Source organism: Drosophila persimilis, unplaced genomic scaffold (genome assembly GCF_003286085.1).
Source record: "Drosophila persimilis strain 14011-0111.01,24,50 unplaced genomic scaffold, DperRS2 tig00000732-arrow-arrow-pilon, whole genome shotgun sequence".
Taxonomy (NCBI): Eukaryota; Metazoa; Arthropoda; class Insecta; order Diptera; family Drosophilidae; genus Drosophila; species Drosophila persimilis.
In genome coordinates this window covers 24,516-153,274 of record NW_020825345.1, presented here as the reverse complement: position 1 = coordinate 153,274, position 128,759 = coordinate 24,516, and the positions used below count along the sequence as shown (strand labels likewise).

At 50.1% G+C, this 128,759-nt stretch overlaps 11 protein-coding genes and 1 long non-coding RNA gene across 12 annotated transcripts; 5 read left to right on the top strand and 7 right to left on the bottom strand.

Moving 5' to 3' along the window:
* Nucleotides 1–13,204: 13,204 nt before the first annotated feature.
* Nucleotides 13,205–13,587, top strand: LOC113566498. The gene is made up of 2 exons (XR_003409113.1): nucleotides 13,205–13,324; nucleotides 13,377–13,587. It is a non-coding gene; the product is annotated as an uncharacterized LOC113566498 (long non-coding RNA).
* Nucleotides 13,588–14,305: 718 nt separating this feature from the next.
* Nucleotides 14,306–14,956, top strand: LOC6603264. The gene is made up of 2 exons (XM_026992373.1): nucleotides 14,306–14,518; nucleotides 14,575–14,956. Exon 2 carries the CDS (start codon nucleotides 14,581–14,583, stop codon nucleotides 14,893–14,895), a length of 315 nt encoding a protein of 104 aa, XP_026848174.1. The 5' UTR covers nucleotides 14,306–14,518; nucleotides 14,575–14,580; the 3' UTR covers nucleotides 14,896–14,956.
* Nucleotides 14,957–15,049: 93 nt separating this feature from the next.
* Nucleotides 15,050–15,598, top strand: LOC6603265. The gene has a single exon (XM_002028203.2). The coding sequence runs from the start codon at nucleotides 15,050–15,052 to the stop codon at nucleotides 15,584–15,586; it is 537 nt and encodes a 178-aa protein (XP_002028239.1). The 3' UTR covers nucleotides 15,587–15,598.
* A 94-nt stretch (nucleotides 15,599–15,692) lies between these two features.
* Nucleotides 15,693–16,398, top strand: LOC6603266. The gene has a single exon (XM_002028204.2). It carries the CDS (start codon nucleotides 15,727–15,729, stop codon nucleotides 16,363–16,365), a length of 639 nt encoding a protein of 212 aa, XP_002028240.1. The 5' UTR covers nucleotides 15,693–15,726; the 3' UTR covers nucleotides 16,366–16,398.
* Nucleotides 16,399–17,363: 965 nt separating this feature from the next.
* Nucleotides 17,364–18,030, bottom strand: LOC6603254. Its single transcript, XM_026992389.1, has one exon. It carries the CDS (start codon nucleotides 18,028–18,030, stop codon nucleotides 17,428–17,430), a length of 603 nt encoding a protein of 200 aa, XP_026848190.1. The 3' UTR covers nucleotides 17,364–17,427.
* Nucleotides 18,031–38,461: 20,431 nt separating this feature from the next.
* Nucleotides 38,462–39,292, bottom strand: LOC6603255 (serine protease 1). Its single transcript, XM_002028206.1, has one exon. It carries the CDS (start codon nucleotides 39,290–39,292, stop codon nucleotides 38,462–38,464), a length of 831 nt encoding a protein of 276 aa, XP_002028242.1.
* An 11,992-nt stretch (nucleotides 39,293–51,284) lies between these two features.
* On the bottom strand, nucleotides 51,285–52,342 carry LOC6603256 (putative phosphatidate phosphatase). Its single transcript, XM_002028207.2, has one exon. It carries the CDS (start codon nucleotides 52,340–52,342, stop codon nucleotides 51,371–51,373), a length of 972 nt encoding a protein of 323 aa, XP_002028243.2. The 3' UTR covers nucleotides 51,285–51,370.
* A 1,372-nt stretch (nucleotides 52,343–53,714) lies between these two features.
* On the bottom strand, nucleotides 53,715–119,371 carry LOC6603268 (putative phosphatidate phosphatase). Its single transcript, XM_026992369.1, has 2 exons — nucleotides 119,286–119,371; nucleotides 53,715–55,388 (listed from the first exon to the last, which is right to left on the bottom strand). Exon 2 carries the CDS (start codon nucleotides 54,884–54,886, stop codon nucleotides 53,825–53,827), a length of 1,062 nt encoding a protein of 353 aa, XP_026848170.1. The 5' UTR covers nucleotides 54,887–55,388; nucleotides 119,286–119,371; the 3' UTR covers nucleotides 53,715–53,824.
* On the bottom strand, nucleotides 57,579–58,559 carry LOC6603258 (putative phosphatidate phosphatase). The gene has a single exon (XM_002028209.2). It carries the CDS (start codon nucleotides 58,557–58,559, stop codon nucleotides 57,636–57,638), a length of 924 nt encoding a protein of 307 aa, XP_002028245.1. The 3' UTR covers nucleotides 57,579–57,635.
* LOC6603259 (putative phosphatidate phosphatase) lies at nucleotides 59,353–60,739 on the bottom strand. Its single transcript, XM_026992371.1, has one exon. It carries the CDS (start codon nucleotides 60,575–60,577, stop codon nucleotides 59,546–59,548), a length of 1,032 nt encoding a protein of 343 aa, XP_026848172.1. The 5' UTR covers nucleotides 60,578–60,739; the 3' UTR covers nucleotides 59,353–59,545.
* On the top strand, nucleotides 65,122–67,517 carry LOC6603260 (putative phosphatidate phosphatase). Its single transcript, XM_002028211.2, has one exon. It carries the CDS (start codon nucleotides 65,743–65,745, stop codon nucleotides 66,799–66,801), a length of 1,059 nt encoding a protein of 352 aa, XP_002028247.2. The 5' UTR covers nucleotides 65,122–65,742; the 3' UTR covers nucleotides 66,802–67,517.
* On the bottom strand, nucleotides 71,289–72,952 carry LOC6603261 (cilia- and flagella-associated protein 45). The gene has a single exon (XM_026992368.1). The coding sequence runs from the start codon at nucleotides 72,909–72,911 to the stop codon at nucleotides 71,289–71,291; it is 1,623 nt and encodes a 540-aa protein (XP_026848169.1). The 5' UTR covers nucleotides 72,912–72,952.
* Nucleotides 119,372–128,759: the final 9,388 nt, after the last annotated feature.

Genomic DNA, 128,759 nt, shown 5'->3' with positions numbered 1-128,759 from the left:
TTTTTTATCCTTTCAATATTCTTTCCATTTTGGCATGCACAAAAACTATCCATAGTAATAATCATAATAATAGCTGCGATGATCGTTAAAAAGTGCATTCATCTGTAATTGCGTGGAAACACTCGTAATCGTAATCGTAATCGTACCCGTACCCGTAGAATTGTAAATTTACGATTTCTTTGCATAGTTTTTGCTGCCTTTTTCCCCACAAATGAGTCATGGCATTATTCTGCATTTGAATGAGATTTTAATAGAGAGTTATATCGGAAGGGGGCCTGTGGGGAGGCGACTGCAATCGATTCGAATCGGTCAGCTCCTTGTAATCCCGTAAACTGTGACCGCCAGCGCGCTGGCAGAAAAGAGTTTCAAATTATGGCACAAAGGAAAATGTAAATGCATTTTTCTTTGCCAAATTTATTGCCCAAATAAATTATCGTAATAATATCAAATAAAAATGGGAAAGGGGGGAGACCGAGAGCGAGAGTGAGAGAGAGAGCGGGATGGCACGCACAGGAGCCAAAGCTAACGGTTATTAACATATGCACGAGCCAAAAGACAGCCCCCAGAGAGCGGAGAGGGGGCGGATGAGCAAGTGAGGAATTTGCAGGCGGCTAAGTGGCACAGAAGGAGGTGGGGCAGGGATGAGAGGCGGAACTTGGGAGTTGCCGTTCTGGAACAAAAATCCTCTGCATGCACAATTTAAGCAGGATTTATGGCTGGCAATATTGCGAAAAGGAAGATTTTTCCCCAAGCGCTGCTCTCTCTCTTTCCCACTCCATGCCAGGGTGGGTGGGTGGCTGTGCGTGGTGCTGGTGCGGCGGGTGCGGTGGGTGGGTGTGGGAGCGAGCACTGGAGCGAGCCGCTCGTCGATTGTGCGTGCGAGAAATTAAATTGCCAAATGGCCATTACCTTGGCGCACAAGGGTTAAGGATGCTTTTGAGGTTATGAGAATGGCTAAATTATGTTAATCCCCCGGATCCTGCGTCCTTTATTTGTGGGTGTGAATATTGAAAAATTGTTTTGGCCCTTTCAATTCGGCAACTTTAATGCATATTTTACCACCACCTGACGCCACCCCTCTCAGTCTTGCCGCCACCCCCTCCCCCGCCGGCCATTATCATTATGTGTCGGTTGTCCTCAAAATTGATTGAAGAATTGCCAAACGGGTCAAAGTGTATGCCGTGTCGTGTGTGAGAGTGTCAGCGAGTGAGAGTGTCGCCTGCCCAAAAAGAAGGCAAGAAAGAAGAAGGCCCGAATTGTACTCTTGATATTCGTGGAGGCGAACCAACCTGTACCCCCCCAAGACCCCCGCCTGGCTCTTTGTTCGGTGACCCCTTTCTGTCGGGGCTCACAGAAAAGTTATTGCATTAGACACAACAATGGCAACCCTGGCAGACAGCGCCATCCATGTATGAGTTCTGCGAGTATTGTGTGTGCTGTGGGCTGTGCGCTGTGTGCTGTGTCTCTAAATATTTAATATATATCGTTGCCATTGGCACTTGCCCGGGTCTGAGTCCTGAGCTCACAGCTCAGAGCTCGGAGGCAGGGGACTCCGACTCCAGGTTGTGCCTGATTCAATTTTCTTTGCCCTGCTTTGGCATAGATTTATCGCTTATTAGAAGGCATACTCGTACACAGAGAGGCAGAGAAGCAGAGACAGAGAATGGAAAAGACCTGGGAATAAAGGATGCTGGATAGAGAAGCTTATGGGATAGAGCGAGAGATGATTAAGGATGGGCATTCTGTGCCTGATCCTGATCCTGATCCCCTGATGATATGCTAAATTAAACCTCTTTAACAATCAAAGCACAGGTCCGGCGCCAGCCCTCGCTGTCATTTCAAAGTCAAAGCCAAGAGCTCTATTAGTAATACAATCATAAACTTCTGCCGTCAGACAGGAGCAGCAACTTCCTCTTACAATATCCTTTGAGGACGGGCCATACAAATGAAAGGCAACTAACCTGACAGCAGTCCGTCCTCACCCTGGCCCTGCCTGGCTATTATTATCATAAACATAAAGGAGCCTCAACTTGCTCGGACCCAGCCCCAACCCCATCGCATCCTTTACTCCACTTTTACCATTTTCCATTTCCCAAGTTCTGTTCGCCGCCTGTCGTTTAGGCCATTGAAAAGTTAAGTCGCGTAATCGATTGATTTGCCTGGGCGGTGATTCCATTTTCCATTTTCAAGGTGCGTTCGAGGGCTATAAACTTTTTGCCCGTCTCTGCCCCTGCCCCTGCCCCTGCCCCTACCGCGTGCCCCGTGCCACCCCTTTTTGCCTTGTACCAGCCTTGTACCTCGCCCTGCTCCCGGCCTTTGTGTTTGAAATTGAGATTTATTGCAGAATTTGAATTATAATGCAATTTATAATATAAAATGGCAGCCGCCTCTGAGATATTGAGCATGATAATGATGATGAAGCTGTGCAAGAAGGGTTTCAACGGCTCGGATTCGAGGATTTGCCTCTGTTCTCTCTGCTCTATTCTCTGCTCAGTGGCGTTCTCTTTGGAACTCTTTGGACGAGTTGAGGTGGTCTTTTGTTGCTAATATTGTTGATTCAATTTGACTTTGGCTGCAAGGATGAATCTCCTTCTCGCTCTCGCTGCCTTTGCCGTCATCATCATCATCATCATCATCATTGCGTCCTGCACACAAAAGCCGTTGAAAAGCCGTTGACAAGCACTTGGAATTAATTTTGCATTGTCGTGCGTAGACGTAGGATCCCTCCGATTTTGACTTTGACTTTGATTCCGACTTATTTCTGAGGCTATTTGCATGATTATTTTCAGGAAGTAGGAGGCAGGCGGCAGGCGGCAGGCGGTGGAGCTTATGAATCAGCTTTTGGGGATAACACACAGCACTAAAAGTCTTAGGAGAGTCGCCTAAAGAGCCAATAACCTGAGCAGAGCAGCAAAACTTCGGGAATTCGAATAGTTTCCCTTCCGCTTTCCCTTTCCCACTGCATCGGGAACGACAAAAAACAGACCAAAATTTAACTGTAAACACTAATTTCCTGTAGTTAATTGCAAATATTCTAAACATTTTCCAACCCCCATCGAAGAGCGAAATTTTCCAAAACAGCAACAATAACAACAGTACGGGGAAGGGGTAACAGGGGAACGGGGAACAGGGAACAGGGGAACGGGTAGGCCAGCTTGAATATCCTATCTTTGAATACCCTCAAACATGTACATTAGTGCCTGCCTGATGCAAGCCGGAATACCCTCGGAAAAAGTGTAGAAACAACAGGAGTGCCTCTTGAGGCTGAAAGTTTGCTGTGTGTGCTCTCGTTTCGAGTTTTTCGGTTAGCTGCTGAGAATTCAATATGTAATTTTGATTGAAATATGCCTGTTTACGGAGCACACACTCAGGAAAACGAAAACACAAACAGGGGAGGGATGCCAGGGATCCAGGGATGCCAGGGAACCGGGGATGCCAGGGAGCCAGGGAGCCGGGGAGCCAGGGATGGGCTTCGAGCAAAAGACAAGTGCTTGTGTTTAGAGAATGAATAACTTTTTAGTTCCTCTCCTCTCCTTCCCCTCCCCCAGCCCCCGACTGCACTGAGAGAATGGTATGTGGAGGGGAGCCACATCTTGCACTCGCCGCACGGCATGCGTTTCTCTCAGTGCATGGCTGGTTGTGTAATGAAGTGTGTGCGTATGGCAGACAGGGTAGGCTCCCTCCAGCCAGTCAGCCAGCCAGCCTATGTTGCGTATTTGCCAAGTCCTGCTGCTCAGCCCTGCTCAGCCCTTCTTCTGCATCCTGGCCCTGTCCCTAGCGCTGGCTCTGGCTCTGGCTTTGAGCTGGTGTCTGTGTTGTAGTTGTAGTTGTAGCTGTATCTGTGTTTGTGTCTTTTTGCTTGTAAAGCAATATTTCAATCAAAACAAGAAATAAATTACAGGCTTCACTAGCAGAAGAGACAGAGACAGAGGGGGACAGAGACAGGAGTGTAGAAACTACCGTAAAGTAAAATCCGTAGAGACAGCCCACTGAGTGGGGCAAGGGCTGGGGCAAGGGCTGGGACTGGGAGTGGGGCCAGAAGAGTGGCAGGACATGGCAGCAGGCAAAGCGTTCGTTGCAGTCAAAAACAATGCAGGCAAAAAAGTTGCGGCAACATTTTTGTGCCCCTCTGGCTGCAACACGGAAAAAAAGGAAGAAGTTGGAGGAAAGGAAGAAGAAGAAGAAGAAAGCCAACTGAAAAGTTCAAGTAGAAGTAAGTACAAAACTATTTTGTAAGCACGCACACACACACACACAGACACACACGTGTAGGAGGGGTGCATGCAACACTCGAAAGTTGCAAAATGAAGTGCAGCATAGGTAAGGCACAGGGACGAGACGAACCCTTGAGCCTGCCTGACAGCAGGCGGCACTCGCAGGCAATTCAAAACGTCAGGCTGTCGGTTGGCCCAACAATTCCGAGGCGGAGTGAAGGGCACTACTTACACTTAAAAGCAGGGGGAATAGGATAAAAAGTTGTTGGTATAGCAGGCTGGCAGGCTGGCGGGCTGGCAGGGTTCCACGAATGCTAAATACTCTTTGGCCAGGCCTTGCCCGAGCTGAAACACAGATTAACCCTTCATTTGTCACGAATTTACCCGGAAATACTCTTCGAAATAGACTGCGAAACATACTCGTAATGACCACTCCCAGGAATCGAGGACAGCAGGGGGTGGGGGGGTCTGCTCCAAGCACGCACCGTAAGAAGAGCTCCCAGGACACTCACACACTGCGTGTGTCCCAGCCGCTTGCACGCACACCGAGGGCGGGGCCAGGGTTTGGTGCAACAAGGCAGCAAATAATCTAAATAAGCCAAGCAGCCCGCCTGCCCAGGAATGCTGCAAGTTGTGTGTGTCTGCCTCAAGGCGCTTTCTCTGTTAATGACTTGGAAGAACGGCCGCCAACCTGGGCAGATCTTCCACATCTGAATGGCAGTGGTACTCCCTGGCCCAGGGCTGGACTGCACCGCACCCCCTCGACGGGTGGCAATTTCTTAACAGCTTTAAAGCCGTTTGTGTGGCGCTCAGCTCTGAGCCTATTGGCGATGACTTTCGCCCGGTCCGCATCCGCATGCGGATCCCTCGAAATAAATATCAATTTGTACCTGCAGCCCCAAATCGAATAAAAGGAAAAGCACACACACACACACACACACACACACGCACGCGAGTTATGGTACATAAATATCTGCACTCGAGAGGGGGGGCGGGGCGGGGCGGAGAGTGGCAGAGGGCTTTTCCGAATGTCCTCGCTACAAAGGGCGCATAAAATGCCATAAATCGGTGAAAAAATCCATTTTAAATATTATTATGCGTTTCAGACAGACGATTCTTGTGTGTGTGTGTGTGTGTGTGTGTTTTTTTTTGGATATGCTTTCTACTCTATCGAAGGGTATTGTCAATACGGCCATCATCCCATCGGTTCCATCCGAAAGATACAATTTATGGAGATTCATCGGCCCCTGCGAGTGGGGCCCACATCTATGGCAATCCACTTGTAAGGGTATTACTGTACTTCGGCTGAAGGACGGTAGACAGCCGTTTCTTGTTTTACATTCAACTGAGATTTTCCTTTTATTCGCTTTTTGCGCTTTTCGGCTGTGGCTGGGGAAATGTAAATGGATCCGAGTAGTTAAGGCAGGGCCGGCCGGTAAGCACATCTGGATAATTTAATATTTGCGCAGGAGATACAGAGAAAGAGAGGGGGAGTGGGGGGGAGAGGGGGGCAGAGCACTAGCATGGCTTCGATATCCACTTTGAGTAGGCCTCTCCGGGATCGACTTCGGAGCCGAGTCGGGCAATTTTATTATAATTCATAAAGCGTGTAGATGAGACACAAAAGAGCGTCTGACAACTGACAGAGCCAAAGGATGCAAGCCCGGGCGGGCCCAGGGCCAGGACCAGGCGAAACCATGAAAGGGAAAAGAAATGGGGAGAAAATAGTAAACTTTTTATCAAGTCAATTTTCTACGTTGACTGGAAACCACAACGGCAAGATTTACAGACAGGCCAATGACATGGCTAAGGAAACTGCACGAAACTTTTGCTGCCATGTTTCCTTGTCCCTTGTCCCTTGTCCGTGTCCCTGTCCCTTGTCCCCTGTCCCCTGTCCCTTGTCCGTGCCATCCCGAGCAGACCAGACGGCGACTCTAACCTTTGCTGGCCATATTTTCGCTTCTTTGACTCGCCTCGACTTGCCTCTCGATTTTTATTCAATTTCTGCTGTCGCTCTACGATTGTGGCTCAATAAGCCGGAGTCAAGCCGAACGGATTAGTGCCCTGGGAGTAGGGGTCTCGGTCTGGGTCCGAGTCTGAGTCTGGGGCTGGAGCTGGGTCTGGGAATTGGGAATTGGGAAGCCCTTGCATCAAATTATTATTCATTGCAGTGAGAGTTTACATAAATTATGCATCATTCCTGGCACAATAGTGATTTCCCTTTAAACTATTTTGCCATAAACTCTGAAGCGACTCGAGCTGTGCTCCTGACATCTCAGTCAGCAGTTCTGCTCCATTGCCTGAATGCCTGTCAGTTATTCAGTTAGCAGGAAGCAGTTACCAGCTACCAGTAACCAGCTATGAAGCAGTCCACAGTCGGCATTTGGCTACAGCTCTCAGCAGGTGCAGAGGTGCTGTCAACTCCGGCCAACAGCTTCCTCCAGTTTCCCAGGGCAGCAAACGGAGACGGACACGGAGATGGAGACGGAGACGGAGACGGAGAGTGTTGTGTCTGACAATGGCCGGCAGGTGACTTTTTCACTTTTACCGAGAAGCTACGATTATTTCACAATTTGCTGGAATGCTAAAAGCGGTCAAGGAATCCACAATACAATATACAGATACACTGCCAGCTCCCCAACGATTTTGGATCCCCGCAGCATTAACTTGCAATACGACCGCTGGGTGCTGGGTCCTGGCTGCTGGCTGGGGAGTATGAAAAGTGGTTTAAATGAAATCCACAAAGTGTGTCAACGAGAGGGTATCTGTATCTGTATCTGTATCTGTGTCTCTGTCTCCGTCTGTAACTGTCCCCCCCACACCAGCCCACTCAACCCCATTCCACTCACTTTCTCTGCATCCGGTCGGGGGTCGCTCTGTGTCTCTTTGGGTCGCTTGACAACTTGTTTGACATAATTCAACACGCAGTTGGCGGTGCGGTGGCGGTGCGAACCTTTCTGACAGCAATTAAAAACGCATTTCAATCGCAATGCGATACCCGAGTCTGTTCTGCTGCGATACGATGCTCTGCTTCTGCTTCTGGCCTGCCTGGCTGTCTGTCTGGGCTGCTCATTTCAGCTGCTCAGCGCTCTCCCTAAAGGGCTTAAAGTATATAATTTACTCTGCCGAGGGGACAGGGACAGGGGCAGGGGCACTCGGGCTGGAACTGGAACTGGTACTGGTACTGGTACTGGTACTGGACTCCTTTTGTTAATGCTTAAAACAAATAATTGCAAATAAATGCTGTTCATTGGAGAGAACAATGAGATGTATTGACACTGGCGCGCCCTGTCAGAGCCATACATGTACATGTATGTACGTACCGTCGCATCATCGCATCATCGTTCTGGATCTGCTCTTAAATATGAAAATTAAAATTACAAAATGCACAAATTGCACCGAAGCGAAGGGAAACGAGACCAAGTGAAGTGCAGCGAAAATCATATTAATAAAAATAATGAGTTTGCTGTTTCCGCCGCTTCCTGGCTACTGGCTCGTGGCTCCTGCCGGGAAATGGGATGTGGAAAGGGAAAGCGGCTCGAAAAACCCGATTAAAAATTGAGCAGCGAGCAAGGATGTTAAGTAGAAATGTCAATATGACAGCTGACAGATGGAAGAGGGAGCAAACGAACTGTTGATGACTTCAACTCAATGTCAGCGATGCACATTCGACGATGATGACGATGATGACGATGATGCTGCTGCTGAACGGAACCCGTTTCCAATCGAGGACTTGAACCTTGTGTTTGCTAATGCTGCCATATCCCTGTGAGAAAGAAGGGTCCGCAATGGTAAAAGCGATTACCGAATAAATTATGAAGGTGATGGAAGGGGGGAGAGGGCATTAGCGAGTTTTCAATTTGGGATCAGCTCTGCTTAAGCCAGAGTCCCCCGGAACCCCAGCCGCCCTCCCCCTCGCTAGTTCCCTCAATTGCTTCCACTCATTAGTGGAGCTTTGCCATTGTCCAAGCTGATTGGCGTTTGATGGCTTTCCCAGCACCAGCACCAGCTCCAGCTCCTGCTGCTCATCCACATATGCTGTCTCTCTGTGTGATAGATGCGGATGTATTATTGTTGTGGGAATTATGAGCCACCAGCCAGCCAGGCAGCCAGCCAGCCATTGTTTAGATTCCCATTTCACTTTGACTTATTGAGCGGAAAATTTGCAATTACAACAGTTTTCCCCTTAATGGCCAATGGATTAGATGTTAAAATGGATTGGCAGCAGGAGCGGGGTTAATGGAAAGCTTTAATGGCTAGATAACTTGTGGAAATCGTAAAACTCTTAGCGTCTTAGCGTCTTAGCGTTTGTGTCTCCCCGCCGCGGACACTCCCCTCCTCGGGCACGCCCCGGGGCCAATTTATGGCAGCCAATAAATTACCAGCGACAAAAGCAAATTATTTTCTAATTTCTGCTTACCACGCGTTCGGTTCCCCGATGCGGGGGAGTCAGGGGCCAAGGCGTTGCTTTAAATCGCCTCCGTTCCAGTTTGGTCTTGGCGGCTCCTGGTCGGGCTCCTGGCGCCTGGTGCCTGGCTCCTGGCTCCTGGATCTTATCTATCCGTGCCGTCGACGTCGACGGAGCACAATCAAAGGACATTTGACATTGATTAGTTTTCGTGGAATTTTTAATACATATTTTTCTCGAGGTGGCAATCAGACGCCCTGCACGTCAGTCCATTAGACGGGCCTGGCCTTCTCCCCAGAGTTGCTGCCTGCCTCTTGCCTCTCGCCTCTCGCCTGTGCCACGCTTCATTTACTCATTTCGTGCAATTTCCCAATATCAATTTTCTTTTGATTTTCGGTCGCCGACTTGGCAGACACGCAATCCGCTGTCCTGCGGAATCTCTCACTCGCACACTCGCACACACACTCACACGCACACACGCTCACACGCACACACGACTCCGGCGAAGCGAGTGTCCTGACAGGGAATAATTTGCCGTCGTTTATATCGGTCCCCCACTTGGCCCGGCTAAAGGCTACCCGCTACCGACTACCGGCTTGGCTTTCCCTCCATTGTTGTGGCAGTGGCACGTGGAAGGCGGAAGGTGCGCCTGGCTTCGTGACGTCTCATTGGAAGGACAAACTAAATTATAAGCAGATTTCACGGTGAATGCAATATATCATTATGAGTCTGTCGGTGTCCCCTCGAGGAGTCTCCCCTCCATGTCATGTCCGACTCCGACTCCAGCGACCATTCTCTTCGTTCTTTACTAATTTCCACGTTGGAATATACAATCCGCGAAAGATCTCTGCCCAGCGCCACTCATTAGATATGAGTTTCTCTTTCTCCCCACAGCCCACATGTCCTTCGGGACTGTTTATTGGGGCAGCACTAGTATCCGGTTGTGTGGTCCAGAGTCTGCACTCTGTCCCAAGTCCTATGTTCGCTCTGGGTGCCCCAGACCTTAATTTCCATGTCTCCTTGGCTTCAGTTAGTTTCAATCGTCGGCTGGGCTCTCCATTCCTTGAGAAGTCGGAACAGCTCAAGCCAGAAGTTAATTGTAGACCCAACCGGAATCGAACTCTCCTGAGAGTCCATTTGTACCCATTATTGTATTATTTATGCGGAAAAGCCCTCATTCAGCAGAGCCTGAACTATTTGCATGCCGCCGAACCTTTAACAGCATCCGAAAGCGACGCGGCACTCAAACTGCGAGCAATATCAAATAAGGCAATATCAAATATTTGGAGGCCTCCGCATCCGCACGCACTTAAGTGCACACCGACACAGACGGCACAGACTACTGCCAGGCTCCACCAACAGGCCCAGCTCCAGTCTCAGGCCCAGCCACAGCCTCAGCGTCAGCCCATCGAGATGGCCCCGTCGTAGATGCTCGACTGAGGCATGCTAATACAATTAAAAATCCACCAATTTTCCCAAACTATAGTCCTGCTCGCCGTCCCCGTCCCCGTCCCCGTGCCAGGCCACGTCCTCGTTGACGTTGCTTGAGTGCTGCCTGAGGCTACAGGGGGGAGGGTGGAGGTGGAGGGGCAGGGGGTCCCGAGGCTCTTGTTGATGCTGCGGTTGTTGCTGGCAGGAGGCCAGAGGAGGAGTCCACGGCCACCACCTGATGCCCTGATGCCATTAGGCGTAAGTGGCATTTTCCTTTTGATTTTGGTGGCATTTGACTTTATTAACCGAAACTACTCTGATGCTGATGCTGATGCTGAATCTGAGGTCTAGTCTCCTCTGGACACCTGTCCTCCATCTCTATCTGTGCGGCGGCAGTGGGAGTGCGAGTGGGAGTGGGAGTGGCCGTGTGCGGTGGGGATTGTCTGTCTGCTGGCATCGAAATGGGTCAATATGTGTACGCGCTCGATGGCGGCGGGCGGGTGTGGGCTCATGTAATATGTATTCGGCCAGCCCGTGTGCCCGTACGCCCGTGGGCCCTTCAGCCGCTGTCGAGTGACATCTTCGGAGACCTCAGAGCTTGTGTATGTGTTTGCATTTGGTTTATGCACGCGACGCCTTCATCTGCCAGGAGCCCCGCTAACCTTTGTGCGAGCTCCACGGGCTCCAACGCTGGCCGTGACAGAGGACACGAGGCCGAAGGAGAACTGGAGAACGACTGAAGGACTTGAAGTCTCCATTTAATTCTCCCGGCACTGCTCAATCATTCATTTCGCCTTTGTTTATTTATTTTGCTAATGGAATTATTTCCTACAGCACTTGTCTTCCATCTTCGGTTCTTCGGGGCTTGGCTTTAGTTTGTCAGGAGTCCGGTGTTTCGAGTCCCGTGTCCGGAGTCCGGAGTCCTGATTCTGATTCGCTCCACTCCTCAGTCGCTCGTCATCTGCAGGTCTGGTTGGAGCTGGTTGTTTGTGTCATCTTTTCATATTTGTTCAACGTGTGCTCGCTCCCTGTTCCTCTTCCTCTTCCTGTCCCTGTCTCCGTCCGTGTCCGTGTCCGTGTCCCTGGACCCGTTTCTTTCGTTTATGGGACGTGTCCTTTGTTCGCCATAAGTTTTATTTGTCGATCTCCATCGCCATCGCCATCGCCATCCCCATCGCACGAGTACGTTCCAATTTGTTCCGTTCGTTGCTTTTTGTCTAATTGATTCTGCTAGTAATTGGCGTTTTTTGTCCCTGCTTGTATTTGCGCTTAACTTTGGCACACGTCTTGATTGGCTTGGTGGGGGGTTGGCGGGGAGAGGGAGCGTTGGGGAGCGTTGGGGAGCGGCAGCGGGAGACGCCTCTATGTGGTGCGCAGCTGGTGCTCTGCGGCTCTGACAATGCTCCGTCAGCGGGCACATCATTTGCAAGCTGCGTTTGTCGCCTTTTCAATGCATTGCCAATGTGTCAGGATCAGGCAGGCAGGCGGCATTCGGCAGGCAGTTGAAAGCCAAAGCCAAAGCCAAAGCCGTCACCACCTGCGGGAGAGGGGGAGAGTGACAGTGCCAGGGGCATCGTCAGCTGTAAATCATGTGACACATATTAAAATTACAATGAAAGGCCCCATCGATTGATAATGGTGTGTGTTTGTGTGTGTGTGTTTTGGGGGAGGGGCGTTGCCAGCGGCAAGTTTGAGCATTGCCAGCATTGAGCTATACACAGGAAAAGGGGAGACAGGACCTCCGAGATGGAATTGTAATTTTGGCTTTCAATGTGCGCCAGAAGGGGTTTCAATCACCGCCTGCTTTGGCATTCCGTCGACTTAATTCGGTTCCTTTCTTTTCTTTTCCCTGGCTTTCATACACGAGTATTCCAGTCAATACACCTGCGTCCTGCGTCCTGCTTGCTGCTTCCTGCTTCCTGCGTCCTGGATGCTGGATCCTGGCACTCCTCACGCCATGTACTGAATCTCGGACCGCTTCACTGCGCAAATACACTTAATACAATTTATTATTGTAACATAATAAAAGCACAGAAAGCAGAGAAAGCAGAAGGACCAAGGGCCATGGCCAGGGCCCCAGCATCGGCATCAGCATCAGCATCAGACCCGCAGCCAGAGGTCCTGGGCAAGAGGTCTGCCCGTGCCTTGGAAATCTCATAAAAAGGAGTTAAATCAGAGGAATTGTCATTGAAGCGAAATTGAAAGTAAATTCGTTCGCATACGTCCTTCATCTTTTATTTTATTTGTCCGCCTCCTTGTGCTTTATTGCTGCACTGCGATGTGCCTGGGCTTGGCTCTGGGTTCTGGTCTGCCGCCCCCCGCTCCCGCCCCCACTTCTGGCCCCGCTGCCGCCCCCCACCCCCCACCCGCTGCTCCTCCTCCGTCTGCAAGTATGTAAATCAATTTAACGTGGAATTTTCTTTTCAACTTTCGCCCGACTTCGTCCTCGATTGAGGCTCACTCGTGGCACGTACTTGCTGCAGTTGAGGCCTTTGCTGAGATGGACTTGAGATTGATTGAATCGGCAGAGAGTCCCCGTTTTGGGTGGGGAGGTGGGAAGCTTGGTGAGCTTGGTGAGCGTGGGGACTAGGATTAGGACCCCCATGACCGAACAGTCATTCAGATAAATTCATTGAAACTATCCAAAATTTTCAGATGCTTTTAAAAATACTGCTGCTGCTACTGCTCCTTGCAGGGGCATATAATGGGCTCCACGTCCCGAACTACAACGAGGGAGACTGCGATTTCATCTATAAAATCCGATTGATGCGCGTCTGCAAGTCGACTGTCTCGAAGAGGATTGCCGCGACGTATTCCGACGTAAGAGCTCCGTCGGGCACTCCATACAGCCTGTGGGTTGTGCCGAATGCCACGGACATGATCCTTGCCTCCTTCCACTCCTCGAAACTGTTGAACCGCAAGTACATGGAGATCATTAATTACAAAATCGATGAAAGCCTGAAGCACTCGGACCTGCACTGCATGAGCTCCCCGATGAAGTACGTTTCCCACCTAATGGCCCATTGCAAGAAAAGGAAGTTCGACGCGGAAGACACTTGCCCCAGGCCAGTCCTCCACTACACCATGGAGGGTCCGGAGCGGCAAGACTCAGATACTGCTTTCCGTGTCCTTGGCGACTGGCGCCTGCTCCTGCCAACGATCCTGCTCATCCGAGTGTGGTCCTTCATCGAATGGGACTGATGCGATAGACAAAAGCCTCCGCCATTACTGAGCAGTCTTTCGGTTGATCATAATTGATCATAATTACGCGGTATTTGTGCAAAATTCTCTGTTATCATTACTTCTTATCGAGGGATATCCAGGCCACCAGAACCCCACGGATCACACAACCAACTGGAGCCTCGGCGGGCTCTTCGCGCGGCAGCAGACGGAAGGACGGCAGCTGAAGGACCGCGGGGAAGCCACGTACTCACAGCAGATCATTCCCATTCCCCCGAGTGTGGCACATCTCCTCTAGCACTGCTGTAAAGGATTCAGATTGATTAAAAATTTCAAATTGATGGGTTAACGAAAGACACGGAAACTTTTCGAGTTATCAGTTTTATTCATTAGCCCGGCTTATTCCATTTGTCTTCGCACGTCCATTGGCACGTGAATGTAATCAAAGTCGAGGTCCAGCCGCCCCCTGGGGGCTGGCTCCCCTCTCTGGCGCCCTTCTCTGGCGCCCTTCTCTGGCGTATATGTTACATTGCATTTGAAAGAGATTAAATGCTTCAAATGCCCGCCCCCCTCTCCCCCTCTCTCTCTCAGCCACTGGTGGGGGGGGGAAGCTTTTCTTTGTGCGTATGTGCTCGGAAAATGAAATTCATTGGAAAACCTTGCAAGAATTTTTAATTACTTTGATTAATTTGAAACAAGTTTTCCGTCGTCGTCGTCGTCGTCGTCGTCTCTTCTCTGGCTAGCAAAAGTTTCTCCAAACTTGCTCCGAAAGTTCCCCCTGGCAGGTCCTGAATAACAGCAAGAGCAAGAGCAAGAGTACGAGTACGAGTACGGGTAAGAGTAAAGGAAAAACTCATTCACTCGTTTGGTTTATTTGTTGAATATTGATTTGCGCATTTGTATGAATGTTGATGAAAACGAAAACTTTGTCGAGGGCCCGCCCTGGGTCTCCCTGGCAGGACCTCACCTCACCCCACCCCACCCAATCTCTTGCTCTGCCGATCGATAGGGCAGCCCTTGAAGATACTGTCAGATAGAGTTGGCAGAACTTTAAACGTTTAAATTCAGTTTCCCTGGACGATGCTGCTCCAGTCGCTGATGCCCATTGGACTGCTATTTGCGGCGCTCAGCGTGTGTCCGGCGGCAAGGGCGGACAGTCCCGCCCACAACATACGCAACACTGGAAACTGCCAGTACGCATCCGCCAACCACTTGGAGCTCATTTGCACTGGCTATGTAGGATACGATACCTTTGTGCGCTGGCGGGACTTTCGAGCGCCCGAGGGTACGCCCTTTGGCATTTGGTCCGACGGTAAGGTTTTCATGGTGTCGTTCTACCAGTCGGACATGTTCCGCTATAGGCGCATCAAAATGTCGACTCTGGGCGTGTTTCTGGCGACGGACAAGAACCAGAAGACCGTAGCCCTGATCTTCCCCTACGGGACTGTGCACTGCTTCAAGTACGGACTCCGCTACCTCAGCGATCTGCAGAGCAGTTGCAAGGGAGGCAAGTACGATCCAAACGAGATTACAGCGCACCCGGTCCTACACTACGCCCATGACAGTTTCAAAAGGCAAGCTCTGCTGTCAAAAGGACGGGCCCGTCCCACGGGGCTGATGATCGTGCTATTGGTAATACTTCTGCTCTCGGATAACCTCTAAATTTGTTGGCTGGTGTATATGGTGCTATGATTAAAGCCATCTATCTGCTCCCGACGCGTGTGCAGCGATTTTTCAGTCAACTTGTTCGATTATTTTTGTATCCTTCGACCACATCCACATCCGTGCCAGCACGCCAGCACGGATGTCCACAGACATGTCATGGGACATCTTCTGCTGCATCTGCTCTTCGTGCTTCATTGCGTGCATTGTGCGGCAGTCGAACGCCGGCCAAGCCCAGTGCGAGTCCCTGCTCGAGTACGAGAACACACCCTTCCGGCTCTCCTGCGAGGCCAAGTACAGCAGGAGCCTGAAGCTGCACTATCGCGACAGGAGGATCCGCACCGACACGCCCTACCGCGTGTGGGTCCGGGGGGATCCGCGCAGACACATCGAGCTGCTGATCACTCTCCACAAGTCGCCTCTGTGGGACTGTGGCAGCGTGAGGTGCAGCGCCAACTGGCTGCACTGCCACTGCCAGCACTCGTACGGCATTGGCATTGCCATCAGGCCCGATAGCATCTTCTGCTACAATTTCAACTTCTCGTACGTGGGCGAACTGCAAAGCGAGTGTGGCATGAAGCCCCTCAGAGTCGACTTCGTGGCCATTCACTATGGTGTGTGGTATCGGGACGCTGGTCGGATCTCATCGTCGGGGGCTGGACGTCTCAAGTGGGCCTTGTGGAGTGCCTGAAGCCGGAGCTGTAGCCAGAGCTGGACCTGGAGCTGGAGCTGGAGCTGGGCATATTCGGAGTCACTTACTTTGCTTTTCGTGTTTCTAGTGTCAGAAAAAATTCTCAAAAAATGATCATCGCATCATTGTGCCAATAGGCAATGCCAGTGGGCTCACAATGCGCACAAAGATTGTATGTAAAGAGGATAGATTGCTCGCGGCTGCACCTTCTGCTGGTGCTGCAGCTGCTCCTGCTGCTCCTGCTGCTGCTGCTGCTCGGGAGGCCGATACCCGTCCAATCCGCCAACGACAACTGCACCTTCATCGACGGATACGTCCTGCAATACCTCTGCCAGGGCAGATTCGACAGACAAATGCGTCTGATGTACAAGGACCGCATCCCGTCCATGGACGCCCCCTACACCATCTGGCAGCGTTCGGACACCATTAGTCCCGTCTACTTGCTGGTCGCCTTCTACAACTCGCCCATATCCAGCTGCTTCACCCTCGTGATGGACGGCGGCAAGTTCTACTGTGACGGCCAGAACTACGTCATGAAACTGCATACGTCCGCGGAGGTGCACTGCCTCGCCTTCCCCTTCGACTACGCCGAAATGCTGTACGAGAGCTGCATGAAGGAAGAATACCCGTCGGACACGGAGCCCATTGCCGTTGCCATCATCTATATGAAGAACAACATTATCAAGATCATCGAATCGGGTCCAGATCTGAAGGCCTCTGCTGTCCTTGTGCTTTTTTCGGCGTTGGGTTGCTGGACCTCTCCATTTTGGTACTTTTAGACGAATTATTAAATCAAATCTACACGATCCAAATGATAGTCGCTTGTGTGTTTGTCCCCGTCCCCGTCCCCGTCCCCGTCCCCCTCTCTGCGGGCTCTCTGAACGCTCTGAAGGCTCTGAAGGCTCTGATTGCGGGCTCTGATTGCAGGCATTATCCTGACGCTGCTTATTATGTTTGGATAAACAAAATGTTGGCTCTCCCACTCCAACTAGCAGCTTGCCAGAGTTCATTGTAGTTTGGCCTGCAACTTTAGACATGCCAACAATGGCGGACAAATGCAGTTCTGGACAGCCACACACACACACACACACACACGGACAAGGACAAGCACACGTACACGGACAGGCACACGCACAAGCAAAAGCACATCTAAATCTACTGCCAGGCACATTCTGAGAATGGGCGGATGGGACGGGGGACGGTGGCCGGGGGACGGGGGACGGGGGATAGGGGAAGAATGGCGTAGCATTTCATTGTCATCATTGTCATTGGCGTTGGCGTAATTTATGTTCTCATATGGACTGCCCAGCCGCCATATTGGCCTGTGGTCATCCCACAACATTCAACGTCGAACATTGACTGCTGTCAAGTGCTGGCCAGAAACCCAAAATGACGGCAGCTCAGAGATAGAGACAGGGACGGAGACAGGGAAAGGCTTTAAATGGAAAATATTAAAGGGATTTCACAAATTATCTGCAGTTTTCCCCAACATGTATTCTTTAGATAAAGCTACGGATTTATATATACATATATATCGGTAGCAGATACACAAATGTATTGGCCTGAAATAGGTCAAGTCTTCACTTGGGCAACCGTCTGATGAGGTGGCGGCACAGCTCTTGGAAATTTCTCCCATTCGAGAGAGGCGGCAGGGAGCGTTGCCCCGAGCGGTCCATCGGCATGGGTCTGCCCGTGAGCAGGCCTTGGTGTCGTCCACCACCAGTCTTGTCCGGTTTCTTGGCCATATGAACAAGTAAGAACACGGAGCAAAAAGGCATTTTGAACCAACTTAAATTTCGAACTTTATGCGATTACGAGTGTGTGTGTGTCTGACAGGCAAATCAATTCGAGAGTGTGGCAAGTGTCGGCCAGAGCAGCAGAGGCGCAAGAAAGGTAAGGCCCCCCTGGCCCGAGGGCAGGTCCACTCCGTACTCGAGCTCGTCCCGCGACCCGCTCCAGCGGGATATCGCCGCGTAGTGCACCGCCGTGAAACCGTTCTCAAGGGGAAAGTTGCGGATTTTCGGGGTGGTGCACTCGTACATCAGATCGGCTATGTAGCTCATCTGGTATATGCGGCAGTAGATCATCGAGCCGGACAACGGGAGAGGGCTACGGCTGTCGCCGCAGAAGAAGTCCAGATCCGCGTCGATCGAAATCGAGCTGTTGCACCACTGCAGCGGGGAGTGGTTGAAGGTAACCAGCAGGAGCACGGCTCCTCCTTGCCTGTGGTAAAATATCTTGTATGGGCCATTTATGGCGGCCAGTCTGTCCTGGTACCTCAGGAAGATATCGTTGGTGTAGGTCCCCTTGCAGAGCAGCTTCAGGGGTCTGTCCTGAAACGGGCGGCAGCTCTTGTCGTGGGGAATGGCCTCAATGGCCACCGAAGCACGCCCGAACAGGGCCAGGATCGCCAGGAAGACGGCGAAAACACACGATTGCAGCATTCTGGGACCTCTAACTAAACTTATACTTTCACGCAAATTTTAAAATATTTACTAAGCATCTATTCCACGTTTGAGTGGCAGCTCAGATTGAATCCAATTGACAGCAAACTCTGAGTGCTTATCGAAACATTCACACTCAAATGCCGATGCACATTGTGTGCTCCTCGCAGCACTGGTGATGGTTATCGTTCTCTAAAGTATACGCTGGATATGGAGGATACCTGGCCAACAGCTCGAACAGGGCTCTGGATTGTCATCATTAGTTGGAGAAGGCTAAGCGCGAACAAAGACCCCCCCCTTCCCCTTCCCCTGCCCAACTGCCGCTCCTCTCACGCTCATGTCCTGATTTTCACGCATGGCTGATAATGCACACTACAGCTCGGGCGGGACCCAGAAAGGACACACACAAAGCAAAGTGCGCATTTGCGTGCGACTTTTTGTGGCATCGTGTTTTTATTTGGTTGAAGCAGCCTTTCACTTTTCAGAGCACACAAATGCGCTGCTGGAAATAAAATGTACTCGTGGAAACGGGCACAAGTGTGCGCTAAATGTGCCAGCAAGGACGCCCTGCTCTGTACGGGCCATAAAGGAGGCCAGCCCCAAAAGAGCCGCACTCGGGCATAGAAAGCAAACTAGGAAATGACTTTTAGGCAGCTTGAGAGGCCAAACAGTATCTGCGATATACGACCGACTCGAATGGAATGGATACATGGAATGCGGCCATATCTGGGAGTCAAATCTGCCAGCTCTCTTGCCTTTTACCGAGCACACTCGTACCCCCCGGACGCCATCCATCTTTGATGTTTAACTTGAAAACCAAATCTGTCAAAGCAAACAGATTTGATTCGTTTTAGCATCGAAATGAAAAACTGAATGAGGACTGAGTCTTTTTGCTTTAATTTGAGTAAACTTTGATTGAATTAAAATTCATAAAAGGGAACGCTCCCCATAACGGACGTAAATTAAGTTTGCCCTGCGCCACCCCCACAGCACCCCACCCCACCGCACCCCTCTCGTCGCTGTTGCTGTTGCTGTTGCTGTCGCTGTCGCGTGTCCCTTGTCGACGCTTTTTGAGCAATTAAAATTTCTCTGTGCTCTTCTGTGTGCCATTTTTGTTATTGCTGTGGCTCTGAATGCATTTTTCAGCACTGAATGTTTTTCTCTTTGCCCACCCTCTTCTCTCTCTCTCTCTCTCTCTCGCTCGCTCGCCGTTTCTTTCTCTTTCCGTTTTTTAGTTTTTGTTCGCTTTTGCTTGTAAAATAAAAATTACGTATACGCCAACAACTTCAAATGGCGCAACATGGCGTATGCGTGATGTCGTTTTTGCTGTTGCTGTTGCTGCCATATTTCGCTGCACACCGGCTGCCATTTCCGCACCAAACAAAAGCAAACAGACCGAATGGCAGATACAGCTACAGCAACTGCCCCTCCACCATCCCCCCGGCCCCAGCCCCAGCCCCAGCCCCAGCCCCACCCTCAACCCTTTGCCGCTTGCCGCTTGCCACTTGCCACTTGCCCCTCTCCCTGCCGTTGCTCCTGAAAGGGCCGCGCATACGAGTATCTATAAAATACGCAATTACAACATGTTGCCGCAGTCGCCGTTGCCGTTGCCGTTGCTGTTGCCGTTTCTGCTCTCGTTGCTGTGGCTCGCTTTATGAATTTATACATAACCCGCCGCAGCTGCAACCACCCGCACTCTCACCGTATTCCCCGTTGAGCGCACACGCTTTGTTGCATCCACTCAGCAGTTGCCATTAGCGGAATGGAGAGTGGTGCGACGGCGACGACGAACCAGAGTGTGGCTCTGCCACGGAAACAGATAACTTTGATATGGTAATGCCTAGATGCTCTAAAAATGTACTCCCTCACAAGCGGCCGATCAGCGATACATCCACTCCTCAATCGAAGTCAAATTCCACCCGAGATCTGCTCTCCGGAGATCTGGTCTCCTCTCTCGCCACTTGGATGCGATGCCGTTCCTCGCAAGAGAAAGAGTAGATGCCGTGGCACCTGGCCAGCACCTCCAGGGCTGCCAGCTCGTTAGGCATTGGTTTGTGCTGCCGTTGTGCTACTCTTGGCTCTTTTTATTGTCACTCGTTTTGTTTTTGTGCAGTCAGCCCCCACCCCGAATGGCAAGTGCCGCATGGGGCATAGTGGTGCACACCGGGGCACAGGGGGGCACACGGTGGGCACACCAAGGTACTCATGAGTTATGCCCGGCGATATGCGCGAACTAAGTTAGTTTTGTATATTTTATGTGCAGTTAAGCGTTTTGCATTCTGCATTCTGCATTCCGCATCCTGGAAACAGGTGTCGAGGGGGCTGTGCCGGGGCATGGGAAAAACTCTGCATAAAATATCTGTGCGTTGGGGGAAGGGCTTCTGCCTGGCAGCATGTGATTGTGAGTGCTTAATTGGTATCAAGTTGTTGGCCCAGGGGCCCTGGGAGCCGGAGCCGGAGCCGGAGCAGGAGCCGCCGTCAAGTGGTTGGCAATAGTTTCATGCACGGCAGGGCGCTCAAGTATTGCGGGCAGGATACACGAGGCGTGTGAATGGTTGGGGAGTGGGTAGTGGGTGGCGGGTGGCGGGTGGCGGGTTGGTTTATTGATCCTCAAATGAAAAAATTAAGCCTCCACCTCTTGATCAGCCAATATATCGAGGGGGAGAAATCAGCGAAAAGCCTGCGAACCGAATACGATAAATGAAAGCAGTCAAGAGACCGAGTGTGGGAAGCGGTAGGAGAAATATTAAATCTACTCGAGTGCCACATACTGTGGCAAATGGCAGATGGGGGGCGGGTTGGAGGGGGGAGCGGTCTGCTGTGCGGCAGAGTAGGTAGGCGAGTAGTACATGAAGTAATTGGAGCAATAAAACCAGAAAACCGTGTGAATAAAAATAAAGAAATGCTTCGACAACGCGGAGCATGGCTGATGGAGGATTCTGGGGCCAGGTCCTGCTGGATCCTGCTGGATCCTGCTGCATCCTGGCAGGTACTAAAGTAACAGGAATCAAAATAATAAATCAAAATTGTGTGTGTGTGCAACAGCACCCAACAGTTGGCAGGCAGCACCGACTTCCTCCTGCGCCAAGTCTTGCCACTACACGGAGCCGCACAGCGATGCGAGCGTGACTCACGGTGGCGCCACACAAGCTCTTGGCAGCGGGATCTCGTGACAGAATCCCTGCTCCGTGCGTCCATCTTCAGGATGTTCCTATGCCTCGCTGGCTGCCTGCCGCTTCCCCGCACCACTTTCAAGTTGTTAAAAATTGCAAATAAAATAAACGGGGATGGAGTAGGAGTGCACGACTGCCACTGCCGCTGCCACTACCACTGCCTCTGCCACTGCCACTGCCACTGCCACTGCCACTGCAGAATGTGGCATTTGATTTACGTTTGCAATTGCTCGAAGCTGTTAAATAGCGCAGCTCCTCCACTGGCATCCAGGCATCCCGGCATCCCGGTATCCCGGTATCCCGGCATCTCGGTAGGAGGATGCCTTGCTCCCACCGTGGCTGCTCGCGGTTCGCTCTGTTAATGATCAAGTGGCGTCCTGACTTGCTTGTGGCACGGTGTGGCAGGGGCGGCCACCGAGGCAGCTGCGGTGGCTGGCAGTTTAAAGTTGTCGGTTAGTTGCCTCAGATCTCGCCGAGGCGTCGCCGTTGCCGTTGCCGTTGCCATTGCCGTTGCCACCGCCACCGAAATGTACGAGCAGCTAATGGCGTGTGGAAATCAATGAGAGTCGAAGCGGAATTTTATAATTTATGGCGGCGCAAAATTATGGGGTATTTTCAATGGAAATTAAGGGATTTTCATGTACTGAAATTACACAAAAACAAAAAGGACCTTCTGATCCGCCGCGGCTTTGCACGTTTCACTTTCACTCTCTCTGCCTCTCTCTCTCTCTCTTCCTGTGGCGACACTTGAAATATTTTTTAATAATTCCACAGGCATATCATTTTGATTAACCATCCGGCGAGTGCATCGCAGCGGAGTCCCGGCGCCCCGGAGCATGGTTTCCCGTAGGGCCTAGGGGCTTGGGTTTCAATGGCAGTCCTCGACATTCCGGCGTGCATTCCCCCGGTGGAAATTAGCGTTTTTTCGCCGCTCTGCTCGGCTTACCGATGAGAGACCGTGTGATGCCTCTCATGTTGCACGTATGACAGGTTCGGCCTTTGGCTTGTTGGCGGTTGCATGTTTAATTACTCGCTCGCGCTCCGCTGGAAAAGTGGGTCAGGAGCAGGGTAGGAGCATGGTCTGTATGTGCTCGTAATGCGGCGTAGAGTGTTGCACAGTGGCATGGTGGCATGGTGGCGGTACGCCTGACAGGCCATAGCATTTGCAGCACTTAAAACGCCATAAAGTATGCAACAGAATGCTGACAAAGAGCGAACATCGCGAGTGTCGAGCATTTTTCCATAATAATTCAAATGAGATTTAAAGTCTTGCGCTGGCTCTGCCACACACTCGCATAGTGGCACTCACTCCCCCCTATGGACGGAGGGCACACGGTGGCGGCGCCGCAAAGTATGCAACGATTTATTTAAATAACATCCAACGTCTTCCTCCGCTCGCTGCTTGTTGGCGGTGGTGCCACAAATGTAAGCACTTCTCCGAGCACAGAGATAAGCCACACAATGCGCCATTTGGAGGATTTTCGCCAGGGACAGTACGCAGAGTACAAGCAGAGAGGGACCCCGAGTCGAGGGGCAGCCTTGCAGCACAGGCAAACAACAAAGACACGGCCCGATAGAGGAGCTCACACACATAGCCATGGGGGGGGAGGGGTGGGGGCGTAGTGCGGGGGTGTAGTTCCCCTAATGAGGTTGCCAAAACCCGCAGAGAAAAACACCAAAACGATCTTCCTCGAGGGCTGAAGGTGAAGTGTGCTTAAGCGGGATTATGAAATGGTAAATGATATGGGTGTACAGCGTACAGCGTACTGCGAACAGAATACCATGCGGATAAAGCGCACCTTTTTATTGGCATTCCCCAATCCTGAAACTATTAATATAAAATCCCCAACGAAATTGAAATCACATTCCCATTTCATGGCCTTCATTATCCATTGGACCGCACCCATAAAGGGGCGCGCAACAGCAACAGCGACAGCGACAGCAAACAGAGCAACCCATAAAACAACATTTCAAACTTAACTTAATTAACAATTTTTATAGCCAGCCAGCCAGCGAGCGAGCCAAATTTTTACAGCCGACAAAATCCAAAACACAGCAAAAAATGAAAACGAAACAGAAAGAGAACCAGCAAGAAAAAGGCAACCAATTTAAGCGGCTTACGGGCCCGACCCGGCCACTGCAGGGAGCGAGCCACCATCGCCATTCGACTCGATACCGAATCGGAGAGTCCAGCTCCAAGCTTGCCACGATTTGGGGCAGGGCAGGGCAGGGCCGGGCCGGGCCGGGCAGCAAGAAATGCAGGAATAAAAAGCCCGCGCCATCGGCGTATACCGCAATAAATACCGCACAATAAAAGGAAATCTATAAAAAAAAAAAGGTGACAGTGATAGGCCGCACAGCCAGAATACCCTGTATGTGGAATGGAATGGCTCTGCCATCAGTCACATTCTGGGGATCGAAACGAGCAAACTCCTCGGCGGGAAGGGTGATCAGAGGCCAGGAGTACAGCTCCCACGGATCCCGCACGCAAAGCAAAGCCTGATTTTTACCCAAAAGTTTTTCAATCGATTTTCGCTCCGCTTTTCCTTTTTTTTTCCTCCCTTTTTTGCATACTTCACACCATTGACGAGCCTGCGGGCTCTGCCAGGCCCAGCCAGGCCCTACCAGGCCTTGCCCTGCTCTGCCGCAGCCCTAGCCCCAACCCCTTGAGTTTTTCCCGCAATCAGAGGCAAACCAAATGGAAAGCGAGCGAAAATCCCCGACACTTTATTTTATTACATTTTAGTGGCGTGGAGCGGCCTGCCCCAAAATGCCATGACACGGCCATAAAGGGGCGCGACAGTGCCGAGATCCTCTTTGGCCAGAAATTGGGTATTCATTAGTTTGTTTGTTCGGCTTTCATTAGCTGGCGATGCTGGCGATGGAGCTGAGATCGGATCCACTAGACCGCCCCTCCATTGCTGTCCGTGTGCCTGGCCATGGCAGTGGCAGGGGCAGGGGGCAGTGGCAGGTCTGCACGTTGCTAGTCATCGATTTAAAACTAATTAGCAATAAGTTGCATTCTTATGGCCGAAAGGCAGACGCAGACGCAGAGGCAGAGGCAGAGGCAGACCCGGCCACAGGCACAGTGGTTCGGCTCGTGGAAGTTGGCGGAGCTTGAGAGCCCCCCGTTGCAACGTCTGGCACTCAATGGTCCCACTGTGGCACTCAACTAGTTTCCGTTATAATTGCAGCAGACACATAAATAGTAAACTGCAATAAAATGCGAGCGCGGGGCAGGCAGGGTCATAAAAAGCGCGAGGAGCGCATGGGGCACGGAGAGTGGTCCTTACAAAGGGTCAGAGGTCGGTCTGAGAGGTGGCTATCAAAAAAGTTGGTAGCAGCGCTTTTGGCATAAAATAAAAGCAAAATGTTGTAAAACGATTGCAAAGTGAGATTGGAAATTACCGACACATAAACACAGATACACACACACACACACATATACAGTGCCTCCTGCCAGGAGGTACACACACACACACACACACACACATACTCGTAGATGAACGTGCAAAAATTACATCAGCCTGACATGCAAACAACGTGGCAGGCAGAAGGGGACTTAGATGAGGCTGCTGGTGCTTCTGTTGCTGCTGCTGCTGCTTCTGTTGCTGCCTCTTTGGGTGGCAGACACTTTGCACATTACAATGCAATTATTTCGGGCTGCTTGAACTGGAAGCAACCACCAGTCCATGACGTGCACTGATTGCCAGAGCTGTGGAGTAGCAAACGTCCACCCCAAAGGCCCAGGCCAGACCCAGACCTAGAGCCAGACCCAGAACCGGAGCCAGAGTCAGAGTCAGAGTCAGAGACCCAGTCCTCGTCAAAGACACCCTCACACGAAGGGTTAACGATCGACGGGAAATTAAAGCGAAACTGAACGAAGCGAAATTGTAGTGGGGCGCCACCCCACCCTCAGCCACCCTCCACCCGCCATCCTGCGCTCCTGACGTTCGCTCGAAAACTAGCAACAGCCACTGTGCTGCACTTTGAACTTGACTGACGTGCTGAAGAGCGGCCCAGACTCGACTTGACTCGACGAGAAGAAGCGAGACGAGGCGGGACGAGACGAGGCGGGACGAGGCGGGACGCGAGTTGGCTGGCCGTATCGCGTGCTCGAAATAATTTTCGAAAAATGCCTCGTTAATGTTTCTATTAACGGATTAGAGAGCGCAGCGAACGTTGGCCACGTCAATCAGGCACGAGTAGCTGGGATCCAGGGGCACCCTAGTTGACTTGCCACGTACATACGTCAGTCAGTCAGTCAGTCAGTCAGTCAGTCATTCAGTCATTCAGTCAGTCAGTCAGTCCGTCAACGCGTGTTGGGGATTTTGATTATTTTGTGCCTGTTGTTTTTTTGTTTTTGTTTTTGTTTTAAGTTTTAGTTTTAGTCACACGTTAGTCCGTCGCTCGTTTGCTTTTGTTGTTAGCACATTGACACGTTTTGCATAAATTTGCATTCAAATATGTCATGCCGCATAAATTGTGGAATGAGGTTTCATTCTTCGTGTCTGATTGAAGGCCGTTCCGCAGCCTGAAAAGTGGAAAAGCTGAAATAATAATCATTTCCCAAGTCTTGGCATGTGTTGCATGTGGGGCATTAGTGGAAACTGCCGATAGGAAACCTGGGCTACCTGGGCTACCTGGGCTGCCTGGGCCGGATCTTATGCATGATGAGATCTCCGCTGTAATCCATTGCCATAATCTCGGGGGAAAAGTCAGGGAAACCTCGCTAATTAGCACAAAATACTTAAAACAGGCAACACACAAATGTAAAAGCATTAAAAAAGAACCCATTTAATGGCATTTTTACTGCATACCTTGGGGCTTTCGGGCCAGGTGGCGGTGGCTTCAACCTGGCTCCGGGCAAGGGTCAACTGCCAGGGGCAGGAGGGTTTTTTGGGGGCCAGAGAGCGAAACGAGAAAACATTTGCATACTTTTTGGCAGTTTTAAATTATTCAAAGAGTGCACACAAAAGCCGAGCGGAATGTGGGTGGCCAGGGGCGGGCAGGGATGCGGCATAGGCAGAGGCGGAGGCGCAGGCAGAAAGGCATCAAAAGCCGGCAGTGCCACGCCCACGCGGCCCGGAACCGTTGGCAGTGACAATTAAGCTGCACTCAAATTGCTTTTGGCCCCAGCTCTCTCCCTCTCCCCTTCCCCTGCCCACTATCACTGTCTCTCTTTCGCGCTCTTCCTGATGCCGCCTGTGCGCCCGTAAATATGCAACAAGATTTTTATTTAAATGCCACTCCATTTTTAAATCAAATCCCGACACCAGGCCGCGAGCCTTGCCGGCTCTCTCTCTCTCTCTCTTTTTCGCACTCGCTCTCGGGCCCAACCCCCCCCCTCCCCTCTATCACTCTCTCTATCATTCGTTGGCTTTTCTTTTGTTTTTTTTCTCTGCTTTTAATTTTCATCTTGTTTACTTTAACGTCATTTTCAACTCTTCGGTGTTTTCTTGAGCACTTTTCGCGCGTCCTTTGTCCCGGCACCACACTTGGAGCCCATTGTCCCATCCTGGTACTCGTACTCGTCATTGTCGCTCGCGTGTGTCGTCTCCTTCGTCGTCTCCTTCGTCGTCGTCCTCGTCGTCGTCGTTGTCCTCGTCGTCATCGTTTCCTTCGTCGTTTGCTCCTTGCGCTGCTCGTGAAGTGGCACTCATCCGCACTCTTAAGCCCTACTGAATTCCTTTTATCCCTAAAATAAATATCTTCATCCACAGCACGCTGCTCAGCCGCCGTGCATCTTTGTTGCTGCTCCTCCTGGGGGCTTTCCCCCAGCCAGCGGGGGACGCCGAAAGCTGCCATTGTCTGTCTTCTGTGTTCTGTCTTCTGTGTTCTGTGCTCTGCCTTCCAGTCTCCACTTCATCATCTGCTTTATACTTGAGCGCTCTAAAAGATTTTTAATAGAGTTCTAAGGCGACACTTTCGATTGTCTTTGTGCGCAGCTTGTGTGGAAATTAAGCCTGACGAGAGCTGACTTGAAGGCGAGCAGGAACTGATTTCCCTGGACCTGGACGTGGACCTGGACGTGGACTTGGACTTGGACCTGGACCCTGGGGGACACACACGTAATACGTAGACGAGTACTCGTATTAGCATCTTCTGTCAGTCAGTCAGTCAGTCTGCCTGTCCGTCCGTCCGTCCGTCTGTCCGTCTGTGGCGTTCCAACCGCTTCATTTGTGTTGGCCAGAGAAAGGATACTGCTGCTGCTACCCAATCCTCACCAATTGATGTAATGCTTAACCCCATTTCTCTTCCTCTGTTTCACATACCAATACCAATGACATTATAATGATGACAATTGGGGGCCAGGAAGGGTTCGGACCTGAGGGTGGGACCTAAAGGGATTCGATTCTGTCTGTTTGGGAAATCAGAAAAGCACAAAATGCCAATGAAGAGACAAAGCGAGTGGGAAGCAAATCAAATGTACCGCAAAACTGAATGGAGTCAACAGAGGATGCCAATGCCAATGCCAATGCCAATGCCAGTGCCAATGCCAGTGCCATTGCCAGTGCCGATGCCGATGCTGGCTCTGGACTAATGGACTGAGAGGCAGATGATGATGCGAGGAGCAAGAAGCGAGGCACACACAGGACATGAGACAGGCGGTATACCCAGAGTCTGCCCCGAGGGTCGAGTGAGAGTGACAAATAAATTGGCGATTCCCATGGGTACAGCGCTACCGGGTCGGGGACTGGAGTTCGTTTTGTGATTGGGATTGCAGCACTTTTCATTGTTCTTGTATTTGGGTGTTTCTGGGTGTTTTTGGGTGCTTTGGGTGTTGCCTGGTACGAGCGATTGTTAAGCACATAAGTTGAAATATTCCAATTGAGTAACTTTCATTATTGCAACAACAACGACAACAGCAACGACAACAGCAACGACATCAGCAACGACAACAACAACGACAACAAAGTGCACATTTTGTATAAATAAAACAATGACAACGATTTCAACTCATTTAAATTCTGTGCTGTAATAAATTTGCCTGCATAATTTCTATAGATACGAAAAGTTCCACTCTCCCTCTCTCTCCTCGCCCCTCGTTCTGTCGGCCAGGACATTGTTTAGTTTGTTTAGATGTAGACTCGGAAAGTGCCGGACTGAATTTTCAATATATTTTCTGCATTTTAAATGATTTTCATGTCACAAATTTCAAATTCATTCGCACTCGCACTCGTCCCGGAGAAGCAAGTGCCGGGGAAAGGTAAAACACAAGTTAAATTACAGAGAGATTCTGGGTTGAACTCTTTAAGTGCCCAGACCAGGGACCCGGGACACAGGACACGGGAGGAGGCGGCAGGAGGCGGCAGGAGGCAGGCTCTTCCTGGACCATAAGTCAACGATTACAAATTACTAGCTGCCCGCTTGGGCTACTCCGTTTTCCATTTTCCATTTTCCATCGTGGAGTCGGACTCAGACTCGGAAGCGGCATCGGCATCGGTATCGGTCTGGGTGCCAACTAATTAAAAGGCTGCAAACGCGCGCTGGTATTGGGCACAGGGCGAGACGGAAGACAAGGACAACTAAACAGGGAGGAGCACCCTGGAGCACCAGGCTGTGATTTAATTAATTTCAATGCATAACGTCAACTGTGAAACCGGAACCCAAACTCAGCACAGAACCCAAAACCCGTAGAGCCCCAATCCCGAACCAGACCCATCGCAGGAGCCGCAGCCAGAGCCACAGCCAGAGCCGGAGCCAGTCAAACTTGACACCAAAAACCAGACCCGAGCAAGAGATAGAAGAGCCGGAACAGCAGAACAGCAGAACAGCACAACAGCCCCAATTGGACGGACGGAGGAAGGACGATTCCAGAGCCAGCGACCAGACAACAACTGAACTGGAAAATTAAATCGAGTATAATTTTTTTCTGGTGACATTCTGCTTTAAATTTTGATGCCATTAACAACAAAAACAACGCACTAGCTCTTATGGGGAAACGGCAATACAATCCTTAAAGTTTTGCCTGTTCCTCCGTGACCCTAACCCTGCCACTGCCACTGCCCCTGCCCCTGCCCCTGTCCATGGCTTCTCCCCAGGGCTGTAAACATTTTTCCGCAACATTGCGTTCTGACTTTAATTAGCATTTTTGCATGACCAGAAACAGGGGAAGGGAAGGGCTGCTGCTGCTGCTGCTGCTGCTTGTTCCTGACTACTGAGCAGGACTCTGGTCTTCAAGTTTCCCTTCTAGTGAGATATCGTGCCGAGGAGAAATTTACATTTTCCATTATGCCCGAACTTGTGTTGGTCTTTATTTAAAGGCAAACGCTGTACTAGGCTCCAGGGCCTAGCACAACGAATTCCAGAGTGACAAACGAAATATAAATGGGCAGTGGAATTAGCTGGGACCACGTGTGCACGCCCGGAGGAAACGTGGGGGAAGTGCCCGAGAAAAAGGGCCCAGCATGAATCCACAGTATTCAGTACTCAAGCATTTTCAATGCCTTCGATCATCACAGATCAGATTCGGAGCACTGCACTCTTTCGAAATCTCTGAAATGACTCAAAACATAATAGTACGGACTTCGTATGCCTTCGGCTGAGCACTGTAAGCAATTCTAAAACATAATACATGCTCTCTTATTTGGAGCAAAATTAATTGTGTTCAGTCTAAAGCAGAAAGCATTTACAGACATTGCTCGTTCTCACTAGGGAGTGAGCGCGAAAAAAAACCGAAATTTACGGATCTGAAACGGTAAAAACTACGATACGTTTATCGATTATTTGGGCGGGCGATTCGATGTAATGAGAAAGCTGAGACACCGATCCTAAAAGTGCGAATGAATCGAATGCCGAATATACTCGTACTACACAGCAAGAAATCCATGTATACCTTTACTACTTAGAGCACAAATACTTCGTATATAGGAATATGTATAGTATATGGATCTGGAAGATAAACCGAACCAATCTACCCATTCCCCGTCCGTTTCTTCTTCATTTAAATAGCCATACTCTATAACAAATAGCTGTGTATTTTAACTGTTTAACTCCAAACTAAAATTGATGATATTTTTCATGTACTTTCAGGTAAGTGACGATCTTCATTCGAAACTGTTTCCGCAGTAAGTGATTAATTCAATTAAATATTATAAATATCAGACAGGGGGGACAATGCCATGTTTTTTCCACTGGCTGGCTGCAAATTTGTCATTTAAAATTATAGGAAAAATTATAGCATACCCGAAATCTGGCCCGAAATTTTCGGCCAAGTCAGCGTAACTAAATGCCTCAAGTGGGCGGTTGATTTCTGAGCGGGGGCGTGTCCCCTGACTGGTGTTGACACCAACTGCGTAGAGAGGAAATCCAACACTAATAACGCCTAATGGGACTTCCCCCAGCCCCTCCCCCTGCTCATCCCACCACTTGCCATGTCATTTATTTTAAGCAAAGCTAAAAAAAAAACAGAACAGAACAGAACAAAAATGAAAAGCAAAAGCGAATTTCATGTAAATTAATTTTTTCTCGTCTTTTCCTCTTAGTGTAATTTTTGTTTTTTATTATCTTAGCGGCGAATTTGAGCTGCGGTCTTGGTTTTATGGGCCTCCATCCAGAGCCCGGATCCAATCTTTGTCCTCCACTCTCCCTCTCCCTCTCCCTCTCCCTCTCCCTCTCTCTCTCTCTCTCGCTCTCTTTTTTGAGCATATTAAAGTATATTTTGTTGAGGATTTTTGACTTTCGTGTCATTTATGCGCGAAATTTATCACCTAAGTATTTCTTTTATCATCGCTGGATGTCGGCCCTGTTCAAGGGCGTTGATATCATTACTGCTTACTGGAGGATGGAGGATGGAAGATGGTGGAGAGACAGGGGCCTTGGTGGGTCTAGGGCCTAAACGATTAAAGGAAAATTGCTGGACTTTCGGGTCATTAGCAGAGGCTCTCGTTTTCCTCGTTGCCGCTTTGCCTCTCTTCAATTTGCTTTGAGGGCAGGGGGAAAGCGAGTGAAAGTGTTTTCGACGCCTCGAGGCCATTCTGGCACTTGAAAGTGTGAAAACACACAAAGAAAAAACAAAAAAAAAAACGAGAGCGGCAAGGATAATCCCTGCTAACAAGCCGCCAAACTCCTTTGGCCTCGCTCTATCCCCGTTTCCAATTAAAAACTACAGAGCACACACACACACACACACACACACATCCATAAGATACAAATTAAGAAAACCTGTCGCAATAATTCTCTCCGCGAGCAAGCGAGTATCAGGATCTGCAACCCTCCACACCCCCGGCCCCCGGCAGGACACGCGACTCTCGGGATGTCTTTCGAAATTCGACAAAAGCCAAAACCGTAACAAATCGCATTTAAATTTACCTGCCAGGGGGGGGCTACTGCCGACACAGCAATAGAAGTGGAAACAGGACCAGAACGGGGACGGGCAAGGGGATCAACCACCAAAAAGGATGCGATAATTTATAGCGTTTCATTTGGTTGTTCGCTCGCTCCCCGACTCCCGATTTTGCTGTAAATTCTAATTTAAATTTCCCAGCAACAGAACGGGATCCGAGAACGAGAACGAGAACGAGAATCGCTGCGACAGCCTGCAAAACAATAAAAAATATATTTTTATTTATGTGGCTTAATTTGTAGAGCGTGCAGAACAGCAACAACAGCAGCAGCAACGTCTATAGCCGTGCTATGGCGCTGCTCATTTCAGATTCATTTCCATATCCTTGCACTCCTGGCCGAAGGCGAGAACAACCGAGAGCGCCATACGGCAGGAGATTCGGACTATGGGATACCCGCTAGCAGGGCCTGGGGTCCTTCTCCACCTCTGCCTGGGAGGGCCTGAGCATACCCTCTGTTCGTTGCGTGTACAGGGTATTGGCAGCACCAAGGTGCAATTGCCAGTGCCCCTTGCAAGGATTCTCAAATGTTTTACACACAAAAATGTTTATTCCCTGCTCTTTGTTGCGTACAATTAGTTTGACAACAACAGCAATAGGGATCGTGGTGGGTAGGGACGGGTAGGAGAAGGGCGGGGGAAGGGCTCTGGGATTCCCCACTGCAGTCGCATAAAACAAAAGCGAATGACAATTTGAAAAAGGACAACGGAAGGGAAGAAAAGGGACGCAAAACGAGAAAAGTCCCTCCACCAAAGGTGACTTTTAATGCCTTTTGTGTGGCTGTTGTTGCTGTCGTCGTTGCTGTTGTGATTGCTGCTGGTTTGTCGCACACACACACAACAAACACGTGTAAGGGTTAAGGGGGTGACAAATTGAAGCACCCAACCACCCAACCACCCAGCCACCCAACCCCATCCACCCCTAGCTGTAGTGGCAGTGCTTTGTCATGGCCTCGATTCCGTTTTTGTTTTCGTTTTCCATTTTAATTGTTAAAATTATTGCATGCAACAAGGCAGAAGAGTGGAAAACTGTAACAAGCTTGCTAGATTGCACATCAAGTGCCCCTTCAGGTGGCATGCGGCATGCGGCATGTGACTGTAATAAAAGTTTTTCCCACAGCCCTGCCACAGCCGATCTGCAAAAAGGGGCTTCCATGTTGCAAAATGCGCAAAGATGACCGAATTTCGAAGTATTGCACATCAGGATATTCTACGATTAATTCACTTAACTTCAGCAATGATTTGGTGACCCCGAAAGCGGATTTGCCCCCAAACCGTCTCCTCCCCTGGACAGTCCTCGTGACATGCTGCAACAATAGAAAAACTGTTGTAATAACAGAACTTTTCTAATCAACCTGCCGGACTCTGGCCCTGCTGCTCCTCCCTTGCCAACCGGCTGATGCCATGTAAGTTTATTAAAATGATGTCCTGCAGATATATGCAGACACTCGTCGGGAGACAGAAGGACCCGAATGGATTGGCTGTGATGGGATGCCATGGGATAGGAATCAAATGAATCGAACGTTGTGTCGACTAATGTCCGAGAGCTGACAATCGAAGCGGAGAGCATTAAAAGACTAAGCCGTGCCCAAGGAAAACTGTCAAGGCAAACAAAATGGAAATTTGAATGGGAATAGCAAGAAGTTTGGGGTTATGTGAAGGTTCGATTCGATTCGTTTCGATTGGAGCTGAGTGGAGACCAGAGACCAGAGACCAGAGACCAGAGACGAGGGCGTCAAGCTGACAAATCAAGCAAAGTGAAGAGCCAGTGTTCGCTCCCCTTGTAGCTCTCTGTTTTTCCACTTTCCCACTCAAATGAAAATGCATTTATTTATAAAGCAAACGACAAAAGTCCCAAGTGCCAGGGACAGGGCGAGAGACAGGGACAGGGCCAGAGACAGGGACAGGGACAGGGACAGGGCTGGAGCAACAGGATATATGTACGAGTGTACGCGTGTACGAGTATCTGTATCTGTAAATGTATCTCTGTCTCGTATCCGTATCTCGTACATGGCACAAATGCAAAACTGCATTTGCTGGTTACCTATTGACAGGACACACCCATCGAGTGCCTTCCCCCTGCGGTGCCCCTCCGGTTGTGGGGCCTGTTGCCAATTTTATTGACAACCCTACAATCGTGGGTGGTGCTGGTAACCCTTTTTCCACTGCCCGCCTGCCCGCCCGTCCTTCCTCCTCGACCGCCTCTTTCGCCCGATGTGGATCCGGATGGGGTTGGGTTGCATTTTGTGACAATGTTTATTTAGATTTTGCTGCTGCCAATTGCTGACATTGCAATTTCTATTCCACACACACACACACACACACACACACACACACAGACGGCACACAGATACGATGTGCTGCGTGTGCAGTGTGCAGCGTTGCATTTCATTATACACTGGCAGAAAACATTGAGAGACATGATTAGCGATGGAGAAATATTCCCTTCTGCCTTCTTCCTTGGAGTTTCTCATCCGACTCGCAAGGAGTCTCATTTTATGCGAGTTTATGCAAGTATCTTTGCATCTGCAAGTGCATCTGCATCTGTACTTGATGTCCTTCAGCTCGTTTCGCTTCTGCGGTCTTCTGTGTGTGTGTGTGCTGTACTTTTTGGCATTTTAATTTCAAATTGTCAATTGGATTTAAGTACACTCGACAGCAACAACACCAGCAGCAGCAGCAGCAGCAGCATTGGTTGTGGCAGTGGCATCAGGGGGCAGGGCTACATGTAGTACACACAAATACATATGTGGGCTCTGATTGTCTTCATCGCTCCCTCAACGCAAATTTGGGGAAATTGTTTGCCTATTATCAGAGACCAAAGAAACCAAAGTCAGCCTTGGTCTCAGCCGCAGCCCCGAGGAGGAGGAGGAGGAGGAGAAGGCGGAGAAGGAGGAGTTGGCCATAAAATTTGATTTTAAGATGTGTCAAAAGTGCTTTAAATGTGACAAAATTTGATTATGGCCTTTGTTGTTTTGCGTCCTGGCATCTGGCATGCGAGTATATGGCATTTTGATTGCTGGGCGCCACTGAGACTCCTCTGAATGGGAATTACTTGGGCATTAAGAGCATCTGATCCGCCCACAGAGGCAGATTCAGGGGCAGAGGCAGATTCAGAGGCATACTCGAATGCACAAACGCAGCTCCAATTAAGTTAATATTATTTTCCCTGTTGATGGCCTGCCATCGAATTTCAAATCAACGAATTCCAGAAATGGAATGGAATCATAATCTAAACAAAGCTTTGCTGCCAGACCCAAATGCAATTGATCGAACATTCAGCGCTCTGAATGGCTATGGGGGGGGGCCCTGCCACAGCTGGAGCTGCATTGGCATCTGGAAACTGGCGTTGATGTTGCCACTGACGATTTTGTTGCAATTACTCGCACCCAATGTTTTTGCAGCTCTTCGCTGGTGGTGTCCATTCATGTGTTGTTTGCGCCGCCACCCGATGATAATCAGGCAGCCGACAGCCGACAGCCCACAGTCCACAGCCCACAGCCCACAGCCAGGAGCTCCTCTCTCGGTGGGAGAGAGTTGCCGGGGAAGTATTTGCAATTAGTGTCAATTAGCCGGGGGTTTTTAGTTATGGCCCAGAATGTTTATGCAGTTCGTAAATACACAATGGACGGATGAGTGAACGAATGAATGAATGCATTCTCTGGGCTGATTGTGGAGTCCCGTAGGCCTGGAGGCTTGGAGGCTTGGAGGCCCGGAGACCGGAGACCTGCTTTATATTCCCATCACAACCGAGTGGTGTACCCATGTGTGGGCTTTCAGAGTTATTTGTGCCGTTTTATGATCTATTCGCCAAAAAATTAATATACCAACTCTCCCCAGACAAGAGGGATTTGCGTGTCCGCATCCGTAATCCAGGCCCCACCCCCAAGTGCACTCATTATATATGCCAGGAGCAAGCTGAACAGCTGACGCATTGCTGCCGGGAGAAGTACCCGGACCCGAACCCGAACCCGGTCCCGGTCCAGGACCGAAAATCGCATTATAAAGGTCTCCTTCTAGCGTTCGCCGCACCGAACCCTTCGGAACAGAGCTGTGCAAAATATGCGCTCCAGGACGAGCCCTAGCCGGCGCCCTACCCCTTGCCGCATTTGCCACGCAATTTGAAAACTTGCCAAAAGACAGACGAGGAATAGAACGGAGACGGGGGACCGGGGACGGGGGGACCAGGCCAAGGATGAGGACAACAGCGAAGAATATTTTGCAAACAAATAATAAAAATCCAATTTTACATTTAATCACGCGCTCAGTCAAACAAAAAAAGGGAACTGAAAAGGGCAGAAATAAACTTTCGACAACGGCTGCCGTGTTGTCGCCCAAAGGACATGCTGCTCTCAGGCATCAACCCCCAGCCCCTGTCCCTGTCCCTGCCCCAGCCTCCTACTCGCAGCATCGCAGCCCCCTCCAACCATTTATTCATTCATTCATGCAGCCCCTTGCTCGAGGGCTCAAGGATCAGGGCTCAAGACTCCAGGCTCAAGGTGACTCAAGTATTTTGCTTAATTTATTGCATTTTCTACGCTAAAATGCGCAAAAACTTTTACCCGAGCCCCTGAAAATTAGGCTGCTCAACGGATCCGAAATGCCCCCGACTCCTGGTGCTTCCTGTGTGCCTCCTCCCGAGGCCTCCGCCTGTGCATCCTGTGCGTCATTATAAATTTAAAAAGCGTGTTAAAAGGGGTGCAAATGCCAGCCTCCTGCCCAACCTGGACTCGGCTCGACCCCAGCCACACCCCGGCCCCGACACACAATAAATTTCATTTTTCATCATTGCAATTTCTGCGCGTAATTTTTCGTACATGTCGCACATAATTCATTCCCCAGGCAGCGTGCTACAGTGCGGCGTGCTACAGTGCGGTGCGGTGCGGTGTGGTACGGTGCGGTGTCGCCTGCGACATATGGATTAAGTGCCGTGAAACGGTCTCCTTTTATCCCAATCTCCGTTGAAAAATTAACACTCGCTCGTGGAGTGCTTCCAGGATTCATCTCCGTTTCAATGGGAACGTGGCACTTGTTTTGCATTAGCTGCAGATCCGATTGGGGGAAGGGGATTTCGATTTCCCCTTCCGGGTATCAGTATCATTGCAGCGGCTTAGCCTTCAGCTCGGTGTAACTTTCCGTGGAGCAACTTCCCGTGGAAAATCTATTTGAATTCAGATGGGTTTGCCCATCCGCACAGAGAATCCGATTCCTCCGATGGCCATGATGCAAATGTCATCACAGTCTGTTGAGTGAATGAGGGACTGAATGGATGACAGACTGCTTTGTCTGACGTCACCGAACGAAATCATGACGCATATGATAATGACAATGATTGCACTCTCCCAATCCCCCCTCCCCAGCACCACTTTCCCATATGGCTACCAGCTTTGGTGGGGCAGTCAGGCGAGAGTACGAGAAGGGGGCGTCATGTGTGATGACTATGAATGGAGATGGACAGACTGAGCAGAGAACTATACGAGGGCGGAGGTGGAGGTGGAGTCGGTGGGGTGGGGTGGGCAAGCCAAAGCCAAACGAGACATGGATGTTACTTTTTACTGTCAGCCCCATCAGCAGCAGCAGCAGCAGCGGCAGCAGCGGCAGCAGCAGTCGCAGTGGATCCCAGGGAAGGACTTCCCTGTGACAGTCGTACAAGAAATACAAATTTGCAAAATAAGCAAGGACCAGGGCCCAGACCATTGTGAGATAAATGACGACATGCTAAGGGAAGTGTCAACTGATTGCGCTGAGCTAGGCAGGCGTAAAAAACACGACTGCGACTGCGACTGCGACTGCGGAGGGGAGGTGGTGGGGAGGCGAGGATGAGGATGAGGACGACGACTCCTGCACGTGACGTATACGCCTCGTTGTGCGTGTGATGAACGCACAGATCCCGCTGAAAAGGAGCCGGGAAGCAGGGAAGCAGGGAAGCAGGGAAGCAGGGCAGCAGGAAAACAGGGCAGCAGGGAGCAGCACTCCGACAATAAAACACAATAAAAAGAAATTATGAATAAATAATACGCAAAGTAGCAATAGCTACAACACCGGAAAAAAAAGGAACGAACGCGTCGGGAATTCAATGCAAAGCGGCGTCATCTGTTTATGATTTATATATTTTTTAATATTTGACTGAGCGACAGGCAGACAGACGGCAGGACGAACGGATAGACAGCCTGGCGACGCCGTCTTTTTTTCTATTTTTTTTGGTTTTTTTTTGGTTGCTTCAAAGGGAAGCCCCCGACATTTGTTATTCATGGGACGAAAATCAACGCCAAACAAAATCAGCCACCATTAGACAAGCATTTGTTCGGCAATTCCAGATTTAGCTCATTTCATTCTCATCTCCTTCCTGTTTCTGCTGCTGCTCCCGCTGCTCCTGCTGCTGCTGCTCTTGTTCCTGGTCTGCTCCATTCACCTTCTCGACTTCCTTTCTATTTCGAGTTTCTTTTGCTAAATTTAATTAATTTTCACGCCATTTCCGCAGTGTCTGCGGAGCTGGGACTGGGACTGCGACTGGGACTGGGCACTGCCTTGAAAGGATTCTCGCGCAAGGCCAGAAATTTCTCATTAGCAGCTGCTCGACCCAGAGAAAAAGCGCACAAAATGTTCTCTAATGAAATGTTTGCTCGCCACTCGTGTCACTCGCGCATCCGTTTTGGCCCAAGCGGCTGCTGCTGCTGCTGCTGGGGGGAGGGGGTGGGCGTTGGGGAGTCCCGCCGGAAGTGGCGCTGAATGGAACGCATTGCCAGCCGAGCTGCTCCACTTCCGGCCAAACTCTGCGCCTTGATTAGTCTTAATTAGATTTCACCTGGACGGCGCCAAGCAAAAGAGTTGTGTGCCTCCCCCCCCCTCCCCCAAAGACCCACCAAAAGAAAAGTTAGAGGTCTCATCGAATGATCCTTTAATGCAAGACCTGTCACACATCGTCAATAATGAGGGATCGTATCCACTGCGTGTATTCTGTGAGTCGGGTGTAGACCAGCAGCCGGTTCTGACGGCAGTCGAGCTGGCTGGCAAAGGAGGCCACGCCGACGATCACTCGGAGGTCGCGCAGGACCAGGGGACTCCCCGAGTCGAGGAGACAGCTGTTGTCCCCTTCAGCCAGGGCGGTGCACATCATCGAGTCCTGAATGATCTGGCCGAAGCCACTCTTGCGGCAGAAGTGGTTGGACTTCGCCTCCACCTGAATGAGCCGCAGCTGGTTCGTGCTCATCTGGGCGACGTGGTGGCGCCCCCAGCCCGCCGAGTATGTCCACTCGTCGATGTAGGGCAGGCGGATCTTCTGGCTGGGCAGGGACACGGCTCTCACCCTGTCGGAGAACCTCACATAGCCCGTTCGGATGAGGGCCAGGTCGTGCTTGAAGTCCTTGTTCTTGGGACTGGTGTGGACGGCCTTGCTGGTGACGTGCTGCGTGAAGAGAGACTTGTCGCGCTGGTAGGCGCCGTAGTTGACGGCGATGTGGGACGCGTGCTTGGTGCACGAGGCCACCGTGACGACCCAGCAGTGGGCCAGAATGGCCCCCGCGCAAAACCAGCTGCCCTTCCTTCCCCTGAAGTCGATGGCCACCACGAAGGGCAAATCGGTCTCCATTACCTCGAAGCCCGCCTCGAACACCTTCTGCTTAATGTCGAGCAGCGGTACAAACCGTATTGGCACGGGCTTCAGAACCTGGTCCACTAACCCATCGCCCGTCGCAAGGAGCCAGAGGCCCACCACACCGAAGAGCAGCAGTGTTGTCTTGTCCATGATTGATCAACGACTTGGGCCACCCAAAGACCTCCACTTGGCTTTTATAGCCCCTCGGATCGGACTCCGGACTCCCACTCCACAACTGGCCGACCAGCTGCTGACAGTCGGTTTCCAGAACTCGTCCGGAAACTCGATGCCACCAATTCCCCTTTTGTTTACTTCTGCAGACTGCAGGCTATTGATTTGCACTTGAGGTTTCTGGGAACTGCATATTTGCTGACATCAACAGCCGCGGAAACCGAACACAGCGATTCCAGGCTCGGGATCGGCTCACATGCCTTTTCCCAGAACTTAAGCCATCACCTCCGCACCACATGCTTTGGCATGGCAGATGATTGGCGTCCCACGTCCCACATTAATCTAGCGGGGAAGGGTTTGTCTCGCCTCACCCGAGAGTCACATTGGGAGCCCGATGGAGAGATGGAAATTCCTCCCACCGCCCAAGATTCAGCCATCCTTGTCTTTGTCTTGGCACAAAGTGCAATAAACAGGTCCTTTTGAATCTCCTGCAGCTGTTCCTCGCCGAAGGAAGCCCGCGTTAACCCAAAAATTATGGGCTTCAAATTAAATTTTCCGACTCCCATTGGCTGCCTGCCTGGTGTGTGGTGGTTGGCGCTGCTTCTGGTCTCGTGTTGTTTTTATGGTTTATGAAGTGTTGCGAAAGTATCTACAGATATAACTGAAATAAAACGGAGTCAAGATACACACACATACAGAGAGAGGGTACATCGCACATCGCACTCGCTGCATCAGCAGAATGGACGGAACACTCGTACGGATTGGGGCTGAATGGAAATCAGGGTGTGGCGTGGGGACGGAGACGGGGATGGTTGGCCACTTGTGAAACAACATGCAAAAGGATTTTCGTCGATTTTCGAGTGCTGTACTCTCGTATCTGTGCTCTTGCCACATGTGCTACGCGAACTGTTTCAGCCACCGTGCAACCCCTCACCCCCCCCGCACCCACCCACCTCCTGGATAAACATTGGTGCCTCTTTCTCTTGCTCTCGTTCTCGTTCTCGTTCTCTGTTGTTTTTCCATGGCTACTTGCGACTTTTTCCGCATTTTCCTTTCTCTGCGCCGCTGGCTGGCTGCTGGCTGGCTGGCTGGCTGGCCATTTGGCACTTCTGTTATTTTGTATTTTCCTTAGCACATTTCCCTGCCTGCAATCCCTCCGCCATCCTTCGCTGTGTTCTGTTGTAGTGCTCAGCGGCATTTATTGTTTCTGGCGTCAGTTGTTGCACTTTTTTCCACTGGCAGCGGCAGCGGCAGCGGCACCGGCACTGGCACTTCCACTGGCACTTCCACTTCCTTTTCCTCTTTGGGGCTTGGACACATCGCGCTTTCTCAGCATTTTTAACAGTTTATTTGGCCACGGCATGAAACTAACCAGCAGGCACTAGTCCTCCTCGTCCGAGTCCGAGTCCGAGTCCCACTCCTGGGGCGGAAGGACAGCTCCTGAAGCCCTGACAGAGGGAGTGTGAGAGAGTTCTCAAAACTGTTTCGCAACTCTTTCGACGCAGTCATAAATTAAACAACTGACAAATCAAACTCCCATCAAATGGTCCGTGTACACAGTGTTTCAAGGGCTAAAACAACACAGCCAGGCAGCCAGGCAGCCAGCCAGCCACACAGCCGGAGAGCCACAATAAATCTGTATGGAATCCTCAAACAATTACATGGCCGCGACAGGGAATATGTGTGTGGGAAGGGAAGGACGAGCCATAAAAAGACAAACTGCAAGCGCAGCAATGCCAACAGCAAACAGCAAACAGCAAGGAATCGCATAGCGCCGGAATCGTTGCACAATTAACAAAATAAAAGGCGGGGGCAACGGGGCAACGGGGCAACGGGGCTGGGGGCACATTTTATGAGATTCTGATATGCCGCTTAGCCGGGGAGAAAGGACAAAACCACAGGCAGGCCAAAGGTATGCTCACATGCTGGGGGGAACGGGCCGAATTGCGGGCCGAAACCGCTTAAAGTATGCAACAATAATTTGCGGCTCTCACGCGCCTTGTATCTGCGTCCCAGCAGGCACCTGACCAGCAGCCACTCCTCTCCTCATGGGCCAGGGGGTGGCCACTTTGCACTCCTTCTCTCTCACTCGCTGGGCATCATTTTCGGCCCTTTTGGCATCTATCTCTGACCGGTCCTCAGGCTTTCAGCCTTTTCGCCCTTTCCCAGTGTTCTTTCCCTTTTTCTTTCCCTTTTTCCCATTTTTCCACTTTTTTTTTTCTTTTTTTTTGGCTGCTGCGGCAAATATTTTATATGCGTTGCATTGCTCAGTGAATCCTTGGGCTGCCTTTTGGCCAGTTTTATTGCCATTGCAGATGATGGACATTTGGCGTTGGCGATTGGGTGCTCCCCTTCACGGACCCCGCTTCGCTCCCTCAAATCCTTGTGCTCTCTGGGCCCGTTTTATGTGCTGCCTGACGAACTTGATTGGAAGTCAGCGAATTTCTCTCTGTTCCGATCCCTTTGCCTTTCACCCGGCGTTTTTTTTGCCGTGTCCAGTCACTGGGCACTTCACTAACAGCTTTGAGTGTCCACGCAAGCCCCACACAGAGGAGTGCTCTGCAGAGGATGAGATGGGGATTGCTGTGCAGGAAGAGCGTGTTTGGCATCTTCAACTGAATGTTGCCACTGCTGATGTTTCTTGCTGTCGCTGCCGCTGCCGCTGCCGTTGCTGCTGATGCAGCACTTGGCGGAAGAAGAGGCAAAACACTGCAAACTCCTTCCCGAGGTCCGAGTTCATGTTTCGGCCGGGGATAGTCGTATCTTTGGTGCCGCAATAAAACAATTTGACCGAATTATTTAGCGGAGGAAAACCCTGCAAAAGTCGAACATAAATTTTTTAAATATGTCCTTTATCTGCCTCCATTTCGGCAACACATTGATACGCGATAAGCTTGCAGCCTGCGGCAACCGAAAATGACATTTCAAAGCCAAACCGAAAACATATTTCGCCTACAACATTTTCGCGTATTTTCATGAGCACTTTCGTGGCCGCCAACGCTGGCGGGGATCTGGGCTGGGAACAGGCCTGCCTGGTGGCTGGTGGCTGGTGGCTGGGGGATGGCACGCCCCCATGGGGGGAGATGGAGGTGATGCAAATTATGCATGCGGCCAGGACGACACACGGGTCGTATGTGTGATAAAAACCCCCAGAGCATTTCGAGTGCGGTTAGGCCGGCAACCTACTGCCTCCCTCGCAGGGTGGCTGCAGGAGTCCGACCCGAGCTCCGGGGTCTCTGTGCCACAACATCATCTCATTAACAATCAGGCCAAGCGAGAGGAGAGCGAGAAGGGGTCCGGGAACGAGAACGAGAACGAGGAGCAGATGAATTGGGGACAGGACATTACGTTCGACGTACGTACGTGTCGGGGCTCAAATTTCAAATCAGTTTTCCGTGCTTCGCTTGCCCCTCGTTTTTGGGGGGGGGGGGGGCACGCCCGTTCCACTGCCAAGCGACCATTATTTAAATTCAAAAAAGCGATAACGACCGGGTAATGATGAAGTGCAGCAACAGCAGCATCCGCCGCCAGAATGGCCGCTGGACACTGCAGCAGCCAACAATCGACTGCAACACAGGACACAGAATACAGAACACCGAGCACCGAACACCGCACTGAACGTTGCAGGCGTTGGCCAAAATTGGTTGCGCGTTTGGGTCAACAGATGCCAAAGTCCTGGGGCCCATAAAGAGTGCGGAGGCGTCGTTGGTTCGGTTTTGTGACAGGGTCAACATATTGGCAGTAGTCCATGATGAACGAGGGGCCGCGTTTCCGTGCGTTTGCCCGGACAGGAGCCGGAGCGTGCGAAAATGAGTGACAAAGTGGTCGCGGCAAGGGTTTTCCTACGGCTCCCCCAGATCATTCCGCAACACTCTTTAATATTTCTTAGCCGGCCCCACACTCAGCCACCCATCTGCTGCTGTAAATCCGCCTTGTCTGGCGGTCGCATAAAAATATCTAAAATATGCTCGACAAACGCATCGTTTTTACCCCCCCCCCCCCCCCCCCCCCCCCCCAGCACCACCCAATGGCCCGCTGATGCCATATAAATAACAGATTTAGTGGCCTCAGCCCTCGGTCTCGGGCGTATTTTGTTTGTTTTTAGCCCTGAGCCTTTCGACCAACAGCCAGCAGCCAGCATCCAGCATCCAAGAGCCAGACAGCTGATAACGGAGTCGGCGTTGTTGTCGTTGTCCCAGACTAGGCGCAGTCATGGTCCTGGTACTGGACTGGTCCTAGTCCTGGGCCTGAACCAGTTGCTTTTTATGTGTCATAACACTGGCGACCATGGACGTGAATGCGAGCCTAGACACAGACACAGACACAGACACAGACACAGACGTGGATGTGGACGTGGACGTGGCTAAGGACGTGGCTGTGGACTGTGGACAGTGGACTGTGGACTGTCGACAACGTTGGCGGCTTTTAATGGCTGGCCAAACTGGCGCAAAAAGCAAACAGGAGCTCGCAGGACGAGAAACAGGGCAAACAATGGCCGCGCCATCATTGACTGCGTTAATTGCTGTCATTCATTTGAAAAGTCATAAGCGCGATTTTTGGACCTACCCGGCACCACCTACCGCCGCGACCCAACCCCCGGCCCTCCGACCTTCCGTTCGTCCTTCCTGCCGTTAAAAGTGATGATTATGCGTTCACTCTTTCGCTTTCGCTGCGGCGATTGGGGGCTTTGGGCCCGTCTCTTGGCTTCCATAACATTTAACGGGGGTTCGCTTTGGTTCGCTTTGGTTCGGTTTTATGCTCTCTCTGGGCACCCTTTCACCCCCTCCATCATTGCTGTCATCATCGATGGTCGGTTTGGCTCGCTGCAGATCTTAATCCCCCACTGGGGACGGGGCCAAAAACAATCTGCGCTTTACTCTTACTTTTATGAAAGCCCCAAACCCAAACCCACAGCCAAACACACACCCAAACCCAATGGCAATGCCAATCCCAGCCCCCATTGACATTCCCTTTCAGCCATGGTCATATTATCTGCTTACTTAGACTCGAACCCCGAACCCCGAACCCCGAGCCCCAAACAAGAACCCATTGGTACTCCTTTTTCCCATTGCAATTCCTATTCCTAAAACCCCGATCCGATCCGATCCCTTGGCAAATCCAATTTGGCTTCTAAGCCCCCGACATTTTTGTTCTCGTTTATTGATTCTGGCCCTCCCGAATGGGCAAACAGATGAAAGGGTTACAGGAACAGGAAGTACCACGTACTGTGTGGTTGTCATTATCCAGGAGGACCTGTCTGGGGTGGGGCTGGGGGGGTCTGGGTCTGGGTCTGGGGGCGTGGCGTTATGGCAGTTTAATAAGCATTTTAAAAACGGTTTCATTTTTTGAGGGCTTTTAGATTTGCAGATAAGAGTGTACCCCGCCCCTGCCACTGGGTGCATCATTGACGTGTGCCTCCTCCTGGAGCGGAGTGGAGTGGCGTAGCGTGGCGTGGCGTGGCATGGAGTGATGTTGCACTTGGCTTTAACAAGGGTACGCATATTGAAATTTTAATGCAACCTCCTTCTCGGCCAGAACAGAACGGATGCTCGGATATGTATACTCGTACATAAATTCCGCTCGTGTGGTTCCCAAAATGCATTACGGCCAACAGCTTCCTCCTGCTCTTTGGCCCCGGCTAAGCTAATCAAGGGCTGAGCCAACAATTTACTTAGCCCGGCACTCACGACCCCCAACCGCCCTTCTCCGCAACCCACACCCCGACTCCCAAATCAGGGGGAGGGCGGTGGTCTGTGGCCATTTCCCGCCGGTGCTTCCATCATATCAGCCTCGGTCTCGCTGGTGAGAGTGGGGCTGTAGCTGGGACTGGGGCTGTAGCTGGGACTGGGGCTCCGTTTTAGTGTGAAGCGCCTTACATCCTTTCGTTTCGTTTCGTTTGGTTTGGTTTGGTTTGGCTGCGTCTGTCCGACGCCTCATGCATAAACCAATTTGCTTTGCATAAGCCCGGAGGGAGAGGTGCACCCCAAGTGAGACCTCTCCTGCAATTGCTGCAATTTTCCGACTTCACTTTATGCATTTATGCGCCTTTGTCTGCGGCCTCGGCTTCGGCTTCACCTCTCTTTTTATGTGCGAGTATGTTGGGTTTTTGTTTGTGCTGCTCATCGTCTGCGGCGCTGGGTCATTAATTTGGAAGCGAACACCTCTTGAACCAGCCCGTGAACCCCCCGTGAACCCTCAGCCCTGGCCAATCAGTCGGACTGCAGGGCCTGGGCCTGGGCCTGGGCCTGGGCCTGGCCGGTCGAGTGGTCAGCCCTAACCCCCCGTCTAGGTTCTTAACGGCATTTCCCCAGTGAGAAATTAGGAAATTGCATTTTCTGGCAAAGCGAACGGACAGCAACGTCGTAACGGAATTTACGCGATGCACTCGCACGGACAGAGGCACGGACACGGACACGGATACGTACTCGGAATCGGAGTCGGAGTCGGAGTCCGTTGAAGATTTGCTATCGGCCACTGCAGCCAGAACTAATGGGGGAGGCCGGCAGCGCCGGCGGCAGCGGCGCGCAGCTTCGACAGCTGGAAATTGCCAAAATGTAAATTTTCATATGCCCAAAAGCAGCCGGAATGGGGCCAAGGGGGGAAGGGGTGGGGGGTGTGGAGGTGGTTTCTACGAGGCATATAAATTTATTGCCCGCGTACGCGAGACCCAATCCCGTATCCACACCATCATCATAATGATGAGGATGATGATCATTGCTGTGGCAGTGGCTGCTCCTAAAATATTCATAATCAACGCGGCATTAGCAATGGGTCTGCGTTTTCATTTCGTTTTTCGTCCCTGCCACACACACACACACACACACACACACACAGACACAGACACAGAGAGGGGGCTCATCAATGAATCAGCATCGGAGCTTGCGGCATAATTGGGGCTATGTTTTAGTTATGATCTGTGCCTCCTTCGTGGGTGGAATGGGGGATGATTGAAATAGTTGCTAATTTATGGCGTTGCAAAGGAAGCAACGCCGCATGCCACATGATTCCATAAAGTTCTGCCTGCCCCGTGCACTGTATGATTTTAAATCAATACAAATCGAGTGCCGCATCCCGGACCTATACAATACGTACTGTCTTGTCTCCGCTGCTCGTCCCTTGTTTTGTCTGGCGCTGTCTTGTCTTGTCTTGTCTTGTCTGGTGTCCCCTCCCCTCCGCTCTGTGAGGAGCCGACGCGTCGGTCGGGGACGACAATAACAGCCATTAAGTGTGGCCAACACGTAACCGGGCAATAAACAAGCGTGACAAATGATGCTGCTAAATGAAAGTTGATTGCCAGTTGACGGCCACACCTGTTTCGACTGCTGTCCTGGGTCCCGGCAGGAGGAGCCGCATCGCACCAGGAGCAGGACATCCTCCATTCAGCCGGGCCAACAATCAAAATTGTCAGAGCCATCGAAAAAGAAAGCCGGGAATGGAAGAGCCGCGAAAAAATCACAGCACGAATGCCACGCAACGCAACGGAAGTTAGCATCGCATCGTCCTGGTCGTGGTCCTGGTTCTGTCCCTCGTTCTGGCACTGGCACTGGCACTGGCTCTGGCTGTGGCTCTCGTCCTGGCTCTCGTCCTGTGCCAGCAATATTAATAATGATGGCGGCGACAAAACGCAAAATGGCCGCCGCACAGTCGTCCCCGTGCCCGTGCCCGTGCCTGTGCCCCTGGCTCTGTCCTCCATCCCTTAGCTGTCACGTGTCAAGGCTGCGTGTGATTTCTACGACAGGACATCGAAAACGGAAGCGAATTCCATTCCATTCCATTCCGCGCCAAAGGCGAACGCTGAAGGTGACAAGGAAGGAGGAGGAAAATGGGTTGTTTTCCACGATTGTTGCTGCAAGATCTCTTGTCTGCTGTCCTGCTGCTTTTCATTCAAATTGCATCGTTGCAGGCGCCCTTTTTGGGAGCCCCATCTGTCACATTGTCACTTGGACCTCGCCTGTCTTCCCTGTCGAAGGATCTGCCTGGCCTGTCGATGAACGGGTGCCCGTAGCACGTTGCACGTTGCATGCTGCATGCCGCATGCTGCCCGCTGCCCGCTGCACGATGAAATAAATAAGTTCACAGCAGGCGGAATGGAAATGGAAAACATTAACGATGCATTGTAAAGTGTCACATTAATTTAAACAAATTGAAAAAGAATGCCTGAATGCCTGAATGCGAAACACGGCACGGGTGGGGACGGGACGGGACGGGACGGCACGGCGCACAACTTTTCCGACGACGGAGAGCTCTGATTCCGCACCGTAATCTGCCACAACTTTTAGATTAAAGCAATGCCAATTGGACAGCCATTAAACGAACTTGAGCCAGTCCTGGCCCGGGCTGCGGTGGCACTGGCTCCTCTGACTATGGCTATGGCTATGGCTCCACCTTGGACAATTTAAAACTCCCTCAGGTTGTCAGGGACTGGTGCGGTCTGGTGTGGTCTGGTCTGGACTGGTAAACCATTCCCCAGCCATCGCCATCGCCATCGCCATCGCCATGGCCATGGCCATGGCCAGGCAACAGCACTAGCAAGCAAATTACTAATTGGCAAGCAAAACGCTCTGCTTGTTGCCCAACAAACAACGACAACGGAAAGGCAACGGCAACGGCAACAGGAACGGGAACGAGGAAGAGTCTCTGGAGTGCTGGCTGGGACTGGGAATGCGGCTGCGACTGCTCCACCACGATGAGCAGCAGAGCAGCAAAGCACCAAGGCAGCAAGGCAGCAAAAGGGTGGCAGCTCTACGAAGGTGGCACACATGGCACACAAGCTTCATTAACTCAAACTATGCTGCATTTTGCGATTATCAAATTGTCTTTACACACATGAAGCCAACGATTGGAGCAGTGCGGACCCAGGCGAGGCCGTGGCAGGGCAGGGCGGGGCGGGGCGGGGCAGGGCAGGAGTTAAGAGGGAGGTGGAAGCAGAGACACTGATGACTGCTGATGGCAAATAGCAAGTGGAAAAGCTGGCCAGGAGTGCAAGGAGGACAGCAACCGCAAAAATATGAAGCGCATGTTGCAACAACGCCAACAGCAGCAGCAGCGGCAGCAGAAAGAGGAGAAGGAGCATCAACAGGAGGAGTACGAGGAACAAGAGGAGTGGAAAATCCCCGAAATGCTTTGGGATATTTTGTTGAGCAAACAACCATGCAAAAATGCAGCAGACGATGCGAGAGCGATGTAGTCTGCACTCCTGTACGATGGATGCCTGATGGCTGATGGCTGATGGGAGTTGGATGAGTCGGTGCTTCGCTTTGAATGAAGGGTGATATAATGTGGAGTGACAAACTGCCCGGACTGGACCCCGGCACCAACACCAACACCGCCACCGCCACCGACACCGACACCGACGGGCCGCATTATCACACCTGACGGTGATTAGAGAGATACACGGATGCTCTGTTGGTCTGTTGGTCTGTTGGTCTGCGGTGGCCTCTCTTAAATTTGCTCAAGAGTTACGTTGAAAGCAATTGATTGAAAGTGCTTGTTAAACGGGTGCCCTGATTGATGGCCGCAGAGGCAGAGGCAGACCCAGACCCAGACCCACCCCCTGATTGCCACTTCCTGACTCTACATAATTCCTGTCGCGTTACGTGGCCAAGTCTCAGTGTAAGTCTTCGTCTCTGGCTTAATGAACTCCGCCCAGGCCGCAAATAACTCCGATTGCCCGCATCTGGCCTTCCCGGGCAAAGCAGAGCGAAACAAAAGTTTCGCTAATGCCGGATTTGGGTCACTGTGTTGGATTGCAGCTAAAACTTTCCGAACCCTATCCCTGGCCCCATTCGGGGGCTGCGATGCAAATATTTTCCCATTTAATTAACGCACGAAAGCAGCGAGGAAGGAGAGGAAGGAGAGGGAGAGAGACAGAGAGAGGGGGGAACGGAACCCAGGCTAGTGTGGCAGGGACTGTCGCAGCAGATTAAAATAAATTGCATAGAAATTTATCATTCGAATCTCCCAGCCAGACAACAACAACAACAACAACTTGACACAGTTGCAAAAGTTGGCAAGAAAGTGGAGCTTTGGGTCAGTTTCCCTCTGTGCCTGTGTGTGTGCCTGTGTGTGTGTGTGTGTGTTAGCCACAATTAATCATAATAAAACCAGGGAGAATCTGGGATAAGGAGAGGGAATTAGGCGGAGAAGGAGCGAAGCGATGCAAACAAAAAAAGAACCACAATTTTCTAGCATTTTCTTTGCCATCAAAATAAATGAGCCAATTAAGCGGCGGCCGATGCTACTCGTACCTCTGCCTACCTTCTTCCTATCCAACCACTATCCATCCTCACCTGATGAGGGTGCCAAGTACCGCAGAAATCCCCAGGCCAGGCCAGGCCAGGCCCAGACCCGGCCCAGGACCGGGTCCAGGTGTTGCGCATCATCATCAGCCAGAGAGTCGGAGATGGCTTGGTCCTTTTCGCCAATTTATGCCAAGGCTGTGGAAATTTATTTATATCTCTTTTTTCTCCTGGGGGCCGGGGCCGAGAGGTGGGTGGTGGGTGAGGGAGCATTCAGAGTCTGCGGCCGCCTTGTTGACTGAGGTTAAGTCGTTTGAAAATTTGCTGCTAATGAAACTAAAAGAGCCGCTAATTGTTGGCCCGTTGTCAACGACGACGACCGCGCTCTCTCTCTCTCTCTCTCTCTCTCTCTCTTTCTGTTTCGGGGGTCTTGGGGTTCGTTTCGCGAAATTAGCTGCGGCTGCCAATAGAAATCAATGCGGGGGCCCTTACAATCCGGGCGCGAGTGAAACTATTGAAATATATTTGTAAGCGACAAGAGCGACAAGGGTCAGGAGGAGGGACCCTTAGTGGAGGGAGACTAGTGCCCCACACTCAGAGAAAACTGGCACAGTAAGAAGAAATACATTTTCCAAGAATAGAACAATAATTTACTTTAATTTAAATATAAATAAATATAAATTTAATTTTAAAAATAAAACACCTTATAATACAAATAAAATATGGAATTTGTAGCTTAATATGTTTCATATTTATATTAAATATTATCAAGACTCCATTTGAAAATATTTATTTTGATATCAAAGTGAAAGACTATTTATATTGAATAAAAAATTAAATGAGATGCTTTTTGCATTTCGCTTAAATAATTGTATATTAATTCCCAACTGGTTTTAGCTGCTAACGCCTTGAATACGAAAACATTACCATATATTTTTGATATGAACAATGTTCAATTCAAGTAAAAAAAGTATTAAATTTTATTATTAAAATTTATAGAATTTAAATAGGACAAATTTTCAACTTAAAAATGAGAACAATTTGAGTTTAAATGGAGAATATACATATTTAATCTGAATATGAAAATATTTGATTTTAGTAAAATATATATTTCTTTCAATTGAAATTTCAGACCAAGTCCATTTGTATCAATTCGTAAATCGAAGTGTAAATATTAATATTTCGGGGGGTTTATTCGCTGGGCTGGGGTGCGCTCGCCGGTTTCGTTGGAAATCTATTTCTGTTCTGATACCCAAGGCAAACAGATCGAAAAATTCCCCCGACAAAAGACGAAAACAGCTTTATAGTAGACGCTAATTACCAGATTTGTCTTTATTGCGTTACGGGCAAGTGTTTTGGCAAGTGCGTTGACAAACGCCACTCATTCTACTCAAATATTTGCACAGTATTTGGCGTTTTATGAGCAGCCGTGAGGGGAGCGCGGGCCTGAAGTCCGGGGAGAGCGGTGGAGCGGTAGAGGGAAATTGGTAGCCTGATATTTTAGCTGGGAAACAGAGACAGAGACAACCGCAAGTGCCAGGGGAAAAACTATGATTGTTGTGCAACGTTGAACCTCATTCGATTGGAAGGCTGTCCGCTAATCGTCAGTTTTCCACTCGATCGAGCGTTTGATCGATCTTGATGTTTCCAGTTTCCACCGACTTTTCGCACAGATCTGAGGAGGTGCAGATGCATTGAGCGGTTCATAATGATCTGCCCACAAACAAGCCTTGTTCGCTTAAATAACTTTTAATTTTACTGCCAACTGTGTCGCTTTAACTTAACAACTAGAAATCGCATAGCTTAAACCGAGCCTCAACTAATTAGAGCCCTGACACGTAACCTGGCACAAATCATGCGCCAGCTGGTGGCCCTTCCCTGCCACAGCTCCAACTGCGAGTGCATCTGCCTCTGCCTGGCCCTCCTTCTTCTTCTCCTTCTCCTTCTCATTTGCATTCGCATTCGCATTTGTTGGCGCCGCCGCTTTGGTGGTCCTGTGTCCCTCCTCGAGCCTGGCCGCCTGGACGACCACAAAAGCAGTGCCGGCCCCCAGCAGCGAACCGGCCACAACATCCGACCAATGGTGCTTGTAGTCCATGACACGGCTAATGGCCACGAACCAGGCCACACAGAGGCATCCCAGCTGGAGGACGGGCCCCAGAAGACTGCCCCTCAAGGGCCAGCGGCGGTGACGCAAGTGAAGGGCCAGGAACACCAGGCCGTAGAAGGCCATGGACGAGTGACCGCTGGGGAAGGACACGTGTAGGCTCGTCAGCATCTCCTGGGTGGCCCCCGAGAGCTCGGGCCGGCAGCTGTAGGCCTCATGGTAGACCAGGCCACCACGGTGCGCCTCATCCGAGCAGTTGCCTCCATCCGGAAACTGGGGCTGGCACACGGCGAAGAAATGCGGCCTCAGTCTGCCGATGGTCTCCTTTCCGATGCTCTTGAGGAGATTGTTGAATACGTGGCCGTAGAGGAACCAGCGGATGGTGTTCCACAGCGGCCAGAGGTGCCGCCAGCTGGTCACTTCGCCCCGGCGCCAGGTCAGGAAGCTCTCGAGCAGGCCCAGGAACAGCAGGGGCAAGTGCACTCCCAGCCAGTGCAGCAGCGTGGGGCTCACGGTGCTCTCGCGGTAGGGATACATCAGGGTCTCGTCGTTGCAGAAGAAGCCGCGCTGGGTGGTGGGCCACCAGATGCGCTTGAAGTACGCCGAAAGGATCAGGAGCAGGGCCAGAAGGCCCAGGTCCACCAGCAGGCGGACCGGAGGCCGAAGTCGCAAACTGAAGCTCATGGCGTCCGGACTGTTCGAAGTTCTACGCTCCACTGAGCTACGGTTTGGTTGGGATCACAGTATTTGAGTAATGTAAGCCCACAGGCCCCCATCCCCAGCCCCCAGCCCCCAGCAATCAGAACTGGGTCTGATTTGGACGCGCTTGATTCGTATTATTAATAAACAATTCGCATTGTTATTGCCGCCGTTGCTGTATTTATAGACTCCCCAAAGCCAGAGCCAGAGCCACAGCCAAAGCTGGCTTCGTTCCGTCCGCCGAGCGGAAAACCCCGCACCAGTCCCGTCCGCATCAGAGTAAACGCAGTGATCTGAACTCTCCGGGGCGCCGCTGCTGCTGCTGCTGACGCTGCAGATAAGCATACTGTTGCCTGTGGACGGTTGCCTGTTGCCAAGGCACGTGCTGGCGCACCGTCTGGCCCTGGAATGGTCATCAAAATAACACGCGAGTTACTGCGGACTGTCCGCTGACGTATGTCCGCCGGACCGATCGCGTAGCTTAGCTCTGCCCCCATCTATCGAAAAGCCCCCCCGAAAAGCTCCCAGAAAGCTCTCTTTGCGATCCGCATCATTCTCTTAGACTCTCTTTGAAAATTATTAATTGATGGGTCAGAGGGCCATCCAAATCAGATTAGCATCGTCTGATTCACAGACGCGCTTGGGTACATTGTAGCGCCTGGGTAGGGGGTACCGGGAAATACAGAGTCGAGTGTGTACATAGCTATACGGCTTTCTCGCGATCATCCGAAAAGAGGTTCGGAGCCACTGGCTAATGCTGCGTGCCTCTGACGCAGCAGAAACCCTTGCTTGCCCCTTGCCCCAACCCTTGCCTCAGTCACCCATTCGAATCGCATTGTTGATGCGTCATGCGGCCAACACACATTCCTACCACTGTTGGCAGAGCCAGTCAGCCAGTCAGCCAAGTATGACCCCAAAAAAACACTGTGCGAAAAATTGTGTCAATCGAACACCTTCGATATATGGCATTAAATGGAATGTGGGGTGGCTGAAGCGGGCGCAGTCATTGAAATGTGAAATTTCATGTAGAACAAAGCTGGAACACATTCATAAATGCAGATAAGCGCCCAATCGAAAACAATGGAGCAGCGACTGGGTGGGGGCACAGGGGAACAGGGGAACAGGTGAATACAATACAACGACAATGAAAACATGTCGCGAAATTCTTTGGAGTACTTATTTATTTATCCAATTAATACACAAATAATACGAGAACTTAGACAGTATGATGGTTTTGACTGGACAATCGTACAGATTCGTATTCATGGGAACTATACAGATGCTGGGTGAAGATCTAACAATATGATTCTATGATGAAGGTGTAGATACTACAGGTTCAACTCGCGCTGTTCTCATCTCATCTCATTTTATCGCATCGCATCGCATCTCATCGATACTTTATTTTATTCAGGCCTAGGCCCGTTCGGGGCTTTGGAATGTTCTATAGTACATGGTGATCGTCTCCGATCAGACCTTCGAGCAGTACTGATCCTCGTTGTAGCTGTTGTTCGCCGAGTAGGGTGGTGGGGTGGTGGGACACACCTCCTCCTGGAGCGTGGCCGAGGTGTTCTGCCTGCGCAGGCCACCGCTGAGGATGCCCGGGACGGACTCGTAGGGCGAGTCGAAGAACCTCGCTATGTAGCGGGCCGTGATGAGGGCCCCGGCCACGCCGATCAGGGAGCCGGAGAGGACGTCGGACCAGTGGTGCCAGTAGTCCATGACGCGACTGAGGGCCGTGTACCAGGCCAGCATTATGACCACGAACTGGAGGAAGTGGCGGCTCAGCTTGGAGCTGCGCCAGGTGAGCTTCCGCTGCAGGTAGAGCGCCACGTAGACCATGGAGTAGAAGACAATGCTGGAGTGGCCGCTGGGGAAGCTGAGGCGCGACTGGCGCACATCCGCGACGGTGTAGCCCTCGGCGGCGCACTCGTAGTTCTCCACGTAGCGGTGCAGGTTGGCCGGATCCGAGCAGAGGGTCCTGTCCGTCAGTTGGGGCTGGCAGACGGCCAGAAAGTGCGGCCGCAGGCGGCCGATGGTGTACTTCCCCACCTCGGTGGCGTCGAAGGTGAGCAGCAGGCCGAAGGTGAAGTAGGTGGTCTGCCGGAACAGCTCCACGTACCAGGCGGACATCCGCCAGCCCAGCAGGTGGACGGTGGTGGCCAGCTCGCCGGCGCGCATGTGCCGCACGTACTCCACGAGCAGCAGGACTACGAGCGGCAGCAGGCCGCTGATCAGGCCCAGCATCACCGGCGTGATCGTGTTGTCCTTGAAGGGGTAGCTGATGCTCTCGTCGTCGCAGAAGAAGCCGCGCCGCACCGGATCCACCGCGAACTCATAGATGCAGATGGGTACGACGAGCACCACCATCACCAGCAGCTCCATGAGGAGTCGCCGGGTCAGTTGTCGGTCCTCCGCCTGCCTCTGGCTCTGGCATCCCTCGGGCACTGGGGAGGCAGACGCAGACGCGGATGCAGATACAGACGCAGACACAGAGACGGATACGGATTGATCTTCATTCGCGTTGCGCATTTTGTGGATGGATCGCTGACTCTGCCTCTGGCTCTGGCTTTGGCTTTAATTAGTTAATATTCCAAATTGTTTTTTGTGTGTGTTTTTTTGTCTGTTTATGTTGGTTTGTAATTATCTTTTTGGATCGGATCGTTTCTGTTTTGTTTTTTCTGTGTCTACCCGTCGCGGATGTCTCGGTTGGTTCGTTCGTTTCGGGTTCGTTGTCAGTGGCTGACTGATCCGGCGTCGTTTGGGTAACGTTCTTTTAATTTAACGCTCATTTGATGTGGGGGGGCCTCTGTGTCTCTCCCTCTCCCTCTCCCTTGCTCTCTCTCTCTCTCTCTTGGTCTCTTGGTCTCTGACGATATTGTTTTAGCTTTTTTTGCTCTCTGTCTCTCTATCTTTTGCGCCAAAGCAATATGTTTACTGCCTATTTTATTGTTATTAGCCCGCTCCGAAGCTCCGTGCTGTTGCGGTTCTCCAGATTAGACAAGAGTCCGTATACCTCGTGTTGCACTGGGCACTGCAACAAAAAGCAGAGTAGAAACGGTTAACAGATTCTCTAGATACGGCTTAGTCATAACTTATCATTAACAAAAGGGCCCAGCAAGAAGAACCAGATCCCGATATGATCTCTGAACCCCTCTACCAGGAAACCCTCCCACCCTTTCGCTCAGTGTAGCGTGTCTCACTTGCTCAAACAAGCTCAAGATCACTTTGATAAGATAAATTGAAGTGTTCTAGATAGCCGCAATAGCAAAAGCAAAAGCTTTGCCGGGCCAAATTACTGATTACTGCCAAATCACTGTAATTCAGCGTTTTCGGTTGTTATGATGTTCCACAGATCTGCAGGGAACCCTAAACCACGGTAAGCCCGAACCAATAAAGCTCTCACGATAAGGAAGCGGCAGCAGCAGCGGCAGCAGCAGCGGCGGATCGCTCCCTGGGTCAGCAAGCCGGGCAGTGACTCACGCGGCTACTCGCAGAGTGGCTACCTATTGTTCTACGGCAATGATGCATCAAATAGGAGCGTCAATGCACGCACTATGCACTCCCTCTCGCTCGGAAGAGATTCGCACTATCGGAGACGGAACAGAGCCAGCCGACTGCAGCGCCACTAATCTCCCGCCCAAGAATGGCCTCCATTGTGCGTACTCGCCCTCTCCCATCTCCATCTGTGGCCGCTTTGCTCCCCGTCTGATCTGTGTGACACTAGCCGGCGTGGAGCGGCGCGGCGCGGAGCGGAGTGGAGTGGGAGTTTCGCTTCTGCTGAACATGTGCACAAAGTTTAACTGTCAATTATATTAAAAAATGGAAAACATTCAAAGCGGGCTGCTGCCTCCACGCCGCTCCACTCCACTCGTACTGCTCGTATTCCGTATTCGTATTCACAGACGCATTCATAGTGGGACGTCAAATGGCGCGACCTTTAATTGGATGAATAAGCGACATTTGATTGAATTAAGGCGGCCCTGCCCCTGCCCCTGTCCCGTCCCGGCCCCAACCCGACTCTTCGAGTGTTTCGCTCAGTGGCTGTGAACTTTATGCTGGAAAATGTGGCATACGAGTTATGGAAAAGACTCCCTGGCGCTTACTGTAAGCGGTGCCCCTGTTTATTTTAGCACTTGTCTGCTGGCATTACCAACTGCACTTTGAACCCAGCAGCAAATCGAGTTTAAATGCAAATTATTAGGGCCCATCAATCCGTCTATCCAGTGGGTTAGCCCAATTAACAGCGCGCCCCCACTCACTTTTTTATTGAACCTTCATGATCGCATTATGGGTTGATGTTTTCACGTTTATGCATTCCATTCCGTATGGCTGTCACGTAAACAAAATTCGTGTAACTATACGATCGTTTATGAACTTAACGACTGCCGTTCCGGAATCCGATCTGTAAACTTTTAAGCGCCGCTTCCCGATCGCGACTGAGCGGCACGAAAAAAAAATCCCCCGTTCGGTGTCATCGGTGTTGGCTTGTAAACAAATCCATGGAGATTTCTTGTACTGCTGCCGATCATTAACGAACGAAAGAGATGAATGGGTAGTGAGAGGGAGATACATAGAGTGAGAGAGAGAATGAGAGAGGGGGTGATGGTAGTAACCAGTCGAAACGTTCGAGTTGAGGCAGCACGGGACTCGACACTCGGATACCCGGTACTCATATCTATATCTATCTATCTAATGATCTGATCGCTACACTTTTCTGAAATCTGGTAGATAGGATTGTTGCTTATGATTCTACGTATTCGGTTTTCTTGTAGTTGTAGTTTTTTATGCCATTTGAAGAGTGGAAAGTGGGCTACAGACTACTACAACTATCTCTAGTCTACTAATCACCTACTAGTCTACTTGCACTAGTCTAGTCTTTAAGAATTGGACGACACATAAGACGGACAGACGGATATGGCTGGCTATATCGTTTCGGCCTTGGATGCCGGATCAGTAATTTATATACCTTATGGGTTCCTTTCCTTCTGGCTCTTGCATACCCCGACACGAGTCCAGCATGCCCCTGCACTGCCGGAGTACCGTGTATCAAAAGAGACAGAAGAGCTCACGAATGAGAGGGAGATGGAGCGATCGTGTTTTGACTGTGGTCAGCGCGCGCTTATCAGTGGAAGGCGATCGCCACCACTTGTTGTGTGGATCGAAAGCTGTGGTTCGGATCTCGACTAAGGAAGCAACCTCTTCGAAAAGCTTTCCCCTTGGCAGCAGTTAAAAAACCCAAATCAAAATTATCGTTTTATTCCCGATCGATGTATCAATATCAATATCCATAAGTAGCCCGATTGTAGTAGCCCGCATAGCCGTAGATCTGCTCGTTCCGGGGCCACTGGCGCCGCTTCACGCGCACCTCCTCGAACAGATGGGCCACAAAGACAGTCACAAAGAAGGCCAGCAGAGCGCCGAAGGCGGCACCGGCCGCCACATCCGACAGATGGTTCTGATAGGTGGAGATGCGCTCCCAACAGACGACGAGGGCCGCCGACCCACAGGCCAGCTGCAGAGTAGAGCGCAGGAGTCTCAGCCAGGGAGCGAAGAGCCTGGCCTGGGCATAGAAGACCAGGAATGCCATGGCATACCAGGTGGAGGTCACGAACCCGCTCGGAAAGGAGTGGCGCACCAGGCCGAGCAGGTCCTGCGAGGCGGCGAACTCCGTGCAGCTGAAGTCCTCGATGTAGTGGGACGTGCGGTTCCCGGGCAGAGACGGATCGGCGCAGTTCTCAGCGCCCTCCTCGCCCCAGGTGGGCTGGCACACGTCGAAGAAGTACGGACGGAGGCGTCCGGTCGAGTACTTGGTCAGCCGGATGACCAGCAGGGACAGCCCCAGGCCGAACAGATACACGCCGATGATCTTGTAGCACTCGCTGATGAAGCTCGGTATCCGGGCGCCCACGAACACGAACCGCTGCTTCAGCTCCGCCCCACTGGGCACGAAGGCGGCCCGCAGCATCTCCACGACGAGCACGAAGGCGGCGGGCAGGGCGACGACGGCGATCGTGAGGTGGACTTTGGTCAGCCAGGGCTGGCGGTAGGGGTAGCGGAGGCTGGGGTCGCTGCAGTGAAAGCCCCGCTGGACGGTGGCCAGCTGCTGGGGCAGGACCACCAGGGCCGCGCCATAGACCCCCAGCAGGATGAGGAAGTCGATGATGAGCCGCGAGAGCAGACGCGTGTTCGGATTGCCGCACATTTTCACACTGGAGATCGGGTGAATGGGTGGATGGATGGATGGGCCGTGCTGGATGGGTCCAAGCAGACAGTTCTTTCAGCTCGGCCCACGGCTCATTTGCATTTCGATCGCTGCGATCGGTCCGACGATGTTGGAGGTTAGTGGCTACCAAACAAAAACTTGTTTCAAAAACCTTTGTTTGGCTCCAAGTCTCTGCTTTTCTGCTTTTCTGCTTTTCCCACTGATCTAGCTCTGGCTCTGGCTTGGCTCTGGGTCTGGCTCTGGCTCTGGCCTGGGCTGCTGTTTATCGATTGCTCAAATATGCTAAGGTCTCAATAATTTATTCCTAATTTCTAAAGTCGCCGCAGCTGGAACCCATTTGCTTGGCTGGTTGGATGCGGGGCGGTGGGTCTTGGCCTAGTCTCTGGTAGGTGTTGAAGCCGTTTCTCTTGTTGTTTTTTTGCGTGCTCTTGGCTCGTTCTCTCGGCCTGGACAAAAGCAAAAGTAACTGTAAATGTTTGCAACCTATTTTATCGATCGAGGCTGCGATTGATTCTCCCTGTAAGAATATCTCTGTTGTAACACCTCTGGAATGTGCTATTATCATAATCCCCAGCCACGAAATGCCTCCTAACCAAAGTCTTTCTGTTTTCTCTCTTTGCAGGTAAGCCAGTTCTATACCCAAGATCTCCGCTGGAAGTTGAAGGTTTGAGCTGAGATGCGACAACTTTCAAATGTTGCCAAATACCCGATCAATGGATTAAACACTTTCTACTTTTCTGCCCTCTGGGAAAAAACAAACTCCGAAACCATCTTCGTGATACGATACTTTTGAATAGATTTTATATTTCGCTAGAATACAGACAACAAACAAAAAAAAACAGGAATATCGTGCAAGTCTTTGTGTGACTGTGTGTGTGTGTGTGGGGGGGCTGTGTGTGTGTGTAAGTGTGAGGTTTTCCAAGTTGAGGCAAGCACCCATCTGCCTACCGGCCCTGTCCCTTTGCTCAGGGAACGTATCCGTAGTTGTGATAGGTTTGGGCGTACTGCGCCTGGGCCGGATGTGCCGCCAGGTAGGGCAGCGTCCCGAAGGTGTAGGCCGGCAGGGCGGGCGGCTGGGCCCCATTGGAGGCGGCCGTGGCCGGAGCAGCGCCGGCCTGGGACTTGGTGGAGCTCTTGGGCGAGACCTGCGGCTTGCGCAGCGTGTTGGCCGAGTAGCCGGTCTTGGGCCAGCGCTTGAAGGCGAACAGGTCGGCCACGTAGGCGCCCGTGAGGCAGGCGATCAGGACGCCCATGACGGCCCCGGCCAGGACGTCGCTCCAGTGGTGGTGGTAGTCGGTGATGCGGGTGAGCGAGACGTACCAGCCGAACATGACGAACAGGAACTGGAGCAGGTGCTTCAGCAGCTTGGAGACGCGCGTGCTCAGAGCCGCCTGCAGGTAGATGGCCAGGTAGAGCATCGCGTACAGGGTGATGCTGGCGTGGCCGCTGGGGAAGGACTGGTTCAGCTGCCGGAAGTTGAAGTCCGTCATGTTGGCGTTGCTGCAGGTGTAGCTGTCGATGTAGCGGCCCTGGTTCTGGGCGTCCTGGCAGGTGCTGCCGTCCGGCAGCATGGGCTGGCACACGGCGAAGAAGTGCGGACGCAGGCGCCCGATGCACACCTTCGAGAGCATCGTGGTGAACGCCACCATGGCCAGTCCGAAGAGGTAGAAGATGGCCTGCTTGTAGAGCTGGCCCAGGCGGTGCCCCAGGCGGCAGCCGTCCCGCTTTCCGGTCGTCTCGCGCAGGGCGCCACCCGGAAGCTGCTTGAACAGCTCCACCACCACGATCACCGAGGTGGGCACGCCGAAGGCGATGGCCAGCACCAGCTCGTGCTCGAAGCTGCTCTCGCGGTAGGGATACGCCAGTGACTCATCCCCGCAGAAGAAGCCGCGCTTGAAGGGCTTCCCCCACTTGTGCAGCAGCAGGCTGCCCACACTGAGCGCGGCCCAGATCAGCAGATCGCAGATCCCGCGTGCCAATTTCGTGTACTTGGACATGGCTGTGGAACAGTCGAGTGTTTCTCCAAAAAAAAAACAAAACTACCGACGACAGCAGCAGGAGCAGCAGCAACAATAACTATGACGATGACGATGACGGTGACGGTATCGACTCCACTGACTGACAAACCGCGCTTAACTAACCGAGCGACGAGGCATGAATATCTTGCCTGCCTCTGAGCTGCGAGCTGCGAGCCGCGAGCCGCGAGTCGAGTTCTCCAACTTGGCCGTGATTTCGGTGGCTCTCACTCACGGTTTCTCCCAGTATGCACACACACACACACACACACGGACAGCTCTCAGCAGCTGTTCTCGTCTGGCGGTGGTTCTCTGCGGTCCGTCAGTCACAAGTGGGTGCGTGCCACCGCCGACCGGATCCCCAATCCCCAATCCCCAATCCTCAATCGCCCATCGGGCGTTGGTATTGTTTTGTTGGTTGCTTTGGCAACGCCGAAGCTTCCCATCCATCCACCGACATGCCATAAACATTTGTTGTTTATTTGCTTTTTTCATTAATTACAAACGATTTTTGTGTGCCACAGCAGAGCCATTTTTCGTTTACAGTCGAGAAAAACATTCGGCCATTTCGCAGGTAATTGAAAGACGAGACCAGACCCATTCAAGCTGGGAGCTACTTGGGTTCTGGCGATGTTTCTCTCAGTGGAACGAGAGCTCATGTTTCGCCTATTATCTTCGCATTCCCGAAAACTATCAAAATAAGCACCTCATGCTCCATCCCCATCCCCATAATCGACTCTTCCTCAATGAAGAGCGGACCCCATTGTACTTTCATGAGAAACAGGTTTCACTTATTGCTCATAAACCAAGAGAAAATATTTAGCAAAAGATAAGCCCCCATTTAGAGAGCGAGAGAGAGGAGTTGGAAACTGGTTTCCCTCCAAGAGGTGGAGGGGAAGAGAGAGAGAGAGAGGTTCTCGCCTTTCGCTGCGCATCTTGTGCAGTTTTTGGGATGCGTGTGCATAATTTCCTAGTGGGCATCCAGTGGAACCGAGCCAAGAAACCCGAACACCAGCCCCACACCAAACTGGACCCAGCGTAGGTGATTACTCAAGTGTGTTAATTCGGTTTACCGCTGGCTAATTGTGGCCGCTGATACATCGTGCATCGATACCAAAGCGCCTGGGGTTTTCTCTTTTTCTTTGCCTCTTCGCCTCTTCGCCTCTTTGCTGGGACTGGGACTGGGACTTTTCGGCGGTGTCTCGATGATTCACGCCAGGCTTTCGATTGAACCGATCAGATCGGATTGCAGGTGATTCCGCCCCACCTGTTGCGCACACAGCTCTGTGACGTCGCCCGTCAGATGTGCATTCTTCGGTCTCCAAGTGTTTGACGACTTGGCGAGCTTTAAGCTCGTGATCGTTGGGGGCCGCTGCCGCTCCCTCTCCCGCAGCCTCCCGCCGAAGAAACTGGTTTGCCTGCACATTCTTTCCGCTGTTTATTTTGATGGCTCTGCTAATTGAAACGGCCAACAGGGAGGGCCGGCAGGCGTCGGAACTTGGATAATTGGCTTTTAAAATTAACGTCCCATTTTGGCAATAATTATGTGTTTATTTCCACGATTCATTTTTTGGTACCTATTATTTACTTGGTAATTTAGTCATTATGCTAATTCAGTGGTGGTTAATCATAGGACAGATTTGCCCTTATCATAGCTCTATAAATATGAAGCGGAACACAGTCAGACTGTTACGTCACTGCCACTGCAACTGCAACCGAATGGCCCTAATAGGAGCCCTGATTAAATGACTAATTGCTGGACGTTTTTGAGGCACATTCTTAATTCCAGAGGAGCATTTAATCAACGGCGTTTCTGGGCTTCCCGCACTTCGGGTGCATTGCACGTGCAAGGAATTAAAATCAATTCAGATCGATCTGCGCTCAATTTCCCGATCCGCAGTGCACTCACAGATTGGGATAGGTTCGCAGACCTTGACGACGTATTCCCCAAATCATTGCTACCTCATTTGCTTCGGTCCATAGCTGTCAGCTGTCGGTGGGAGTCCATACTTCCTGTCCACACACCTGGGCACACCTGGGCACTGGGACCACCGGCCCGCCCACTCAAGGCTCAAGGCGAGAAATTGCAATTGCCGCAGTACGAGTCAACAGATTTCCCCTCGGATGGTAATCGCGGAATGGTGGAATGCCAATGCCAAGTGCCACCACGGTGAGCGGCACGACACTTGCGCAAAACGCTGGGATCGTTATCAGTAGTTCCTCATTTGCATGGGACGGCGGGCCGGTGGGACGGCGGGGATCTCGCTGACACCTCAGCCACCACCTAATAATTTCTTACACCTTCCGCTTATCAGTCGGCGACAGTAGCCGTACCTCGAAAGGGAAACGTGCCAAGAACAAGCAAACAACAGTTTCTGCATCATTTATGTCCAGCGCGCGGCGGCTTCATTTCACTTTTCGACTCCACAGGAAGTTCTCCTCGGGTTCGCGCAACCTGCACTATGCACATATGTATGTAATACGTTGAAAACTGCTGACTCAGATCTGGTTGTTTACGGGGAAACAGACAGGGAGGGGCCGCAAACAGGGACCGACTGGAAGACTGGAAGACCGGGCGACTGGGAGAGTATTTATATAGTGGGCTTGTGCAACACGTGAGTGATGTGCACTGCATCTGCGTATTTAACAAATTATGTCAATAATAAATTTTGATTTAATGTCTGCTCAGTCGAAGGTGTCACTAATGAAGATCCCACTGCCATATAAAACCAGAAACCTCTCGATCTCTCGAGGCCCGAGGCTCCACGCTCGACGGCTTCTTCTCGTTGTGGTTTTTGTTGTTCGCTCGCGATGATCATGAATACTCGTTTTTTTGGCGCGTGCTGCGGTTGTTCATTGATACGGCTACGGCGTAGATACAGATACTCGTACGTACAGATACCTACGCACAGCGTAGATCGCGCCAGGGGGGGCGTTTTTCGCAGTGCCGTTGCTGTGCGCGGGTCGGCTTACAGTGTTACTGGGTTAGCGGTTTTCTATCTGAACTAGTTCGCAATATTTCACAATTGGGCCAAGGCGATGTACTCGCCGCTCTATGCTTTCGGAGTAAGTTCTGTGCAGTTTCGGAGGAATTTTAAGCACAAATGAATTACACAGTCTGGACTAATTTTTGGCATTTTACAATTTTCGCAATAATTTGTATTCCGAAGGGTGCAGCTTCCACAAATGGAATTAAATACACTTTCGGAATAAAATTCGGAGTAACTTCAAAAATCTCATGGATCACGAACAATCCACAAATGATTTAAATGCAAATTCGTAGAAATTTCGGAGTAACTCCGAAAATCAAAAAAAAAAATTAAAAATGGAGCTTATTGCGCCTCTGTAGACATTTCGGAGGAACTCCGAAAGCGTTATAGAACTCCAATAAATCCAAAAATGCAACTAAATACAATTTCGGAGTAACTCCGAAAATCCCATTTAACATCCAAAACACGACGCCCCTGTGCTCGCTTGTTCCGCTTGCAAATTTGTCAGTATGACCGCGGGGCACCATTGTCCCTCCGATTTCGAGTAATTTCCTTTCATGGCGACTCCGAAACTAGCATAAATTAACAGAAAATAGTCGCAAGCAATGCAATTCCCCTGTAAATTGAGCAGTTGAAATTCGCCATAAAGAAGCTCGATTCGTAGTGTAAATACAAAGTGGCCATAAACTGGCTACAGTTTATGCACTCCACCATTCGGGCCTGTGTTTGCCGTCGTCTCCATTACCGCACAGCCTCCGAGTCCGAGTCCAAGTCGGAGTCGGAGTCGGACTCCGACGCGGAGTCAGAGTGGGAGCCGAGCCTGAGACCCGCTTACTCATTGGGGGCCCGAGCAACGACCTACATCAACAAATGCCACAAAGGCACGCAGCGGACCGAACGCGAACGGAGCGCAGGGCCCAGCAAGTGGCAACCGACTTAAGTCACGTTGCAAGTTGACCCACTCGAATGGTCGAAGGAGACGGACCAGGCAGAGGCACAGGCACTCCTCCACTCCGCCACTCCGCCACCACTCCCATGTGCATCCGCACTTCGAGCGAATGCAACTCTTTCATTATGCGCAAATGCCAAGTCCCAGACAAACAAACCTAAACAAACTGAGCAGAGTAAACCTTGAAACAATTCAATAGTTTCCTCATTAGCAACATTCGTGCCTCGCCAGCAGTGGCAGCAGTGGCAGCAGTGGCAGCAGCATCAGCCGCAGCACCACCACCAACAGAAGGAGGCCGGAGGGGTGTCGCAGCGAGTGCGGCTGGAGCAAAGTGAAGCGAAGAAATACGAGAGCACTCACTAGCAAGAGAGCCTCCGACTTTGCTGAATTGATAAGGAATACAAGTCCCATTGAAATTCAATATCAATGCGAAATGTACACAGCCAGAGCACTGGGAACCTTCGGCGACGCGGTGGGTTCTGTTCTTCAGCTCGAAGACCGTATACCAGTGACCGTAGACCGTAGACTGTGTACCGTGACAGAGACAAGAGTTTGCTCAAAAAATCGACGCTACGACAGTCGGTACCGGCAGCTCGGCGGCAGCGCAGCGCAGCGGCCACAGCGAGTCACATTCGTCGCCGATCTGACGATCCAAACAAAACGCCAGCGTCGCTCCAGAGCGCTTCATAGACATCGAGCAGCGTGCGGACAGAGCGGTTCGTTGGTTGGATCGCTGCCTGGTTCATGGGTTGCGAGGCTAGGCGGCTAGGAGAGCGACGACTACGACTTCCCACCGCGAGTGACTGACAGCCAAACGCTCGTGTCTAAACTGACGGACAGCTGGTCTGGGCCATAACGTTAATTTATTTAATTCCGCTACTCCGAAAATCTCGCGCGCGAAATCAGAAGAGCGAGGCTGCTGGCTGCCTGCTGCCACAAAGGAGAAGAAAATCGTCTATGAACTCGACTCTGGAAAATCGTGCGCAGGTTTTTCGAAAGCAACATTCGCCTTGATAAATGTTCGGAAATAAATAAATGCGCCATTTGTGAGAGAGCCGAAAATACACCAAAAGGGAATGAACGAGTGCAAAAATTTGATTAATCTATTCCGAAACAGAAACAAATTACCACCCAAAAAAAGAGATCAGCTTGAACCCGAGCCCAGGCGATAAGAACGCTTCTAATAAATAAAAAGCAACCAAAAATAAATGAATTCAAGTGAGGCAAAGATACTCCGAATCGACTCCGAAAGTGCACTATCCACCATGCGAACGTTTAAGCGAGGCTTCTTCTGCTCGGACCTGACCATCCGCTATCCCTACCACGAGTGCACCATCTCGGTGCTGATGCTGCTGGTGCTGCAGCTGCTCCTGCCGATGCTCCTCATCAGCGTGGTGGAGATCATGCGCATCTGCAAGCGCTTCCGCATGCGGCTCTACCTGCGCAACCTGTGGCGCTCCCAGGCCACGTTCAGCTTCGGCTTCATCGCCACCTTCCTCACCACGGAGCTGGCCAAGCATGTGGTGGGGCGGCTGCGGCCCCACTTCTACCAGGCCTGCCAGCCGCGCCTGAACGACGGCACCAGCTGCTCGGACCCCCAGAACGCCGACCTGTACGTGGAGCAGTTCTACTGCTCCAATCGCAACATCTCGGCCCGCCAAATCCGCGAGCTGCACGTGAGCTTCCCGAGCGCCCACAGCAGTCTCAGCTTCTACTCCATGTGCCTGCTGGCCTTCTACGTGCACAGTGTGTGGCAGGGACGGGGCAGCATTCGAGTGCTGCGACACATTCTCCAGTTCCTCCTACTAATGGCCGCCCTGTGTGTCTCGCTCAGCCGCGTGGCCGACTACTGGCACCACTGGTCCGACGTTCTGGCTGGCGCCGTCCTGGGCGTTGTCTATGCCGCGATCACCGCCATCTATGTGGGCGACATGCTGCGGCCCCAGCGGCCCCGCACTGGGGTGCCCTGCCCCACCGCCCTCGGGTACAGCAGCGGCTGCCACCACCATCACCTCCACCAGTTGATGGCCGAGAATAATAATTCAACCACATCCACCAAGGTGCACTTTCTGGCCGCGGCCCCCTCTGCCACGATGACAACCACCACGCCGCTAGACGACATCCACAATTCAAATTCGAATTCAAATTCCAATTCCAATTCCGATACCGATGACGATGAGGATGACGATGATGTCTATAAGCCGCCCACATCGCGGACATCGACAACGCCGTCACCTTCTGCACTCGACTTGCCAAATGTCGTCTAAGCCGACGGGCCGGCTGGAAATCCAGAAGGAGAGAGAGAGAGCTAGAGAGCTAGAGAGCTCTAGAGCTGGAAAGCTGGCTAGCCGATGTGATTAGGCTTATCGTCTCGCATTGGGCCTGCCGGCTGCTATTTCGACTATTTTTCCATTTAGAAATCGAAGTAAACAGAAATATGTGATAAGCGCGCGGCGCACTCTTTACCTGATATGGCACCTGCCCCGCACCCCGCACAACGCACAACGCACACCGCACCCCTCTGGGCGATTTACGAAATCCGAGGCGACAAATTGTGCAACGAGCAATGCATCAATTTGGTCCGGCAGCGGCCGCACAGTGGGACAAGCAAACATAGAACTACGACAGTGAAGCACTCGAACCGTGAGCCTTCAACATTGAACATTGAACATCTGTTATCCTATCCCTGCTTCCTGGCCCGAGAGCGGCCATAGATCGGCCGTTAGGAGCGGGTCCGGGCAGCCGAGCACCTGGGATATCGTTTGATTGATCGACTGTGTACCTGAACGCCAAGTGTCAAATCGCTTAAAAATATCTAAGCACCTGCGTTTATCTACTCTTCCATGGATAGGACTCGACAGCACTGTGGGGACAGCCCCACATCCATGGGGAACCAGCAAAGACCCGAATATCGAATCGCTTTTTAAGATATCTGAGCATTTCGGAAGCACTTTCGTTTATCTACTGTCTGTCCCATGGTCGCCGGCTGATACCACTCGGCCGTTAAGAGTAAGATCAAGCCGCTTTATATCTTGGCGGTGGCTACTGGAACTCCGACACCACCACCACTACCACCACCACCACCCGCTCCCGTACCCCTTCTTCAACTTGTTTTTTTTTCCTTTTTTTTTTTGTAAACAATGCCGCAGTCACGTCGCGGTTGCAGTCGCTGCCGCTGCTTCAGCTACCGCAATTTCTGCTGCTGCTGCTGTTGTTGCCGCTTTTGAAGTGGGCAGACCGCCAACGTGGAGCTTGCCCCAATCAGCTGCGACAATCTCTTGGCAGCGACGTCGACCGCACTGCCAGCGGTGGCTGGCCGCTCTGGCAGCTCTTGCAGCTCTGGCCTGCTCGGCTGCATAGTTTCCAGTCCGATAATGCATTATAAATAATGTTTAAAAAGAAATCACCACAAAAATAAATAAAAGTATCGGATGAATGCGTGGCGCAAGATTTATGAGCAAATCAATTTAATCAAGTTTATTTAATATTATTATTTGTTTTATGTTAATTATGGCTAGCCCTTGACAGATTTTGTTTAATCTAAGTGTTTGTCCTCGAAGCTGAATAAATATTTATTGCTAAAATGATTTACGAATGGTTTCTGGTGGCCCGTGCCCCGTGGCCCGCGGCCCCTGGCTGGAGTGGAATATTTTCATCTTTCCTCTTGACCAACACATTCCGCCATCGATTGAATTTCTACAATTATTGCCCCCGCCCGAACATGTCCAGGAAGCCGCCTTATCGAAGCACCGTCTTGTGGCACCTTCTGCCGTAGGTTGTCCATAAACAAAGGCCACAGATAAGGCCAGAGACCACCGCAACCCCCTTCCGATGCAAACGGATAGATAGCGAGATAGACAGATAAATAAATGTGTAATTGTGGTCATAATGCCCCCTGTCTACATTCCAGTCGAAGGAGAAAACAAATACAGTCTTGCGGCCCCACTAATTGTATATGTCTGAAGTGTGTCCCATATCTAATCGATGCTATGTATTTCATAATCGCAAAGGCACCCCACCCCACCCACCACCCACCGCCCCCACACATATCACAGAAAATAATAGCACCGATGTGGGTTCTTAGTACGAACTAACTGAAGATCTCTGGCGCCTGGAAATCAGGCGTTTATCGGAGGGATCACTGAACAGGTATTCCCCCAGATGGTGGCGATACCCCATCTATGTACAATCAGCAGCCAATCAATCATGATACGCTCTAGGCAATTGCCGGGAATTTTCTATATCAGACCTTATTGATTTGCCTTTTTCAATTAAACCGAATTTTGTCTATTTATAATTCGCTATTTTCGCCCCCCGTCAATCTGTCGCTCAATGCACGGCTTCCTGCCGGTGACCTCCGCTGGATGCCGTTTCGCGGAGACACCTCTCCACACGGCAGCCAGTCGCGGGTCCAATCAAGCAGCTTCCTCGTTTATATTGATTTTCCCCGCCATGGAGCCATATCCATATCCGAGCATATTGATATGCAAATGGGGGCCCGATTGATGTCTTAAATTTGGGGCGCAATTGAGACCCATTACACAGTCACCTAGATATGGGAATGGGAATGGGATTGGGATTGGGATGGGGATTGGGATACTTAGCTGCAGATAGTCGTGCCTGTAGTCGTACAGAAACCACTCAGCTATCTGTCTTGGGCCGCTTTGAACTACCTACAACAAAGGAGAGGCGGAAAATGCTTCTCTGCGGCTGGGGCAGATACCACTCGTGCGAGTGCCAGCCCCACCGCAACTACAACAAAAGGAAATAAAAAGCCATAGAAATAAAACGCAAAACTAAAGCCGAGCAATTTATTTTTAAGCACACATATCGAAGGTATGTACAACCGAAACAGAAACCGAAACCGAAACGCGGTGCTGAACTGAACTGAATAAAATCGAAGGAAACCAAGCCCTGCCGAGGCGGATCCAAATCACTTTGCTAATACAAAACAATTGTGTGCAATCTTGCAAATACATTTCGGTGGAAGATGGAGATGAAGATGGGAATGGGAATTGGAATGGGAATGGGTAAGAATGCAGGGCACTGCAGCAGCTGCTTCTTATGTATATGTTTTCAATTACAATATCGATATTTTTTGGCTTTTTACCTTTTCCTTTGAAGCATACTCGTACTCTCGCACGATATATTTATAAATGCCAAAGATACCACGCCGTGGTACAGTGGGACTCGGAAGGGAATGCATGGCATGGCGTGGCACTTTCGATTGCCCAAATAAAGATTACGCTTGCCCCACTGTCCATGCAGACTCTTTTCCAACCTCTCAAGACATTCGGTCTCTTTTCGGTCTCTTCTGAGAGTTGTTGGGAGCCATGGGCCAACCCTTAAACATCGCTTTCGTCCCACTGTGCAGACTCCCTCGCACATCGGAGCATAGTTTGTCTCCGCTTTTCTATTGACATTTCCTCAAAAACTTTTCTCATCAATTCATGTCAGTGTGTGCCGTAAGTGTGAGCGAGCGTGAGGGTGCCTTTGTGTCTGTGCGTGTGTGTGTGTGTGTGTGTGTGTGTGCGGGTACTTGTAAATACGACAACGTTTATTGTCATTGGAATTATTACTGCCATATGCGAGTGGCAGGCAATCCCCAAGCCCAAGCCCCGGCCCAAGACTCAGACCCGAAGGCAGTCTCCCTCCAGGCAGGCCTCCCAATCTCCGAATCTCCTCCTCGAGTTGGGGTCTGTCTTCATTGTAGTTGTAGGTAGACATCACAATGGTTGCCAGGGGAAAACCTGTTCCTCGGTATGGCTTTTCTTTGCGCTCCCCTGCCCCTGGCGGGTGGGTGGATGGTGCGGGAGGAGCGGGCCAAGCCTTGCGTATTTGTGTTTTTTTTTTGTTTTTTTTTTTTTTTTTGCTTTTTTGGCGTATGCGAAAATTTAACGAATCATGAAATACGATAATTGAACCATGCACAAGAGTTCGTCGTTGCCGTTGTCGTTGTCGGTGGCATCTTCAGCGGCAGCTCCATCTTCGTCTGCCCCATTGTTTGCACGTGTGTGTGTGCGTATCTGCCTCTGGCCCCACTGTTGGTTCGCTGCGTATGTGTGTGGCATAATAAAATTTTATTGTAGCCAAAAGTTGGCTACCACTTTTTCCATGGCACTGAGGCCGTAGTTTTTCGTCTCGTGTAATTGTTTGTGGTGTGCGTTGCTAGTCCCCCGAGTGGCAGCGATGTCGACGGGGGACGGTGGCGGGGAAGGAGAGAAAACTGGGGCAAGAAAGAGGCTAAACGCCCACATAGTTAGAAATTAGCGTGCTGTGGGTGGCAGAGAGACAGAGAGAGAGAGAGAGAGCGACTCAAGCGGAGGTGGATGCTGCCACACGCGCAACAATGTCGCATCATCATCATCGTCAGCGTCATGATGGCGGTCTTTGATTTCGGTTCGGCAGTTACTTTTGTGGCGTTTGCAGTTTTATGGCATACTTTCGGGCTGTGCTGTGGGTTACATTTTATGGAACCTTTTGGGCACCGAGCAGATATCTCGCGCTAAGACTCCCAGCCCCTCCCCTACGAAAATCAGAAATAATAGATTTCGGCTTAAGGTTTGCCCCATTCATTTATTCGCTGTGAATTTCCCCTCCCGCCAGGTGCTTGGTGGTATTGGTAGTGGGACCAGCTTGACCTACGTTCCTGCATACTCTCGGGCAGCGGGCTGGAAGCCCACTACTGCTCCCAGCTGGCGCCCGAAGCTATGCAAGCTCTTGGCCCTGCCTTCGGACCGGGGTCCGGACCCCCTCAGCGTATCCGATTGCGCGAGCCCTGGATGTTCTTCAGCTGCTTCTCCACCTCCTTCAAGTACTTCTCGGGCAGGCAGTTCTCCCGCATGGCCGCGATCTTGGAGCTGATCACCTGCTTGATGTTGGTGTCGCGCTGTTGCTCCTGGTCGAGCCACTTCTGGACGCGAGCGGCCTCGATTTTGGCCAGGCGACGGCGCTCCTCCGCCTTGTCGGTCATCTGCTGCTTGAGGTCCTTGCGATAGACCTGGCGCTGGGAGTCGCGCTGGCGGTCGAGCGCCTTCTGCTTGTCCTCCTCCTCGCGCATGCGGTCCATCACCTTGTTGAACTCCTCCTCGGCGTGGGCGATCTCCAGGGCCAGGCGGTGCTTCATCTCCTGGGCCTGCTGGGCGCGCGACTCGAGCAGGTCCCGCTCCGTCTCCCGCTTGGCCATGGCCGCGTCCTTCTCCCGCTGCCGGTACTCGCGCTCCACACGGTCGCGCTCCTTCAAGTACTTGAGCTCCTCGTTGGTGTGGCGCGTCTCCATGGCCTCGGCGGCCACCGTGAAGATGCGCTGCTGTCGGCGCTCGAACTCCTTCTTGGCCAGCCGCTTCAGCTCCTTCAGCTGGCGCTCCTTCTCCTGCTTCTCGCGCATGTAGGCCATAACCCGGAGGTCGGCCAGCCGCTCCTGCTCCGTCAGCATGGTCTTGAACACATTGGACATGTCGCGGATTCGCTGCAGCTCCTCGCGGAAGCGCTGCTTGCGCATGTGGACAAAGTTGCGCTGGCGCTCCTCCTCCTCGCGCACAAGCTCGGTGGCCTTGCGGATGTCCTTGGCCTCCTCGGCCACCCGCTTGGCCTCCAGGTAGCGAAGGTTCTCGCGCTCGGTCAGCTGCTGCCGGATCTCCTGGGCGTACTTGGCCCGCTTCTCGATCTCCAGCCGCTCCCGCTCATCCTCGGCGCTCAGGGCCTTGCGCGCCTGCTCGTTGACCATCCGGGCCAGGCGCTCGTCGTCCTCCCGCAGGGCCTTGGCCAGCAGATGCTTCTCCTGGATCTGGGCCTCCCTCACCGCCTTGCACTTGGCATCGAGAATCATGCGATTGATTTGCTTCACCTCCTCCTCCTGCTCCTGCTTGGCCAGGAAGGCGCGACTCAGCACCGAGCCCTTCTCCTCCAGAATCTCGGTGTCCACGCTGCTGATCTTGTCCTCCCCGGCCACTGCCTGTCGCGCCTTATCGATGGCCTTGTAGCGCCTCCTGGTCTCCTCCACCAGCTGGAGCTGCTGGCGGTGGTCCTCCTCCTTCTGATCGATCTCCTGCAGCTTCTCCGGCACGGTCACCACCCTGCCCTGGTCCTTCAGTCGCCGCAGATCGTTGGGTCGCAGTACGATGTGCTTCGACCCCTGGTTGCGCTTCCTCTCGCGCTCGTTCTGCTTCAGCTGCTTCTGGTCGTAGGCCGCCGACTGGTCGAAGGGCCTCCGGAAGGAGACACAGGCATGGCTGGAGGTGGAGGGTCGAAACCCCCCCGGCGGCGGACGGTACGCGGCCGTCTGCGCCCTGGCTCGCGACCGCAGCTCCTGGCACTTCTCCTTCAGCTGCGACTCGGCGCTGACGAACCGCACATTGGAGGCGGAGAAGCACGGCATCCTCGGCCCAATCGGTGGTCAATGATTAGGCAAAACAAAAAAAGGATAAGAAACTCTATAAAATGGTAAGCAACGAGCACAGAGAACTGGGTGTACAAGAATGAGTCTTGGCGCTGCGGGACACTTGGCCCCCAAAGCGGAGCCCGTGTGCGCCGGTTGTTGTGGCAACTCTCTTTGGGGCAGGCCCCGAATTTGTTTGCGTAACAAGCGAGGGTCACCCTGGCAGCGCATCGCGCGTAGCGATGGCAACTCTGGAAGGTGCGAAACTGTTTTGGAAACACCTTACGTAACTGTAGAATGGAAAGGCGGTTAAAACTTGGCATTGGGCTGGGGTTTGGGTCGGGGACTGGGGCTAGTGGGAGGACTGGAGAGGCAGATAAACATATCCGACATCTTTGAATTGAAATACGATTTCCGTCCAGTTGTTACTCTTAATTTGCTTCCCACCGAGAAAGGGGCCCTTCCTCTCTCCCCCTCTCTGTCTCTCTCTCGCTGTTATCTCTCCTGCCCACTGGTCGGCGTCCTTCGTGGGTGGAGCATCAAAAATGCAACCAAGCATAAATTTCGGGGCTCTGCAGCAGCTCTATGATTTATGCGTCCTGCTCAAGGACAAAACGTCGCCAGCACATCCTTATACATGTGGGCCTCAGAGCCCAGAGCCCAGACACCAGACCCCAGACCCTAGACCCTAGACCCCACGGACCCAATCCTCTGACCAGTCCAATGATGTGTGTGAATGTGTGAAAGAAGTCAGCAATTATGCGGCATAGAAAAGCAATAAGCCAACAAAATTCACACATTGTGGACGGAACCCAGAACTGGACATTTGAGATATCAAGAGGGGACGGCTCCCGTTGCTGCCCAACCATTCATTCAGCCATCCATTCAGGCCATCCATCTGTCCATCTGTCCATCTGCCCATCTGTCCATCGCTCCACTCCTGCCCACTGGCCAATGGGGCGTGTTGGAAAGTCTAAGCTGGCAAAAGTTTACGGCCACACATACAAATTAACTTGACCAGAGCAACAGACGAGAGAGTTCAGTGCCACGCCCACATTGTCAAACACACACACACGCTCGCACAGAGAGAGAGAGAGAGAAAGGGAATCAGAGCAGAGCGCAGGGATCAGGGCTAGTGTGTGGGAGAATGGAAATCCAAAACCAAAACGAGTTCCAACCATTTTTGCTGACTTTAATAAAAAGTTTTTCTTTTTTTCCTGATGCTGGCCAAAAAAAAAAAAAAAAAAAAAAAACTTTCTCCTGCTCATCCATCGGACGCTTCTAGTTGGATGCATTGAGGCGTTAAAGTCAACTTAAGCTGAAGCTGGGACCTGGCCTGGGACTAAGGATGAGGCAGGGACTGGGACTGAGACTGGGACTGGGACTGCGTATGGTCCGGGCTCAATTTCCCCATTTGGCGGCGCCACACCAGGGGAAAATGCGTTGGCTGCCAGTCCGCAAATGTAAATTGACATTTTCGAGTGCACGATTGAGCAAATGAACGCTTTTTTCCTCCTCCTTCTCCCTACATATCTCTGTGGATCTATGTCTCTGCCTTCTCCGATTCCGATTCCGATTCCAGGGGTAATGGCAGTCAAGTTGTTGGATTAGCACTGCGAGCAGCCTCCCAAGGAGATGAAGCCGGAGATGGAGACGGAGACGGAGACGGAGTAAGGTCATGCATGGGCTGCTTGATTATATGCAAAGCATTATTAGCCAGGCGCTGAAAGCTAGCAGGAGGGAGAGGACAGAAGGCAGCAGGCAGCAGGCAGATGGGAAACAGGAGAAAGGAGCTTTCTCGAGGGCTCGAGGACATCATTAGCATTCTTAAGTCCGAGCTCAGGCCTTAATTTATGCGCTCAAGTTGTGTTCCGGCCAAGTTTAGTCCCGCCTCCGCCTCCATCGTTAATTAAACCCGACATAAGTCCGCCTGTGGTCAGGGATTAGTCGGGACTGGGGGGGGGGGGGCTAGATTAAGTTATCGCATGTGTGGGCCACGACGATTCTAACATCTTTTTATCTATCTCCTTGCAGGTGAGTGTCCATATCGGGTGTGTCCACCAAGTTGTATCTTATTTGCGATACGGGTAAAGTAGGGCTAAGATTCGCCCCAACTGCAGGCAAGACAAATGTTTTTACTTGGGAAAAATCTAGGAAAAATCATCTGCCAAGTCACAGAGATCCAAGTCCGGACGGAGACGGAAGCGGAGACGGAGACGGAGGCGGAGGCGGAGACGGAGACGGCAACTGAAATTGACAGCCCTCAGACTCGAGCAGAAAACTTTATCCTCAGCCATAGCCATGCATTTTCGAGTGTCTAACGCTGTGTTACGCATACGCCATGTTGCCATGTTGCCATTTTGCCATTTTGAGGCAGACAAAACCAGGAGTGAAATGAAGGAGTTGGACCCAAAGGGCCCATTACAAAAGCTTGAGGCCTTCAAATGCCTTTTGGCATATGATTCATTTGGGGTCCACTAGGAGGAGTCTCCCAGTGCCAGACATACACCGACATTCTTCTGTGTACGTGTGTGTGTGCTGGCTGACTTATTTGCATAATTTACAGGGGAATGAGAAAGCCACTAACCATCGCTATTTCTATCCTACACTCTCCCGATTTCCCAGTGAAGAGTTTATAGAAATGTTGGGCCCTGACAGACATTCGATTTCCGGTTGCATTTTCATAAACATGCTCTGGAGAGAGATTTTTTTTGAAAAACTTTGCATGAAATATTGATCGGATGGCAGGCAGCTCTCAAGTTCAACACCGACCCACTCCCCTCCGCCCCCGACCCGCCCAGAAGCAATTTCATACAGTTTCCTGTCATCGTCTGAGGCATGGCCCAGGACAAACAACATCACATTTATATCACATGGAGGAGGACTCCCGGACTCCCGGAATCCCGGACTCCCGGCCTCACATGCACACATGTTTCATTCCCTTGTTGTTCTTGTTCTTGTTCTTGTTATGGTTCTCGTTCTCGTTCTCGTTGTCGTTTTTACTTTTGTGAGTTTATTTATTTGCCCACATATTTCGTAGTCGCACCGTTAAACTTATGCTTTGGTCAATTTTTTATTGTAAATCCCAGCACTTTGCATCTTTTCGCACATTCGCATTTTCATTGCGAATTAATTCTGCTTTTTCCTATATTTTATGTGCAACCTTTTTGCACGGGAAGCCCGGCCCGGCCCGCCCGTCTCTTGATTTATCTGCGGCATATTTCTGGGCCAGAACTCATGCTAACCCAAATCCCTTGATTGATTGAACCAAATGACACACAGAACTCTCGGATAGGCAGCCCTGCTCTGCTCTGCTCTGCTCGACTGCTGGTTTATTTACTTGAGTATTTGGCTCACAATCAAATCCAATCCAATCCAAACCAATCCAGAGTCTCCGGTCTCCGGGCTCCGAATGGAGGCAATTATTTTGCCCTTTTGTGTCAATGGAGTCGGGGAGGGGGGGCAGAAAGTAGGAGGGGACTAATTAAAATACTCAAGTACCGTGCCTCTGACAGTCGCCGGCAAAGAAGTCATACATTTGACTTGATTCCATATACTGGTATACGTACTCGTATTTATTATCAATCAAGCGCTCTCTGACCCAGATACCCATGGAAATCTATCGGGACGGGGGGGGGGGCCGTGTGTGGGTGGGAGGCTGTATTGAGCAAATGCAAATAGCTTCCATTTCCCATGATGGATGGAGTCTTAAATCTTCCACTCTTTCGCCATAACTCACCAGAGAGTTCCCATCGGCAATTGCAGCGACAAACAAAATTTCTTCGGAATAAAATTTTAATCATTCCGCAGACCAAACGGGTTCCGCTCCCCCTCTCCTCTCACCACCCTCCTCTCTCCAGGGACGGTTCACTCCTCGCATGGACAGCGATGGCAAAAATATAATTTATATTTAATCCAGCACACAAACAAGTCATTAAGCATATTTGGCCAGACCGGAGGAACTGGTGCTGGGTACTGGCCTGGCCCGGCCCGGCCCGGCCCGGCCCAAAACCAAGGGCACTGACATGGGGCCGCCGCATGTAAAAATGAAATTTATGAAGACTGCAACAAAGAATTACGGTGTCCCTGTCTGCAGGGTCCGATCAGGTTGCGACAGTGGCAGGGACAGGGACAGGGACAGGGACTGGGCCGTGGCCGTTGCACGGAATGGAATGGAACCACGGAATTGCCAGATTGGGGACTGCTGTAGATGTCCCGTTTCGTTTCGTTCCGTTCCGTCCTGTCCCTTTCCCTTATTTATGGGCATGTTGATAAGATGTCAGGTTCTCTGGTTTGTGAGTCACTTGGTCCACATCCACAGCCACATCCACAATCCACATCATCGATGCGCAATTTGTCATTAATGTTTGCGATTCTTAATAGACTCGATTCCCATATATGGGCTGGACGTACATACTCGCATGTCTGTAAGTATAAGCCAATAATTGGCTCGATTTGAATTCACTGTAGTGGCCGCCGCTCGCTGAATCAACTACGAATTCGCAGAAATTCAATTGAAATGATTTGAATTCATATTCATAAGGCATAGGCCGCCAGAGAGAGACACATAGCCAGAGATAGAGAGAGAGAGAGAGAGAGTGTGCCTGTCCGGGAAACCACATGCGTACGTGTGCACTGTTCCATGGAGAGATCTGCCGTCATGTCCATGCCATGTCAGGGCTGGCGCCGCCCGAACCTCGAGCTGTGGGCCAGTGCCTCAGAGAGCCACAGACCGATGACGACGGCGACGGCGACGGCGACGACTGCGATTGCGATTACGTGATGTTTTAATCAATTTTTGTTTGCCGCATTTGCAAATTGGCTGCAGGAAGGCAGCAATACGAGGATGAGAAGCAGAGGTTCGAGGAACCGGGGGGTCGAGGGACGTCAGAATGTTCCATGTAAACAAAGTGAAGCTGCCAAGTGCAAAAATTATGGCAGAAGCGACGACGAAAATGTTTATGCAAATTTGCAAATGTTTTAATTGATTAACGACCAGCGAAGTGTGCCGGTTCAACATCTCCCTTTCTCTGTCTCTGTCTCCCTCTCACTCTCTCTTTCTCTCTCTGTGTCTCTGTCTCTCTGCATTTTTTGCGGTTGTCATTGCATATTCAACGGAAATATTAAAAATTCTTCGGCTGTAAATTTGCTTGAAGAAATATTAATTGATTGTCGAGCAGACAGCAGCGCTGCGATTATTGAATTTTAAGTTTTACTCTCTTCAATTTACTCTGCAACTGATTGGGTTTAATTAAAGTCAGATGAAACCCCGAAAAGATATATATTTTTAAAGCAGATTTGCCCAAAATCTGAGAATATTCAGTCAATGGTTGGCCCTCGGCAGCCCATCGTTTTCAGGAAGATCTATTAAGAATCATTTTTGACTAGTTGGGGATATGTTATAGCCAAGACAAGAGCTATCTTGAACATTAGAAGATAAGAAACTATGAAAGGGAAGAGTTTGGGGCTTCCCAAGCTCGAATCATGTATAGTACATATTATAGGGGGCAAAAAGTCCACCAAAAACCGATTATTTGTACCTATTTTATATTATAAATTTATTGAAACTGAACTAATTTAATAAATTAAAACACAATTAGATCAACTTTGATGGGAAAACCCAAATTAACAAGGAATTGTTTGGTATTTTTATACTCATGTCTTGCCTTACTTTTATCTCCTGTATGAAAGATAATTCTTAATAAAAGATATTCCTCAAAGTCTGTCTAAGATATTGAACTATTTAAAAAAGAAACCCAACAAATAGGCTGACGCTATATTTTGTAGATTTTATTACCTCGGAATTGGGCAACGTAATGTAACAGATGCCTCCGAGGATTTTTAACATAAAGAAATGGGTTGTATATTAAATAATTTGGAAAATTAACACTTTTAACCCCAAGGTATACTTTTAAAACCGTACGTTAAAATTTTTAAAAATTATTTTTATTCACCTTTTTTGTTTTCATTATTTTTTGTTTAGCATTTAACTTAGCGCCAGAATGGATCTTTAAATCTTTGAGCTAGATATTTTTGGAGTGAAATAAGATAATTAATAATTAGAAATTCAGGACTTACTTCCCTAAAAAGGAATAGTTGAGGCGTTCAGTGGAAAGAAGAGGAACATTCTCTAGCCTCCGAAATGTAGAGTTTGACTCGCTTTGGCTTTGGATAGCATTTCGTAAAGGGGAAATTGGGCTAAATGGAAATCGGGGAAGCTGTTTTCATCTTCTTTGGGTAACCTCATTGCCTATGGAGTCCGGCCGTAATCCCTCTTTGCCACAGCTGACGCCCTTCTGACGCACGGCTGTGGTCACTTCACTTCGCTTCACTCCACTCCACTGCACTTCACTGTCCAGGACCGTGGCTGGGGACGGGGCCGGGGCCCGACGTCTCTCTGGCCATTAAAACCAAAACTCAAACTTGACCGCCAGAGCCAGCCACGTCAAGCGCTTTGCAGACACACAGGAGGGACTGTACTGGAGAACGGAGAGTGGAGAATGTTGATTGGGGAGTGGGGAGAGGGGGGAGGGACATGGGAGGCCAGGGCAGGACAGGACAGGACAGGACTCAAACGACGGAGCATAAAGCCCCCAAGTTGAAAAACCAATAAACAAAAACCGAAACCTGCGGGGAGGAGAGGTCAGGAAACGCACTCTGAGGACTTGGCCGGGTCCGCTGAGAAATAAATTACATACAAAATAACTGCAATACATGTAAATAAAAGTGGGCAGCCTCCACCGCCCACCTCAGTGGCTGGCACTGCCATACTGCCACACTGCCACCCTGCCACACGGTGGAGCCTTGGGTGCTCTGATGCTCTGATGCTCTGGCGCTCTGGCGCTCTGCTCGGGTCTGCTCTCCTGGCCGTGTCTGGTCGACGTCAGCGTCTCATCAACTGGCAGCCGAGTAAAAAGTCAGCTCAGGGAGCAGTCAGCAGCTAGCAGCGAGCAGCCAGAAGGCGGAAGGCGGCAGGCGGTATTCAGCCATTGTCCTGGGCATCCTGTGTGCGTATGTGTGTGTGTGTGTGTGTGTGTGTGTGTGTGGAGTGTATGTGTGGTGGGACCAAAGGACTTTCAAGCTTGCCACATGGCTGCTGTCCGGGGTAGCGACATTTTGACGGCCCCCAACCATGGGGCGAGGCCTGGGGCCCGAGGCCAGAAGTATCACTTGTCAGATTAATTTACGTGTTTGTCCTGCCGCCACAGCGGAAGGAGCCACCCAGGACTACAGCTCTGTCGCACGCTCTTCCTCTTCCCCTCTCTCCATCCCTTTGGTGTGTCCTGACAAAGAAATCAGCTGCTGCCCCCCCCCCTCCGCTCCTGCTGCCACTGCCACTGCCACTGCCACTGCTTCTGTGGTGTTGCACTTGCAAAAAACCGGAGCTGAGGCATGTCGCCGTCGCATTTACTTGGAGTAGCCACCCCGCAGACCACCACTCAGTCCCCCGCCCCTCCCCCTTTCGCCGCCACCGGTCTATGCAAATGTTGTGTCCTTTAATATGCTCAAAATTTAAATGGACAACGCAGGCGGCCGGGCCCTCTCCACGGAGTGAGTGTTTTTCCAGGCCGTACATAAACGCAACATGCTTTAATATTACCGAGGAAGTTTCTGGCTGGACGACAACGGCAACGGCAACGACAACGACAACGCCCACCCGGAGTCGCCTTGTGCCTTGGTGCAGGCCCCTGCCTTGTTATTTGGCATTTTTCAATTTGTAGCCAGAAAGCAGGGGGGCGGGCGGGAGTGGAGCTGCATGTAGACCCCACATTGGGGTGGACACAATGGGCTCAAGACGTTTACCCCTCGATAAATGAAAATGGATGCAGGTCGATGGTCGTTAATTGAGCAATAAACAGATCTCATGAGACATCTTGTCATATCCATGGGAATGGAGTTCGAGCTGTCCACATATAACTTTTTCTTGTACAGTCCCGTTTAATATCGATTAACGATAAACGAAAAACGCATCTCACGCTTAAGAATTGTGGATTTAGAGAGGACAAACAGTGTCCTCGCCTCGAAGCTATTCCTAGTCGATAAATGATGCAGGAAGAATCGATTATCGACTGTCAGGTGGGGCATAGTCCAGCCAATTTCTGATTCCATTCGATTTATCTACTTCGCATCCACTGTATCATCTCGTTCCCTATCCCTATCCCTATCGCTGTCGCTTGATTTTAAGTTTTAATTTATGCAAATTGTTGCTATTTGTTGTCCTTGTTGCTGTTATTTTTACACATGTGTGGGTCCCGCTCCAGTTTCAGCTCCAGTTCCACCCCACTCTGTTGTTTGTGTATTAATGTTTGCTTTAGACGAATTTAAATTCTGTCTCCCGGTCTCTCCAGTTGCTCTCCCATTCCTGGTCCTGCCATGGCACACACACAAACACACACACACACACACACACACAATCAATTGCACTCTTCTGCTCGGTTCGCTGCCATCGATAAGGATAATGGAAAATTTATTAGTTTAATTGAATTTCTAAGGCGGAAGTTTTACGTTTACGTAATGATATCGCCCGCCCCCAAGCCCGTCCTCTCGCATGCTGCCAGATCCCGGACCCAGACCCAGCCCCGGACCCGGACACGGACCCGGACCCGGACCCGGACTTGTTGTCGTTGGTGGCTGCGGCGGTTTGTGTACATTGTCTCCATCTCCAGGAGTCTGTTCTCTTTCTGCTGGTATTTTCTGCTCTCTGTTTTAGTTTGAGGTTTTGTATGGTCCGATAATTTATTAATGAATGCATTTGCCTACCACTTTTTCTGCTCCTGCTGCCCCTGCCCCTGCCACGGCCCTGTCTGGTGGCGGTAGAGAAAAAGCTGAGATTGCCTCGGCTTGTCTGTGGAGAGCTTTCCAATTAGGAACCTCTTTGTGTGTGTGTCTAGCGTCGCATTCCCCGATCAGCTTGATATATCGCTGTTCTTATCGGAGAGCACAGAGCCGAGAGCCCAGAGTTGCCTTGGCCCGTGCACTTCCGCTGGAGTTCTCATTTCCGCTGGCCCTAAAAGCGGGCTAGACAAATTTGTTCTTCCTCCAGTATACGTCCAAGTCAGCTTGTTTATATCGAATTTTTAAAGGCATCGAGTTAATCAGAAGAAACATCAACTGGAACCATCGGTAGCCGTCGTTCAGCCAGAGCCAAAAGCAAGAGCCAAAACAAGGGGTTTAGGTGGCCTGATAGACGGATAGCAGACCAAACAAAACACTTTGCAGGAGCTGCTTTTTTGCTACGAAAGCCACCAGAAGAGCGCTGACTGAGTGACCTGAAGCGCGGCACCAGCACAGCACGGCACGGCACGGCACGGCACGGCACGGCAGAGCACAGCGGGGTGTGGCAGTGGTGGCAGATGGGGCAACTGCATGGCAAACGGTAGCCGGTAGCCGGCCAAGTGGCAACCCCTTTGCTGCTGCTGTTGCTGTTGCTGCTGCTGCCCTCAAGTGGTCAAAAGTGGCGCCCTAGCGCAAATGGCAAAAGCCAAAATGATGAAAGTGCTGCGTGCTCCCATCCCATCCCAACCAGTCTCAACCCCATCGTCCTCGAGGTTGTCGTCGATGTGGAGCGCACATCAAAGGTGCAAACGGCGCTGCAGGGATTGGCACTCGCGTGGGGATGGTGTCGGGAAAGTCGGGGTGTGGGGTAGGGGGGGTTTTGGGGGCATGGTGCAGGCCCTGGCCCTGGCCTGGCTCCTGGCTCCTGGTGTGCCACTTTGCATAAATGACGGGGGACGAACGGCGAACGGCGAACAGCGTCTGAAAATAATAAACTAGGAATACGCATCTAGAGGATGGAGAAGGAAGGATCGATGGACGGTGGGTGCCGTGTCGTTCCTGTCGCTCCTGTCGCTCCTGTCGCTCCTGTCGTTCCTTTCGTGACCTTTTAATGTGGTTTGCCAGGCAGACACCCCTGCAATTTGCAATTAATCAGCAAACAGGCAAACACGACTTCTGCTCCTGTTCCTGTTCCTGCTGCATTAACTCTGGCCAAGTCCAAGTCCCAGACAGATAGACACAGACACAGACACATACACATACCTACCCGTTATGTTGCAAGTTGCACACTTTCGGGCGCGGTGCATCAAATGGAATCGTAGTTGCAGGCACATAAATTAACACACGTTGCACTCCTCGAGCTCTGTCTGTCTGGCTGCCAAGGGGTTAATTTTGTAAAATATTTTAATAGCCCTCGCCATGCGGCCACCCTTGCAGCGTGCCTCTGGAGTTGTCCCTTCTAATTTATTTCGCATTTGGCAGCTCTAAATTTCATTTGCACATTAGAGTCAATACGACCAGGAAACTGCATTATCTGCATAATCCAGTGGATAGCCCCAGCCCCAGCCTCAGTCCTGGGAGTCCCCCAGCCCTCCCGTCCGCCAGTCAGCGACTTGCAGAGTCGTAAAATGAATTTTAAATGAAATACAAATTTCTGCCTGGTTCCCCTTCGAACGCCGCCCGCGAGGAGATAATTCAAAAAAATAATAAATGACAATTTTATGGGCCCGGGCCATGGGAGGAGGGGCGGGGCTCCTCAGTAGGTGTTGTCTACTTAAAAAGACAGAGGACACCACCCAAAAATCCACATCCAGCATCCACATCCAGCATCAGCGTCAGCGTCACCGTCTGAGCCTCTCCTGAAGAGAGCCTTCTTCCTGAGCACATGTGTGGAATTTTGTTGCCAAAAGGCAAGCCGAGAAAATAAGTCATTAAAATGCGGATTACCAAAAGCGTAGAAGTGGATTTCTGCATGTTATTTGCGCGATGCGGTGCAGACTTTAGACTTTGTTAGGTTACATTCCCCGGTCGCCCCAGTCGCCCCGGCCCCCCCCCCCCCCACCCTGGCTTGAGTCTCTGTGGGTCCCGTCACTGGAGCTCAGCCGTATGACTGACAGAGGCCCCGGCAGGCACAAGAACAACGAGAGAATCTGCTAAGCCCTCTGTCTCTACCTCCCCTCTCTCTCTCTGCCGCTCTGACAGCTAGGCGGGAACCAAGACAGCGACTGGCATGAGGCATGCGGCATGCGGCAGGAGTGGATTGGATTGGAGTGGAGTAGAGTCGAGTCGAGCCTCTCCGGCAGGCTGGCGGAATATTTATTAATGATCCTTTTTAAGATTTTGCGTGGCAAGACAACATAATTCATTTCACCCATAAACCAAGTCAGCGCCAGAAATAGTTGCTTCATAACTGGGGAAAGTGATCTATGAAATGAGAAATATTTATGGCCCTGAGCAACTATTTTTCCCTCTCTCACCTCGCAGCACAGCCCCTGCTCATTATCTAAGCATCTGAGAATCTAATAATTCCCCAGATAAATCTCCCACATGAGCGAACCCATCGGACCCTCGTTACATAAATTGGAACAGCTATCCGGAGAACGCCTTTAAATGCCAATTAATTTTGGCCCGCCGCAAACTGTCAAAGTTTCGAACTGTTTCGGACTCCGCGGCTCCTGCTGCTGCCGCCGGTGTGGGATTCTCGAGAGGAATTCCGGGAATATCGAAAACACACACTTCTCTCGGGCAGGCAGACAGCCAGTATTTGTATTTTTATGTGGATTATTTTTGCATCTTTTGGTGTCTTTGGCTTCGTATTCTTTAATTTTAATTTTTAATATCAGAAGAAGAAAAAAAAAACATAAAAAAGCGAAGCCGCCTAAAAACCCACGCAGCGGTCCAGGTTTTTGTCAGGGGTTTTTGTTTACGATCTTTTAAGCCTGGTTTATGACACCGCCGCCGCCTCGATCGATTCATCCGCAATATTTTGTTATTTTATTTGCCTCGAAATTAGCAATTAATTTTGTGGCGAGCCAAGCCAAGACAAAGGGGCGTGGCGCTGGCCAGCGATGACTCAGCGCCTGCCTGAATGAAGCCAGTGGGAACCGCTGGGGCGCGGGCCCCGTCCCATCAATGTGGATGGATGAGAATCGAGGTGTGGCATCGAACCCCAAGAGGAAATTAAATTGCGAGCCGCACATCAGGTGCATTCCTCTGCCAAATGTGGAGTAAGGTCAAGCATTCGATCGATCCCATTCCTTCCCTCGTAAATCCGCTGGGCAATGGCACTGCATAAATGTCTGCGAATCTCTTAGGTTAATCAGAATATGACAGCTAATTTTTATGGCATCAAGAGTGCTGCCAGTCCCGGGGCCATGAGAATGGGATGCGGATGCGGATGGGGATGGGGATGGGGATGGCGATGGGGATGCGGATGGGGATGGTGGCCTGCTTTCAGCACAGGACCTAATCCCCATTTAACATGCATACGCGAATGTGTCGCGCCTTAAAGACGCCATAAATTTTCATTTTCAATAAAAATAACGAGGAAATGTATAATTTTTCTTCCCTCCCCCTCCCGCTCCTGCCCCTGCCCCTGCCCCATATGGCAGAGCAGGGCTGCAAGTGCGTAGAACAAAGACCCCGGTACCAGATTGGAGCGAGGGGCCGTGAAATGCGTTCAATAAATTTCGCAGTCAAATCCGCCACAGATTCAGAGTCAGAGCCAGAGTCCAGAGGGTGGGGGGCGGGGAGAGAGAGCACCGGGTACCGGGTACCGGGCACTGAGCTTCGGGATCCGGCGACAGTTATACGCGCATTATTTTTTCCAGAGTTTTTTTTTTTTGTGCGATTTTAATGCGAAAACATTTCCACATAAGCGATTTTTCACGTAAATCAAAAGCCGGCTCGATGACGATGCGGTGGGGGGGGTGGGGAAGAATGGGGTCGACTGGGGGCTCGGATTGGGGTTGAGACTGGAGACTGGGGACTGGGGATAGTGGGGACATGTGTCGCATGAGGCCTTTGCGCCAGATCTGGGCCCTGCTATAAGATTAATTCATTTGCTTTTTGCTCGAGTGCAAATTACAAAATTACTTCATTTCCTTTTGACATTTCTCAATTTCTGTTGAATTCCACGCTATGGCTGCATTCCGTCGCCAGTATTCTTGCTCTCTCTCTATCTCTCTCTCTATCTCTGTCTCACTCCCCATCATAGATAGACGCTTTTGTTTTTCACGTGAATTTAAATGTATAAATATTTAAGTATTATGATAGACGAGAATGGGACAGCTGCTCGTCGCGTCTCGACTCCTCTACTCTCCTCTCCACTCCTCTCATCTCCTCTCGTCTCATCTTCCCTTTGCCAGGTTCTGTCTGCAGGTTGTTGGGCAAACAGAAACGAAAAACGAGAACCAGAGCTAGACCCACAGCCAGAGACAGAGCCATATCTATACCCATGGCCACATGGATGCCCATAGCCATAGCCAAAGCCATAGCCATAGCTGGGCCAGACAGTCGAGTCTCTGCCACAGCCTCAGCGTCAGCGTCAGCCTCAGCATCAGCCATGATAAAAATGAATCTTTGATGTCATTTGGGTTTTTGTATGGAAATTTGTTTTAATGAAAAAAGGTTCCAGCAACTGTAGTGCTGCTTTTGTTAATGAAATTTGTTGTAAACGGAAAGGGGCATGGGGCATGGGGCACTGGGAATGGGGCATGGGGCATGGGGCACTGGGAACGGGTGCGGAGCAGACTTGACTTTATTTGCCAAAAATATTAAATGCTTAAATAAATCATGAGCCACTGTCGGTGATCTGCCCAGGGACTTGAGTTGTTTGTGGTCTGCATTTTAGCGCAGACTCCACGTGGAGCGAGTGGGCACACCTTTGATTTGATTTTTTGGTGGATTTCGGTGGGTAATCATTAAACGATTTTTCAAATGATATGGCCAACACCTTACCTGTTGCATCCCATCCAATTAACGTCAAAATAATGCCACATACTCGCACTCGTAGAGGAGGCACAGTGCTGGGGCACAGTGTTGGGGGAATCGTTTAATAGGCGCATCAATCAGTTAGGCGTACTCATAAAACACCAGAGCCCGAGTGGAAATAAAACATATACATGCATAGGCATGGGGGGGGGGGGAGGGATTGGCTAGATGGGGCAGCATCCATGTTGCACATGCACATTTTCATCTTTCGTTTCGTTTCGTTTCGTTTCTTTTGAAGTGGCAGCCGCCAGCCACACAGCACACACCACACATGTATCTACAAGATACAGATAAAAAGCGAACAGCGAACAGCGACAGGCTACCTCCTCATCCCACTCCGTCCCACTCCGCTCCACTCTGTTCGACTGCCAGTCTAGGCCCCGCGCTTAATTGTTAAGACAAATCATACGCTAATGGCCATAAAGCGAAGTGAGCAACGCGCATCCATGAGATACGTGTCTCTCTCCAGCCTCAGCTACAGCTACAGCGCCTGCCTGCCTCCCTGCTGCCTGCCTGAGTACTCGTACTCCACTCTCCAGTGAACACATTAAAAATTAAATAAACAATTTGCTGCAGTTTCATTGGAAAATGTGTGATTAAATGCGGTTCGTTTCGAGGAGTTTTCCAGGGCCCCCGGTTTTATGGCCACCTCCTTTAAAAGTTGTACTTTGACTTGGTTCTTTTTTGTTTTTGAAAATGAAATGTACTTGTATTTGAAATGCATTTTCTGGTTCGGTTTTGGGCCATCAATTTTATGGCAAACGGATGTGTTATGGGTTCCAAGTATGCATCAGTCACTGGCGGATGGCAGGGATGGGATCGGATGGGATCGGTTGCAGCTCACCCCCTCCCTCAGGTTCCACTTATCTCCCGCATGACTTTCCCAAGCAATTTTCCCCCCACACTCGCATTAAATTAATACTCGGCCAACAATTTAGGCAAATCATCTTGTCAATCCCTCCGCTAATTGGCTAGACGACCGCTCACCGATTCGGGGGGAGAAATTGTGGCCGCAGGACATGCCTAGGAATCTGGCCAAATCAAAGTTAATGCAAGTGCCAATTGCCATGCTCCCATGCTCCATCCATGCCCCATCCATGCTCCATGGATCGATGCTCGGATGCTTGGATGCTTGGGATGCTGTCAATCAGACGGTCGACTGTAACCCGTTTTTATATACGGAATAAACTCTCTTCCTTCTCAAGTCGTAACTCTCGGAAATTTGTTTCCGCTTTTGGTCCTGAAAGTGGCAGGCACTCCCTCATTCCAATCCATCGGTTCCATTTGGTTGTCCCCTGGTGCGTTACCAATTTTAAAGTTGGCATTCCTCCTGGCTCAGGCGCCTCCGCCGTCGCCGTCGCCGCTGCCGCTGCCGCCCTTTGCAGCAATTACCAAACCACACAACAATCGTTCAATGGCAGAATAAAAACGACTTAAAAATAGACAAGGGAACAAGACACCAGAACCCTCTGTGGATGAGGTGAAGGCTGTGGGGGCGGTAAAGGCGGTGGTGGAGTACGGGCTATAGACAGGGGAAAACCCAGAAAATTGTCGAATGCTCTTGCAGCTGCCTTCCTCTTCCTTTTCCTGCTGGCTGGCTGGCTGGCGGTTGGTTGGCTGGCTGGCTGGCTGGCTGGCTTCAATTTCGAGACAATCGCAAATTGACAATCAAAGTCTTCAAAGACAGTGAAAACTGCTGCGGCAAGGCAACAACAGCCGAAAAACATCTGAAAAGAGCCAGCACGGCATCTTTCTCTTAGATTTTCTCATGTGTGTGTATGTGCATCTGTATCTGTGTGTGTGTGTGCCTGTCTGCGACGCAAAAGCATTTGATTTAAATTGAGTTTGCGAAAATTTTCGTTGATTTGATTGAAGCAACTAAACTTGCACCAACCGAAACCAACTATGGCCTCCACAACGAACGAAACAAGGGAACAATGTAGGGTGCGTGGGGGGGAGGGCAGCGAAAAGGGTAGAGCGGGTGGGGTGGGGTGGACTCGCGCATAGGTGACTTGTGGGTTTACTTGCGGAGGAGTACTTGCAACTTTGGCTCTGGTTTCAGGGAGAGGAGAACTTCTCCGCGGAGTTTACATCCACCGCCATAGCAGGCAGCTTCTGTTTGGTTAGCAGTTTGTTCCATTCCAGTGTTTCAATTGCTCAATTAAATAACTTAACCTCACTCTTATAGGCACTATGCTAAACTAGAAGTATTTCCAAAGCAAATGAAAAGTTTTCGCCCCCCCATGGAATATTCAAATTAGTTGAACGATAAGCCGCCAATCACCAGGCAAGGTATTTAGACCTTGTGAATGGCAAGTGGCCAGTTACGAAAGTGGAACCACCTATCAATCCAAATCGACTGCAATGTGGGGTCTTTCTTGGGTCTACCTCGGGGATCCCTATTCTTTTCCTTTTTGCTTGACACTTGTAATTGCCCCGGCATTAAGGACCGCCAGCCACTTTCCACTAATCTCTAATGTACCCGGCCACTCATAAACATTTTTATTCCACTGCGATGCCGATGCTTATCCGCGGCTTTCACCGGCTCACCGGCTCCAGCCGCAGAACAGGGCGAGCATCTTGAGGCAAACCGGAGTTTGGACGAGTTGGCGGTACAGCAATTTTGTCACCTCTATGATGAGCGTTGCCGCCGTCACATCATCATTATTATCATTTTATTGTCATCCAGTTTCGGTTTCGGTGCCCAAGGAGCTGCTCGTGGGCAATCTGGCACCCACATGCTCCGCCCTGCGCCGCCACGCCGCCGAACTAAACGACTCGGCGAGTGGCTCATTAAGTCGTAAAAACATTTTAATCGCCACCATCGCCGTCGCCGGTCTCCAGTCTCCAGTATCCAGCATCCAGCATCCAGTATCCAGTCACCAGTCACCATCTCCCCGAGCTCTGTGGTCCAAGACTCCAAGACTTGCGAATCCATAAAGAGTTAATAAAAACACACAAAATCACGGCGTGCCACGACACTGGTTATAAAAAATAAAGAAATTTATATTCCTAACTTCTACTTCCACCGCAAATCGTCCCTGTCGCTGCTCTGCTCTGGTTTGTTTTTTTTTTATTTCATTTGATTTTATTTTTAAAGCCCATGGAGACGTTTCATTGCTCATCGAGAACGAATGGAGGGCGAAAGACATCCGCGGAACTTGTCTGTTGGCTCTTGTCTGTTCTCTGTTTTCTGTTCTCTGTTTGTAATATGAAATGTCTCATTATCATTTGTCGGTTTGTTTATTTTGGGATTTGGACGCGGGACAGGGGCCACACAAGGGCCCGAAAGCGAGAGGTTAAGCTCAGCGGATCTGTATGTAGAACATATATCTACCCATTTAATAGCCATCGATTGTCGTTGTTAACATAAACTTGAGCTTGTAGACAACCGAACAAAAAACTTATACAACAAAAATCCATTTAAAAACCCAATAAGCGAGAAGGGAAGAGAAGAGAAGAGAACCTGGGGACGACAATGTGGAGAATGCAGAGGGCTCCCCTCGGTTGGTGGCTGCCAACCAACCTCGAGCCGGCAAAAACCTTTCAGTTTCGATTTCTGTCGACGCGTCGCCTTGTGGCCCTTTCATATAAATTATTGCGACACGAGTTCATTGCGAACACGCCCCCAGAGGAAGGCGATCCTGAACTTTTGGGCATCGCTTAATTCTCGTTGAATCGTGTCGCGGAATGTTTCGATTCCCGGACTGCGCTTTGCATGGACGTGTCCCCAAGGTGCGTCCCGGGGGCACCCTCCCCCCTCCATGGCACCCTTCCTGTTCCTGTTCCTTGGATAACTTATCCTTTGTCTACGCTCTCGCAGTCGCACTCGCACTCGCACTCGCTCTCCTTTTTGGCAGTTGGCAGTCGGCATTGTCTGGGGCTCGACGTCTAGACTTTTGGCATCCATGTCAAGGATTTTGCCAAAAATGTAATTTTTATTGTTTTCTGCGCATTTCTGGGAGTCATTGAAAGTTTTTGCTTTTGGAAAGGGATGGACCGGGATGGGATGCAATGGAAAGGAAGGCCATTGCCATTGACAGGCCTCTGCCAATTTTTTATTCGGGGGCAGATCGATAAGGAATTTCGTGCTGGAAAGGTGGAAAATCTTACGCTGGACTCGGGCTCCGGCTGCGAGAGATCAGCGTTCGAGAGTTCATTACATTCCATTAACCATTTCAGACGGGACAGACGGAACGGACGGGACAGACGAGACCTTCACCCATGCATCATTTCCTGCTGGTGCTCCCCAGCTCGCCCATCTAATCGCTACCTAGGCAGACAGACACACACACACACACACACACACATGGCCATGTCCCAGGCCGAGGCACAGGCGCAGGCACAGGCCCAGGCACAGGCAGCCAAGCAATCAACTGGCGACCCCAGAACACACTCGAGGCTCTGCCCACACTCTCTGACCAGTTTGCGACTCCACTCTGGGGTCTCGGGTCTGGGCAAGTGCAGCCGAAGAAGACAGCGCCGATTCGAGACTTGTGGCTTATGTTTTCCGCATGGCGGCGATGGGGGGAGGGAGGTGCATGTGGCGGTGTAGATCTTGCCGCAGAATAAAGATCTCATCAAGTGCAACATGCATCGTGCGTTTTGGAGGAGCTCTCCTCTTCTCGTTCTTGGGTTATTTGTGTTGTCCTTTTTGGCTTTATCTGCGGCCTTTAATTTATTAATATTCTCATGCACTTCCCACTCGGTTTCGCATCGCCTCCACTCCACACCCCACCACTCCCCTCCCCACCCCTCCGATCCCCTGCTAGTATGTATGCTCCCTCGGCATAAGTTTTTCAATTTGCGATCTTTGAACTGTAGACAATGAATTCTTTATAGCTTAACCTTGTCTACCGCTTGTACAACATAGCAGCTCTCTTCCCCTCTCAATGCTGCAGCATTCTGTTGCACTTTGCGCCGCAGGTGAATGGAGGTGCCTCTCAGACATAAACAAACAGAACATATTGTATATACGAATGTCTCTGGACCGTGGACTCATTCATTTCTCATGTGCGATTTCCTGTGCCCCCGCCTCGCCCTCCCCCCCCCCCCCCCCCCCCCCCCCCTAACGGTATCCATGAACTCTCGGGATCTGGGGATCTCGGGGAACCTTCCTGTCTATGCGCCGTATGTCATTGGCGACCTACTTAAATGTTTTATTGAAATTAAATCTGATAACTGACGGAATAACAATTGGCCAACACGAATTGGCCATGAACTTCTTGCCAGCCAAACAAATTGAAAAGCCGCGGCTTCAGAGCTGCAAAAATGATAATGAACTTTTTTGCGGGGCTTCTTTGGGTTTTTTACGAATGAAAAACTAATGTCGCCCCAACACGAAACCGAGGAGCTGCCAAAAATATAAGAGAGAAGCGAGGCGAGGCGAGGCGAAGAGAAGAAAAAAATCAGAAATCAGAATTCCCATAGCATTGAAGAGCGACGACGGTCAAAGCGATCACGATGCCATGCTGCCATGGTGCCACGGTGCCTGCCTGCCTTCCATGCCCCTTGTGCCTCTTGTGCCTCTTGGTCTGTGGCTGGAGGAGAGCTCTGAATTTATTGATCATGATTATTGGAACGCCGCACCGCACAAGTCGTGGAAAGCAGCCAGCCACAGCCAGAGGGCATCCCAGGAGGAGATGCGCAACCTGTTTGCCCCTTCTTTCGAGGCTGCGACCCGGCAATTGCGCAATGATCGGTGGAGACACCCTATAGCCCCCAATAAGGCGACAGAGAATGCCCAGGAGGATCACTCTCTTCCGCTTTCGAAGAACTTTCGCATCTGCCGAAGGTATCTGATCAGTCGAGCAGTCAGCGTCTGCGTCTGCAAGTCCAAGTAATTTTCAGACAATTTAAGGCACATGGGTGGTGGAGTCGACATATCTGCTTGGCCTCTGCCTGCCGCCTGCTGCCTTCTGCAGTGGAATTGAAATCGGAAATTCATAAATAAACTTTGCCTTTTATTGATAAATCAAAGTGAAGTGCAGCCACAGCAGCAGCCAGCAGGCGGCCCTGCCTGCCTCGTGTAGCATGCGGCACATGTGGGCAGGGCATGGGCAGTGGCATGGGCATGAGCCAATACGAGTAGTATTTGCATGACCAGATGAAGGAAAAGTAAAAACATTTTAAGTAAATTCAAGTTGACAATCGCCGGTAGTTGCGGAAATGTTCAGTAGAGTCTTCGAATCGGAGCCACAAGATTGTTTATGGCGCTGCAGCTGGAGCCGGAGCCGGAGCCGGAGCTGGCGGTGGCGGTGGCCTTTTCTCTGGATCGCTGATTGGAGGCCAGCTCTTTCTCGACTGACTCACTCGCTGCTGACCACATCAAAGCCGCGTCGAGTCGTCAACTGCTTTACGACTCTTTTCCTCTGGCCAATCTCTTGGCGACAATCGACAATCGGCAATCGGCGACTAACCAGCGGAGCAGTCTAAATATTTATTTACTCGTACAAACGTTCGAAAATCTTTTACAATAGCTGGGTATTTAATGGCTTATTAGATGGCCGGGCCGGACAAAAGACGGCTTTGTTGCGTTTTCCCCATTTGAATCGAAACGATTTTTTAATTCCGATCCATAAAGCGGCAGGGGGGCTGATCGGGGTGAGAGCTCTTTATGAGTAATCTCCCCGAACAGCCCAATAATGAACTCTTTACATCATCTGTGCCGTTGATTCAATAATAAACCCGGGAGACCTTAACACTTGGTGCGCGTCAATCGAGGGATTTGCCGAGTGACAAAGCCACCCCTCCCCCCCCTCCACACGCACACACATACATCTGAGACTGACACTTTTCCCGAGACGAAGACCGAGATGGAGATGGAGATGGAGATGCAGACCCTTTGGAGCGTATGCTAATCTGGCTAGCGGTTCGGGGAAAATCAATCAATGCGCCCCATGAAAGGCATCAAAAGGTGGTCTATAGAGGCGAGAAGTTGTGTAATCTGATAGGTCTTATGTACCATTCCATTGCGTAACGAAAGGAATGGTTGGACGGATGGATGGATGGGAAACGAAAGTGTCGCGAGACACTGTGATGGGAACCAAAAAGTCGCACCCTCTCTGTACTTATGAGGGCATCCTTAAAGACACAACCTCTTTCTTTAGAGGTCTGCAACTTTGGCATAATCTCATCAGCAGCCTCACACCTGGCCGTGCGGTCATGTCAACGTCCGTATCCATAACGTTTCATTTCGCACTGCAGCTAATGAATACCGCAGACAGTTTTACGTCCAACTCCAGCACCAGCTCCAGCTCCAACTCGAACTCCAACGCCAGTTAAACGACACCAAATCCATACGAATCCCATTCCGGCTGGCCATTTGGCAATTGGATTGCGGTCCAGGCTGCCAACTCAACTTTACGGTCTCAACTTTTGGAACTGCGACAACTGCGCAATGCGAAATGCGAAATTCGAAATGCGAAAAATCCCCAACAACCGACACCTACAACCAGACCAGAGACAGACCAGGCCAGACCAAACCATTGCATACCCCAATGGCAGGGAAAAGAGTGTTGTGTGTGTGGGTGTGTGGAGCGGGACGCCACGTCCCGTCCAGAAAACAAAAGTCAGCGTATAATGAGATTAAAACTTGAACTTTTGGCAAGCCCAGAAAAGTTTCGACAGCCAAGATCCAAAAGCAGCGGCAATAGGAAATGTCGGTGGAGGCGGAAGGGGAGGAGGAGCTCCAGGTAAATCATTTTACGCACCCGCAACCAAAAATGAACTTGGGCAACTTTTGCAATATGGCAGTGCCCTCTGAGTTATGGATCGAAGTCGGTGTCGGTGTCGGATGAGGAGGGTCCTGGTCCTGGTCCTGGTCCTGGTCCTGGCCCTGGTCCACCCCCTGACCACCCGCCTCTAGTCATTGCATTCATTTCTCATTATCGACATTCGATAAAAAAATGCAAGCAAAGTTTTTATTAAAATATGTTTTTTTTTTTTTGTTCCTTTCAGAAAAGGTATTCCTTTGGTAGTACTCTATCCCAAAATCCATGGGGTATGTGGGTGTTGTAAGGGATTTTGGGCAACGGAATAGTGCGGAAAAATCTCTGTTTTTTACATGCGTTTCCTTCTGCCATTCCTGCATGCGGGCGTCATGCGGCAGAGCCCCTCGGTCAGAGGGATTCGAGTTGGTGCACCATGCCGTTTATAGGGTATTCAAACTTCGTTTGTTATCCCTCAAATATGGCTTGTTTTGAATACTTTTTGGCATTTTGCCATTAAGCAATTTGAAATGTGTGTGTTTTGGCTTTTTGGCTGCAAAGTTGCAGCAGACGCCATAAATATCGGAGCACACACCCACGTAGAGCCGTCTCGCCTAGTCATCGTCCTGGCCTGGCCTGGCCTGCCCCGGCCCGAACCGGACTCTGTATTGGCTCTGGATTCAGATTGAGTTCGTGATCTACGGGATATAGGGAGAGGTAATGGTTGGGGCTGGAGAATATACGGGGAAATTGACGTCTAACCAAGCGTGTCCAATAAAACGTCGCCTTTGCATTTGTTTTGATTGTTTATTACTGCGGTAAAGCGACTCTCCTCTGGGGAGAGTGAGAGACCAGGAAAAACAAAAGAAAATGGGAAAACAATGACGCGTTGAGATACAGATACAAATGTATCCACAGCCACAGCTAGCCTGTGTGTGTGTGTGTGTGTGTTTGGAATCAAATTTGTCGGTGCACGCTTTCGTGTGGGCCACGATGACCAGCGACCAGCGACCAGCGACCAGCGAAGCCATTTCTCTGTCCATACCATTCCATTCTCCACGACTCACTTTCTTTTGGCTTGGGTTTTAGTTTGATTTGTGCTCTCCTGGCCAGCAGCTTGACAGGATTTAGGAGCGAGAGTGCATCGTAAACCAAAGACCAGCAATGCGGGGGCTTCTCTCTATTAGTTCGCTTATCGATGGACAGCACTTTGGCCTGGAATCAGTTGAGATCATCGCCTGGCAATTCTGGGAACGAGCCCAAGTCTGAATTCCGAACGAGTTCTGGCTCTGGCTCTGTCTCTGACTCTGACTCATTCCCCCCGTAGCGTTTCACTTGTCAGGCTGTCATTTGGCGCGTCAAAAGTGCCAGCTATAAAGCATATTCATACATACAATATGTATGCTCTAGCTCTAGTCCCCACCCCCACCCTCCGCCCCCCCCTACTTCATTTTGGGACAAGAGACCCTGCTGAACCCGAGAACCATATTCTTTTTGAGTTTGTGCCACGCAAATTGATTCACAACAAAAGCTACGCTTCCATTCTCGAGCCTCGAAAAAAGCCACACAGGAAAAAAAAAAAAAGAAACACACACACACAAAATGATACGAGTATCTACAGACGAGTACGTATATTATGCTAAATTAATGCAACGGTGTGAGTGTGCATGACTATTCCCGATTTTCCTGGAAAAGCTGGCAGCACCACGCATTATGTATGCCATGCTTCTGCATCGATAAATCAGTCAAAACTGTCAAATGCATATAAATTATATGCAAAAGCCCAGGACCACCGTATGTACGTACACCCCGCACAGTGGACAGGGGACAGCGGACAGTGGACAGCGGACAGGGGACAGCGGACAGGGGACAGTGGACAGCGGGTTAGTGGACAGTGGGTGTGTTCCACACACTGAAAGAAACCAGCCAGCACTCAGCCTTGCCAACAGCAATTGGGAAATGCTCCGCAGCATGTCTTTCTCCGAGTGCATTTGGGACCCGATTCGCGGTTCCCTGTTAGCGTCAGAACAATAACAAGCCACGTATTGCATAAATGCAATATATGTATGTACGGATGTACGTACGTTTGTCTGCACAAGGAGCGACAGAGAGGGACTTAGGGAAATAGACAGAGAGAGAGATGGGAAATGTGCGTGGGTTCTTGTTGAGGTAGAAAATGCCCACGTAGGCGGCCGAGAGATGAGCGAACCTATTAGAACTTGTTGAGTGCCATTCGAGTGGGGATGGGAGCTGGGAGCAGGCAGATGGGAGCTTAGAGCCCGGAGATGGGATATGGGAGATGAGCGGACGTGGGCCATGCCGGAGTTATGTTAATGGGCAATGACTGTTGGGATTTCGTATTAGATAGGGTAATGTGAATGCAGTCCCAACCATAACAGTTAATGCTTGAGATTACCGCGGAGCCAGACGGATCCACACCATCCACAGAGAAGGCGTGAAAACGTTTACGATAATGTGTTTAGTTCAAACTGTGTGTTGTGGCCTGCGGAAATGCGGAGATGATGATCCCCTGGTTTAGCCATCGCCATCGCCATCGCCATCGCCATCGCCATAGCCAGCGCCATATTCATATTAAATTATGCATTCTCCCATCAGCACGATCGCATATCCGTCAAGGAATAGCCCTCGCCAGAGCTACGTATCAACCCATTGACATCTCGAGTGCGGCTCTCCGTTCCCATTCAATCCATCCTCGTGGACTAATTTACATACGTAACTCGCTGCTGCTGCTCCTCTGTCTCTCTGTGGGCTGGCTGGATGGCTGGCTGACCTTTTCGAGTTGATTTTAATGATGCTGTTCGAGAACGGTAGAGATCATCATGAGTCCCCCGTCTCTCCTTCTCTCCTTCCCCCTTGCCGTCTGGCTCTTGCCTTCTTAGATGCATTCTCAACTGATTCCAGGCGATGATATGCCAAACAGACCAAACGCAGACGCAGACGCAGACGCTTACGTAGACTACTCCTGAACGCATAGCAGCTGGGGATACACTCACGGGTTTTCGGGTATCTAGTATTTTTCTGGTATTATTAATTTTTCTAGTTTTATATATTTAAAGTATTTTCCTGGTATTCTTTTTGTAAAAGTTATTTTGGTATTATTTCTAGTATTTTTCTGTGGTTTTTTTTTTAGTATTATTTTTAGTATTTTTCTGGTACATCCAAAGTGGTATATTAGGAGTATATACATATGAAGAACAGTATCAAAATTGTCATATATATCACATGATAGTGGTCCTGTAAATGTTTCCCAAAGGTACAGATATACTTAAAGATATAGAAAAGAATATACTGCTCTAAAAAAAGAATTTGGTATATTTAGGATCATAATTTGGTTAAAGACTTCCAGAAGATGATATTGTTTGCATGGATATAATGGACTTTGTCAGATTTTCAAGAATTTATACCATCGAAAGGGTATTCCTCGTGCTATACTTCTAAACAAACAAACAGAAAAGAGAAGGGTATCCAAGGAAACCACCGATGAAACCACCAAACAAAGTTTCTTTGACGATGATTTGAAATAATGCTGCACCATGATGCGGCACAAAGTTGTGAATAATAAATCAATAACTCCGTGAAAGGGTCGGAGGAAAGCCTCTACTCTTTTTTTTTTGTGCGTGATTTGTAAGAAACATTATTATGTAAATTATTGTTTTACACCGCGACCTGCCAGATAGATGCGTATTTTTGTTGGAGCAATTATAGCTGACCAAATATTTACGCAACAATTATGATTTCTATCTCGACGGAGGGCCGATTGAGAGGTCAGCCCTGGCCTGAGAAAGCCATCTCTCCAACAACAAATCCCCATATACATATGTATGTATGTATGCACCATCGATAAATGGTAGAGAAGATATGTGCCTCTCTCTCGCTGCTTCTCTGTGTCTCTGGAGTGAAGCGGGACCGGGTTGGGGGTTGGGCGGTCTGGGGCGTTGGGAAATCCGGTAAACAGTAGCGACAAGCGGCAATTGACAGCTGCAACAGCTTATGACAAGCTGCAGAGAAACGGCAGCGAAAAAAAAACGAGCCAAGGAAATACTGCATGACGCCAGACAAAATGCAAATGAGGCATGCGACAGGCGACAGGCGTAGGAGGCGACAAAACTCCCCAAGTCCGCCAGGAGCTGGAGGATCACAGATCTGTCGTTGGAAAAGAAAGTTCAAAGTCTTTGCATTCAGTCTGTTTGGTAATTTGTGCCAACTGTCAAAATAATGTAGTCAACGGCCTGATCCTGCTCGGATCCCTCACAGTACCCTCTGCCCCCCTCTGCCCCCTCCCCCCTCTCTGACGCGAATCACGCGCAATGAGCAATTAAATATGCGCAGTCGTGTGTGCCACAAACAAAGAAGATGATGAGGATGAGGATGCTGATGCTGATGAAGAAGAGACCCCAGTGACTGTGCCTCGTCACCATCATTCACATTCACATCCACATCCACATCATCATCATCATCATCATCATCGTCTCCATTGTGATCGGCGCACGAGGCTGGCTGGATGGCTGGCTGGCTGGATGGCTGGCTGGCTGCCTGGATGGTTGGCTTTCTTCAATTCGTTCTGCTGAAGAAGCTGGGCCAGCCGGGGCAGGAGACAACTGCCACATGACCCGAATAACAATACCAAAGAGCAGTGCAGTGCTTCGGGTAAAAGTCGTTTGTGGCATGAGGAATGTGTCTTGCATTTGGCGATTGTCTTTGCAGCCAGAAACAAAAAGAAGAGACTCTTCTGCCTTTTGGCTTTTGGGGTTATGGAAAGGCAAATGCAGATGCAGATGCAGATGCAGATGGAGATGCAGATGCAGATACTTCTCCCTTGCCCTTGAAAATGCAGCCCATGCTAACTTTTTTTCTTTGCTCTTCTCTTTCTTTGCAGGTAAGCAAACAGAGTACCAAGTACCGATACTGATCGTGTAAGTCATAGCCACTAAGTTAGTTCCGTTCCCTCCGATCTTCTGAGAACCGAGCCAGTGCCCGAGCTGCGTGTGTGATCCAGGGATTGACACGCTTGTTAGCACACTCTCCACTTACAAAACCGATCTGTGTGCCTCAAATTAAGCGTGGCAGGAGGATGGGGAGAAGGAGGCCGGAACCCCGAAGGAACTCGACCGTAATTTTCAAGTGTTTATGTGGCCTTTTTCACAGACCTCTAATAAGCACCGCTGCATGCCGTCTCCGACGTCATCTAACAGAGCTCAAATGCCTTTGTTCTCAGCCCCATTCCCACTCTACCTCTCTCTCGCTCTCTCACTCTCGTAAGGAAACTTTGTGGCCCTGTCTATGAATAGGAAATGCAGCAGAGGGAAAACTCCTTCGGAGAGCGGGCGATAAAACTTTTCGCACATGCATCTGACGGCGACAAACTTCTTTCGCAATCTTCCCGGCAATGCACAAAATCAAAACATTAATTTATTGCACATTTTGGGGGCAAAAACAGCTACACAGAGAAAGCCGTAGAGAAAGAGAACTGGGAAACTGGCAACTGGCAACTGGCAACTGGGAACTGGGAACCGAGAACTGGCTGCCTAAGTAGCCAAAGCGGAGTCGTCTCCTGATGGAGACAAACTCTCCTCGCCCTCGTAAATCACTTTCCCTGCCCAAAGGCAGAGGAACAGGCAGAGAGCGGGAGAGAGAGAGAGATAAGTTGGCAGCTCATAGAAAATATTTCAATGGTAGGGAGACGAGAGAGAGAGAGAGAGAGAGAGAGAGCGAGAGATGCCGCTGAGAAAAGTGAATCTCCGTCTGGGAAAACTGTAAGAAGCTGGCGACAAAAATATTATTGCAGTTGTGTAAATAGTTGTCAAGACGGAGCAGAAGTTCTCCCTCTGTTCCGGCTCCCAAATGTGTACTTAAAATTGCTTGTATGCCACATAAACATAACCTCAAACTGTCTACAGAGAAACACAGAGCCAGACGCGGAGCAGAGCAGTGGCACGAAAAAAAAAACACACACACAAAAAATCACAGAGAATTTCAAGTGCACTTATGCATATCCTGGCCGCAATTGAAATGCCGGCCAGACCAAGACATCCCCTCCTTGTGCGTCGCCTCCTGCGTCTTGCACACATGTTGTGCGAGAAATTATAATAAAAAAAATCCTTCCTGCTTTATCCTTATGGCAAACAAGCGACAGTCGGGGTCCTTGCCTCCCTCCCTCCCTGCCACTCTGCGGCAGCGGCGGCGGCGGCGGCACATTCCTTCTGCCTCGCATGCTCCTTTTTTTCGGGCAAGGCTCTCGTCGGTTAACGGTTGCACAGTGGGATAGCGGCCACAGGATAGTGGGCCATGTGTTAGTGGGTTAGAGATCCCATTTGGACTAGCATATTTCAAAGATGCATCGATTTTGTATCCATTTAGTAGAGAAATCTATGACAAAACAAGTTAGAATAGTATTTAAGAGTATAGAGGAATATTTGATTCCATTATGAAGATTATGATCGGCTTCTTTCATTGATTTTAACCCACTGTGCATTTAAGGACACATACAAGCCTGCAATTGTCTTCGTAGGTCCTTGTTCGCCGGGCTGCCCTTTCCCCTGCTTGGCTCTTTCAGTCCTGAATTATTCCAGTGTAAAATTACACCAAAATGCGGGTCGCACACACACATAAACAAACACGGGTCTCACAGCCACAGTGCCGTGCCTCAAAGGCGTTCGTTCCCATTTTCCAGCACTGCATATTCCCATTCCCATTCCCATATTCCTATTCCTATTCCTATTCCCCCGTTTACTGTTTCTGGGTTTCCTTTTTCGCCAGGCTGTTTCCCATCAAAACTAATTTGTTTGTTCTCGCAGCCCCATCGAACCCGAACTCTGGAAAAAATCAAAACTAATTTACATATAGGGAAACTCAATAGGCCCAGCCACGCCCCCGCCCAAACGCCACCACTTCCTTTCTCTCTCCCTCTCGCGCTGAACACGGCTGCAATTAACGTTTCAAGTGGCGTCGATCGAAGTGAAATGAACTCAATTCGAAAGGGGTTCCCCCGATTTCCATCATCCACCATCCTACCACCCACCAATTGGCGTATCGAATGCATTACGGGGGGATACTTTGGATATTGGAAAATTCAGCTGGCAGCTGCCACACCCCCTGAAAGTGCAGCGGAAAATGCATTACCATCTGAAGTCTCAACCAGTCCCATTTTCTGTGTTTATCTTTCCAACTGCATTTCCATGCGCCTATCGGATCGGATAACCCTTTTTGGCTACTCAATTATGATTAACGATGCCCGATGCAGGGAGAAGGCGCCTCCAAAATTAGCCAGCGACTGTCCCCAGATCTTTCATCTCCTGCTCAACGACAACACCAACGACAGCAGTTTTGTGCATTAACATTCAACATTGAACCCGGAATCTTTTTGTTGGTTTTTCTTGTCTGTCTAATGCATGAGCACTTGAGCGGGTATGCAGGGGGATGGATGGATGGATGAATGGATGGAGGGATGAAGGGAGGGAGGTGAACCGAACAGACCGTGGAAGATGCTCCCCCAGACACATTCTCGTGTCAATTGTTGATTGATTTCCCTCGGCTGACATTTGAAAAGTAACAAAAATTAGCTGGAAGCTGGAAAATGGAATTGAAATTGAATTTGAGAATTCTTGGGGTTACAGATTCAGTATTTTATTTTTAACGGCTTTGGCTATGGCTTTGGGTTGTAATAATATTTTGAGGCCAGCTCAGACAGTTCCCATAAATTTGGTTTTTAATCGTCAGAGCAATTCATATTCGAAACACAGAGAGGAGTCCAACCAACCGAAGAGATAACTCCACCATCGAGCAAGAGGAAATCAATGGGCAGGCCAGAGCATTCCACATACTACGAGTGCCCGTAATGAGCCATGGCACTCCAACCGAGAGAGACAGTCTTTGAGAGATAAGACACACAGAGAGAGTAATTAAACCATTAACCGTTGTGCGATGGTGGGGCGGGGGGCGGGGGGGCGTGGGGAGTGGGGGCGGCCGCCTGTACATGCGTGTAGGGGAGGTTTTTGAACCGAACTTTACAGTTTTTGTGGTTAATGCATTTCACTTACGGAAAACGATGATAAAAACTTGCCGATAATGTGGCTCTGTGGCAGGAACGGGGCAAACAGTGGAAACACGCGTTGTGTCGGGGCGTGTCTAATTGCATTTCATGCTGCCACCCCCCGCCCCCTCCCCTCCCCCCACCGCAGCGCTGTCAGTCGTGCCTTCGAAGCGTTTCTTTATTTTTTTCTTCCATTGAATTCCATTTGAATTCATTCTTTGTCAACTCTTTTGACAATTTATTAGAAACGCATTAGGATTTCCAATGCGTTTTTTTCTCTTTTTGTTTCCTTCATTATGGCCCCCAAAAATTGTGTGCCACTTTTTATGGCTTCGTCACGCGTTCTCCACACACAAGGAATGTGCCCATTTATTCCCATTTGTTCTCTGCCGCAACGCAACGTCCGAAATATAGATGTTCGAAACTCGATAAAAATGTCACTCAACCTAATAATGAATCATAATCCGCAAGATTTATGCACTCACCTGAGGGCCGGGCCGGGCAGGGCCGGGCCGCACCGGACAGATAAATCTTATTACAAAAGCTTTTTGCACATTGTAAATTGGCCCCCAACTATATGGAGAGTGCATGAAAATTAATTTTTTAATGCACTTTTTCAATCCTTTTAAAACACACATATGTTTGCATAACCCACAGGGACACTGGGTCGGTCCACTGTAATAAATTTAATTTAATTTACAGAATTGGATTGACTTTGTGTCCGACAGGCAGCAGCAGCAGCAGCAACAGCAACAGCAACAGCAAATAGTGCCTGCCAGCCACTAACAAAGAACATTTTCGTAGTCGTACAATTTATTGCATATTTTATTTATTATTTATTCTTTTTTTGGGATTTTAACAAGTTCATTCCATGTAGATGCTCAACAAGGGTAGAAGGTATAGAGAGAGGATATATGTAGGTCGCTGGCGCTGGGCAATTACTCAATCGTATTTATAAGCAAATATAATTCGATCCGAGGCCAGAAAAGGGAAAATTCAATTAAACCACAGAAAAGTCTCGCATTTCACTCGGTTCGATGGGGGGACCCTCAATGAAATTAGCATAAATTGACATAAATTCCCTGCCAAATTGATTCCCCGAAAAGAGACGGAGACCCGGCACTCGGGACTCGGGACTCGGGACTCCGGGACGAAATGCAATTTCCAAGCAAACATGTAGTAAGTTTTTCCAAAGAAAACACAATTTATAAATTAGCCAAAGAGGGCCCCCGAACGGAAAGAAGGCCGAAATATCGAAAGGAAATCATAAATATTGCAGGAGTAGGAAAATCGAGAAAAGCGAAAAGGATTTCCAAACAAATTTTCACGCTCCAATGAAAACTAAAGCCCTGCCCCTTAGGCGGGTGGCGGGGTCAAGCAGAGAACGAGAAAAATATTATAGAAAACAAAAAGAAGTCGAGGAAAAACAGGCCCGCCCAAGGACTAGGGATAAGCCTGCATAATCAAGTGGTTTTCGATAAATAGAAACAAAACAAAAAAAACAAGCCAACAAAAAGGGTAAAGGGCAAAGGAACCCCACAATCCCACAACCCATCGAACCGTCCGAACCCCTCAGTACCAGGGCAAGTTAATCGAATATGTTTGTTAAAAAAGTTTTGAGGCGTAAAAAGGCAAAAGGAATCCCCCCGCCCCGCCCACATCTACTTATCCCTTGGCCTGGTGAAAATTTAATTTCGACCGCCTCTGAGCTCCGCGTCTAGGATGCTCGCCTTTTCTTATAGAGATGGCAGCGTGAGAGCAGAACTTTGCCATGTCAGAACCAATCGGAAAGTCTACGGAGAGAAAGATCGGGGCCGGGACTCACGCACTCGCCTCTAGGCGTTGCCTGGCAGCCTTTTTGACCCACTTTTCGAGTAGCTCTCGTCCTGAAGTTGCTCTCTCCTTGTCGGCTTTTTTAATTTCCTCACCTCGTCCACTTCCTCCTTCCAGTTGCCATTCACTTTAATGCTTTTTGGCTCTAAATTGCATCCTTTCGGCCAGGATCTGCCTTCCTGCCTGACTGCCTGCCTGCCTGCCTGCTTCACCTGCTTCAGCGCCTCCTGTTGCTATTGCTGTTGCTGTTTTTGATGATGATGCTTCTTCCATGTGCCATATACAATTGTTGCCACATTTCCGGCCATCTTTTGGCCCAGGCCGGGGCTCGGAGCCGGAGCCGGAGCCGGAGCCGGCGTCCTTCAGACGTTTTAATGATTTTCCGAGTGAGAATTCTCACCGCTTCAATTTTCCTGCTTTAAATTGCTTTTTCCTAGTGTTGTACGAGTATTTGCTTTTTATTTAGTTGTTCCCAGAGTTTTCTTTGCCCCGGATAGTTTGCGGCTGCGGAGGGGGGGCTGGGGGGCAGGCTCCGATCCAGGGGAAATGTTAAGCGATTTATCAATTAAGGCTCAAAAAAGGGAAGCACCAACCCCACCCCGTCCCGCACTAATTTAACCCTTAAGCTGCACGTGCCAGGCCGTAAGAAGAAAAAAAAAAAAAAGGAGGAAAATAAAAGAAAATTATAGAAATTCCTGGCAACAAAAGAGCTCTCAGCCGGGCCAAGCCCAGGCCCCCAACAAAATCAACCACTTGACAATACAAAAGATAATTAAATAAACAATGAGCGAGAGGACCCAGGACCAAGGACCAAGTGAAAATGCGAGAGAAAAAAGAAAAACCAGAAAAGAAATGCAAATTGAAAAAAATTATACAGCCCCAAAAAGAAAATGAAAATGAGAGTGTGAAGCCTTGGAAATTCATTGAAGGACCTCAAAGAAAAAAATGCCAGACCCAAAGGGTTGGGAAAAACTGGCTACAGACTTCGTGATGGAACTAGTTCAGGTAAATGGAGGCGAAACTGGCATACTCTCCATTGGGTAGAGTACTTTAAAAAGTAAATCATATGATGGGGGGATGGCACTCCCACTCCCACTCGCACTCGCACTCCACCCATTTCCATCCCCATTTCCGCTTATCGCGCTGCCTGTCACAACTTTGCCGCCACCGCCACTGCCGCTGCCACTGCCGCTGCCATGAACATCATCATACTCGGCTCTTAATCATCAGAATGGGCCACAGACACAGACAGGGCTCTGTGCCTGCAATGCGTCGCGCCCGGGGCGATAGGTTCCACTGTACCACTAGACGGTATCCCTCCTTGCCCCACAGCATAACAGAAAAAACAAAAAAAAACAAAAAGTTGCACCGCTTCCATGACAATGATGACGGCGTCTGTTTCCGCTTCTGACGACTACGACGACTACGACGACGACGACTCCACGGCGTAGCCATTTTTCCCAACTGTTACTGCTGCGCGCCGGCCTGCAGCATTTGTCCCGGGCCTACACTCTTGGATACTATGTTAAATTTTAGTGTTTGTCGTTGCAACAACAGCAGCAGCAGCAGCAGCAGCAGGAGGTGCATCTGCAGCAGCAGCAGCAGCAGCCACACGAACAAGGACAAGTTTTTTAGAGACAAACGTCGCCATCGTCGCTGTTGCCGTTGCCATTGCCGTTGCCGTCGTCGTCGCACGTTGTGCAAACTTTTCCACTTCATTGCATGATTGCAATTTTTACGCAAAACAATTTTATTTGTTTAGTTTTTCCTTCATTTTCTTTTTTTTTTTTTTTGTTGTTGCTGCTTTCTTTCTCTTTTTGTGTATCTCCCACTGTTTGCCGACGAATGTTGCATTGTTGGGCGGCAGTTGAAGCCGATGATTGCCGCCAGCGCCATTCGAAAACTTTAAGAATCTTTGAGGTGCCAAAAGGTGGCGTGGAAGAGGCAAGTGCTCGCCAAGAGACGATAATGGGGGGGTTGGGTTTCTATTTATATGATATTTAAGTTCTCAAATATTTTCTCAGCCACCGAATCGATCCGAACAATCGAGGCGCTGACGCTGCAGTGTCTCGTCTTTCTCATTACATCGAATCGGTCATCCAAAACGGTATGAACGCATCAGGTATCGTCCTTTGTACTGTGATAGATCGGAAAATTTCGGTTTTTTTGCTCGCTCACTCTCTATTTGTTTTGGCGGTAGAGAGAGCGAGCAAGCAATACAATAATTGGTTGTTTCGCTTTCCCAAAATATTTACATATGTATAAGTAGGTATGAGAGTATTTTTTGCTCCATATAAAAGGAAAATATTTGTTTAAAATTATTTACGCTGCAGAGCCGAAGGCACACGAACTCCGTACTATTATGTTTTGAGACATTTCAGAGACTTTGAAGAAGACTGGCTTGATTCGGGGGGATCCAAGTATGATCCGCAATGATCGAAGGCACTAAGGAGGCATGAGTATAGCTGAGATTTTGTAAATACTGTGGATTCATGCAGGGCTCTTAGTCTGCTGAAAGACACCTCTTTAAGCTACAGAACAGTGGTCTAAGTTGAACTAGTTTTCCGACTGCCGGACTCTCTTCTCTTCTCTGTTCCGGCCAAATTCGGTGTGGCCCGTTCAATGGGCCACCCAATAAACTATGTAGTTCTCTCCTTTCACTGTCGATAATCCCTTTAAATGCGAGTACTCACCATTCGTTGCAGCCGTCTGTTGCATCTCATCTGGCTATTTGTTTACTTGCAACAACATCCCCCCCGTGGCTGCTCCTTGGCTGTACTCCAATCAGTTTCATTTTCACACACAATTTTCTTGGCCATTTTTTTTGGTACGCTTTGGCCGTTTATCTATTCGGACCTCTTTCTCCTCCAATCCATCTCTCTCTCGCACTCTCCGCCTCTCTCGAACGCCGGCTCTTTGGCCAAAGTGCAAAATGTTGTAAGTTAAATGGAAACAATAATGGGCTCGGTCGGGGACTTTGGCTTCGGGTTGGGGCTTTGGCTTTGGCTTTGGCACTGACTTGGTCTGAGGCTGAGGCTGCGGCTGAGGCTGAGGCTTTGGCTACGCTCCTTTTTATCCTTTGGAAGGACTCTTGAGGCTGGAGCCGCACTGACGTCGCCTCTTGATTTCGATTATTGCCCTGCACTTTTCACTCTTCATTCGGGGAGCTTTGTTCCTGCCAATCCGAGTGCTTAGTGCTCTCCACCCGACCCCTGTCTTGGCCCTCTCTGCCTCTGCCTCTCTCCCACTCCCTCCCCCTCTCTCTCTCGCTCGTTTGACAGATGAATTACTTGCCGCGGTGGCGGTCTGTAATCGCACTCACCTGGATCGCCACCGCTGGGGCTTCACCTAAGGCCACCTAAGTCCGCATGGGGCATATTTTAATTAAATCCATTCCAAATGGGCCCCGGCCCAACAAGTCCTCTGCAGCAATGCAAAAGTTTTCCGCAGCGACGCTAAAAAGTAGGCTCTGCAATTGCAATTCCAGAAGCCAGAACAGAGCAGACCCACAGCCAGACCCAGAGCCAGACCCATAGCCAGAGAGCTAGAACCAACCATAAGACATGAGCCACTAAAACCGTCCCATAGCAAAGCCAACCACAGCAGAAGAACAGAACACAGTAGTGGAAGCCGAAGCCGAAGCCAAGCAAAGAAATAGTTTGGTCCAAAACTATTTGCCAGGCCGCTATTTTCATATGCAGCAGCAGCAGGGGCAGGGGCAGAGGCAGCAGCAGGGGCAGAGGCAGAGGCAGAGGCAGCGGGAGCATCGTGGCAAGTTGTGCCATAATTTTATGCCACAGCAGAGAAAACTTGTGCGGTCTGTGCAGCGCAGCGTCTCCCTGCCACGCCCCCCAGCTGCCAGCCACGCCTAATAATAAGAAATTAGAACTTACGACAGCCACTAAGACTGTCCACAACAGCAGCAGAGGCAGCACAGGCAGCAGGGGCATCCAGAGGAATCAGCGGAGCAAAGGAGGCAGGCCAGGCCAGGCAAGGCAAGGCAAGGCAAGGACTATAATCGTCTTGTACTTGCCCGGGTAAGGAACTTTAAGCTAACCACAAAATGTCCTGCCAAGTGGGGATACTACCACGGAGTAGGAGGAGGAGTGGTAGAGGGAGTGGGAGAAGAACTCAGGCAAGTGCAAATGGAATCGTGAGTTGAGTTTCTACAGTCTTGGCACCTGAACGCGGAATGGTAACGGGGAACGGAAGTGGAACCATGACCAAAGCCAGACGAAGAACCGCGATGACAATGAAAGCAACGCAGGGAAGCGAATCTTACGAGTATTGGGGTCTGTGGGTCTGTTCTGTGCACCAGCTGATCTTTGGGCCACCAGCTACTCGTACGCAGAAGAGCTGTTTCCTATTCCACTTGTTTCTTTTCATTTCATTCCGTTTCAATTTTATGCTTGAAAAAAAACGTTTCATTTCATGGTTTCATTCGTTTGTTTAGCTTTAAGGATATACGATCCAATGCAGGTCATCTGTTTCCGATTACCTTTTCATTTCTTTAGTGATTTATTTCATTCCTGCTGTTTCGTTTTATATTGTTCCCTTGCAGATGAAGGAATTCTTAGTTGATTGTTTCATTCGTTTGATTTCACATCCACGAGGATTTTCCTTGCTGTTTGCATTGTTTCATTCCATTGATTTCATCAATTTTCTAAGCCGTCCTCCGTTCTCTGTGGCTGTGGCAGTGTCTGTGTCTCTTTCTCTTTCTGTTTGGTTTCCTTTGTTCCATTCCATTGAGTCCACAGATTTTCAAAGCCTTTCTAGTCTCCTTTTTCCTTGTTAGGGCATCAACTCTTCCGCATTTGCCCATTTTCTTTGATGCCAGCTTCATTTCATCTTCTTCCTGGTTTTCCTATTGGGGCACTGCCACCGCCACCGTCACCGCCACCGCCACCGCCACGAACACCAGTGCCACCAACTCTTCCGCCCATCTCTCGCCCCCATCCAGGGGCTATTCCCGCAGCGACATCGTCCTCGCTTCTCAGATGCTGTGAAGTGAGCGCAGCGCATTATTTAGGATTTACCTTTATGTTGTTGTCATCGTGGATGTTGCTGCTGTCGGTGTCTCCTCTGCTGTTGCCGCCTGCCGCCTGCTGGTGGCTCCTTTTGCTGCCGTGTTGCAACGAGACTGAGGTTCTGCCTCCGTCCTCTCTGTAGTGGGTCGTTTATAAAGGTGGAGCTCCGGAGCTCCCACTATCCTCGCCTCTGCTCCTTGTGGCTGCTGTGGATGTTGTCGTCTCGTGCTCATGATGCTGGGTGATGAGAAAATGCGAGGCTCGTGTGACATTTTCATTATCGTTGTGGGATATGCGCTTTTCTGTGGCCAGCCTTCGACCTCGGCTCACCCAAGCCCAAGCCCACGCCCCTTTCCCCCCCCCCCCCCCCCCCTGCCACCTTCTGCTGTCCCCCTCTCTCTCTCTCTCTCTGTGGACTTCTGGGCTTGTGGCAGCAACAGGAGGAGATAAGGTTACAAAATTATTAGTTGGGATTTACAATGCTCCAGTTTTAGTGGCCAACTGTGTGCGAGGGGGGGGGCTGTGTTGTGGCTGTGTGGCATATCAGGCAATCAGCTGGCTTTGTGGGACAAGGAGGGAACCTGCTGCTGCTGCACGGATCTACCAGAGATGGCATACTCTTTTTCCTATCATATAAATTAACCAAAAGAACGGCACGAAGATAGACAAGACCCATGGAGCAATAGGACATGTTCGGATTGTATAAATGGAGGACCTTAAAGCTGCATCCCCAAGCAGCAGATCGGGTCCTTTGTGGCCATCGATTACCCATTTCCGCTCCAACCATGGACCCATGCACCCATGCATCTCTAGCCAATTCAATAATCGAAAGCAGCTCCTCCAGTTCTCAATTTCTCCTCTCCAAATTGCCATCAATTTATCAGCTCTCTCGCTCTCCGCCCTGCTCTGGGCTCTGGGCTCTGGGCTCTGGGCTCTTCTCTCTGCCATTGTGTGTGGGTGTGGGTACCAATATTTTCCAGCAGAGAAACTTATAAGTTCAAAGATTAACACAATTTCGACAAATAATGAAAGCATAATGAAGGAGGAGGATGGCGGATTGGGGGGGGGGGAGGGGGCGAGCAGCTTCCGCTAAGGAAGTGAATCGGTCCAAATAGATGGAAAAAACGAGCCAAAGAGGAGTGGCCAGAGGGGCGGGAGGTGGAGGTGGCAGCGATATTTTCCTTTATCATCATATAAATTCCATTTCTGCCTGATAAAGAGCGTTGCCCGTCGGTGGGGGGGGGGGGGGGACGGGGGGATGGGCCAAGGGCGGCAAGTGGAGAAAAATGCAAGCAGGAATTTGAAAATTTTCAATTACGCGTGCAATGAAAATTACGAAAACCCACAAAAGTCATTTTTCTTCGATCGATTTTTTTCTTTCTTTTTCTTCCGCTCTTGACGCCGCCGCCGTCGCCGCCGCCGCTGCGACTGTCCTCAAAAGAATCGGAGGCCAACAATGCCAGGATAGAGCAGAGCAGAGCAGAGCAGGGCAGAGCATCGCCAAGCAGAGTCCTTGCCACATCTACCCCACAAAGGTGAAATGGCGCTTAAGTTGAGGTCCTGCGCGGGGGAATTGGCGATGGCGATGGCGAAGGTAATGGCGGCGCTGGGGAGGGGGGATGGTGTGTGGCGGGTAGGGGGGATGAAAAGTTGCCTCCTCCACGGGCTGCGAAAAGTAGAAAAAGCAATTTCGAAATCCCAAAGAAATTGCAAAATTCCATGCGGCAGCGTCGACGACGGCAACGGCGGTTCTGTTCGGTTCGGTTCGGTTCTGTTCTGTTCTGTTTGGTTCTGTTCGGCGACAAAGGATGCGCCCAGGACATATCCACAGCCTTGTGGCGACAGCTGATAGCGGCCGCCACGGGCCTCCCCTGCTGCACACCTGCACCTGCAATTGTCTGTCCCTCTGTCTCTCCCTCTCTCCCTCTCCCTCTCTCCCCCTCTCCCTCTCTCCCTCTCAGTCTCTTTCAGCCCCGCCTCAATCTGCTGATGGTCACATAAGTAAGGTTAACTAAGCAGCGAGCACAAGGGTTAACATGCTCCAATGTTGTCCTGTGCCACACCACACTGCCACTGCCACAATGCTGACAGCAAGCCCCAGGGATACAGCGAGAGCACAGTGGGGCCAGTGGAGGATCAGCCGATGTCCTGCTGCTGGCTCTCACTTGGCAGCACTTTCCAGCAGCACGTTACCACTGTGCGACTGTGCCCCATTGTTTGTGTTGACATTTGCCAGCTTGGCTGTCGCTTTGGCTTTGTGAGGCGGGGGGCGGGGTTAGAGGGTCCGCGCGGATCCTCCTCCGCTGCACTTCACTAGCTGCTGCTGCTGCTGCTGCCAGGGGAAGCCTCAGCTTCATCCTGCGTGTTCGAGGCTTATGTCACCTGGCCTGCGACGGGCCTGGACTGGGACTGGGACTGCGGGGGGAGGGGGGAGGGGAAACTGGGGCCCCACAAAGAAAGAACTTCATCTTGTGCATCTTGCCCTTCGCCCGCCTGCCCCCCGCTCTTGCCACGACTTCTTTTATTCCTCTAGCTGACATAATATTTTCATTTTCCTTGGCGATGGCTGGAAAACACTTTTCATTATTTGGTTTTTCCCTCCTTCATATTTCACATTTTTGTTTGAGCAGTGGCGGGGGCGGGGCGGGTGGCGGTGGCTTTCGAGAGCTTTCGCTGATGAGATTGTTGGTGTTGTCTTAAGGTGACTTTCCCGGGGATGCACTTGAGACTCTTGCAGGTTGCAGGTTGCAGGATGCAGGATGCTGGATGTCACTCGCCTCACCTCAAAGATTATCCCAAGTTTATGATAGCGTAAGGGATACTTTCGGGATGAGCAGAAGGGGAGCCGGGAGCCGGGAGCGATGACTCACTGGGCACCCACTGTGTATGTACGAATTTCCACTTGCCTCAAGGTGAGATATAGACAATCCATTGACTCGGGCATAAACAATCGAACCGCAAATACAAAAGTATTTGGAATTTGCTTGATGCCAATTTCCTCTGTGTAAACAGGCGGCCGAAATTTGCGTCAATCGAGTGTTTACAGTGCCTGCAATTGGTTTCCCTCTTTTGGGGCAGAAATAAATTACAAAATGTTCCAGTGGGGGCGATAACCCAACGGCTGGGGAGAGGCCACACAAGAGTCGTCGGAGGTGGACATGCCTGGAATGCCACAGAAATAAAAACTGGACTACTCCCGCTCTAACCACAACAAGGGGCACGGCACGGTCTCTCTCTCTCTCTCTATCTGCCTGTTGCAGTCTCAAAACTGGCTACGATTAAATCTTTCAACGCCTTGGAACTGAGTCATTGACTCGCCGCAGCAGCAGCTGCTGTGGCAGCCACAGCAGCAACAAAAGGTTCATATTCAAATTTGTAGAACGTGCAACGAATTCGAAAATGAAAATGAGTAAACACGCAAAAAAAACACACACACACACACACAGAATGCCAGAGTCGACAAAAGAGATACCTTCGAGAAGCAGTGGAGCAGATGTATCTGTATCTGTATCTATAAGAGATGGATCTACGATCTATCTGCATCCGTACTTGGGGTCGAAAGCACTTCGTTCTCAATGAAAAGTACAGGGTATACAGCCTCCATCAAAGACAAAACAAACCTCCCGATGAATGCAATGGGCCAGGCAATTGTTTTTACTGTCTCTCCTCTCGTTGGGGTCAAGCGGAGTGTGTTGTCGGCTTAGTCATAATTTCCAGTTGAACAATGGAAATGTCTCTTATAGGAACTACAGCCAGTCCAAAGACGAAGTCTGTCTCCCAATGACCTGCCAACGAAATTGATAACCTTCTCCAAGGCAGAGCCGGAGAGACTGGGGACTGAGGACTGAGGACTGAGGCTGGCGACATTTTTCTCTCAGTCGTCGCACAGCGATAACCTTTTGAGTTTCCCTCTGTATTCGCTGATTGTGGTCAAGCACATCCACTAAGCCAAGTGGTTTGTCCCCATAAAGCACCGAAAAGAAAACCACAAAAACTGCGCGGAGAAGGTACTGATAATTCGGCTATATAATCGTCGAACTTGAGCTTTCATTTCCCAGTGGGTTTTTCTTTTAATTTTTACGATTTTTCTAGCTGTGCTTTTTAGTGATCGTTAAAGAAATCCCCCAAACGATGACGAGAACAAAGTGCATTCGGTTTTATGAGGGGACATTCTACTTACCGGGGGATGGATTCCACTTAAATATGGCTCCATCCATAACGAGCTGTTTAGCGATGATTAAGCCTGGACATTGGGTTTTACTATAATATAATTTTATAGGTTCACATTTCCACCCTACCCCCCCGGCCCCACGAATTGGTATCGAATTGTTATTGGCGTCATTTATGGATCGCTTCTTTGTTCTCGAAAAGTCATTTTGTAATCATTCAATTTGAATGTGGATGGTGTGGGGGGCGGTGGGGGGAAAGGGGATTCCAGATCGAAATATTTCCATATATGCACCTATGGCATGGGTGCTCTGGAGAGAGCTCTGGAGGGACACAACCAGAGCACAGTGGGCCATGGAAGGCGTTTTCCATTGACCATTTATTTGCATTGCAAATTGCAGGCTGCTTGCCGCATGCTGCACGTTGTGCCGCCGCATATAAGGTAAATTTCCAAATGGACCAACTCGTAAATTTCGCCATACGAGGGCCGGACAATGGACTCGAACAATTGATATACCAATTACACCCAAAAGCAGCCCCCAAAAGCTAGTCGCAGACTCAGTCGCAGACTCAGACCCGGTCTTAGTCGCCAACACACGCAGCAGCTGCCCACGTTCCGGCCCCTGCCCCTGCCCCTTCCCCTGCCCCTCCCTCTCTGATACGAGTGCCAATCGCACGGATCAAATCTCTGTTGGGAAATTAGCAACATTAGAAGGTGGCTGGCTGGCTGGCTGGCTGGCTGGCCACAAGCCTTGGTAGATCGGTGAGCGGTGACCACGCAAGGGTCAAGTCGAGTGTGAAGCACTGGACAGCACTGGAACTGGAAACCAGAATGGGAACTACAGCACCAGTACACTCTGTGGCTGCTCTGTGGCTATCTTTGGCTGTCCCCCCTCTAGGGAGAACCTCAATAATGTTGACTAGTGTCTGGCCGGGGACGGGGACGGGGGGGAGACCACCGAATGAAAACCCAAATAAATAAATATTATTGCCAAGTTAGAGGCTCGGTTAGAGGCTTTCTGGCCAAATGCCAGCGAACCCGCGTGGTCGTGGCCATATCGCTGGCTGGATCTGCGCTGCAGTTGCTGTTGCCGTTGCCGTTGCAGTTGCAGCAGCAGCGCCTCTCCCCCGCTGCGCATGCGCGCGTTTAATAAGTCTGCGGAGGAGTGCGGTGGCACGGGGAAGGGAAACGGGGTGCGGGGTGCGGGGTACGGGGGAAGGAAGAGCCGATTTCATTGCCGCGATATGGGCAGTCGGGGTCCACCCGGATCCGCTGTTCGCTCTCATCAACGGTCCGCGTAATGAGCCATTATTGCTTCGATGCGGCCTTTATTGCCATCGTCATCATCGCAGTCATCGCAGTCTTGGCCATCGCCAGAGCCCCACAGCTGCAAATGCAGCCCCGTTCCCCGCTGCCCCGCTGCCCCGCTACCCCGATGCCAGAGTCTTGGTCTGGCATTTTGGCCATATTTGTCGCCTGTGTGGCATTCGCTCGTCGCTGGCTGCCTGCTTGCTGCATTTTCTGTTGTTGCCAAACTTAGGCTCAGGTTTCCTGCCCCTTTGGTGCGTGAGGCAGGCATTAATTGGCATATGGCTAACATGACAGCCGTAATAACTGTTTATGGCTCTGTTGCTCAACTCTCTCTCTCTCCCGTCTCTCTCTGTCCGTCTCTCTATCGCCATAACAATTCTCCAGAGTCTCCATTTCCACTAGAAGAGCATTTGATGGACACGATATAGCCAAGAACTGGGTTGAACCCATAAGGCAGTGCATATGCCACAGTTACATCGAGAGAAAAAACCCCCTGATCGGCGCGGGCGAGCGTGGCGAGTGAGCCGGGGGTAGGCCCACGAGCGAAGCGATTGAGCAGGGGCCTTGCCTTCTTGTATTATATTTAATAATATTTTAAAGATATTTGTACAAAATTCAATTTGCAGGAAAATTGTTTGGACATTAATAAAAATTAATAAAAAAAAATATATTTCATATATAAATTAAATATATATATTTTTTTGATCGAACTGAATATATTCTATATATTTAAGAGTGTTTTATATGTCGCTTAAATATGAGCTTTAGTAACAAGTATACGCCCAATATTTAGTATATATATTTGCCACTTTTCTCTCAGTGTACTAATGATATTTCCGCCTTCCTTCTTCTACTTTCAGGTGAGTGTCGCCAAAAGATTGCCATTGAAATGGGTTTGTTATTAAGCAAATGGGGGAGACGATATTCCATCTGCCACATTTCCCGGTTCCCGGTTCCCAGCTGAAATTATTTTCTGGGTCAATTTTCACTTCATTAGAGGCAACGGCTAGATTATTTACGACTCACTCCAAAGGCCACCAAATTTTTAATAGTTTCTTGATGGATTTTTACATTTCAGTGTGTGTTTTTTCTGTGTGCTCTCGTCTGCTCTTCTGCTGCTATCGCGCAATGAGCTGAGGCACTGCTCTCGTGGTGTATGTTGTTAAATAAATCGTAAAGAAACAATCACCGAGAGCTGGGGGTAATCTACAGACAGATGGGGTTCTCCCCAGTTCTCTTCCCAGTTGCATTCCGCTGCGGACTTCGCTCTGCCCCCCCTCTCTCTCCCTCTCGCCGTCTCTCTGTTGATCTTATCTGGTCAAATTCTGTTGTTTCGGGGTGGGGGGGAGACCAAAGCTCACACAAGAATTATGTATATTGAATGAGAGGAGCGATAATATCTACGAGTATTAGAGGAGTAGCTTTGTGGCAATTAAAGCCCAGGCCCGGGCATTTGTCAATAGACAAAAAGAAACAAAAAACTATCCGTGTCTCGACCCAAAAAATGCTGACCCAAGCAAACTGTTGGCCTGGTCCGGAGCCCGTAGCCCGGGGTACTGCTGGATCCCAGGCAAAACAAATGATATTTATCGGATATCGGCTGGCATGCCATTGTCTTTGCTTCTCTCTCTCTCCTTCTCCCTCTCTGTCTCTGCTTCTCAAGGGTTTGAGGCCTTTGAGGCCTTTGAGGCGGCTGCTTGTTAACCGAAATGCGTCAAATGACAAATGATTTAAAATTTATTATCGCTGGGGCTTTGTTTTGTTGTTCGGACTCTGGCTGGGTTCCAGTTTTGGACCCCACGCCTCCTCCCTGGGCGAAAGTGAAAATCTGTCGCTGGTTTGGGGGGTTTCCTTTCGTCACGGGCCCCCCCACACCCCCCCATGATTAATCATGCGCCTGGAGCCGGCGAAAGGAGCTGATATAATTCCGAATTTTGTACTGTTTTCCAATTCCAAACAATTTCCGATGGCAATCCCAGAGCTATTTCCATATGATTTCCCCTCTTTAATGATCTGACACATACATATACATATATATGTATATATTTGTTGGATCAATTTGCTCTTTTGGCGCTGCCGTCGATTTCCGCGTGTTCGATAAACAAAAACAAAAACAAAAAACACAAGAAACAAAAAAGAAAAGCGAAAATTATAATCATTTACAATTCGTTGACTTTGGCAATGCGCAAGTTTGCCATTTGCCAGCGGTGTGTTCTGGCCAAACAGAAAACCAGGCCGAAAAGCAAATAAACAGTTACGCACTCGCGCACACATTAAACTATCAAAATAAACAGTTATGGGGGCCAAAATGGGCGAGTGGTGGGGCGTGGGCGTGGGCGTGGCACATTCGCATATTAATCAAGCGCATAATTTTGGCACTGCTGCAGCTCCTCCCTGGAAAACAGCCCTGCACCCTGCAATGGGCCAAATATCCGTACGTATCCGAACCACGTGAATAACGAGCGATAAAAACTTGGCAAATATAAAATGCAAACAACATTCAAACAGTTAGTGGACAGAGGGGATGAGTGGGGGGGGGGGGGGGGTAGTGCCACTCTGTAATGGCTGTTAGTCATCGACATATTCGACAGTTGTTGCCTTGTTGCCGGTTAACCGATGAAGAGCCATTTCGGGGAGAGCGAGAGAGAGCACGGTCCAAAAAATTGCTGCGGCTACCAGGCCACAGAACGCCCTAGAGATGGGAGCAGCGGACACGCAGGATGCGATAGGAGCCAAGAGAACCCATTGGCCATCCAGATCAGCTCTGGCGGGGCTCCACTGCCTACACTCAGAGAAATGTGGCACTAAATGAAGTTCTCTTTGATTTAAGCATAAATTTAGTAGAAATTATTTTTCATTGGAATATAAAACACTATAAAATACATTTAATATATTATTTAATTTACATTAAATATATTTAAGTCGAATTTTTGTTTATTAAAATATATATTAAATTGGTAGAAATATGTGCCTAAATTGTGGCTATAAATATAGCATTTTCTGGGATTTCTGCTCTGTTTTTTGTGGCAGTAGAACCATGAAAATGAGTGTAAGGACACTATAAAGAAAAGAGAAAGAACTCGTGCCATCACCAATGTGTGGGCTTCTACTAGGAATAACTACATTGGAAAGAATAGACTTTTTAGTGAGAAAAAACCAAGAACTTCCTCCGAACTCTGCACTTCTTATAGAAGCAGATCCAGGACATATCCGAATTTTCCAGGAATTCTTAAACAGCAAAGGGATTTGCCACTGCAGATGGCTTGGAAATCGATTGAGTTGCATCAGACTGAGGTGACAGTGGAGGAAATCCCACGCCGCCTCGTGTCACGTTGCCATCTCTAGACCACATGCCCCCCCCCCCCCCCCCCTCCGCCGCAGCCACACACAGAGTTGTATTTGCATTTTGGCGGCTGGTGTTTATTTTCGAGTTGATTTTGAAGTGAACAGTTTGCTTAATTCACGATGCACGCTGGCACGTTGCAGGATGCCCTTCCCTCTACCCCCTACCCCACCGAAATGCAAAGCAAATGCAGAATTACGCATACGCAGCGTTGGCAAAGTTTGTGGCTGGCCACAGAGCCCTAGTACGACTGCTCTCCCTCTCTCCCCTTTCCAAGTCCAATAATTTCAATAAATGCCGCACACACAAACACACACACACACACAGCGAGAGCGAGAGAGAGAGAGAGAGAGAGAGATGCTGCCCCTCTCCCCTTGGGGGCTCGAGGGTGAGGCTCGTAGGGGATTGGGGACTGGGGACTGGGGACTGGGACTGGGACTGGAGCTCTTCAGCGTTAAATTGGAAGCACTTTAGATTCACATTCAATTAATTAATTTAAGCAAATTGTTTGCTTCAAATTAATTGAATTTGCATTTAATTTGCGCTCACGAGAGACGCCCCCGACTGGCGGCGGCAGCGGCAGCGGCAGCGGCAGGAACAACAATGCAAACGGGGCAAGACACTCGCTTCCATCTGTCAGTTTGTCAGTTGCTCAGTTTTACCCGAGTTTCCTCAGTTAAGGCCTACTCTGGGCCCCCCGTTCCCCCCGTTCTCCCCCCCGTGCCACAGCCACCGATTGATGGCCAATTTGCAATGCCCTGTTACCGCCCTCTCTCTTTCTCTCTTTGCCACTCTATCTTTGGCTCATCAATGTTAAATTTATTAACTAACTTCACTTGTGTGTGTGTCCGTGTGTCAGTGTGTGTGTGTGTGTGTATCGACAAACAATGCAGACATTCTCCAGAGAATTGTCCAAAGCTTTTCCGCTCTAAATGGCCAAGTTTTAGTCGTTACAAAATGCGGAGCCGATGGTTGGGACCTTGTAATGAATTAACAATATAATGGAAATCTCACTTAAAATATATGCAGTGTGTGGGTGTGTGTGTGTGTGGGTGTGTGGGTGTGTGTCTGGCATATGAATAATGCAGAATTCTCAAAGTTCCGATGAAAACTATGTGCATTTCTGATCCAACACTTTGTGTGGCACGGCACGGCCCGGCACTCACCCCACTGATGGTAAATTCTGGCAACACTTTGACACAGCAATCCTTGGACTCCTTGGGCTCCTGGCGGAACGTTTGGGCCCCCACAAAGAGAGAGAAGCGACTGGCTGGAAGGCGTTGAAAAGACTGAAACCGAAACCGAAACCGAATTTCTTCTAAGGGGGAAAAAGCTTGACAGGAAAGTGTAAATATCGCAGCGAATTGCATCAGGAAAACGAGAAAATCCCGAGAAAAGTCAATCGACACGACCCGCAACGGGCGACCCGTCACCCGCGACCCGCGACCCGCGACCCGCGACCTACAGGTTATAATAATTATAATTATAATGCCGGCATACAATAATTATTATACGCTTTAAGCCAATTACGGACTTGGTAGCTGTCGCTGGCAAAAACTGGGGGCAGGGTCGGGCCAAGTGGAGAATAATTTGCGCTTTTCACACTAATTAAATGCGAATGAGACAAAGAGAGAGGGAGACGGGGAGAGAGAGAGATAGAGAGAGAGAGAGAGAGACTGCATGACAAATGAATTGCATTGCATTTGAAGCAGCGACAGCAGAGACCGAGAGACCGAGAGAATGAGAGAAAGAGAGACAAGAGATAGATGAATTAAAGTCGCGCTGCGGAAAAATGATTAAAAATGTAAATTTTAATTCAATTTCGTTTGTGAAAAATACGAAAGGAAGCGCCAGCAAATAAAACTAGTAGCTGTAAAGTGGTTTATTGTGAGCCAGGACGCAGGACGCAGGACACGCAGGACACGCAGGGCGCAGCAGTGGCAGCGACAAACTTTGCCGCGAGGCAAGGCGTCAAGACAAAGATACAGAAGACACAGCAAAAGAATGGCAGCAGGAGAAGGAGCAGCACCAGGAGAAGGAGCAGAACACGCTGATAAAGTAGCTTGCCAGAGGGCCAACAGAAGGGGGGGGGACGTGGGGGGCAGGGGGACAGGGGGACGTGGGGGCAGGGGGGACAGGGGGACAGAGAGAGGCAGTAGCAGATGAGTTGGGAAAAAATCTCAAGAAGAGACAAATCGAATTTCCCCATGGGTTGAAAAGCGAAAACAAGCCCCGAGAGAGTGGGAGGAAGCGAGAGAGAAAGAGAGAGAGAGAGAGGAAACGCCCTAATATGATAATTATCAAAGAGCCTTGGATCAAATTCATGGCATCATATAGAACGGCTGTGGCCCTAATTCGAGTAAAACAGCACAGATCCTTATTGAAGGTAAATCCTGGATATCTGTTATCATTTTTCAGCTTTGATTTTCAATTTAAATAAACTTCAAATGATCTAGGTCTAAGCGCATTTATAGATATATATACATATTTCCGTTTAAGGGAGACATCATGGAATGTCTCAAAAGAATGGAAACGAAGGGGAAACGCCTTGAGATTCTACTCTTAGCCATCTGGAATGGAAACTCTGTAGGTCAGAGATAAGCGTATACAATCCTAACCAAAGTACAGCATTCTTATTCCTGTAAAATATATATTTTGTGAAAATTAAAGCGTACTTTTGATCCATTGATTTATGGCAAAGCTTGGCTCTTTAGAGGTTTGGGAATGTACATATATGGTAGTCCCTAGATAGTAGTTCCTCTGGGCTGGCCTGCTTGGGTTAATTCCTAATCGATGGGCCCCAAAGATAGATAGATATTATAGATATTGATGCAGATTCGATCATCTGAAGGGCTACCAAATTGTGTTGAAGAAATGTTGGATTATTAAAGGTTTATTTAAAGTTTTTTTCCTCCCACTTTTGTCCGGGTAGAGCATCCGCAGGTCGCTGAAGCCGAGGCGAAGGCCAACGAAGGGCCCGTCGCAGTTGTCGGGGATGCAATGCAATGCAATGCAATTGATGATGCAGTCAGCTCTGCAGCAATTTTAATAAATATTTAATTAGGCCGCATCTTGTTGCCCCACTGCCACACACCAGCCGCAGGCAGCAGGCAGCAGGCCGCAGGCCTGCCCGGCGCCACCCCTCAGAGCACTTTTTGTATGCATACATCTGGCCGTTTTATAGTAAATTTGCACAGAAATCAAATGCTAATTGATTTAAGCGGATTGCAGGGCAGAGTTCTCCCTGACAACAAATTATTATGGCCACTAGAGTGGCCGAGTGGATCCCAGACAGAGACAGAGAGGGGGAGGGAGAGACTTGGAGGGGGGTTTACTTCTTTTACCAATTTGGGAGGGGGGCTTGCTGGATAATGATCTCCCGCTTAGATGATTTCCGAATGGGTTTTCCTGTCCGCCTCTCTCTCTCTCTCTCTCTCTCTTTCTCTCTCTGTCGCTTTCCTTTCTGCGGTTTCCCTGGCAATTGGCTGGGCAACTGATTTGGCCTTTGACCTTTTTTCTTTGGCCAAGGCAAACATAAAGCAGCTAAAAGGTTATAGTGAGCCCCTCTCACCCCCCCCCCCCCCTTCCCCTTCCCCTCTGCTGCTGAGTGAAATGAATCTGCAATTCTATTCCATTTTGTGAGCAAAGAGAGAGACAGAGAGAGAAAGCTCCATTTTTCCTTTCTCGTTCTGCATTTTCCTTTTCCTTGGAAAACCCTGGATGGAAGATGATGATGGCAGGTGTGGACTTAACGCGAGTTAGCAGTGGCATGGAGTCCTCCTGGAGGGGGGGGGGGGGGGGGGGGGGGGGGGCTGTTGCCGTTGCCGTTGCTCCTTATTCCATCAGCGAGGGACGGCTGCCAAACACTTTCATCTTTTGCCAGGAGCAGCGGGGAGCAGCGGGGAGCAAAGGAAAACGGAAGTCGCAGGATGAGCCAGTCGTTCGCCCTTGGAGTGTAACAGATCCCACAGCGAATGCAAATAACTTGCAACTCGAGGAGCAGCGCAAAAAAGTGTGTGGCCAGGCGGCTGCGGGTAATCAACAAACGTTTATGGTTGCCACTGCCACTGCCACTGCCACAGCGACTGCCACTGCCACAGTGGCGTCGAGTTGCGCTCCTGATGAACTTGTTGATGATCGCGCGGTCGGTCATTTGTCTCCCTGCGAAAGTACGGAATATACTTTTGATGCATGTGGCGCATGCAACACACCCCCCCACCCCCACCACCCCCTCTAGCTTGGATTTGCATTAATATTTGCTACCATTTCACTCTCTCTCTCTGTCTCTGGCTCTTTCTCCGCGCTGGCATCTTATGCTAATGGAAAAGTCGAATGACAAACAACAAGCTGTCGGGCGGGAAAGTGAAAATTGAGTTTGGCAAAGCGCGGAATAAACAAATTAAATTATAATTACTGAACAAAAGCAAAGGACGAGCGAACACAGAGAGAGCACAGAGTACAGAGTGGAAGTGCTTCAATGGCAAATGGAAATTTTCCGAGAGGTCTTTTATTCCGAGTTTTCTTAGATGATTGCTGGCAAACAGCCCCGCACACAGGCACTTCTCCAAGAGTCAAGTGCAGTTGGCAATCCCTTCAGTGAGATCTCTCAATCCAAAGCAACCCCCCACCCCCACCCCCACACCCACCCCGACCCCCACCGATTGCTTATCACCTTTGTGGCCCCTGACAGACAGACACATTCGTTAGGAATGTCCTTCGTGAAAGCCCCGTTTTATAGTTGACAAAATATTCAGCTGTGTGTCGTTAGCACTTTCCACACACGCACACATATCTAGGAAATATTTGCCATGATTCGATTGTGTAGACTCCAAGACCCCCGTCCCCCGCCGCCCCCTCCTCTACCCACAAGCCCCAGCCTCGCATCCAGGCACTCAATTGAGTTTAGGTTTGGCGCTCGACGCTCTCTGCATTGCTGGTTATTATTATTTCTGATATATGCGGTCTTACTCTGCGGTTGTCACTCACCCACACCGCACCACCGCACCACCACACGCCACAGGACGAGGACGAGGACCTGGAGTACAGATACTCCTCCTCCTCCTTCTGTGGTCTCTACTCCTCTCCCGATGTGTCGTCGTGTCATGGTTACATGCAAATGAAGCGTGAGGTTTCCGAAAGGTGTTGAAAACGAGGATTCTCTGGCATTGAACTGAAACGTCTCCGCCGCCTCCGCCGCCTCCGCCTCCGCCTGCATCCTCCGTTTTGCCATCTGCATAATTCTATGCCCAAAAACCATTTTCCACATATTTTTTTGTCGTTTTTTGGTCCTGCCATCTTTTGCTGACTGGCAAGCCCAGAGCCCAGAGCCGGGAGCTCTATTTTTCAGACCTCCAATTGGTGCAACATGCTGTCGAAATTGTTTCGTAATTGCAATGTTGACAGCAGCAGCAGCAGAAGCAGCAGCAGTCCACGTGGCAGGTCCTTGGCAGTCAGAGGCAGCTGTGAGGTGCCACAGGAAGAGGGTCTGGCATTAAGATTGGAATTTCGAAAGAACAAAGATCCTGTATCGGAATGAAATCAAAGCAAAAACCCAACGAAAAAGGCTTGGCCTGGAGTAGCCCCATCCCTAGCCCCATCCCTAGCCCCCTTCTGGGATATCTTCTGGCAAAACAGAACGCGCCACAAAATTGCTCAAATGCAGCCAGACATTAACGTGTTTTCAAATTTTACGCAGCCAGCCAAACGGAGCGACAGTTTCCATTGCCCCGCACCCCGAAACCCATCCCGAAACCGAAACCCCCAGGAAAAGCCACACATGTGTGTAATTTTCTTTACGAGTGGAGTACAGGCGGAGGGGGGGAGGCGAGGGGACCAAAGTGTTGCCTGATAAACGATGTCTGCTCTTCAGAGTGTCCCCCCCCAGTCTAAGACCAAAACTCCAACGAAGATGAGAGGACGACGACGAGGACGACGACGACGTCTGTCGGAATGGAATGGAAAATTCAAATTTGAAAATATGGAAATGCCAGCAGCGACAGGCTACAGGCTACAGCGAGGCAGCTGATGTGATGCGTGCCCCATGCCCCATGCCCCATGCCCCACCATGCACCATTGAGAGTGCAGCGTTGCAGCGTTGAACCCCAAGTCGTAACCGAACTTGGAGTCGTCGTCGTCGTGGAGGCTGAGGTCGTAATTCGATTAACACCTTTCGGAGGCTGAGGCGGAGGCAACTATTGGCCTTTAATTGGAGAGTGGCGTCAATGATGGTTCCTGCAGCACCGCCGGCACCGCCAGTGCCACCAGATGCTGCCCCTTCTCTCCCCTCCCCTCGACGCGCCTCAGCGTCCCGCTTGTCTGCGGCTTATTAGGTGCGGAAATCTTTATTGATTGATGCATTGTTTGCTTTTGGCTTGTGGATGACTCTCTGACTCCGATTCCGACCGCCCGCATCGCCCGGCCAGCGCAAGGAGTACTGCGGAGGGGTGGGGAGAGCGGAGTGCCGTGGAGTGCCAAGTGCTAAAGTACTTAGCCCACAGATCGTAACTCTTTCAACCAGACATCTCTCGTTGTCCTTGGGCCCCGGCGACACGTGTTTCCTTTTGGGCTGTGGAGATTTCCCCTTGGGATTGGACAGGGGCGGACCTAGGACAAGACAGAGATGCATATCCCAGGGAGATATAGCCAGTACTGGGCAGAGATTTTCACGTACTTTCAGGGGATCCCAAGGGCACACAGATATCTGCGAAATACAGTGGAATTTCTGCTAGATCTGGGCATTCAGGGTCCCCCTTTCTGAAGGGGATCTGGGCCTAAGCAATGGTGGATATCTAGGAGATACTGAGAGGTACATCTGGGCCCTAGTTTCGGTCTTCCTTCCACCCAGATTCAAAGAAGTTTACGCTGCCAAAGGGAATCGACGGGTAGTCCTTGTGTTAGTAAGAAATATCCATATTTGGGGATTATCTGAGAGAACAGCGAATGGATTTCTCTAAGCCGAATCCCAGGGTATTCCCAGGTAGATGCCATAGAAATATTCGTTTCTAGCTCTCAGAAAAGTCTCCCATGCCAAGTGAAGGGGGATCTAAGGGGATCTACGCGTTTCGCTGTTAAATGTACAAAATTTTCGGGATAATTCTCCCAGAGAACTATTATTTATTTAGAGAAAAGATAGATAAACATATTTCCAGCTGATGATATAATTTCAAGGGGTACTTAAAGGAAATTAGTATGTTTGCTGTGGAATCCCAAAAGGATATATCAAAGAGGTAAAGATTGTGTAGGAAATGCCCCAGATACTGAGTGGATCCCAAGGAGATATCAAAACGTGTCCAGGCCTTAAAGTTTCCACTTAAATTTTTCCAGAAAATTGCTCTCTCTCTCTCTCTCTCTTTAGGAGGCAACCCCGCCTGCCCCCCCATGCAAATTGCATTTCCAATGCAAAAAGAAAAGAAACAGAGAAAGAGAGGGACAGAGAGAGACAGAGAGAGAAGAGAAATCGCCTTTAATTAGTTCGCCTTTCGTTTAATGCAATCGCGAATAAAAAAAAAGAAAATATATAAAAAAAGAAGAAGAATATTTTTTTAATTTAAAACGCGTAATTCAATATCTGAAGTAATTTTATTTACCGCCCCCCCCCCCCCCCTCGCCCTTACAGTGGGCGTGGCACGGCCTGGGCTTGTCTGCGGCATAAAGTGCTGCTGCTGCCGCTGCTGGCCGTCATTGTCGGCCACTTGACGTCCCTGTCCCTGTCCCTGTCCTGTCCCTGTCCTGTCCCCCGCGTGTCCTGTTCGATTTTTATGCCCAGGCACAAAGTTGAGTTGAGTTCAGAATTTTTGCGTGCTGTATATAGCAGGTATATAGCCTATATATCATATGCTACGGGTATATATATATTCATTCGATATGTGGAGCACGGCTCTGGCTGGGGGGTTCGATGGTTGCGGGGGGTGGAGCGGGGGAAGGGGGGCTCTGTGTAAATTGAGGCAGGAAATGCCGTTCGAGGGTTCAAAGTTGATGATTTTCAGGTCAAGAGCTGGTGCTGGCCGAACAACAACAGCAACAAGAACAACCTGCCACTTGCAACTTGCCATTTGCCACTTGTTGTTGCCACTGCCACTGGTGCCCTTCTGCTGCTGCTGCTGCTGCCGCTGCTGCCGCTGCTCCTCTTTTTGCTGGCACTATTTTTTGTTGTTGTTTATTTGGAGCTGCTGCTTTTAAGTGGCGATCAAATTTCTTGATTGAAGCTTCGAGTGCAAGACAATGTGCAGCTGTTTGTCCTTAAACAGGATACACAAAAACAGCGAAAGAGAGAGGGGGAGAGGGAGAGAGGATTGCAAAAGTAATTGCTAAAAATTGAAGCTGAAAATGCAACAAATGCAGGAAGTTCCCGTGGCCGGAATAGAAATTTGAGACTGCATCCCGGATGGAATGGGATGGCCGGGGAAGTCCTTCAAAGGAGCTTGCAGTGACCCAAAGAGCTGCAGAAGCCAAGGATGCACACATACTCATCCTTTGAAGGACTGCCATCAAAGCGATTGGTCCGGGAATCAACCAAGAAAACTTCGAATGCTTTTCAGATTTAATTCGAAGAAGAACTCGCTATCCGATTGCTAGCAGATCGTAGAATGTATCGCCATTCTTATCATGTGATTGATTTTATCGATAAATATATCCCACTTATCGATATATTGTATATTTGAGAGTCTTTATCGATAGCATTTGCTAGTAATTTCTGCTACAGCCATGTCTTTCGATCATCTTTATATTAGGAAACCATTCATTTGATCAATTTTCGATAGAAAAAACGTTTGTTCGATAACTTTTCGATGACCACTCATATTCAGTTCCAATGAAAATGGAATAAATTGGGAAATTTACATTCAAAAACCATTAAGTTGATATATTTTCGATTAAAAAAAGATATTTAAATGCAGTTCTTTTTTAGATACAAAGTTTTATCGATTATTATTGTATTATCTGATTATAAATCGTCTAAAAGCCAACCAGTGACGTTACTTTAACCTTTTTGGAAGACAAATATATCCGTTCGCTTATGGGACACTCAATATCTGTACCCTGGTTCGCTGGGGGCCGAATCTGAATTTGTTTGACCTCTCCCTCTGTCCCTGTCCCTGTCCCTGTCTCTCACTCTGCCCATAATATGCAATATGTCAAATGCAAGCCAGAGATTCTCGTGGTCTCTGGCTCTGTCTCTGTCTCTGTCTCTGTCTCGCAATCGCTCTGGAAATGATTCTCAAACATTTTTGCGTACAACAGGAAATTGACTTTTCATCGACAGTCGAGAAAGTCAAGAAAACGCACAAGACGAGGAAAAAATACGTCTGAGGGGGGGGGGCGGGGGCGTGTGCGGGGGCGGGGGCTGCTGTAGACCATGTCCTATGCAAATACTTTCAGACTTCAAAAAAAATTTGCGTCATGCGGCGTTGCCACATTGCGGTGGTAGTCGAGAAATGACAATTTCTTCTGCTTCTTCTTTCGGTGAAAGCTGTCAAAAAAGCTTCAGCAACAACTTCCGTTACATGGCAGAGGTGTATTGGTGGGGGGGGTGTAGGGATGCGGGAAGGATACGAGCGACCTGCGCTCAAAAGTTAAGCCATTAGCGAAATGTCCTTTACTTTGCTTCTAACGCAATTTTCTGCTTCTTTTCGGACCACGACCAGGATCCTCCTTTGCCACCCACCGCCCACCGCCCACTGTCCATCCCCCTGTCCATTGTCTGTTGCTTCGTTAGCCACGAAGAAGTAGGGGTGGGGGTGGGGGCTTGCTGGTTCGGGCCAGGTCGGACCTGCTCCTGGTTCTGAATGACAACTTCAGTGTCAGCATTTTCGGGCCAAAACTTTTGCGCCTCCCCTCGCATGGGTTTTTTGCGGGGGTGGGCGGGTGCCAGGGCAACTTTTCTCCGGCGCTAATGAAGTTGAAGGATATTTTTTGGCTCTGGGAACTTTCCATTGTCCTTATCCGATGTAATTAGCAAATGAAAAACTATTTTCCACTTCCATTATTTTCATCTCCGAAAGGATTCCAGTGCACGCTTCAGGAACTGCGAAGAATACGAAGATGATGAATATGAAAGATGAGTTTTGGGATTTTTCAGATGCCTTTGGGTTTGAAAATGCTTATTTCTCGGCATTCCAGAAGGTTTTCAAAACTATTTCCATATCTGATGAAATTCCAGAGGCACAGCAGTGCTCTGTTAACCCCATAACAGCGCTGTTCAGCGCTTGATTTATCGTCTTATGGCAGCCATAGATATGGCGGATATAGTGTACAATTTGGGTATTTTGGTAGTATTCTCTAGTAAATTATATTAAGTATTTCCCCTTTTCTGAAGAGATAAGAGTTCACAGTTAATTCCAACAACTGCTCTGTTACAGCAGCGTGCCTCTTAACAGTGTCAATGTTAATGGCCCCAGGCATGGCTGTAATCCCCGTCATTGGCACTGTTATTACAGCACTATTCGTCGTAGATAAATTTGAACGAAACTCGTTTGCAGAGCGCGTAACACGGGTAGCTGGCAGTCCAGCTGCTTAGATTCATTTCCCCTGCTGTTTTGGCAACATATTGAACGCACTTTTTAACCTTCAAAACGCAACAGCGCAGTCGACAGACCTTCGTTCAGTTGTCGCTCTCTCCTCCATGGAACCAACAGCACAGAGCA

Coding starts and splice junctions, on each gene's coding strand:
- LOC6603264 (XM_026992373.1), top strand. CDS start 14,581: ATGTTCCGCTATAGGCGCATCAAAATGTCGACTCTGGGCGTGTTTCTG.
- LOC6603265 (XM_002028203.2), top strand. CDS start 15,050: ATGTCATGGGACATCTTCTGCTGCATCTGCTCTTCGTGCTTCATTGCG.
- LOC6603266 (XM_002028204.2), top strand. CDS start 15,727: ATGCCAGTGGGCTCACAATGCGCACAAAGATTGTATGTAAAGAGGATA.
- LOC6603254 (XM_026992389.1), bottom strand. CDS start 18,030: ATGCTGCAATCGTGTGTTTTCGCCGTCTTCCTGGCGATCCTGGCCCTG.
- LOC6603255 (XM_002028206.1), bottom strand. CDS start 39,292: ATGGACAAGACAACACTGCTGCTCTTCGGTGTGGTGGGCCTCTGGCTC.
- LOC6603256 (XM_002028207.2), bottom strand. CDS start 52,342: ATGAGCTTCAGTTTGCGACTTCGGCCTCCGGTCCGCCTGCTGGTGGAC.
- LOC6603268 (XM_026992369.1), bottom strand. CDS start 54,886: ATGCGCAACGCGAATGAAGATCAATCCGTATCCGTCTCTGTGTCTGCG.
- LOC6603258 (XM_002028209.2), bottom strand. CDS start 58,559: ATGTGCGGCAATCCGAACACGCGTCTGCTCTCGCGGCTCATCATCGAC.
- LOC6603259 (XM_026992371.1), bottom strand. CDS start 60,577: ATGTCCAAGTACACGAAATTGGCACGCGGGATCTGCGATCTGCTGATC.
- LOC6603260 (XM_002028211.2), top strand. CDS start 65,743: ATGAATTCAAGTGAGGCAAAGATACTCCGAATCGACTCCGAAAGTGCA.
- LOC6603261 (XM_026992368.1), bottom strand. CDS start 72,911: ATGCCGTGCTTCTCCGCCTCCAATGTGCGGTTCGTCAGCGCCGAGTCG.